Source organism: Acomys minous (assembly GCF_964271855.1).
Source record: "Acomys minous genome assembly, chromosome: 14".
Lineage (NCBI taxonomy): Eukaryota > Metazoa > Chordata > Mammalia > Rodentia > Muridae > Acomys > Acomys minous.
The window spans coordinates 71,846,166-71,990,344 of record NC_140496.1 but is presented as its reverse complement, the minus strand read 5'-3'; the positions used below and the strand labels follow the sequence as shown (position 1 = coordinate 71,990,344).

Genomic DNA, 144,179 nt, shown 5'->3' with positions numbered 1-144,179 from the left:
TGTGCATGCCTGTGTTATCACACAACGATGCTGATGACTCAGCTTTGCTGGAGCTTGCTGAAGTGATGGGGTGACCCCACAGCATGCATGTTATTCAGAGCTATAAGAACTGAAGAGCCATAAACACCAGATAAAGCATGTCAGTTGCTGGGACTACGATAGTTCTTTGTTCCCAAGTACTCTGGCTATGTGTGTAAAAGAGCGTAGCCAGCTATGGCTTGAAGGTTTAATTAGCCGAGTAAAGGCAAACTGTTGATACTCAACTGGCTACAGCACAATGAGTCAGCCCATATGTTTTCTGTCACTGGGATATGAGCTTATAAACAGACTGTCTATGGGGGAAAACTCACAGATGACTGATACATGAATTTTGGCCTCTGCTCAAAATTGGCAATAGCTGAGGAAAATATTGACATTGATAAAGCTGGTTGAGCAGCCAAGACTCCTCCTGAACCAGAGAGAATTTTAAGTTGAGCCTGTTTGGATTGTAAAAAGGTGACAAATGGAAGCAAAATCTCTTCAGAACTTGTCCAAAGTAAATGACTATAGGGGTGTGTGTGTGTGTGTGTGTGTGTGTGTGTGTGTGTGTGTGTGTGTGTGTGTGCCTCTTTCTGTTTATTAATGATTCTGGAAAGAAGAGCAGTGGTGATGAATATTCATGGACAAAGGAAAGGAAGGAAAGGATTCTGTTAACAGACAGCTCCAATGCCTAATGATCCCATTTGGGCTTGAGAACTCTGCTCTGACTTGGGAGCTCTCATGCCTTGCTCAGGCCTTCCCAAAGAGCTGTGGGGGATGGGCGGGAAAAGTGGTGGCATCTCCCTGAGCTTGAATTCCTAAGCCATCAGTGCCAGCCAGAAGCTCATTCCACAATTGTTCTGGAGGTGAGTGGGAGATGACAGCAGGCCCAAAATAGCGTGCTGCTCACCTAACTATTTGTGTCAAAATCCTGCCAGAGAGATGCCTGTTTATTTCAGTGAAACACTTTTGAGGCTTTAGTTATCAGAGGCATGAAGCTTTGTGCCGGGACCATGGCGTCTATCTCTTATGATTGAGCTATCATTCGAGAATAGCAATATATATATACTTGTTAACCAAGTGGGAAATTTTCTCCCTTCATTCAGCAGACATTTTCGAGCATTTGCTACACAGCAAACTCTATGCAAGTCACAGAGAATACAGATGCATGAAAGCATGAGCTATTCTACGTGGCGCTCTCGATTTAGTAGGAAAGTGGCATATGAACAGATAAGTTATTACACAATGAAATGCATATTATAAATAGAACAAAGTGCTCTGCTAGTCCCCTAAACAGATGGGCTTGGCCTGCAGCTTCTAGGATGGTTTTATGTAAGGGCTGAATGGAAACTCGGTTTCAAGATAATTCCTAGATGGAAAAAGAAAATCAAAGGAATTGGAGGAGACAGACATCTTTATAGAACCAACCGTGCTTACAGTTTCATGAGAATAAACTCACCTACAAACTCACCAACTTGAGTACATTAAACATGTAAAGCTTTTGCATGTCAATCAAATGTAGCCAGACAGGAGGCTGGAGAGGTGGTTTAGTGGGTAAGAACACTTACTGTTCTTGCAGAAGACCTAAGTCTGGTTCCCAGAAACCGACAGATGGTGGCTAACAACCATCTGTGATGTCAATTCCAGAGGATCGATCATCTTCTGGCCTCTGAGGGCACCAGGCATACATATGGTACACTTACATACATGCAGGCCAAATACACATACACATAAAATAAAAAGTAAATCTTTTTTTAAAAATAAGATTTTTATTAGTTTTTTATTTTAGATGTATTATAATTTATTCAGATTACATCCTGATTGATATCCCCTCATCCGTATCCTCTCACTCCCACCCTCCCTTCTTCTTTCACCCTATTCCCCTCCCCTAAACCTCTGACATAGGGGGATTTCTTCCCCAGCCATTTGACCACAGCCAATCAGGTCTCGTCTAGATAGCCTGCTTCCCTTTCTTCTGTGTGCCCGCCGGGCCTCCCTACCAAGGGAAAGTGATCAAATCCAGGCCACCAGAGTTCATGTCAGAGGAAGTCCCTTTTCTCCCCACAGCCATGGAGAATGGGCTGTCTGTTGTCTAGATCTGAACAGGGGGTCTAGGTTCAATGCATGCGTTGTCCATGGTTGGACATCTAGACAGAACTTAAAGATCATGAGATAGTCTGAAAAGAAAAAAAGACAAGTTGGCAATTAGCCTGTGACTGGGGAAGGAAACAGTTCTAGATAAGACTATTAGGGAAGATGGTTCAAGGAGAAACCTAGGTCTAGATTGTAAGGGTTTTCCAGGCCAGGTGCTGACACTGGGTTACTTTCCCTGAAAGGTGCAGGAAGCTAACAAAGATTTGTAACTATAAAAGTACATGTTTGGATTTATGGTTAAGCATGGAAATTCAGGCTACGGTGGAAAAAATGAATGGAGTGGGGAGAAAGCAGTGGCATGGAGATAGTGAGAGCTGGTGACGAGAGCAGAAAAACCATTAACCTTGAAAGTCATTGGTACTGCTGTCTATAAAGCAGGGCGCTTACAGGGAGAGTTATATTTGGAGAGCACAGCACCGAGAACTCAACAAAAGGAGCTGAACGCAAATGAAAGTCAAATGTTTTGCCCGTGTTTACAGCATATTCTTCCTCCTTCAAAGCCTAGTATCTCTCAAGCCTATGTGTGCTAAATCAAATTTCAGAGTAAGCAACCGAGCCATTTTTATGGCTCCAATTAAGTCAGGATAAGCAACACTTACAGGAAAGGGCTGTGGCATGACCATATCCGCAATATCAGATTTAAGCTTAATAAACAGTGGAGAGCAATTCAAAGATGTGGCCTTAAAAGATAACCCTGGGTAAAACAAGAGCAGCTGAGATCCAGTGCACAGGAAGGGGGAATCCTCAATAAAGATTAATGTGTGCTAATTGTTTATTAACTACAGTTAATGGCTACCCACAATCTGATGCTAATGGTTGAAATGGTCATACAAGGACTATTGCAGAGGAATAGCTGATTTTCCTCCTCCTTCTCCTCCTCCTCTTCTTCTTCCTTCTCCTCCTCCTCTTTCTCTTTTTACAAAACAATAACGACAACAAGAAGAAGCATGCTTACTGGACATGTTTACTTAACTTTTCCATAAATCATCTCAGTTTCACCTGAGGAAATGTCTGTCCTGTTTGGTCATCTTCCCTGTAGAAGCTAATGAACATGACCCCCCTCCCCCACCCTATCCCACAACACAACACATCCCACACTGATGAACAATTGCAGCCTCTGAAATTACAGCTGGATATGAATGCTACATTAGACTGTGCTGTGTGCAAACTCCCAGCCACTGTCACCATGGTCACTTGCTCATGGTCCAGTGGGCAAATACAAGGGAGAGGGGGTTAACTTTCATTCACAGAATGAGTCATACTCCTTACTAGATTATCTAACTCTTCATCTACTAAGGGCACCCTTTCATGAGCATTTACAGAAAACACATGTAATTTCATAACCTTTGTTCGTTTTAAGAAAATTAGCCATATATGTCTTCCTCAAATGTCTCCCACACAAAGTTCCTAACCATGCTCCTTCTAAGGCTCCAACTATCCAGGCAAACCATTGGCTACAGTCCAGGAATCAGGAATCAGGAGTCAATCACATCTGTCCATTTCTCCCTCTAAGTAAACTGTACAACCATGAGTACTTCTTGAAGTTCTGATCTCTGTGAAGGTTTCCCTTCACCAGTGTCCTTCAGGATTGTCTTAGAAAGGGGCTGTAGAGCTGCAGCTGTCAACTTCTGAGTGGCACCTGTTTCTGAGAACCAAGTTCTAGTCTTCCACAAGTAAACAGATCATAGAGAACACCCCTTGAGGCCAAAAATGCATGCTTGAACACAGAAGGCATTTTATTAGTAACAGGAATAATAGGCGATTGGAAAACTTCTTTTTTTTTTTTCTTACCTTGGGTTTATTTGTAAAAACAGGATAGGATACTGGTCATCTGTAAACAGTGTGTAGGTAGGTGTGTCACACCAGTCCATTTGTCTTTGTACTGACAGAAACCTTTTCTATGAGGCCTTCACAGGGGCCTGGGCACCTTTAGGAGTCTGAGCTGGGGCTGAAGCCTGGGTCAGAGCTGGAGCTGCGGTCTCTGCCTTGATTTGCACCTTGGGCTTTAGTCGGCAGAGCCTAGGATGTTTGGCCATGTGGCTTCAAATCTGCTTCCCAATCTTAGGATGATTGATGAAAACAAGATGGCTGGCTTTGCGGCTGGAGCCCTTTGCCATCTCTGTACATGTGTTGTTTGCCTGCATCTTCTTCAAGCCTTTCTTGTTGTGCTTCTTGGCAAAGTGCATGTTCCTCAGGGACTTGTAGTCAATCCCTTTAAGAGATTTTTATTTGTGACCTGGGTTTCTTGATGCCATTTCTGTGCCATTTGCGGGACTGGTTGTGTGTGGTATGGTTCTTGGACTTGGCCATGTCTGTACAGTAACCGACAGCTCCCGCATAGTCTAGGACCAGAAGAGAAAACTGGAAAACTTCTCTATGCCAGTGTCTAGCAGGCCCTAAACAAATCTGATTGTTTACTTACCCTAGTGAAAGGCTATAAGGTGTTTCAGGGGGAAATGAGGGAAAAAGTAACAGCAAAGCCTTTGCAGCATTGTAGCAAGGTCCTTCCTTGAGGGGACCTGACCTCTACTTCATATCAGAGGCTCAGAGTCTATAAACTGCCTCCAAGTCTAGAAATTCTTTGAAGGGTCAAGTTTGCTGTTGGTAGGATTCACTGTAGACTTTTATTAAATTTGTTCTGGAGTTGCTGTTCTGCCTGTGAATCAAACTATCCCATAAAAATTTCAGGATTCATTGAGTAATGCTCTAAAAACAAAACAAAACAAACAAAACAGGTCTTGCTGAGTAGCTATGGCTAGCCTGAAACTCACAATTTAGAGCAGTTTGGTTCTGCTCTCTGCCTGCCTTTCTTCTCCAGTGCTAGGATTAAATGCATGCACTACTACACCAGTTGAGGAAGTGCGTCTATGGTCAAAGCATGGTACTTAGGAATCTAAATTGATTTGTTCCATTCACAAATTTGGGCTCTTATATGTAAAACTGAATTTCACATAGTGCTTGTCTTCAACATTGTACTGAGTGTGATAAGCTGAATTAAATTTGGAAATTTCAGAGAGGTCACTTTAAGGCATCAACATACTTTAGCCACATTATTTCTAGGCCTTTCTGTGTTATCTCGTGTACAGAGCCCTCCTGGGAAGCTATCTGAGAAGCCTGCTATTAGTGACACACTTAGTGCTGAAGTATGCTACTACTAAAGGAATCTTAATGGGAGTTGAGCCAAGCAATGTTTGTGAAATTGGAGGCAAAATGCTCAACAATCTCATGAGTTAGGGGTGGAAGTGGTGAATGGCTGTGATCCCAATGCTTGGGAGACAAGGTCGAAAGAATCAACTCAAGATCTGGGCGTGGTGGTTGTAAGCTTTTAGTCCCAGCACCCAGGAGACAGAGGCAGGCAGATTTCTGAGTCTCAGGCCAGTCTGGTTTAAATAGTGAGTTCCAAGACATATAGGAGATGGGGAAAGGAAGGTGAGAAGGAAGGAGAAGGAGACACAGCTCAAGGCCCTAAGATATATAAGACAAAAAATAAAAATGATGCTCAGCTCCAAGGAGATGCCCTGCTCCAGAGTGCTATCCTTACTCCACCATATGGAGCTAGTAATTTCTAGCTTTGCTTCTCCCTGGGTGTAAATACCAGCCAGGCTAGTTTTGAATGACCTGGAAAGTAGGTTGAAATAATTAAAACTTACTGTTTGGTGCTCTTTTATGTCTATTTTCTTGAAATAAAGTCAGGGATCCGAGTCCATAGGATAGCCTTATCCTTAATTTGTTTATTATTATGTAAGGGAAAAAAGAAAATGTGTGTAAGGGAAGGTTATACCACAACAAATGAAGTTATTTTAATTTCAAAGTGACATATTTAATTTTACTCTCAATTTGTTGGGCAGAATCAATTGCATGGTCCTGTTCCTAACAAAAAGCTTTCTCCTGTCCAAAACACAGCAGAAGCAGGAATACACATAGTATTGATGATGGCCCTGACATTAAGCCTGAGATGGGATTAACTGTCCTAAAATAATAAACTTGAGTTGGAACACTTATGACAATGTCTTTTAAACTCGTTTGCATGATTCTGTGTTTCTTACATCAATCAAACAGGTGGACTTTGTATATAAGACAGAGATGTAGACTCCACCTGAGATTAGCAAGCCAGTAATTTTTATCCATGATCCATCAATACTTCATTAAATGGTAGCATTATAGAGTCACAAGTTCTCCCTGGAAAGTGACTCTTAAACAGGCCTGGACAGGAATGGCATCTGCTCTCCCTTCAATAGGTATTATTCACTTTTCTTTTTAAAAAATATATTTTATTAATTTATTCATATTACATCTCAATTGTTATTCCATCCCTTGTATCCTCCCATTCCTTCCTCCCTCCCATTTTCCCCTTACTCCCCTCCCCTATGACTGTGACTCAGGGGGACCTCCTCCTGCAAGGGAGAATGGGGAAATATAAGGATCCAGAAGGTCCTAGAAAGCTACAAGAAGAACATTATGATGAGTGGATCTGGGCCCAGGGGTACTGCTCAAACTATGGCATCAGCAGTAAACTTTGAACCATTACCCAGATCTAGCCAATGGACAGGAAATTCTCCAGAGTTGAGTGAAGAGTGGGGACTGACTTTCACACGAACTCTGGTGCCCCATATTTGACCACGTCCCCTGGATGGGGAAGCCTGATGGCACTCAGAGAAGGATAGCAGGCTACCAAGAAGAGACGATACCCTATGAGCATACACAGGGGGAGGAAGTCCCCCTCAGTCACTTTTCTAAAGTTAGTATATACATGTGTTCTCTGCATTTATGCAGACATATTCATGTATATATTTTCTAATTCTAAATATCCCATGCTCACCAATACCTATGCATGAATAGTTACCATGGATTTCTTATATTTCTAAATACTAAACCTATTAAATCAAAAATTCTCACTAGATTCTGGTAGAACTACCAAATAACCACAGTAACATGGAACATCTATTGGCACCAGAAATGCCAGAAGACGGGTAGTGGTTGCTGTACAGAGACTGAGGTAGTTCAGTAGGAGGAATATTTTTGTAATGCATTGTGGCTATTGTCAAGCTGTCAAGGCGATGCAGAGGTCAGAACCTTGGGGCTTGATGCTTAGTAATGTAAAGACAACTGAACTGGCTTACATTGTTCCATCTGCCTCACATTCCAGATTAGAAATAGAGCATTTGTTATTGGGGTGACCATCAGTTGTAGTTATGTGAGACTTCTGTCAAAATCTGGCAAGACTGCAGTTCATAGAGAGGAAGGGCAACTCTAGGTTCACAGAGCACCCCAGAGACCATCCTTTAAAGTTCTCAGTGCAGTGCTAAGGAGAGAGGAGTCCACTGACTTAATTGCCACCTAATATACATCACTGTGCCACTCCAGTTATACACATCCATCATATGACTGTGGTACACATCCCCCACCATCTGCATACCTGGGCTCTAACGTTGGTACATGTGAGTGTATTCGGAGAACTTCCCTTGAAGTCTCTTTGCTGAGCTGTCCTGAGAGGAGAAGGTAACTGGCAGCCTCTAGCCAACAATGGCCTGGTGCAGGAGCAATGAAACTCAATCAACTACTATGCCTTACTATGACTCAATTGGCTCTGGACACTGGAAGGTGGCAAGAGGAAGAAAAATAACAACACTGACCACAGTAGAGTGAAGGTATCCAGAACAGAGATTACCTCATAAAAGGAGGAAAATGTCCTACAAGAGGCACTGTTTTACCCCTTTTTCCCAATGGCGCGCATGCGCACGCACATACACACACACACACACACACACACACACACACACACACACACAGAGAGAGAGAGAGAGAGAGAGAGAGAGAGAGAGAGAGAGAGAGAGGAGGGAGGGAGGGAGGGAGGGAGGGAGGGAAGGATGGAGAGAGGCAATTTAGATTTTGACAGGAAAAAACTCGGAAATTAAGAAAGAAATGCCAGTCAAACTAACTTGCTGTGTCACGGGCCCAATTTGAAAGTTGATCTTTGCTTATGCACTTGAGTCTCACAACAATAGTGACGGTACAAATAGAATACACCTCTCCTGACAAGACTCATTTCCTAGGGTGGTGCCTCAAGAGTCTCCCAATGTCCACCTTTTCCCTATTGGGCATTTAAATAATGGCTTAGTTCCTGGAGACGTGAACTCCGGAATCAGTACTGTTGTGCAATTTTAGTTGATTGCTGATGTCTCAAGCTAAAGTTGTGTAACTGGTGAGCATTATGTAGGTGCTAGTACTATATGCTGCTTGTGAATTTATTTACACGACCGCATTTTATCATAGGGAGTTACACTGACAGGTTTTACTTAATTTCTGTGTGAGAACCAGTTTAGACCCTGGATATCATGAGGAACAGATTGCTGAGGGTGACACTTACATGACTTGTGATAAGAGGTTAATTCCTGTGTAAAATAATCTCATCCTTGTCCTGGGTCTGAAAACAAAGATAGCAATATGTACAGCCTTTGTAAACTAGCATCCCTTCCTGAATTGAAAGTATATATATATATGTGTGTGTGTGTGTGTGTGTATGGGGGATAAATATAGCCAAGTTCAAGGACTGTAAAGTTCAAGTGGACAGAAGAAGGTAAATGAAAATAGACCACACAGAAGATAAAGCAAAAGAAAAGAAACAAGAGGAAGGAAACATGCTTAAGAAAGACGTTACCATTGTCAGAGTGAAGGTAACTCAATAGAAAAACAAGAAAAAAATTCCTGTTTTGATACTATTGAGGTAACATACAACTGCCATAAAGAAAAAAAAGCCTCTAAGAAATGTATTGTGTCTGAAAAAAATACAAGTTTTTCATTGTATAAATCAGTTTTGAATAAGTCATAGCTGATACTTATGCACTGCTTTCTTTTTTAAAAATTAGTTGTGAGTTTCATATAATGTGTTTTGATCATATTCACCTCGCCCCAAGTCTCCCCAGATCTGCCCTCCCTTCCCTACTCACACAACTTTGTGTCCTTAAAAAAAAACTTAAAACCAATTTGTGCTACCCGATTATCCTTGCATATATGGTTTTCCATTGGAGCGTGGTTGACTTTACCAGGAGCTATACTCTTAGAGAAAACCATTTCTCCCTCTCTCAGCAGCTAAAAGTCACCAATAGATCCATGGCTAGGGGTAGGGTTCTGGGACCAGTTGCCCTGTCCATTCTGGAATTTGGTCTGGCTTGGGATTGCACAGGTTTAGGATGGTCTACCACAAGCACTGTGACTCCATGTGTTCAGAAGACTCTGTTTTCTTGTAGTTGTCTACTACCTCTGGCTTTTACACTGTTTTCATCCACTCTTCCTCAATGTTGCCTGAGCCTTGGAAGGGGATTTGGTATATATGTGTGTGTGTGTGTGTGTGTGTGTGTGTGTGTGTGTGTGTGTGTGTGTATTCCATTTCGTACCAAATAGTCTACAGTCTCCTGTTCTTTACACCTAGTGGAGCAGGTTCTCCAGTAGGGCCTATGATTTGTTTAGTTATAGATTCTGAGCCTAGTAATGGTGCAACACATGAATCTCATTTTACGGAGCAGGGCTTCAATCCAATCAGAAAATTCTTGGTTGCTCCCATGATGCTCATGCCAGGACAGCATCAGTAGGATTGTCCCTCTAGAGTAGTAATTGCTGTAGCTCAAAAGGCTCATAGCTGGATATGACTGATAATTATTTTTCTACTCTGGTAGCTTGCATAATACTTTCCTTCATTATTAAAACTAGCCAGTAAAGGATGACATTTCCAGGTCATACCAGTCTGATTTTGCTATGTTTTATGACTCAAGTTGGTAGGGTGTTTAGTTCTGGAAGGTAACCAAAGCAATGGCAATAGAATATAATGTTTTGGGGTCTATGGGACCTCACTGGTCCACAGTTGCTAAAGAAGTAACCCTTTACTGGCACCATGTTTTTTGTTTGCTGCTAGTGTTTAATAGAAGCATTTTTGCCCTTTGATAGGGTAATTCTACTTTAACTCCTTTTATGAGCTAAACTTTTAAATTTCTAAAGTACAATATGTTATAGATCATATAATGAACATGGTCAAGGCTTGCAAATTTTAATATCACGCCAAGGCTATATTGAAGAGAAACATTATTCAAATGTGAGTCTGTGTAAACTAAGTTCAATGGGCCAGTCTCCAGAACCCACAGTTTAGGATAAGCAGTGCTCGGGGCACTGTGCACGCACCTATCCTAGAACTGTGCTAGAGAGATGAGTTAGATTACTCTAAGTGCTAACAAAGGCCATTGATAGTAGGGGGACACATAGAACTTGTTATTAAATACAAACTCTGAATAAACTCATTCTGAAAATTATTGATAGGAAAGAGAATCAACCACAAACAATAGTCATTAAGAGGTTTGGCAGAAATGTGAACTTGGGTGAACTTAGAGGTATTTTTGAGACTGAAGCCTTACTCATTGGCGAGAAAGTGCTTCTAATGTATTCAGTCCAGTTAGAGATGTTTATATCACTGGGGCTCAAGGTCTGAATTAGCCACAAGACTACAGGCAATATGCGGAATCACCATTTGACCCAATTTCACTACGACTAAGGTCTTTTCCAAGCACAACATGGCCAATTCTTTTATGGAATATGCAAGTAGAAAATCAGATACTTGGCTGATCACTAGGGATATGACAGTGATGATGATAAACATTTTCCTCACTCCTCAGAATTATGGTCTAATAAGGGAGAACATGTTTTAAATATAAAAGCATGTCCTATGGAGGATTTACCCTGGGATGCTTACGCTGAGAGCTGGAACATGCCTTGCATTTGAAGCAGCAACATGTCTATAGGAAGAGAGAAAACCAAATCAATGGCTTCTTGAAATAGTCTTAGAATTGAAGGGAAGCTGATGATGAGCAAAGAGAGGATGATGAGCATACAGGAAAACCAAGGCTGGACAGTAGTGGTGTCTTCATGTTGCCCTTAGTCCCCAGAGCCACCCAGAAGCATAGAAGCTTTCTTGGAGCAGTATTCTTTCTCTCTAAGTTTAGCTCATAAGAAGTGTCCTGGCCTCATTTTCCAGACAGATGCCCCTAATAGAATGCTATGTGAACCCAAACTAGTGAAACTCAGGGTTTATTACACGCATAGTCATTAAATGTTTTGAAACAATGACGTAAAGTAACCAAGTTTCCATTTTAATGTCACATTGGCTTCTCTGTATATGACACATTAGAGGGGGCATCTGTCCAGGTAGCTGTCCAGCAAGCTACAGATGATAGTGATGCTGCTCAGGTGGTCTGCATCTTTTGATGTACATTTATTCATAGTGAGGCCAACTAGTGATTAAAGACTAGTCTGTACTTCTGGAGAGAAGCAGGTGATTAAATATAGTCAAAGGGTAAAGTAATAATTAATAGGACATTAAAGATGGATGATACAGATATTTTAATATATTTCCTAAAGCTACTACAAAATATTAATTTCATTAAATTATTCCTATATATTTATATTAATTTAATTAGATAAATACTTTCTGAGTATGCAAATTATCTAAGCCATGATTATTTCAACCCATAGTAGCCTTTGGAGAACTTAAAAGCAGTAGCCACTGAAATATTGACCAGAACTATGTCCACAGGGAATAACATTAAATAGTCCCTAACTTGGGACTGCAAAGAGAAGGAAGCATAAAAGTATGTTCTGTCTACTTTACAAATTTCACTGGGAATTAAAACAGGAAGCAGAAGATGAATGACATGCCCCAGACAGCTCATGCTAAAAATAAAACATGTCTCCTTAAAATAAAATTTTTAAAAAGGTCAGGAACTTAAACTTTGGTCTCATCAATATTCAGATTTCACCAAAAATAGTTAGTCACCCCGAGGACTGATGGATGGCTTGCTTCATTTGGGGACCATTTCCACTCTGATGAGCAAGAGCACCAAACTAATATAATAAAATAAAAATGGAATTATTAAAAAGAAATGTCTCTAATATCTGACTGTGAAAATGGAAATTTTAATTTCCAAATATAAACCGATAGTGATAGCTTACTCTGGGGTCAGTTCGTATGTGAGAATCAGGTGACCTGTTGCTTCCAAGTTGATTCTAAGGGCCTGATTGGTGTCTTCAAGGGAAAGAGTTCAGACTGGAGATTTCAAAGCAGCATTAGGGAGATCAGCTGTGGTGAATGGAGAGCGTATAGTCCCTGTCTAGCCTTCGTGCTCTGCTCACGAGCTGGTGTGCCTGCACTAGAATGGCTGACAACAAGGGCTGGATGGCATAGTGGCTGTCTTCTTGGTTGTTTGGTGCCTCTTTCCGTACCAGATATGTGGGGAGAAGAAAGGTCTTCACACTTCATGTCCAGTCCTTCAGGAGATGGCCCACACGCTTTGTCTTTAAACTTTCCTATCCTTCATCTTCAGGTATTTCTTTTTTCCATGGCCCCTAATAAACAGTTAAGAAAATACTTTACTTGTAAATCTATATGTTCTTATTTTGGGGATACTTCTGCCCAAGGAGAAAGATTATGTCTATAGTGACCTACTCATTGAGAAGATAACCCTTACTGCTGAATTTTAGGGCCAGTTGTCCATAGGACCATGGAACCATGGTGCAGCAGTCTTTAGAAGTCTGTAGCTACACACTGAACTGACATAGCTGTAAGTTAAGACTGCCCTTTTTGTCTTTCAGCAGCCTGCTGTTGATGCAGGTATAAGCTGAGGACGGAAGGGCCTATGCATCAATCGTTGATGACAATGTGGTTCTGGAACACTTGTTCATGCAGCTACCTGTGTCCTGTACCCATGCTCAGCCATTATTTCAGGCATTCATGACAAAATCATAATTGTGTCTACCTAATCTTATGACTCAGTGGGTCTGACAAACTCAACATCTCAACATTTAAGAAGCAACTCTTGTCATGTGTTTGTTATTTCCCTCATTTATAAAGTAGGTCTCTTGATTTCATGGTTGCATGCTACTTAGGCATCAATAATTTCTCCTCTTCTATTCCTCTATTACTGACAATAGAATGACAAATTTCTAGGCTTTTGTTGGTAATTAGATTATTCTCAAATGTAATAATGTAAATTATAAAATAAAAATCAATAGGTGGCCAAATTTGAAAAATATAGCATGGATAAAAAAAATCTATGTTGATTTTGTGTAGAAAATTAACAAATCTGTCTTCTTTTTTTTCACTGGTTACTATCACACAAAAATGTTGCACAGTTATATAGTGAGATTTGTTTATGTTTTGTTGTTCTTATTTTACTAAAATGACAACTAAAGGTTTTTTTTTAGCACCTTACAATTTCTCATTACTGACTGCATAAAATCAGTCTTGTAGACTATTGGTAGATATGTGATATAGTTTATGGATAATAAAATAAGAAAACTGTTATAAATTTTAATATAATACTCAAAAGTAGATAGGCGATGTGTATAACATATGGCTGAACACATAGTATTTCAAAGTTTCTCAACTCCTATTTTTTCTTAGAACTTAATGACAATGTACTTTTCATTTCTCCAGAATTTCAAGGTGTGTGGGACTTTGGAAATGAGGTCCAAACATAGAAGAACCAACAATTTAGAGACATTGATAATAAAGATCTTTTAAAGAAAATACTTAAGTTGCGTGAACAGAGAGTTCATGGGAGAATTAGCAAGTGATGATGTCATAGACACCAAAGCAAAAAAGTAGGTGGTGGCGGTGAAGGGTTAGGTAACATACTGTAGTTTAAAGGTAAAAGATATCTTTTAGATTGGAGGCTAAGATTTCACTCATGCCCTTGAGGAGGGCAGGTTTAGTACAGGCTGAGGATGGAATAAAATTTTGTTTCACCTGAGAAGCAAAAGTGAGCTGAGAAAAACACAAAGTTATCTTTTTCTTTTTACCATTTAAAAAATGTTTTATTTTTTATATATAAATTGCACATAATTATAGGTTTACTTATGATAGATTTAAACATGTATATAATGTATAAGAATCTTCATTTATAATGAATTAGGAAGTATTTCTTCCCTTCTATTGTCTATAAGAAGCTATGTGCAATTAATTATTATATCTTCCTTAATGATTTAGTAGAATTACCTTTTAATACCATGCCACTTTTTTTTTGGAAGTATTAAGATTAAATTTCTTCATTGCCCCTGGGAGTACAAACTTGTACAACCACTATGGAAGTCAATATGGTGGTTCTTCAGAAAATTGGGAATCAATCAACTTCAAAGTGCCCCATCCTACCACACTTGCTCAATTATGTTGATAGTAATTTTATTCATAATAGCCAGAAACCATAAACAGCCTATATGTCCTTCAACTGAAGAGTGGATAAAGAAAATGCACTACATTTACACAGTGACATAGGAATAGTGTTATTGTGGTCTCTGTAAAAATTCAAAAGCTGATTTCTGTGTCCCCAATATGTGATTGCAATCCTTGTTCTGAGAATCTCCTGTCTAAACTTAGCTCCCCAGTTACCCCCTGATATGTTAATAAAGCAGCTTACTAGTCAATCACTGAGGAGGGGAGAGAATAGAGCTGGACTTCCTGTCAGCCAGGGGAGAGGAAGAAAGAGGGAGGAAGTAGGGATTGAGCCACAGGCAGAGGTCCAGGAGAAATCATGAGAAAAGAGAAGCTGGAGCAAAGAAAGCCAAAAAATGCAAGTATCTCAGGGATTTTAGCAAAGAACACGCCAGACTAGCTTATAGGGTTAATATAGAATTATGTTGCTCAGTTATTGTGCCATAAAGATTATTAAACAAATATAGTCGAGTCTGAATTATTTGGTTGTAGTTGGGTTAAGACAGAAACTGCAATGCACTCACATTTATAAAAGTAACACCCAACACAATGGAGTATTACTCAGCTGTTTATAATAGAGTACGCACTCACTTATAAATTGATACCAGCTGTTAAGTAAAGGATAGTCACACTACAATCCACAGATCCGGAGAAGTTAGATAGAGGGGCGAGGTCTAGAAGGGGATGCGTGGATCTCCCTGGGAAGGAGAAATAGAATAGATTTTGTTGGTGGACTGGAGGTGGGTGGGGCTGGGAGTAGGAGGGATCAAGGGGAGGGAGAGAGACAGAGGGAGAGAGTATGGGGAGAGATGACTGAAATAGATGGACATTAGGGAGTAATATGGAAACCTAGGGTGGTGGGAACTTCCTGGAACCTGAGAGGTTGACCCTAGTGAGGACTCCTACCAATGGAGGATATGGAGCCTGAAGTAGCTATCTTCTTTAACCAGGCTAGGCTCTGAGTGGTGGCACTAGGACACCAACCCAGCCACAAAATCGATGATTCAAAACCTGCCATGCCTGCAATGATGGTACAGAGCTTGTGGGAGTGGCCAACCATAATGACTGGTCTAACCTGAGCCCCACACCACCAAAGGAAGCACATGCTGGGGACACTGCCTAGATGGCCAGGATCCATAAGCTGAGTGGCTCAGAGACCTAGATAGGGCCAAACACGACTGATTTTAAAAAGCCAATGAAATGATTCCTTATGCTATTCTGCTATACTCATAGGATCAGTGGCTAGCCCAGTCATCATCAGAGAAGCTTCCTCCAGGAGCTGATGGGAACAGATACAGAGGCCCACAGCCAGACATTAGGCAGACCTCAGGGAACTCCATAGAAGATGGGGAAGACGAATCATAGGAGCCAGAGCGGTCCAGGAGACAAGGAGAGCACTGCCCACAGAACCAACTAAGCAGGTTCTGTGACTGAGATTGAAGTGGCAATCACAAAAGCTGCATGGGTCTGCACCAGGCTCTCTGTGCACATGTTGTGGCTGTTTAGCTTGGATTGTTTGTTTGTTTGTTTGTTTTGGGACTCCTAACAATGGGCTCTTTAGCCTGTTCAAGAGACCTACTTCCTCCTGTTGGGTTTCCTCATCCAGCCTTGATATGAGAGTATATGCCTAGTCTTGTTGCACGTTGTTACGCTGAGTTCAGTTGATAGCCCTGGGGGCCTGCTCGTTTCTGAAGGGAAGCAAGGGAGAAGTAGGTCTTGGAGAAAAGGGAGGTAGGACGGTTGGGAGGAGGCTTTGGGCTGGGATGTATTGTATGAGAAAAGAATAAATTAAAAATTCTTTAACAGAATATAGATGTGTTCCAATTATTTATTTATTGTTTAGTTATGCTCATGAGTTTTGTCTATTTCACTTAATTCATTGAGATTTATGTCACGCATTGTCAAATAATAACACTTATTTATCAATAGTGTAATAATACACTATCTACGAACTCTGTGATGTCTTTTTTCAACTCATAATGTGGAAATTGTCATGAGTGTCTCCTGAGGACTCTCAGCTGGAACACTAGCTGTCTTGATGGGTCAAAGGTGACCTTCTTAGCTGGAAGAAGCATCTGTTTGCTTCTTCATAATGGTGGGACCAACACTTTCTCCTGAGATCACCAAGTACCCTGAACCGCAGGGAGGAACTAGCCTCTGATTAAAGTCTGCCAATCTAGAGGATTGCCAACAACACTGCTCTTCACAAAGGTCCAGGTTGAACTCCCCTTATTGTTACTGCTTCCTATTTCAGTGCTTTCTAGTTTGCAAGTCCCTCCTCACTTTGATCTTAATTTTTTAAAGAGCTAAAAAAAAAAAAAAAAGTAGAAATGTTTACAATTGACTCCAGATCTTTCTAATAGAGGCATTTAACAATGTTAAAGTTTCAGGTAAACTTCAGCTTGGCAGCATTTCCCGTGTATTGTGGTTTTGATTTCGCTCCGTAGAAAACATCTTCAGGTTTTCTTCATGACTCTTTGTTTTTTAACTTTAAGAATTATTTTCATTTTACATGTATGGTTGCTTCCCCTGCATGTATGTAAGTGTACTGCATATATGCCTAATTTTGAAAGGAGCTAGAGGAGTGCAAAGAACCCCCTGCAACTGGGCGTTATAGACAGCTGTGAGAGTTGGACCCTGGTCTTCCGCAGTAGCAGTCAGTGTTCTTTTTTTTTTTTTTTAATTTTATTAATTTATTCAGATTACAACTCAATTGTTATCCCATCACTTGTATCCTCCCATCCCTCCCTCCCTCCTGTTTTCACCCTATTCCCCTCCCCTAGGTCTATGACCGAGGGGGACCTCCTCCACCCCTATATGGTCATAGGCTATCAAGTCTCATCTTGGTGGCCTGCTTATTCTTTCTTTCAGTGCCACCAGGCCTCCCTGCAGTCAGTGTTCTTGTCCCTCAGGCATCTCTTCAGGCCTACCGACTGACATCTCACTGATGTTTATCTACAGGTTTATCAGCATCTAAGAGTCAGGTCTATAAGCACAATTTGCCACTCTTTGTTAATTATATTAGCTCTAAATATAGTTTTAAGGTATATATAGCTCATGTTGGATTTTTCTAATTTCTCAAAGATTGAACCCTACACAAGTCCTCTTTACCTGTGGCAAGTGTCCTGTGTTACAGCCCACTTTGATGTTAATAAAGCAACCTTGTGTCTCTTTGTCTTAGTGTTTCCAGTATCATTTTACTTTACAAAACCATACCACCTTAATTGTGATCTACATATGATTCTGTATTTAAGCAGAGATTTTTTTTTAGAAGTCACAAGATGTTTATTTTTCATCCAATCTAACAATTTCTGATTTTTAAGCTGGAGTGTTTAAACTATATTTCTGGGATTACTCATATAAGCAGTTTAAGTCAAACCCTTTGCCATGCGTTTTTGTGTTAGCCTTGCTTGCTCAGTTATTACCTGCTGTGCTTCTGCTGATAATATTAGCTTATCTCCACTTCCTCTTCTATAGCAATTTCTCAGAAGCATGACATATGCATCCTTAACTCTTCAAATCCTACCTTCATGTGTCGTGTAAGGAAGGACGGTCCATGCATTTCACTATGATCATCACTGGACTGACCTATGTTGTGCCACAAAGATACTAGTACTTTTTCTTTAAGCACTAATAACTCAAAGAGATTAAAATTAGAAAAATATGCCTAATATTTCTTGGTTTTTTTCTATCTTTATGTAGATACATTTTCTATGTGGTGTTATGCTCCTATAGCCTGGACAAGTTACACACACACCATACTTGCATATATGCATGCATGTATGTATGTATGTATGTATGTATGTAGCACTGTATATCATATTGTATTTAAAGGCTTCTTTCCCCAGTCTCTGTCAGAAGCATGGATGGAGTTTTCTTCACTATTCATTGTGAGAACCTTGTTGAACTCCTTCAGTCAAATGCACAGAACTGTGGGACTCTCCTTGTGACTGCACACTCCTAGAGATTTTAGCTTTCAGACTTGTCTCTGAAAGTGCATGGACTGGTTTATCTTTTCCTACCAGGTTCTGTTTCCACAGGAGCACCTGCCTTGTGACTCTCATATTTATCCGTCTTTCTAACTTTGAGAACAATGACAACACTATGATACCACTTCTCTGGAAAATGGAAAAGGACATTTTGGGTTGCAGTTTGTTTAGCTTTTTATTTATTGTTAGGATGGGATGTTGATTCCAAATGACACACATACTAGGCCAGAAGCTGAAATCCATTATATTTTAGTATGATTATTATTTTTTGCTCTACCAAATTTGTCATGTTAGAACTGATAACATGTTGTGTACTGTACCAAAAGCCAGAGTTCTGGGCAATTAAGCAGGCTGCTTTGTGCGAAAGAAGTCTTCAGTTTATAAAGGAATAGAGACCAGAATTAGAGGAAGAAAGCCTGGATCAGAGCATTTATCATGGCTAATAATGTCTGTTCTTTTGATTAAGTTGCTTTAACTAGATATCTCTAATTAATACTGTCCACATATTAAGTGAGCTTAACCTCTGAAATGATTTGTAATAGAAACATTAGGGATGAAGACAAATATAAATGAAAACCTATTTCAAGTACTTGCAAACTGACTTCTTAAATCTGTACACACGTTCTCATTCAACAACAACAACAACCACAACAACAGCCCATTCTGGGGCTGAGGAGATGGTTTGGCAGTTAATGCAGCATACTGTTCTTGCAAAGGACCCAAGTTCAGTTCCCAATCTCCATGTTGGTCCAGTCAAATGTGCCTATGACTCCAAGTCTAGGGGAATCCAACTCTTCTGGCCTTCAAGGACATCCTACACCCAGAACCAGACATACAGACACACACACACACACATACACACACACACACACACACACACACACACACACACACACACACACACACACACTCAAAAGTAAAGATAAAAATAGAAATGTTAATACTTTTGTAGTTCATAAGCAGGATGACTGTATCACATGGTTGAGTGATGTGTGCCTCTCTCAAACCATGTCACAGTGTTGGCACAATATCCAACTGTTGTGAACTTAGAAGTGGGGAAATAATGTCAGTCCTCTGCCAAGGAATTCCTTTGATCCCCTCGGCTTAAATGACAAACAGCCCCTGGCTCCAGCCAATCCTTCCACCATAACTTTGTTTCCTTCCACACCTTAAAGTGAGCCCCACAGAACTCGGTGTGTTTCTGGAACAGGCCACAAATGTTCATTATCAGTGTTGAAATAGTCACTTAACTGGAGCCATATGATACAGCCAAGCATTTTCTAACATTAACAATTATACATGAGGAGTAATCACGCTGAACTAAAAAATGTATCAAATGGTTTCTTGAGGAAATGTTACACTCTGTTGCGATGAGTAAATGTGTGTATTATATTAAGTAGTGATTAACTTCAAGTCACCATTAATGTGTCGGTGTCACATTAAGGGAAGAAATAAAAGCATTTTCCCTTGGAGTTACTTAACCAAGATCAAGGCCAGATTGGAATTCTCTAGCTCACGCCCCAGGTGTCTTGGTGTCTTCTGCTCTCTTTGTCTTCATGGACCATCATGACACCTTATGTCTGTCCCTGTGTCTGTCTGTCTCTGTGTTTGTGTGTCTCTCTGTTGTATGAGCTCAGTGCGTTTGTCCCTAACAAAGGGCTTTATTCTATATCTACTGACTGGCATGGAAAGCATCACATGGGGGAAAGAATGGGATCGTTTACAGAGAATTTCAACAGCACAGCATTTACAAGGATTAAGTCACGGACTCCAACAGAGGAAGATAACAAGTGAAACTAGTGAAAGACAGAAAGGGGGTGGATTTGCATGGGAGGGAAGATAAGGAGGAAGTGGGACGGGTAGAGGGAGGGGAAACTGTAATCAGGATATATTATGTGGGGGGGGGGGGCAAGTCTACTTTCAGTAAAAAAAAAAACAAAACAAAACAACAACCTCAAAAAACTCCCATTGTGGTCACTGAGGAGATAATATTTCTCTGAGTAAGTTTGTAGATGCCTTACCATATGCCTTGGACAGAAGTCAGACATCTCTCTCCCCTGAACAGTGTACATAACACCAGCCATTATTTTGTTTGGCACTTCAGTGGTTGTATGGAACCGTGTAGAGTGCCTCTCTCGGTGAATCGGGTCTGAACGGTGGACTCCTGTTCTAGGACAGAAGCATACTGCTTGCTCTCTGCGTACTCACTGTCTCTCGTCTGAATAATGCTCACTCTGTTCATCTCTGCTTTCATTTATGCAAAAGAGATAAATTCTGCACTTTATTCCCCTAATTGTCATAATAAACTAATGAAAGGACATTTCAAAAAAAAAAAAAAAGGAGAGAAAGAAAAGAAAGGCTTTTTCTCTGTGTAACTGCCTGGCTGAGGTACATTAGCCAGCAGCATTAATAGCTCCATATACTTGCAGTCAGCATTAGCTTTTCATCTTAAAACTAATTACTGCATTACAAAGGAATACATGAATATAAGAACAAAGACAGCAGACACGCTGAGCACCACCTCACCACACACAGGAGTTGAGCATAAAACGATAAGCAGAGAGAGCTGCTAAAGACAAAGCCTTTAATTTAACACCAAGGCGTGGAAAGGAGCTTTTACCGTGTTCATTAATATAAAAGGCTCAACACTAAGTTGTTACGATCTCTCATTAGAAATATGATTCACTGTCACTCAGGTTATGTATTTGGTAAGGAAATGCTAATAATTAAATTAACTAGGTAAAAAAGAAAGTCTAATAACTCACATTGGTGTAATAAGGCATGACTCAGTTCCTAAGAGTCAGGGCTTTGGGGGTGTCCAGGTTCTTTGTTTGTTGGTTTGTTTGCTTGGGTAGCTAGTTAAAGAAATGTATGCTCATCCAGGCTCATCCAAGACTGGTGGCCAAGGGTATAGAATTAGGCTTCAGACTACCTGGAAGAGGTTTAACAGTGTGGCCCCAACCCCAACCCCGCCTATTAAGTTAGTCTTTGCCAGAAGTTCAGATGGCTACTTATTGGCAGCTCTCCAGATGACTGCATGGAGCACTTAGAACTGAGATCCAATTATAAACTTCCATGTGGATTTAGGATTTAAATTCTCTCTCTCTCTCCCTCCCTCCCTCCCTCCCTCCTTCCCTCTCTCTCGCTCTGTCTCTGTCTCTGTGTCTCTGTCTCTGTCTCTGTCTCTCTCTCTCTCTCTCTCTCTCTCTCTCTCTCTCTCTCTCTCTCTCTCTCTCATGCGTGCGTGCGTGCGTGCGTGCGTGCGTGCGTGTGTGTGAGTGTGCCAGAAAACAACCTCAGGCGTCTTTTCTCAGTTATTTACTCATTTTTTTATTCTTTGAGATGAGGTCTCTCACTGACCTAGAACTTGACAGATAGCCTAAACTTGGATAGTAAGCCACTGAGATCTGCCTATTTCTACTTCCCTAAGGCTGGGATTACGAGCCCTTGGCCACTACCTCCATTTTTCTTTTAAATGTGCATCCTGGGAGAGCGAGCTTATGTCTTAGTACTTAGAAACCAATGGAACCAACTCCCAGCCCTAATACAGTTATGTTGATGGCTTCTCTGATTCAGCCCTAATTATAGGGTCTTTAAGGAATATATTAAAAACCAAGCACAATGCCAGCTATTTTCAAAATAACTTGAAGATGAAGTGATTACTCTGGTTTACCTCATAAATACTGTTTTATAAGTTGTGCAGTACAGAGAGGATATGAGAAACTCGGTGTATTGTCGGATAAACAGTGTTTAATCAGTTTAAAGCCTTGCTTGAAAATGAACTGAGTTTTGTAGCTGTAAGAAAACCTAGATTAGTTGATATTCTGACAGCTCTGCTAGTTTTCTTAGGACAGTATCTCCCACCCCAGTCTCTTCCTTGGTTTGATCCAACACTGTAATAAATTCTTGGCATATTTTCCTATCATTTTTCATGACATAAATTCTCATTTACACTAAAAGACTGTCTTATTTTTTTTCAAGACAGGGTTTCTCTGTGTAGCCTGGACTCACTTTGTAGACCAGGCTGGCCTCGAACTCAGAGATCTGCCTGAGTCTGTCTCCCAGGTGCTGGGATTAAAGACATGTGCCACCAACACCTGCCTATTTTATTCATTATTTACTATTTTCTTTGCATTCTTTTTCTTTGAAAGCCTGTTATTCTTTTTCCTTCTCAACTTACATCAAATGACATTGTTGAGGTCTTTTTTAATACAAATTTTTATGTTAAAAAATATCCTAGGTATTAGAGTTAAGTATCTATTTTACATAGTTAATATATCTTTAATATGACTGGAAAGTTTTGATCATTTGATATTTGAAGAGCAAAAAGTAGAAATAAATATTCAATGACTTCCTCAGATGAAAAATAAAAATGGAAGCAATAAAAAATCCATTATTTTCCAGGGTAGGAGTCATCAAATTCAGCAGTATGCTTATGAGCCATGATAGGTCACCGATGACAGGTGAAACCGAACCATCTCCATCATAACAAGGAAATAGAAAAGACATTAGACTTGATTTGATTTTAAATTCCATTCTGCAGCTTGCTAGTTGTATGATGGTGGAAAACTCTTAACCTCTCTAGGTATAACTGCTTGTGGCGTGGAGTGCCCCGCCCCCATTTAAACTTTTTATTGATTCTTTGTGAGTTTCATATCATGCATCTCAGTCCCATTCATTTCCCCATGCCCTCGTATCCACCCTTCACCCTTGCAATCTCCCTCCCAAAATGAAACATTCACACACACACACACACACACACACACACAAAACAAAATCAAAATAAAAAATAAATGAAACAAAACAAAGCATAGAAAACATCTAGTTGTGGAAGCTGTAATGTGTCACAGTGGGTTCCATAGTACCACCCTCTGTCCACACATCTTCACTTGCAAATGTGCATTGCAACAAGTCATTGTTGCACGGTCATGGTCTCTGGCTTCTCTGATACTATCAACAGGGGGACCTTGCTGGGACTCCTTCCTGTTATCCTGTTCTTGCCCTGTGTCATGGAGATCTTCCAGCTTTGGGTCAGCAGGACTGGTCCTTTTATGCACCCCAACAGTTCACAAATGACATAGATTTTTGAGGTGGGCCATGAGAGTAGGTTAGTTGGCCCTGCCTCTTATGGGTTGTAGCTCTCAGGAGAGTGAGCTGTGCACCTTTCCTGGGCAGCACAGTAGATCTGGCCCTGGTGGAGGGAGCACAGGTGAGCCAGCCCAAGGATGTGAGAGCAGGGAAGATGTCCCAGTTTCTCAGTGGCTGCAGACGTTGGGAGAGTGGGCCCTGAACCTTCACTGGGCAACACAGTGGAGCTGGCACGGGAGGCATGGGTGCAAGTGAGCCCAGCCCTGAGAGCAGGAGAACAGGTGAGCTGACCCTACTTCCTATTGAGAAATTTTACACCACAAAGATACATCCCTAACCCTAAATGTAGTTGTTTTAGTGAATGGAAGTAGCCATCCAGTTGAAGGCAGTTTTCAGCTCAAACCATATACCTGCTTCCTGCAAGCTTTGTAACTTTGATGAAGTTACTAACCTTCTCTGAGCCCACTAGGGAATAATATCAATCTCAACTCACTGAGTTGTGGGTAAAAAAAAAAAAAGAGAGAGAGAAAGAGATAATTATGGAAAGAATAGGAAATCAGTAAAGAGGTAATTTAAAAGGAGAGAATGTATTGGTTATTTTTGCATTGCTGTGACGAAAATACTTGACAAAGAAGGGTTTATTCTTGCTTACACTTTCAGAGGGTTCATGGTAGAATTCATGGCAAGAACATGTGACAATAGCCCCTCACATTATGGAGGCCCAGGAAGCAGAAGGTGTAGCAGGAGGCCCGGGGCTGAGCTACATAGAACCTTCAAAGACCCACCCCTAGTGACCTATTTGCACCAGTCAGCTCAACATTCTAGATTGGACAGCCTTTTGAAAACAGTGCCACCATGTGGGGAGCAAGAACTTAGAGGATGGCCCTACAGGTGACAACACATACCTTCCGGGACTAGGATAGTGGCTGGCTCTGGAGTCCAGTAGACTTTCTGGCAAATTTCTTAATGACTTTGAATCTGTTTACTCTGACCATTGCAGAGATTAAATAAAAGCGCCAAGCTTATGATGTGACTAGTTTATTTTCAATGGTCACTTAGTATTATTATGCAAGAATGAATATGGTGAGATGTTGGCCTACTGCTTTTAGCATCCATGCTTTTTGGGGATAGGGACAGTGATGGTTCCTAAGAATTCCCACAATGTGTAGTCACAGTTTGTTGAAGTCCTGAGACTTCAGATCATTGTGGTATAAGTAGAAGCATCATGTTTGTTACGATGACCCAGTGTCTCCTGACTAATACAGCTACCTCCTTACCTGGAGATGTTCTCAAAGTAATAGAGGATCTCTAAATGTGCTGATAATATATCTAGCTACTATGCACATCCACGAGCCCTCAGGAAGGGGCTGTAGTCACCTGCTGGCTTCTTCCACTTTCATCTCTCTCCCTCAAAAAACCAAAGCTATACATTGTAGTGTGTGTGTGTGTGTGTGTGTGTGTGTGTGTGTGTGTGTGTGTGTTTTAAAGGGGTATGTGTCCATTTGTGTGACATGAATTATAGGTCTTTCAGATTCATGTTGCTGTTAGGTATATGCTACTGAGTTTTAGTGGAAATCACTCCTGCTTCTCTCTGACCCAAGTAGGGTCTGAAGAAACAAGTCTAAGTGACTTGGGGCTGAAAAACCTTAGTGTCCCCTCTCTTCTGATAACTAAGGCTTTAGTGTTTGAATGAGTGATGTCTGACTCTTCCCTTGGGTAAGCTCTCTGCTAGGACCATCTTTTCAGCACCTTAATGGCTCTGGTCAACATGCCTGAACTAAATGAGTGGATTTTTCTTAAACTCATGCTGAGCTGTCCACTCGTGCATGTATGTAAAACCAGGTGGACTGCTGCCATGTAGAAGTATCATACATGGTGTTGTTGCTATTGAAAGTTATCACCAGCAACTTATATGGTAGATTCCCCTGATTGAAAATTTCCTTTCTTCTATAGGTGGTAGTGCACACCTTCAATCCCAAGAGCTGGGAGGCAGAGGCAGGTGAATCTCTGTTGGTTCCAGTTCAGCTTGGTCTGGGGAACAAGTGCCATGCCAGCTAGGGGTACATTGCAAACCTTGTCTCAGAAATAATTAATTTGACTTATTTTAATGAACATTCCTTTCTGTCTTTGCACCTATTCAGTATGGTATGCTTTTGAATCCTTACTGGCAGAAAGTTTGACTGGTTTTGGTTTTCCATGACCTCATGCAGCACCATGTCCTGGATACTGAGGTGGATTGACTTTTATATCTGATAGGAATCAAGTCAGAGAAATGGGCTGAGTTTCTCACATCTGGTCCAATTCATTATTGGTCCAACCCACTATTGTTTTAAGATCAGTTTTAAAACACATTGTTGGTGAATTTTCTTCTGGTTTTCATCAAATATAAATCTTTAAATTTGGCAAATTTGATGAACCATGGTGATTTCCCAAGGAAATCGAGAGTGTTTGATGCTACAGGAACTTTTTAAGGGTTTTGATCTTTCTTTAAAGCACTCTTCAAGCAGAACACGTGTGCCAGACTTTCACTTAGTTGATATTGCCATTGACATGAATTGTCTCATTTCCTTCAGAAAATACTAAAGGGAATTTTCTGCTGCTTTTGTAGACAAAAACAGGCCCTAGTATAATAAACCTTTGGGTGTTACTTTTTCCTGCATTCATATAAACAGTCCCACTTACAAACTCATTAAATCAAGCTATTAATACCAACAATAATCATTTGACTTTTAAATTTTTTCTAAGCTAGTTTACTGATTACAAATTTTATTGCAAATGAAAGTCTAAATAAATAATAGAATATTTGAACTGAAAGAAAGCTTATTTAACCTAGTTACCTTTCCTTTCTGTCTTGTGCTGTGCTGGGAACTGGGCTTTGCCCATTCTATGGAAATGTTCTACCACTGAAATACACTCCCAGCCCTAACTAAAGCATCTTAGCATACATATAAAATGCTAGCCAGAGATATTGCATCATTTACCCAAACATGTCACTTTAGTCCATTTGGAATGCAGCAATAACATATGAAAGATTAGTTGGCTTAAGCCAGAAACCATTCTTTCTCATGGTTCTGGAAGGTCTGGAGCTCGTCATCAGTTGGGGTTGTGTGTAGCAGGGCTTGCTTTGTGTTTCAAAGACCACAGTCCTCTTGCTACCACTGTTTCTCTAATGAGTGTAGAGATCTAGGCAGAAGCAACCTACTGCTAAAGCGCTTTCTCTCAGATGTTTATTGTGTGTGTTTTACATTTGAAACAACTCCTCAAGAGCCAATGTGTTGAAGACTTACCCTCTTTCCTCATGTGCAGGGATTTGCAGGGATCTGAGTGCATCATGGAGATTCGGTTCATCTGCGAGTTAATTGTTAACTGATGGCATCATAATTTGATGAGGTACAAGGAAGTGATGCAGTTTGGGAAGTGAGGCTTCATTCTATTCTACCTGCCTGTCCTCCTTTCTCGCTTGCTTGCTTACCTCATCCTTTCTTTCTTTTCTTTCTTTTACTTTGTGATAAAACAGTCTACAGTACAAACAAAACAACACAGAGAAAAGAAAGAAAGGGCTAATGTGGCTTATGCTTCCAGGTCAGTTTATCACTGAGGAAAGTCAGTGGAGGAACTGATGCAAGAGCTTGAACCAGAAACCTCGGAGGAGGGCTGCCGGCTGGCTCACTTATGCTTAGCTACACTTTTTATGCAGTCCAGAACTACCTGCCTAGGGGATGGTGCCACCCACAGTGGGCTGGACCTATTGAATCAATTAGGACAATCCCTCCCCTCCCCCAGGCCAGTCTGATCTGGGCAATCCTCTTTGCTCAGATGACTCTAGATTGTGAAAAGTTGACCGTTAAAGTGAAGATTGACCTCATGGAAGAGAATTGGGTACTTGGGACTGAATCTTGTCCCTGTCTTCTTCCCAACCTTCCTGGCTTCCCATGGGTGTGTTTCTTCATTGTGCCCTTCAGCCGTGCTGTTTGGCCTCACCACAGATCACCTCAGAAACAAAGGAGCCAAGCAACCACAAACTCAAACCTCTAACACTGTGAGAAAAAGTAAGTTTTCTTTACATTGTTCTTCTCAGAATTGCATCACAGCAATCTAAGACTAACACAGTGTTATTGATTTTTAGTATTGAAATCCTGTGACACAAATAAATATATTTTGTCTTAAAATACCTATATGTTTATCAGTCAGAATGAATAATATTTTAGCTTATCATATTTGGAAAATTTTAGATCCCTATTTCCTCAAAATTGTTCTGTGCCCCTTGATCTCTCCCTTACCTTTTCCCTTTTAGAGAATCCAATTGTTTATAATGTTATGTTATTCTTATTTATACTTATTTAATAGATTATATTATAGTTAATACTATCCTATAGTTCTTTGTTCTTTATTTTTAAAATGATTTTTATGTCTTGGTTTAATTTTTTAAATGTATTTATTTATTTATGAAGGCCATGTGCATGGCATCGTATTCATGTGAAGGTAAGAGGAGAACCAGTGGGAGCCAGCTCTTTCCCTTCACTGTCTGGGACCAGAATTAACCTCAGGCTATTAGACTTGGCAGCAAGTGCCTGGACCTCCTGAGCCATCTCAGTGACGTGTTTTAATCCAGACAGTTTTTATTGACTTGCTCCTAAGTTCATCACTCCCTTTTTCTAGCGGTCACGCTACTCTTAAACATACCAAATGTGATTTTTTTTTTTACTTCAAATATTATACCTTTTGTATTTTAGAACATTGAAGGGTTTGTTTGTTTTTAATTCATTTATGATTAGTCCAACACTCTCTTACATCTTTTAAAAAATTAGAGCAAGTTAACCTGGGGCTCAATGGTGTTTCCTTTTAAGATATTTTAGTTCATGTTTTATTATTAGAATCTAATTTCCACAAGAATGCAGAAGACTACATTACCCAGCCCGCCTCATCCTTTTTGCTTTCTGAGAAAACTTTGCTGTGCAGTTAGATATTTGCCTCTAAATCTTATTTAATATTCAGGGTTTTCCTCAATACCATTCTGTCTCATCAAAGATACTTATCATTTAACACTGCGTTAGCTCAGTCTCTACAACAAGGAGAGACTAGTTCTTCCATTGACTTATTCACATGCAAGGGATGTCCGTCCTTCCGTCCCGGGAGAAAAGCAGCCAAGGCTCTTTGATGGAACATAAATAGCTCACTTCCTTGCACAATTTAGTTTCAAAAAGCTTCTTGGCTTAGCCCTGTTGGAATCTCAAGGAAGAAAGACTTCATAGTTCTGCTCTACAGACCGCCACTGGGAAAAAATACCAGCGGCAGGAGTGCAGGATAGCCGTTTACATCATGTCCATAGTCAAGTGCGCTTAGCATCCTCTTTTCTTCTACAGTCCTGGATTCCTTGTCCAAGGAAATGTGCTGACCATGGTGGGCTGGGTTCTCCCACGTCAATGGGGACAGGCCCAGCTGATCAGTTAGCTCCTCACAGAGACGAGCTTCCCAGAGGATTCTAGATTGCATCATGTTGACAATAAACTATGGCACCAGCCAAGGACAATACAGGCCGTAAACTTTAAGCCCCTACCCAGATCTAGCCAATGGACAGGACATTCTCCACAGTTGAGTGGAGAGTGGGGTATGACTTTCACATGAACTCTGGTGCCTCATATTTGACCATGTCCCCTGGAGGGGGAGACCTGGTGGCACTCAGAGGAAGGACAGCAGGCTACCAAAAAGAGACTTGATACCCTGTGAGCATATACAGGGGGAGGAAATCCCCCTCAGGCACAGTCATAGGGGAGGGAAATAAGGGGAAAATGGGAGAGAGGGAAGAATGGGAGGATACAAGGGATGGGATAACCATTGAGACGTAACAAGAATAAATTAATAAAAATTAAAAAAAAAGAATTAACTATCACACCACTAAGTTTTTTCTTCCTTGGTCCCTTTGTTCCATCTCTTGCTATAGTCAACTGTGAACTTGAGCTTTGCATTACTTGAAGCCTGTGCTTACATGATTTCAGAATCCACAGAATATATTTTTGTTTTGAAATTCAGAAAATTGGTATCACACAGTATGAATTGCTGCTAGCATTTCTACATTTTAAGCAGAATCTCCAAATAAGGATTCTTGTCTGTTTCATTCACACCTGTATCTGAATTGGTCATTGGCCTTAACCCATGGCAGGGATGCAACACATCTCTGTTGCTTGGACAAATGGGAGGGAAACCTTCAACTTCATTTTCTCTTCATATGTGAAGCTTAGACATTTGGCTTAGTTGCCTATCTGAACATGAAGGTCAGATGCTTTGGAGGCAGATTACTATTCTTCCTAATGTAGCCATTTACTTGTTGTTAAATAAAACTAAGGTGTAATAAGTTAATCCATTTTAGTAATATGAAACTTCCTCCTGCTTATCCTACTGTGTGACTATACTGTACCTAAGCTGGAAATGACTTCTCAAAGCAATGAATTTTGCCCATCGCATAAGCACAAGGATAAGACAAAAGTGGAGGTTTTCTTTTGTATACTGCTAACTCTCAACTTGCCTTAGGTACAGAATACTTGTTTAAGACAACAAGAGTTCAGAGATGCAGGTGTGTGACCAAGTAGTAGTATCTATACCATCCTGTGATGTCATTATTAACATATTATATGCATCTTTTTTTTTCAAACCAACTCTGTCTGTGTAGCTCAGAGCCACCTCAGATTTTCTATGTAGCTTAGACTGGACTTCAATTTAAAGTCTGACTCAGCCTCATAACCCTCTCCCCTTTTAAATTTATTTAAGATAGGGTTTCATTCAGTCTATGTTACTGAGGGTGACCTTGAACTTCTGATCTTCCTGCCTTTGCCTCCCCTGTGCTAGGATTACGAGTCTGTACCATCACTCATTTTATGTAGTTCTGAGGACTCAAACTCGGGGCTCTATAAATATTAGATAAGCTCCCTACATGATGCACCATTTCTTTCAATTAAATGTTTTCCTTACACCAAGAGCCCGAGAGATTACATCTTTTAAATGTGGATTTTTCTATTTTTTAAAAACTGTTTCTTACAATGCATATTTTATAGGGATGTCATATAAGTTCTGTGTTGTAGGATAGGAACCTAAAGGCCTGTGTGAGAAAACATCTAAGATGCGGGATGCTAACTTACATTTGCTAATGCATTTAATCTGAAAGACACTGCATACAATATGAAGTTTTGTAAGTGAGAAAGCCGGTGCAGTGGAGGAGTGACGGCTGCTTTGCAAGTGTGGGAGCTCTGCAAGCTGCAGAAAGGAGCCAGTCTTCTGTGCTTCTGCCATGTTGCCATGGACTTCTATTCATTTGCAAGACATTCCTGTGTATTATGCTTTGCAAGACTGGAAATTCCCTGAGAACTTTCCCAGAAAGCTGCATGCCATTTAAAAGGAAATAAAACTGAAAGTCTGTATGAATACAGTAGATGGGAAATCGACCCAAGAAAGTAGAAGCCTGGCCTTTTCTGAGTTGTGGTATTTTTGAAAGATATAATAATGTTCTCTCTTAGATGTGGGTATATGCATTGCTGTCCCTTGTGTTGGATTTCTCTAGTCTATAATCAACAGAAAAGTGTTTATTGACTCATAATGCTTAGCATTGCTTAAGACAGTGGGGTTTCTACACAAGAACCTGAATACTTGGCCTTTACAGAGCTTTCCACTAAGGGCAAAGATTAAAATCAACATAGTTAAAGCAAAAGGCAAAACAAGATGGTACTTAATTGCTTTAAGTGCTAAATTGTAATGTACAAACTGTTAATACCATACAATTGATTGGAGAAGAATACAAGAAGTCCAGGACTTGCTCCTAGAATTCTGGAAATCCATTTCCTATTTCTGAAGGATGGATGGGTGGGTGTTCTTTTTATAACCAGTGGACCAATCGGATACATTAGTTTTATCCACTTTGTTTGTTTTACAATTCACAATAAAAGTCTTAAAAGGAGATGAATAAGACCCATAATGATTTGGGGAGAGCTGTGCAGGAAAAGGACTTATTGTGATCATTAGATTTGGCAAAGAGAAGGACAGATCGGTGTCAACACAGTGGGTGACTAGGGGTGCACCGAGGGAGGCTGGACTAGCAGTTTTGTGGGAGAGTCAAGAACCAAAATTAAAGTTGAACAATTTGAAAGTTGAGAGGTGAGTTAGGAGGTTGAATGACTTGAGCTAGAGGCGAGGAAGACATTTCATGCATATTTTAAGATATCCCCATATTATAGGTTTTTAATTTGGTTACAGCAGAGGTTCTCAACCTTCCTAATGCTACAACCCTTTAATACAGTTCCTTGCTTGTGGTGATTGCCGACCATAAAATTATTTTCATTTGCTACTTCATAACTGTTACTTTTGTTACTGTTATGAATTGTATTGTAAATATCTGATATGCAGGATATCTGATATGTGACCTCTGTGAAAGGGATGTTCAATCTTAAAGGGGTTGTTGCCAACAGGTTGAGAACCACTGGACTACAAGTTGATGTCAGTGGAACTGAAAGAAAATGGCTGTGCCTGTGGTACCCTTCTAGGGGGAATGTAGGAAGCTGGAGTGATGAAGAAGAGCAGAAACTGTATCACAAAGTGATTAGGGCCTCCTCTCACTATTGCTAAAGAGGCAAGGATGAGGAACACGACAGAGAAGAAAATGCCCACAGCTGGATAGCGACATGAAGGGATGGACAGGAGAAATGAACTCCATGCTCTACAGTGCCTGGGAGAGCATGTTGCCAGTGACAGCACAGAGGCCGTGAGCTAGAACTAGATAGAATAATTTGATCTCTCTCATGTAGAGTTGACACGACAATGAAACTGGGCAACAGCAGTAAGATAATTTTGCAAAGTTACACAAAGAAATTCTGATGAACATATTTAAATGTAAACTATTCCAGCCATAAGTGATTCCCCATAGCATGTCATATGCTACATGTCATTAAGTACCCAAATAATAATAATAACTCTTGGTAGGATGTAGGATAAGAACATCAAGACGATTTCTCTCCCTGGAAGTTGTCAGCAAACTCACCATTGTTCTTGTCCCTCTCTGTTTCATACTCTATCCATGCCTGAATTAAAAAAGAAGACCTGTGTATTTCACTGGGTGGGGCCAGGGAAAAGGTTTTCATCCTATTGGTGGTAGTGTCTAAGTGAGACAAGCCATCCTAACGATGTGTTAAATACATTTCGATTCTATGACTTTTAAAAATGGGAAGAGTAATACTACAGAAATGAAATCTATAAAAGTCCACGGGACAGATAGAACCAAAGAGGCAGATTTTAAAGCACTTTCTAAAAATGTGAACTACCCATAAATGGAAAAAAGCTGAGTATATTCCCTCTTCTGGAAATACTGTAGCAGTCGCTCGACTCTGTAGAGGTGCTATATATAGAAGCCTTACTTGGGGCTTAGGACTGAGAGACCTCCATAGCAATTTTTCTAGTCTCTTCCCCTCGCGCATCATGGGTAAGGGGGAGAGCTCGTAAGAATACCAATCCTGTCCATTTTCCCACGCAAGCGGCAGCTTAGAGTTTTTAATTAGCCCTTGAAGATATAACAGTGCACATCCTGACCCAGTCTACATGGCTTTGCAGATAGTAAGAGATGCAGGTTGCAGGGAAGTAAACACTGCTTTAGAAGTAAATACATGGTAGTCAGGGAGCATATAGCTCAACCTTAAGGAGACAAAGAAGACTTTAGGGGATAGATGACATATTATCTGAAACATCAACCATTATACTGAATCTGGTTGATGAAGACAGAGAGGAGACAGAACTGTAAAATGCATACATGTTCAGGCTTTACCATCTGAGCACAAGACTACTGGCAGAATATGAAGCTTAGGAGCAGGGCTTTCCATGTGACAAAATGAACTACATTCTCAAAAGTGTATTTCAGGTTTCTAGAAAAACACGGCTCCACTTACATTTAAACATTCTATTTCAAAATTTAAGGGCAAACAAAATCTTTATTTATAAAGTAAAGTTGTGAGGCTTTCATGACTTGCTCCTGTATAACTTTGACCCTGACTCTTCCTTATGTGAGGCCGCTAGACCATACTGGATAGTTCCATCGATTTTGTTTTCCAATGAAAATAAAATCATACCTTCTGATGATGGCTGCTTATTTTTCCTTTCAGTCATCATACCAGTGTCTAGCCCATTGCTCAGGCCAAAACCAGAAGAGTCATATGGTAGAGCATGCTGCTAATTGCAGTTCATGACATGATCATCACAAGTTCAAAGCCAGCCTGAGTCATATAGTCAATGTAAGGTCAGATCAGCCTGGGCTACATAGCAAGACCTACCTTTTAAAAATGTAGGGGTCCACAGTCCACCTGTCAACGAGTCCCATATTATCTATCCGCCACCTGAAAGAACTGCTTCTCACAGCTTCCAGTCTGTCACTATCAAACCATTAATGTTTCTCTTTAGAGTCCAAGATGCCAGTAGCATTCGCATTGCACCAGCTGTAGAACCCAAAGTCTCTCCAACATCATCAAATGCTTTCTGTGGAGTTAGAAGGCACCAAGTGATTCCAGGTGTGCATGATTATTGCCCATCATCTGATTAGTCTTTTTGCTCCATTTTTACCCTTCTATAATCTACACCCCACACAGTAGTCAGCCTAATCTTCTTAAGGTGTGCAAGAACCCTGAAAGGCCATAAGTAACCAAATACAGTGATAAGATTTGTTTCTAGGGAGAAAGAACTTGTGTGGTAACAAGATGCATAAAGTTGAGGTCAAGAATAGTAGAAACTTGGAGAAAAAAATATATAGCTTTGAGAAGTCAATAGAATGTCACTCTGGTCCTGGCTCCATCATTTAAAAACCTTAAGACCTTAAACTAGCATTGGTTTCTTTATTTGTGTGATAGACATAATTATTCTTACTCTCGGATGATGAAGGATAAAATAAGACAACATATTAGAAATGCCACCTCACACCTAAGCAATGAGTGATTGGCAGCCATTAAAAGTCTAAGGTAGTAATTGTAGAGTTGGGAAAAGAGGGTAAGTATGGAGATCTCATGAATAACTGAGCTTGAAAAACTGACAATTTAGTGTTTGGGGCTAAGGGGAAAGTAAAGCACAACTTTTAGATTCTTGACACTGACAGCTTTCTAGAGAGAATGAAGATAACACTGTGAACTTTCCAAAAAAGAAGAAGAAGAAGAAGAAGAAGAAGAAGAAGAAGAAGAAGAAGAAGAAGAAGAAGAAGAGGAGGAGGAGGAGGAGGAGGAGGAGGAGGAGGAGGAGGAGGAGGAGAGGGGGAGGTCTCTACTGTAGAAGGAAATTTCTTCTGCTTCCATCCTTCATAGTTCTTCTTCCCCACCATCCCATCTTCTTTTCATTTCATAGTTCATGATTTTGCATCCATAGACCTCCTCAAATGGTACATAAATCAAATTTAAAGCTGTATTTCAAGAGAAAACTACAACTTTAATTTCATTAATCTAGACGTTGTGTTTCTGCCAGTTGTCAATGTAGGAGAAAACTACAGAAGCCAGCAGCATCTATGATATAAAAAATACACGTTGGGCTCAGAGAGATGTCTGAGAAAGTGAAGGAACTTGCCAGCCCCTGATGAATAGATCCTCGGGACCTAAAAGGTTGAAGGATAGAACCCATTTTCCCAAATTGTTCTCTGACTTGGACATGTTTGTCATGATATATGCAAGCCCCTCAAATGACAAATTTAAAACTATAAATATATTTTATATTACTCTGAAGTTGCCACACATTTCTTTCAATATCACCCACGCAACTATTTTTCAATTGTTCTAACCACTCTTTGAACCCTTTACTTCTCACCTGGTCTTAAGATGTAAGATTGGTTCAAGTACTGTTGATTCTCTTTTCCACCACAAACAAACATCGAGCAGAGGGGACATCACTACATGTCTTTAGCACTGACAACTAGCAGCACGTTATGATTTGAGGGCTATCATCAGAAAAATGAGACTTGTATGGAAGTTACCAGACAACACACAAGTTACCTTGCTCAGGGTGAAGCTCTACAGCATGTGATCTCCCAGAGTTTCATTGGAAGGTGACATTGAAGCAAAAAGAAAATTGCATTAAATGTCTGAGTTTGCCAAGGTTGAGTAAGCAGTATTTCTAAAGCGGGTCCTGAATTTTCTAATAATCGTTGAAGCATTAAACAGAGTGAACCACATTTTGTTCTTTATCTCGATGGATTTAGCATACTTGGTGAGAGCAAGGAACAGGTGGAATATTTAAGATATTTTCATTCTTCCAACCATTCATCTAGAGTATGATGTTGCTGGCAAAATACACCTATTAGGCTAACATTCAGTTTAAAAGCATTTTTACTGTGAGTTATTGGTTTTTCATAAATGAATGCATGCCATCTGCTGGCTGAGTGTGGGATTTATCCAGCTTATTGAAGTAAAGTTTATGAATCCTAGATAGAGTAAAATCCACCAATTGCAAATGCACAATTCTAAGTGTTTGATCAGTATGTATAGTTACATAACCACCATCACAGTCAGGACTAAGAATAATCCTCTGGAGTTGGGCATGGTGGCTCCTTTAATCCCAGCACTAGGGAGGCAGAGAAGCAGGTGGATTTCTGTGAGTTCGAGGCCAGCCTGGTCTACAAAGGAAGTCCGAGACAGCCAAGGCTACACAGAGAAACCCTGTCTTGAAAAAACAAAAGGTAAATATAATAATAATATTAAAAATAAAAAGAACTTGAGACTATTTTTTAAAAAAATAATAGTCTTCTAAGAAACGGAATAGTCTTATTATCTGCCATAATTTTCATGTACACTTTTGTTGTTACTTCCATCTTCTGGACCAGGCGAGTGCTGATTTGCTTTCTGTTCCAGTAGTGTTATGTTTCCTAAAATGTCATGTGCATGGAATCATGGCATTGAGTCTTTGCATCTGCCTTCTTCAATGCTTTGCAGATTCAGTCTTGCTGTTGCAAATATCAGTAGTTTACTCTTTGTTATTCTAAGTGGCCTTTAAAAAGTGAGTAAATCACAATGTGTTTATCCTTTAATAGATAATAGAAGTTTGGGCTATTTTCAGTGTCCTATACCCCGCTCTCTCCCTTCTCCCCTCTCTCTCTGTTTATGTGTGTATACCTTTAAACTTGACATGTAATTGTACATATTTATGAAGCAGACTGCAGCATTTTGATACACTTAAAGTGTAATGATCAAAGCATGACAATTGGCCTATCCATTATTTCTGGCTTTAACCATCGCTTTGTACCGAAAGCACTCAAGGCTCTCTCTGCTAGCTCTTTTGAAATATTCAATCAGCTGTTTTGCAGCGTAGTTATCCCACTGGACACTAGACATTATTCGGCCTACCCAGCAGAACCCCTGTACTAGTTAAAGCCTCTCTTTATTCTTTCTTTCCTGAACCTTCTGTCTTCAGAAGCCACTGTCCTATTCTACATGAAGTTAACTTTTAGCACACATATGTGCAAGTGAAAGCATGTGGTATCTGGCATTCTGTGCCTGACATATTTACTCAACAAAATGTTCTCCAGGTACATTTGTGTTGCTGAAAATTACAGATTCCATTCTATTCGTGTCTAAATTCCAACATGAATAACATCACTTTTACTTTATCCATTCAGCTTCATTCCATATCTTTGCTATTCTTGGCAGAATAGTATTGCAGTAACCATGGGAGGGCAGATGCCTCTTCAACACACTGGTTTAATTTCCTTTAGTTATCCACCACAGAGCCCTGTAGTAGCTCAATTTCTAGCTTTTTAAAGGGAAACTATACTGTGCCCCACAAAGGCCATATTAGTTACATTCCCACATAAGTACTAAGAGTAAAGTACTCTTGTTTCCTCCTTACTAATATTTGTCTTGTTTTGTTTTGGTGTGTGTGTGTGTGTGTGTGTGTGTGTGTGTGTGTGTGTGTGTGTGTACACGTACATGCATGTGCTATTATAACAATCCATTCACTATTTAATAATTTTAACTGGGCTGAGAAGGATATTTCATTGTAGCTTTGACCTCTTAGTGATGCTTAGAATTTTTCCATACGTTGACTAGTCACTGGGTATCTTCTTTTGCAAAATGCCTATCACATCATTTTCTCTTCTAAATAAGGGATTGATTGGCCTTTTGTTGTTGAGTTCCTTGCACCATCTGAATACTAATATTCTATCTAGCGAATAGTTTGGAGACATTCTATCTCATCCTGTATGCTGTCCTTCACACCATGGTAAAAATATAGAAAGGGATTGCTTTCTTTGTTGTACAAAAGCATTTTAGTTCTATAAAATCCCACCTGACAGTCTTTGTATTTGCTAACTGTATTGTTTGAAATATATGTATATATATAAATATATCAAGCAGACACACACACACACACACACACACACACACACACACACACACACACACATATGAACTCCCTTTCAGTCTCATTCTTAGTCTATAAAGGTGTGTCCATTTAATCTTTTGTTGGTTTTTTTTTTTTAAGGAAAGGGTCTCACTATGTCGCCCAAGTTGGTCTGAAAGGCTCTGTATAGACCAGGCTGACTCATAGAGTCACTGAAGGCACTGTGCTGCCATGTCCAGCTGAAGCCCAATGTCTTGGTTTCATTGCTATTCATTTTTTAGCCTTAGTTTCATCTATTTGCTGTGATCTTATTCATTTGCTTCTTTGAAAATTTGGCCTTGATTTTCTTATTGCTTTAGTCATATTGATAGGTTGCTCACTTGAAATCTTTTTACTTTTCATTCAGGTGATCTTGAACTTCTGACCCTCTTTCCCCACCTTCTGGGCGCTGCACCAGCCTGCCCAGGTTATGTGGTCCTGCCTTGTTCATGTGGTTCTGGAGATTGAACCCAGGGCCCTGTGTGTGCTAGGCAAGCCAAGTGAGATACATCCCCAGCCTTAGAAGAGGCAGTTATTATCACACACTTCCCTCTTAGTGCGGCTCAAGCTATACGCGATAGCTTTTGGCATGATGTGCTTCCATTTCCACTTGGTTCAAGAACATTCCTACTCTCCCTGTCAATTTCTTTTTAAATTTTCTTTTATTTCTTGAGATTATTACCTTGTCCCCCATCCCCAGTTCTTCCTTACAAAGTGTTGGTCAGAGCCAGCATTCCTTCAGGTTGTTGTGCTTCCTTGCTTTCCATGGTCCTTTTTGTCCCCGACATTGACATGTGTGCATCTTGTATAAGCATTGCATTGCCCAATGTTACTGGTTTTTTGTTGTTATCATTTTTCCTTAAAGTCTTATCTCTGTGGATGGGTGTGAGAGGACCAGCTATGGCGTGTTAGCTATAATGCTGGGTAGACTTGGAGATCCTGCAATTCTCTCCGCTCTTATACTCATGACTGCTGGTGTCAGTGACCTAGGCTTTGAGGGGAAGGGTGGGTGGGTGGATGTCACCGAGATGGACATTAGACTTGTTGTAGGTGCTTGAGGGTAGGTTATAGAGCTGACTGTGGAACAGGTTCACCTGAGGGTGAAGGTTGGGAGGTCACCCAGGCTAGGGTGTACGTAAGTTAGGGGACAATTGGTTGCAGGCCCATGAGGGTGGTGGTGTAGCACTTCATTTTGGGGCTGATGGTCCAGTTGTAGGTCCATATGGCCACTGTGATGAGTAGAGTGTACTTGAGGGTGAAAGAGAGGTCTGCTGCCTAATTGCCTATTGAGTCACTGTGTGTCAGCTTCCCCTGGATACAAATCTACTCTGGAGGAAGGACCTAAATTGTTAAGTCTCCTGGCATGCCAAGTTGCTGCTGAGCAATCTACTGTCTAGTAAGGATCAAAAGGGACAGAGAAAAGCAATAAAGTACAGTGCCTTCAGAGGACCACATAGGTCTGGAAGCCAGAGTGTCAGTCTTTCTTCGAGCCTCAGCTCTGAACAGTGGGCATTATGGTACTCCAGTTCTGAGTCTCAGGAATAAAATCATGTTGTGACTGTCCGACCTCAGAACGGACGAGCTGGGTCAGTGGGTCCACTGTAAAGATACAAACTTAGGGTACCAAGGATAGAGAAACACAAGTGTGGGTTCCTACTCTGTAAAGCATGTGAATTCTGGGTGATTCGTCAAACTGTATTTGTGGCTTCAAGGTTCTCCTGGAAAGATTTAGGAAATGACCAAAGAATCGCTTGGGATCCCAGAATAGTCTTTTCATGGTAAAAAAAAAAAAAAAAAAAAAAAAAAAAGATGTCCGTAGACTAATCAGTGTGGGGACAGAGGGAGGTTGCTTCTGGCCTTTCATGTCATGGTGCACAGGATCACAGCACTTTTGTGCTTCCTTGGCCACTCTAGCTGGAAAAGAGTTGATGTGGATTCTTCTGTAGGGACAAAGGATGATAGACCAATCCACTCTGTCTTGCTAACTTTACATCTGCTTTTGGTGATTATTAACAAGGTTTTGATAAATATTTGCATATTTGTGTGCAATCATATTTCCATATCTACTTAGCAAATATTTAGGCCTTGGGTACTCTTATAAAATGAATGCATGTTTGACTTCATAAGAAACAATGTCTTTTGTTTTTCAAAAGTAATTTTATACACATTCCTTATGGCAAAACCATGTTTATTTTTGTTTGTTTGTTTTAGCTCTCTTGTTTGCTTTATTATTTTTGAGACAAAGGTCTTACTGCGTGACACTCTGGCCTGGAACTCATTATGTTCCCACAGCTGGCCTTGTGCCAATCCTCCTGCCTTTATCTCTTGCATGCTGGAATTTCAGATGTGTACGCTACACCTGGATGGATGATTCACTATTTTTTTCATAATTCACTTTATAGGAAATGTTGACCTTTTCTTTTCAGAAGTAATTTACCCCTCATATACCTAATTTTATTCCCATTTTAGTGTACTTCTTCTATACTTCTTATCATTGTTGTAGAAGTTCTTTGGACAAATATATTACTAATGTTACTCGAGAATAACAAGTAAGAAGAGGTTTTCTTAAGGTCATAATGAATTAACACTTAAAAAGAAATGGGATGTTGCATCAAAAGAAGAATACAGGGGCTGGAGAGATGGCTTAGAGACTAAGAACACTGGCTGTTCTTCCAAAGATCCTGAGTTCAATTCCCAGCAACCACATGGTTGCTTATAACCATATATAATGAGCTCTGGTGCCCTCTTCTGTCTTGCAGGCATACATGCTGGTAGAATATAGTAGTAGTAGTAGTAGTAGCAGCAGCAACAACAACAATCATCATCATCATCATCATCATCATCATCCTGGCATGATGGTACATGCCTTTAATACCAGCACTCAAGAGGCAGACACAGGCAGATCTCTGTAAGTTTGAGGCCAGCCTGGCCTACAAAGCAAGTACAGGACAGTCAGGACTATAAAAGAAATTCTGTCTTGAAAAACAAACAAACATCCAAACCAAACAATAACAACAACAAAATGCCAAACCAATCAACAACCAAACAAAAGAATATGCCTTGAAGCGAGTGGTGTGGCTTGCTACACAGGATTTATTATAAACAAATTACCTATATGAAGATCAGTAACTGTACCTTCATCTTGTGGGCAGTACAGGTACCTTCAGTGCAGGCTTGTAGCAATAGGGTTAGGGGTAGACTCGGAGTCAGTGTGTAAGAGGTGATGCTCCTGCTGTTGTTAAACTTAAAACTATTGCCTGCTTTGGGGATAGGGTTGATGAGGTCCCACCTCTAGCTGAAGGGCCGCTACTGGTAATTAATGGCTGCTAGGGGAAGGGGGCCATTTTCTTCTGTCGTGTAGCTGTTGGCAAGCTTCCCATGATCCAGTAGGTAACTCCAGAACCAAGTGGGTGCAAGCCATTCTAATTAAATTCAGGGTTTAATTAAACCTCAAGGCATGAAAGAATGAGGAGGAAGAAAAAGGTTACAAAGATGGTGGGGAAAGGGAGGAGAGAGGAGAGTGTAAAGGGATGACTATTATCAAATACATTGCATGCATTTATGAAACTGTCTACTCATGAATGAATGTTTATATTAAAAAAGACTTTGGCTAAAAGCAAAAGGCCGTGTTCCAAAAATCAAATGATAACACATGCTTTATGTTTTATTATTTGTTAAAAACAAGTATTTCTGCATGAGTGATACTTGCAGAGATAAATGAATTCTTGTTCCTACTGTTTGGGATGGGTTAATTTTTAAAAGAGTGTTCTGTTGGCTCTGTTTCTTAACAATTAAACTTTATTATACTACCCAGCTAGCATACACAAGAAGGAAAAAAAAGATTAAAGGGACAAAAGAGTGAACCTTCCGGTATCCGTTCCACGGGATGGGTCCTTAGGTGTCTCTCTGTCCCGCATGCTGGTCCGGCCCGGTTGTTGCTCCTACACGCTCTTCTCTGGGCTCAGCTTGTTGTTCTCTTTTCCCTACCTCCCCAGTCACATGCAAAGGGCGGTCTCCTTCTCCCATCAAGTGTCAATTAGGAAAACAATAGCCACGGTGGGGTTCCCAGGTCGGCTTCCTGAATTCCAAGCCCAGGAAGGCTCCAAACAGTCTGTCACAAGGTATTCATGGGGTGCCCCAAGGGTAAAGCCCGCCAAGATTGCTTCCACCTGTGACAAAGCTTAATCTTTCCCACAGTGTTCTATTATGGTGCTTTATCACAGTAGAATTTTGTGTTTGATCGTGCTTTTGATTTAACTGAAAAAGCTCAGTATTGCATCAATCATGTTAATGTATGCCAGAGTTTATTAAATATGATCAACCTAGGCCAGGATTTATTATAACTTAGTAACTTTATTTATTTATTTATTTATTTAAATTTTGCCATGGCAAACATGTATGGATCCATGAACAACTTTAGGTAGTTGGTCTTTTCCTTCCTCTATGTGAGTTTCAGGGTTTGAACTCAGGTCAGCAGGGTTAGTGGCAAGCCTTTTTCCTGGATGAGCCAACTCACTCACTCACCCTAACTTAGTCCCTCTATAACTTCACTGAAGAAGTCCTTCTTAAGCAAAAAAAAAAAAATCCAAACCAAACCAAACCAAACAAACAAACAGAAAAACCAAACAAACAAAAAACCCAGGAACAGTGGGCTTTAACACTGCTAATGTAAAGCTTTGCTAAGTTTACTGGCAGGCAGCTAAACTGACAGCAGGCTTAGTTTATTGGACTGCACTGACATCTACTGGTAAGAAAGTCAATCCCTAAAAATTGTGTTTTATAAGTAGGGCCTTACTTTAGTCTTCAAAACTTGTATTTGCATTCTGGGTTTAAAAATAAATTTCAGATTCTTCGTAAGCCTGTGGCAACCCTCCGTAGGCACCTTATAAACCAATGGCTCTCAGCCTTCCTAAAGCTGTGGCCTTTTAATACAGTTCTTTATGTGAATTCCAAACATAAAGTTATTTTCATTGCTGCTTCATAACTGTAATCTTGCCTATGTTATCTATTTCATAAAGTAAATCTCGATATTTTTGTGATGGTCTTAGGTGAGCCCTGTGAAAACATTGATTGACTCTAAAGGGGACACGACCCACAGGTTGAGAACCTCGGCTATAGAGAGAACTGCTGCTAAAGAAATAACTTCTCCGGGTCTCTTTGTCATATGACGTTCCGTCCTCAGCCACTAGAGCATAAAGCTACACTTATGTCAGGGCTCACTGTGAGGCACTGCTCCGGACAGATGGACCTAAGCTGCAGTGAGGGCCCCAAGTTTCAAGAGGGGGGACATGGCAGGGTAACATTTTCTCTTGCCAGAAAGTAAAACTTGGCTGCTACTATTTCTGCTTAAGTCTCAAATTTCCCATGCAGTCAAGAATGACCTTGAGCTCCTGATCCTCCTATCTCCACTTTTCGAGTGCTGGAAGTGTAGGTGCATGCTCCCACATGTAGTTCATGCTGTGCCGGAGGACTGAACCCGGAGCTTTGCGCAGGCCAGGTGAGCACTCTCCTAACGTAACTACAGGTGCAACCCAAGGCTGTTGTCTTTCAAGAACAACCGATTCAACACTCCGATTTCGGGTCATACAGCTTTATAATTGGAAAGAGATTTACTGATCATTTAGTTTGCCCTCTTATTCATAAATGAGGAAGGGGAGAAAAGTATGTTTAAATAACTGGGATGCCTGGAAGATTCTAGAAAAAAAATCTGATGCTCCCATTCGGGAATCCTTCACTAGATGGATATGGTGTTCCATCCTTCACTTATGATTTAAACAAAAGAACTATACATGTAAATATGCTTTAAAATCTATATTTAGCTCTTTCCAACTCATTTATTTCAGCTTTCTCAAGCTCGAGATGTGTTATTTGAATACACAGTGTATTATGTAATGCTGCTATCTGGTGCTTCCAAAATATGTTTTTTTTACAAGTCCTTCTCAGAAAAGCAAGCCATATTGCTTATTTCTCCAGAAGTGAGGATGGAGAGAGCAATGTGGACCAGAGGCAGGGGAATCCGTCAGAATAAGCCTGTCACTGGAGATGTCTGTGGCTTTCTGATCAGGGCTGTGCTCACAGCTGCACACACCTGGATGTCCTATCAAACAAGCACATTCCCCCTTGGATTTCTCATTCCAATAGGCATTGTCGCACAGGCAACATGTCAGAATGCAACTTACATGTGAGAAAGTATGCTTTGTGGATAATTAATAACCAAATGGCCTACGAACGGAATCCAAGCAGGCTTTTTCTCAGCTTTGTCACTGTCAAATCCACCCTGCTCATCGGTGGATACTTAGCAACATCACCCTTAACATTATCAGTGGTGAGCAGCATGGCTCCAGTTGTCAACAACCAAAACTATTTCCTCAGTTGCCACACAATCAACCCAGATTAACCCCTGGTATGAAATAAAGCTGTTTTCTTGTCAACAAAACAACTTTAAAAAACCAATTGGATATTTAATATTTTCTCTCAGAAATAAACAAAATGTTGAGATAGAAAAAGAGGCTCATGAGTCACCTAGCGATTAGATAATTACTTCATTGAATCCTTTCTGGAGCCAGGCATGATGCCGCAGCCCAAAGAAGTGCAATGTGTAAAACTGTTTCATCTTTACCCTACAGGGAAGGAAACAAGAGGGTCAGGACCCAGTGCAAATGCGTGTTGGAGAATAATCGGGCTTTATGTTGTGAGGGACTTAAGGAAAGGAGAGAGGATAGGGGGTGAATAAAAACCTGTGTGTGTGCGCGTGCGTGTGTGTGTGTGTGTGTGTGTGTGTGTGTGTGCATGTGTGTGTGTGTGTGTGTGTGTGTGTAGAACAAAGTGAGGAGTCTTAGTAAGACAAAAACTGAGATAGAGTAGTGAATTATGTGTCTGTACATCAACCCTGACAGTTTCTAGAAGCATTTCCAAAGCCTCCTGGAGCTTCTACTGCCCTTGAGCTGTCACTGGACACAGTTCCTTGTCTGCCTTTTTTACTCTTAACAAAGTTCTGTGAAAGAGAAGTCTTTAAAAACCCTATAGCACTCAAATACTTTATGTGGAATAAGTGGATGACAGGTACATAGAAATGGTGAAATGAGGAGGGATGATGGGAAATAGATGCTATCAGATAGGCTATTAATAGTGTCACCATGGCAACACTTCTAGAGGAATCTAGCAATATGTATCAAAACCCATAAAAGATGAGATGAATACCAGTAGGTAGATCCAGATGTTCAATTTTGATGGATCTCAATTTAAGGAATTAATCATAGGGAATGCTCAAAGATGTGTGTGTGTGTGTGTGTGTGTGTGTGTGTGTGTTAGGGTTGATTGTATATTGTATATTATTGTGTAGTGTACAGTAAGAAGGTAGCAAGTGAAATGAGAGCATGCTGAGTACGGAATCATGGTCTACTCACACAATGAAATAACAAAGGAACAGTGTTATTAAAACATCTGTTCAGCTCTGAGAGATGTCTTAGTGGGTAAAGGCTCTTGTCAAGAAGCCTAAGAATCAGATTTGATGCTTCTTGCACGCATGGTGGAAGTAGATAACTGATGCTGGAAAGTTGTTTTATGACCTTCACATTACACACACACACACACACACACACACATACACACTCACACACACACACATACACACACACACACACACACACACACACACACACGGAGGAGGAGGAGGAGGAGGACAGATATGGGTCTTACTCTGAAGCAGGGCTGGTCTTCACAGAATTCTCTTGCCTCAGTCGTCTGCCTGCTAGGATTACAAGTGTGAGTCACCACATCTGGGTCTTTAATTTCTTTACACTGCTGTGAATATGACAAAACTGGTAGGATAAAGATGTCCTGTTTTAATGTTAGAAATACAGGTATTTGGCAAGGTGTGATGGCTCCTGTCTGTAATCTCAGCATTTGGGAGACTGAGGCAGGAGCATCATGAGTTCGAGGCCAGCCTAGATTATAAAATAAGACTCTTATCTCCAAAACAAAGAGGGAAAAGGTATTTGGGGAAAAAATGATGAAAGCAAGGACCAATCCCCGCGGTTCCTGTGTGCTGTGGACACAGACAATGCTCTCAGTATTTTCCTTGGCGGATGTCAGGTTTTCTAGCATTAACTTTGATATCTTCCCAACAGTTTGAACATCTGAAATGGGAAAGCCCCTGGAGGCCATCCAGGCGCACTCTCTCTCATCCTTTAAAATAAATTCCTAACATAACCATGACTATTAACCTAGTCTCGGCTTCCCAATTTTGAGGATATATAGGCAATCCTTAAGAAAAATGGAGACAAGCCACATTTTGAGAAGGAAACAGGGGCTTGCACTGGCTATAATGTGACGTCTAGTGAACATTTCAGGCCAGTCTAATGGCGGAGCCTGCAGGCTTCACTTCTGAGCTACGCAGCTTCGAGGGTGTAGTTTTGAGCCTACAGGAGTGATTTTGGATTGTGCTGGGCAGGAATAAGAGGTATTCATGGGAAGATGGTCTTTGGAGGTCTAGCTTCAGTGCAAGGGTTTTTCTTGTATAGGCCAAAATAGATTTTTGTTGACTGTTTCTCTGTAGTATGTGAGAATTTGGCATAATTCACATGCTATAATGTTGTACTTAAAGCAAACTTTAAAACGTCAGTGGGAAATCAATTAGGGGAATATTTTCCCAATAGGAAACCTACTCATGGTGAGCGTATCAAGTTTTCAACTTCATTGTGAGTGGTATTGTAGAGTGCAAAGAAATACCTAAAACACCACAAAAGCAGTCTAAGCTATTAACATGGAACATGAGAACAGCTGAAGTTTATCTATTTGATAGTGGAATACCAAGAGGCAAAAAACAGACCACCAACTTTGGAAAAAGCAAGTAATTGACATGAATTTTAATGAGGTCAAATTAAAAGAAAAAATATGTGTATGATTGCATTAAGACACACATGTACACTCCATTATTAGACAGACAGACAGACAGAGCACTGACGGCAGGAAGGGCTTGTAGTGGAACTTCAGCTGTCATTATTTTGCTATTTTCACACCTCTGAGAATGTTTAGGCCTTATATAGAGAGAAGAAGAAGAAAAGTGACGCGTGGAGGCATGATGGAGTATTCCCTTTCCTCAGTGGTGAACAAGGACAAACTAAAAGGACACAGAAGGGAGGCAGACAGAGTGCACAACAGCAACAGTGAACACCTGTGGGTACCCACAGCCTTCTCCCATCATGGCTCCGTTCTTTTTTTTTTTCTCCCATACAATTAAGTAATTGAAATTTCATCATAATGAATAGTGCTTTGGGATTAAAAAAAAAAAATCCCAACAGAATCCTGGGTTCGGGATGCAAACATTTCTGTGTCATACAGTTATTAAGTATTCGCAAGGTAGCCTATGCTTTCATAATAAAGATCTTTGACACTAAGGTTTTTAATTTCTGCTAGCTTCTACTTAACCATTCTTTAAGAAGTTATTTTATACATATTTATTAAACACAATCTGTAAAATATGAGAACTAATGTACATTCTCAAGGTCACACACAGTGACAAATTGCAGGGACACATTTACTCCTTGCTGCATATAGGTTGCATATAAGAAACATGGGCTGCATATTTTAGTGATCCATGCAGTGTAGACACACGAGTGTGCACACACACGCACGCGTGTGCGCACACACACACACACACACACACACACACACACACCAAAAAGAAAAAGAAAGAAAACCCAACAACAACAGTAAACAATGGTCAGCCATGAAAACGTACACTCCCAGTCACAACAGGCTTAACAGCAAAAATACCAGCACTGAGAGCTTTGTCAAAACCAAGCTGGGCATAGTCAGTTCTGGTTAGAACGGCCAGAAAGGATGCTGGCCATCAGGCATTTCCTGGTTTTCCACCCGGGGTTCAGACTAAACTCTCCTGACATGGCTTTTCCCTATACCGCAGGCATTAACTAGCTGAAGAAGCATTTCAGGCTTCAGATAAAAAATAGTCAACCTTCACTGAAAAGCTGAAAAATGTTTCATTTGAGTCTCTGTTCCTAGAAGCAGCTTGCTGTAGGTCCTTAAGGCAAATACCAGGGCTCAAACAAATTGGAGAGCAGTCTCGAGATGTAAACAATAGTATCGTGACCAAGGACTTACAACCTTGAACAAAAACTCTTCACAAAAAAGCCTATCTGGGTGAGACCGGCTTCCTGGCTTCTGTGTTTCATATACTAGGAGTACTCATATGTGTATTTTTTTTTCTATTATAGAGACTTGTGGACTAGATAAAAGTTCATGGTGTTGCTTACAAAACAATAATGCACAGCATGGAGAAGCCACTCAAAAACCTAGCAATGTTTTGGGTTTGTTTTTGTTTTCTGTTCACATTTTACTTTTATGGTTGGCATATGGAAAACCAAACTGGGAAATCATAATGTTGGAGTATTTTAAGGGCATGCCATTGTATATATTAACAAGCTTATTTATACAGTACGATCGTTGCAGAAAGTGCTCGGCCCGATGCCACATTCCAGAATAGCCGTTGGTTTCTTTCTCCAAATTGACCATGTTTATGGGTTTCACAAATATCCCTGAAGCCTTCCCAGTGTGCTTGGTGATGATGAAATTCATAGCAATATCATCACAGTTCTGAGTCTCATCAATCAGCGCGTGGACCGCTGCAGGCTGGTTCTGAAAGAGCTCGAGGTATTTTCTGTTGAAGAAAGAGGCTCCAATGAGCACCATGGAGTACTGGTCACCATTTCCGGACCCAGGTGTCTGCAGCTCAAAACCTCCGTAACTGTAGATACCGGATGAAGTAGAGACGTGTTTTCTAGGTACAAATCCTACAATCTGATCAGGAAATTGCTGAAAAGAGGAAAGGAACAATCAAGTGTGGCTTTTCTTTAGAGAAGCCAGAGACAAAAAGGCTTATTCATTACAGAGGATATAGCTGATTTGTCAACTTTTCCTTATTCCTTATTTCTACATTTTCTTCATTTTTTTCACCCCAATTTCCTCGAACTCTAGACAACTTCATAATTTTGCCTTCTGATAAGTCTAGAGCTTAAGTTCTACCACAACCAAAACCTCTCTGTAAAATTCTTACCTTTCAAATATTCTCCTGATTCTAACATTTGACCCAAACAAATCTTAGTCACCAGGGCATCTAGCCCTTCAAAGTTTGCTCTAAGAAAAGTTGACCAAGCTGGTCAGTGAGGTACACATCTTTAATGCCAGCATGCGGGAGGCAGAGTCAGAAGAATCTCTGTGAGTTCGAGGGCAGCCTGATCTACAGAGTGGGTTCCAGGACAGGCAGGACTACACAGAAAAACCCTGTCTCAAAAAAACCAAACCAAAGAAACAAATCAACCCCCACTCCCTGATACCACCACCACCACCACCAGACAAAGAGGAAAGTTGATCTCAAGAATATTATTATAGGATGTAAGTGAGCATTTTGAAAAACTATTTTAACCTCTTAAGTATATATAAAATTATACATCCATAGAACTGATTGGTTTTCCAAGACAGGGTTTCTCTGTGTAGTTCTGTCTTTGACTCTTTCTGTAGACCAGACTGGCCTGGAACTCACAGAGATCTGCCTGCCTCTGCCTCCAGAGTGCTGGGATTAAAGGCGAGCGCCACCACTGCCCAGCTACAGAACTGAGTTTTACTGCTTTTCAATGTTGGTTTTAATGCTCTTGAAAGTCACGATTTATTTTTAACAATGCTATATTTTATGCCTTCTCAAAATTTGATATTTTCTTTTAAAAATATGAATTTAAATAAGGAAACACAACATAAATTACATATTTACATATACATAAGAGATGGCTTTTGAGGATATGAGTAGGTAGTAGCAAAAAATTCTATTAAGGAAGGACTTACTAAAGGTAAGACAAAGAAACAGTGAGCAAAAGAAAACACTGAATTTAAAGGATTGAAAGTTTAAAAGTTTAATTTACTATGATGAATAATGTGAACTTCACCCAGTTTGAGTTTCATCTGCTGTGGCTAAGGGGCCATGTGTACGCGCACACACACACACTTAATCTAGTGAATTAAATTTCCCTTCAGAGAGCTCACGTGTGGTGGTGGGGAGATGGGGTAGGCGTGGAATTTCCACACCCTGAGAGGTCAGAGGATGGAAAGGTCGTTGGGTTGCTGGAGGCAGAGGGGGTGTTCAGGTGATGGACAGAAGACAAAGGCTTCCAAGAAGTACCGTTATACAGTCCAGATCCTGAAAAGTCGCACAGGCTAGAGAAAGGCAGGGCAAGGCAGCAAGTGTGAGGCAGTACCAGGCATGTGTAGGCACTGGTGATAGTCCTCTCCATCTTACTTGCCAACACACCAAATTATGAAGAGATGCAGAGCACTGACCAGGCTCACCGCACAGCCAGATATTCCTAGTTAATGAACTAAAATGGTTCTTAATATTTTATGAATAAAACTTAAAATACTATTATATTTCTTTATTCTTCTATTCAGATTGCTCCAACCAATCACATTTCTTTACATTGTTACTGAGTCCATCTTTATATATAGGGTAGATTGATTTTTTTTTTTTAACTCTTAAGTAGAAAACCCACAGCTGAAGAACTTTTTGCCTAAGAAGATTTTGTTTACAGGGCACGCAAAAACTGTTAATATAGGAAAAAGTACAATTTACTGATCAATATGCTAGGCAAGAAACTAAAAATGGCAGCATTTAAAAGGTTGGTATTGGCAGAGCACTTGTATTGACATTTGGCTTTCATATCCCAAGCTGTTTTGGCCCAGGTAGCCTTAGGGAGGCAAATCTGATCATAAAGGTAGCACAGTATTGAGTCAGAAGACTTGCACACAGTTCTGGACTCAGGTAATTTGTAATGTAGTTATACAACTCTGCTGTAATCACTATAGGGTCAGTAGGAGAACTAGTGAGCAATTTGCCCGCCTAGTCAAGCTGGCAATTAGGAAAATCAAGCCAAAACAGACACCTGTCACTACAATGCCACACACAGAATTATTACCTCAAAATTCCTCAACATGGTCTCAACTAGGAAACAATTTTGTCAAGGTGAGAAATGCTTTCTTTTATAAGAGTTTTTTTTTTTTTTTACATTATTAGCACATAAATGCATGTTTCATTTGATATACAAATGGTTTGGGAAAGTTTTTCTGCATGGTAGTCTTGGCTACACCACATCATTTCATTGTTTTGGGGAAGTTAATTCCAATTTTTCTCCCTATTATACCAAAATGTTAAGCCAACTCCCATGTTGTCTTAATTGAGCTTGGAAACTCTTGATTGGCCTATGACAATTTCAGTGATGTTTTAGATAGTGCCTAAACTAAGCTGCCCTGACTAGGTAGTTCATGGATAAAACTTTAGCTATGCAGTATCATAAAAGATATAGCAATATTACCTGCCAAATTGAGAAGGCAAAAACAAGGTCCTGGGCGCTAATGAGTGTGTCATCATCTACCATTAATATGGCTGCAGTGGAAAGAGAAAAAAAAAATACATTGAACAGTTTGGAAATGAATGCAAAAATCAGTGAGATACAGTTGTGTCTGTACAGACCCTTCAAACCGATTATGTTTAAACCCAATTAGTAAAATTAAAATGTATTCTTAGAGAGATGTGTCTAATAGCAAAAAAGTTCTGACTAAGGGGAAAATATCATAATGCAATTATAATCCATCAACCCAGAAATTAATGTACCCTTAAGCAAAGCCGAGATACTTAAAAAAAAAAATCACACCCCGGAGAAACTGTTATAAAGAGCAACACCAATACATTAAGTATAAATGTCATTGCGCTGGCTTTATGTCAGCTTCAAACAACTGCAGTCATCTCAGAGGAGGGAGTCTGGATTGAGAAAATGCCTCTGTAGGGAAAGCCTGTAGGGCATTGTCTTAACTAGTGATTGATAAGAGGAGGGCCCACCCCATTGTGGGTGGTGCTAGTCCCTGGGCTGGTGGTCATGGGTTCTACTAAAAAATGACGACGACAACAACAACAATAACAACAACAACAACAGCAACAACAACAGCAACAACAACAACAAGCTGAGCAAGCCATGGGGAGCAACAGTAGTAAGCAGCACCCCTCCATGGCCTCTGCATCAGCTCCTGCCTCCAGGTTCCTGTCCTGACTTCTTCAAGGATGAACAGTGATGTGCAAGTGTAAGCCAAAGGAACCCTTTCCTTCCCAAGTTGCATTTGACCATGGTGTTTCATTAGAGCAATAGCAACCCTGACTAGGGCAGTTTTATGGCTTTTTCTGTAGTGAGTAATATACACGCTGTGTGTACTATGCCACACAGCGTGCCTTTTAAAAATGTTTTAACATTACCTCTTCAGTTATCATTGGGATGTATGTGATTTCCTCCCCTAGGGAGCTTCCTGTTGGGATCCTGGAAACTGCTTTTTAAAAACGGTAAGTTCCCTGAAAGGCAGAAGTCCACCCACCCACAGGAGCCCCTTCAGACCCAGAACCCAGCTCTGACTCACCATTCGTTTCCACTTCTGGGAAGACCTGGAGTCGGTTTCTCATCTTGTTTGCTGTTTGCGGTTTGAAGATGACAGGGACCGGGTGAGGCCCCAGAGAGTTCCATAACTCCCCTGGTCCCTTCTCCCCCACGTTGTTCCATACCACGATCACTTTGTGCAGATTCGGTACTGCCTGGTAGTGATTTAAGAGTCTCAGTAGGAGGTCTGTTCTGTTGTACGTCTGCATGATGAGAGTGAACGAATCCAGGGAGGGCTTGCTCTGGGATTTGATTTCCCTGCGCAGGGTGAGCATTTTGTCTTCTTTGATGTTGGGCAGTAAGTTGGTCAAAGCTCCGGCCACAAGCAGTAACACCAGGATGACCACCAGGGAGAAACGAAGCACACGAATCCCCATAACTCTCCCCGGGAGTTTGCAGATGTGGCAACACCTGGAGTGGACATGCGAAGGAAAACATAGTCACTATGTTGTAGTTAAGTCATTGATCACTCTTATTAGGGATTTAAGTTGATTTCTCCGTTCTTTTGTAAAGTGATTTAACAGGTAAAAAAAAAAAACTGTACTCTAATATTCTTTTATTCCTTTAAAATACATTTTGATCAATTCCTTGAAAATGTCATACAATTTTGATCATATTCACTTCCTACTCCGCCCCACAGCTCCTCCAAGATCCACCACCATTTCCTCATCCCCTCCTGCCCTCTTTTTGTTTGTTTTTCAAAATAACCCACAGAGTCCAGTTTGTGCTGGCTACATGTGCCCAAGTTTGGGACTATCCCTTGGAGTACAGCCCACCTCTAGGGGCCATACCCTAAAAAAAAAAAAAAAAGAAAAGAAAGAAAGAAAAGAATGAAAATCTGTCACTCACCCTGAAGCAACTGTCAATAGCTCTTAGGGCTGGGAATGCATGGGCCCCTCCCACTCCATGTTAGAATGCCAACTAGGTTGATATTGTGCAGGCAGCAGCTACAGCTGCTCTCCTCCTCCTCTTCCCCCTCCTCCTCTTCCCCCTCCTCTGCTTTCTCTTCCTCCTCCTGCTCCCCCCACCTCCTTCTCTCCGCTCTATTCTTCCCCCATCTTCTCATTTGATAGTTTGGATGCTCACAGGGATTCAATAACAATTCCAGAAGCATTAAACAATTTGGATAATGGCACCAGGTTTTATATCGGGAAAAATTTGTGCTTGATGCCAAGGTGCTCGTTACTGTGGGCTGTGCTGCTCTGTCTGGATTCACTCTCATGTAGGCTGAAGTTGGGGCTTGAGGTGGTTTGAATGAAGACAGCCCGGTGGGCTCTAGATTTGCATGCTTAGTCCTCAGCTGATGAACTGTTTGGGAGGATTAGGGGGATGTGGCCTTCTTGGAGGAGTGTGTCGCTGGCAGTGGGCTTTGAGGTATGGAAAGCCCACTCCAGGCCCAGTGTTTCTGTCTTGCTCCTCTGCCTCTGTCTCTCTGTCTCCATCTCTCTCTCTTTCAGCCTGCTGTCCACAAAGATGAGGATGTAAAGCTCTCAGCTACTTCTCCAGCACCATGTCTGCCAGCCTGCTACCATGTTCCCCCCTACGATAAGGATAGACTAACTCTGTGAAATTATAAGCAAGCTCTCAATTAAATGCTTTTTTTTGGGGGGGGGGGAGTGTTGTCTTGGCCATTGTGTGTGTGTGTGTGCGCGTGCGTTCATGTGTGTACCTTTACAGCAATGGAATAACAACTAAGACAGGGCTCTTTTATTTCCAAAGGACCACATCCCGTAGCATAGATCTCAAGGTATGATGCTGCACACTGCAATTCCGGCATTCTAGACACTGACACAGGAGGACTGCAAGCTCCAGGCAAGCCTGGGTTACAACATACATACTCAGACCTTACCTCAAACAAAACAAAACGGTCTTCCAGAGCTAGCCAGAGTAAACAAATAACTGGAGAAGACAGCTTGGATACCCACCAGTCAGAAACACACAGACGCGAAGAACAGGGTAAATATTACTGTCAAAATTTACAGGGTTAGAAATGATGCTCTGGCTCCACACATTATCATTTCCAGGATTGCTACCTCCTGCTTTAACACTGATAGTTTTTAATTACCTCTGCTTCTGATTCCAGACGATTCATTACTCCACCAACCTCCACTAAGCTTTTCAGGCATGTCCTTATGTTGAGTTCTTGGCAACTGTGTCTCAAATCCATTTTGTCAATGTGTAAATTCATGCAGCTTGTCGTAGCTGCAGCCATCTTAGGACACAGCCTCTGTGACTGACCCTGAGGAGGAAGCTGAGCTCCCCTGTGTCGTTTCCCAGCACACCCACCAGCACAGATAAAAGCAGCGGGCTCACCAGGCTTCACTCTCAGACCCAGCTCTAGGCATCTGTCTGAGTTTTTAATATCCTCAAGATAAATAAGGTAGAGTCTAGATAAAATGTCCACATTAGTGCCACCCCATAAATATACCCCTTTGTGACCCACACTTCAGGAGGTCTCACTGGGGTTTCTGCCACCCAGCACCACACTTCTGTGCCAATTCCCCGATACTTTCTGCATCTGTTTGCCTTTCTTCCTTTGGCTTCCTGGAACTTTAGGGGCCAGTCCTCACACAATAGGGCCTAGTCTACAAGTACAAAACCCAGACTAAGGAAAATAAATTTTCCAAGGAAATTCACTAATGAAGAGATTAGATTAAAAAAAAAATGAACTAGGAGTTTCTGGTCAACATTATAAAAGTCCCTTCAGGCTAACAAAAGTGATTTCTCAGGATCAGAAGGAATATTGAGGGCCTGGGGGAGACAGCTCAGTGGATGAAGCGTTAGTCTTGCAAGCTTCAGGATGTGAGTTTGAGCCTTAGCACTCCTGTGGAAAGCTGAGCATGGTGGCAAGCACTTGTAATCCCAGCACTGCAGAGACAGGAAAAGCCGGCTTCTTGGTGCTTACTTGCCAGTAGAGCTTAGTGAGTGACCACTATGTCCCAGTGACAGACTGTCTCGAACATTCAAGGTGGCTGTAGATTGAGAACTGTTACACCAGAAGCTGACATCTGTCCTACATGGGTTAGCACAGGAGCGTGCATGTGCGCATGTGTGCACGCACACAGACACACACATGCGCGCGTGGGCACGCGCACACTCCTACACATAGAAAAATTATGAAATTATCATTACCCATGTATTTGTTTTGTGACAGAGTCTTGGGACTATAGCTCATGCTGGCCTTGGGTTACATAGCACAGGCTAACCTCAAATTTGAGACCACTTGTCTCCTGGGGGCTGGTACTGTAACTGTGTATTATTCCCGATGACTTTGACCCCATCATCTACCCGTATTTCACATCCACTGAAACAATCTCTCTTCCTAGACTACACAGATACTCTCATTTATTTCCCAATACTGATAAAAAAAATGAAGACGCTCTTAGGACGCGAGACTGGAAATCAATCCATGGTTGTGGCATGGGGACAGTACAGCATACTGACACTACTCTCCCTAATACAGAGCTGCTTTTATATACTGGGTGTAATAGCTATTCTACATGGTTTCTCTCGACCCTTGAACTAGAGAAATCTTTCTACTATTACAAAACACACTTTGTGATATGAAACAAGGTCATGGGTGTTTGGTGGTCATTTTAACCCAGCATTCCAGCAAGGTGTTCTCTTTGCAGATGGGAAAGATTGGTTAGACTAGTCTAACGGGACAGTGATTGTGGGACAGTGGCCTAAAGGGACAGAGGCCTGAGTTCAACCACAGATGTGAATGAAGACCTTAGATAAACTGTGTGTGTAAACACTACTGTGTTTTAAGCTTCTGAGAATGGAGAACTGATGTGACAGTGTGCTGAGTCACACGCAGCTTAATTTATCTGTTTATATTTTTGAGACAGCATCTCTTTCTATGTAGCCCAGGATGACCCTGACTGCACAGTCATCCAGCCTCAGCCTGCTGGGTGCTCTGATTATAGAAATGCACCATCAGGTCTGGCCGTGGCAAGAGCTTGTTCCCAAGGGCAAGCCACAAAAATCCAGACTTGAAAAGCAGCGTCACTTTGACACAAAGATTTCTGGCCAGTTTTCAAGAGTATTTGGTCTTGGACTATTTTCCGCGGCTCGTTCTATTAAGAAAAGCAATTTTTGTGTTTCTTCCTCTACCATGGCCTCACTCTTAAGATATGAATAAAATTAGTTACCTCAGCTTTCAGGCAATTATTTTTTCACGAAGAGCAATCTAAGGCTTCAGAGCACAATATTTTCATTTCATGCACTCTTTTATTAGAGCCAAATTACTGAGATGATTAACCAAAGATGCAGGGTTTACTAATCGTGATTCCAAAGGCTTGAACATCCTTTAAGTGCTGAATTTAAAAGCAGGGCCCATAAAGCTCATGCTCAGTTCTGCATGGTCACTTGCAAAGACACTCAGGGCAAAGCAAGGCTTTACCAACTACGTGAAAGGACACCGGGACCCCAGAGCTTTGTACCACTTTGGGTAGCTGAGTCGAAGCAGCATATTCTAAAACTTACAAGTGTTTCTACCCACTCACTACCTGTCGCTCTAGTCTGGAAAGATTAGTTACTATACACAACTGTAAACTGTTGACAATGTCAAATACACTCCAGAGTGACAGCTTCCCCTTCATTTATACTTCTAAGTTGGAGTTTATTCCCTGTGCCGTCACCCAAGTTTTCTCTTTCAAACACCTTCTACTTTACCTATCTGAAAGGTTTCAGGAGATCTGAATAATTTATTTCTTTAGAGATAGATCATAAATATTTCACTTGGCATTCATTAAATAATGCACCTCAATTAAATTATGCAAATTTTAAAATTTGCATGGAGGAGCGAGAGAGGAAGGACTTTCTGAACTTGAGTAGGAGGGACAAACTACTTTGAGACTAGCTCAAGTCCTGCCCTCTATGGTAGGCTCATTGCAAACCTTGATACACTCCGGAGAACAGTTCTTTTTTTTTTTTTTTCTATAGGATCCTATCACCTAAGCCACAGCCTGGGCTCTGAATGGGATATAAAGGAACACATCAGCAAGATATAAAGAAATAAGTAAATAAAGTTGGGTACTTGTCTTTTGCTCTCATCCTAATCTCTGCCCCCACCCCATTTTTCTGTTTTAAAATCCTGTCTGTGCATATTTATTGATGCTCTGTGTCACTCTGAAGTGGATCTCATAGCTCCTTTCTCTCCTTCTTTTCAGACAGAGTCTCTCTATGTAGGCCTGGTTGGTCCAAACTTGCTCTGTAGACGAGGCTAGGGTTGATCTTAAAGATCTGCCTGCCTCTGTCTCCCGAGTGCTGGGACTAAAGGTGTGCGTCAGTAGGCCCAGCTCAAAGCTCTTAGTTTGTTTTTTGCCTCTCTCTCTCTCTCTCTTTCTCTCTCTCTCTCTCTCTCTCTCTCTCTCTCTCTCTCTCTCTCTCTCTCTGTCTCTCTCCTATGACCACACAGGATGAGATATAACTAATAAACACTGCAAGCATCAACATAAAAACGAGGTCATTTTTCTCACCTTGTCTCTGAAAAATAAAATCAAGTTTCTTCCAGTGATCGTCTCTACTTGCACCCATGCTCCCCATCTCAGCTCTTTACAGGTAAAGACCACATCCTCTTGGTTATTTCTGATAAATTGTTATTCTACACCAGAAGCTTTTCAACCAGAAATTATTCTACTATCCAGGCAATAGCTGAACAAGTCTGGAGAGATTTGGGGTTGTCCCAAAGGAAGGGGAGACAGTATTTGCTATCCAGAGGGTAGATGTCAGTGGTGCCGCTAAACACATCACAGTGTGCAGGACAGCACCTAAGCTGAGTGTTATCTGGCCTGTTGTGCCCAAGGTGGGGAAGACTTGCTCTGCAGTTTAGCTGCTTAATAAGGTCCACTTGAACATGATGAGGAAGACCACCAGTGAGCCCACTGCTGTTTGTTACACTCAAGCATAAACAAGGGACACAGCTGTCAAAGATGCCCTGATGTTCTGTTCTGTTTTGTTTCTTAAGACGGGCTTTCTCTGTGTAGCCTTGGCTGTTATGGACTCACTTTGTACACCAGGCTGGCCTGGAACTCAGAGATCCACCTGCCTCTGCCTCCCTGAGTGCTGGGATCACAAGTGCTGGGATCAGCCTCACCAGGCTGATGCCCCAATATTTCCTTGTCTCCTTGTATAGACAGTTGGACAGGATCTCAGAGGCCTCTAAAGATTTTGGGGTCCATGGAGAGACACTTGCCTCAAGTCATGCAGCTGCTTTGGGATACGCAGCATCAGCACTTGAGCTGAGGCAATCTTTACTGGATAGCATGACTATCTACTATGGCATGGCTGTCACTAAAGTACCTGGCAAGAAATGCAAATATTAATTCTCTGTGTATAAGAACATTTTTATAGCTTCAAAGGGATGTTAACATTCTGTAAAATACACTCATCTAAAGAACATGGTTCAGTGTGTTCTAATATCCTCACAGAGTGTTTGAAACATCATGGCATTCTGTTGTTGTTTTAAGATGGGGTCTTGCCATGTAGCCCAGGCTGGCCTCAGAGTCTAAATCTTGCTGCCTTAGCCTCCCCAGTACTAAAAATGCATGCAAGTGCCAATAAGCCATGATCATGATTTATTTTTACAACACTTTTGGTGCACTAAGGGAACCCAGGATAGTCTCTCCAATTTCCAGTTATCGCATCCGTCCCCAGCCCCAGAAAACCCACAAATTTACTTTCTGTCTCAATGAATTTGCCTATGCCAGTCACTTCAATGAATGGAACAATATAATACATGGCTTTTATAGCTTACTCCCTTTACTTACCACAGATATTTTCAAACTTCATACACAGATATAGGCATCTCTCTTCTTTAGTATGTAAATGTATGTAATGGGCATGTGCATTTGCATTTTGAACCTGGGTCAGCACACATGTGTGTGAAAGCCAGAGGCTGACATTGGCACCTATCTCAATTACTATCTGCTTTATTAACTGAGGCTAGGTCTCTCTCTGACCCAGGGACTTGCAGATTCGGCTAGCCTAGCTAGCCAGCTTGCCCCGGGGACTCTGTCTCTGCCTCTGGAGGGAGCTTAGGGATTAGTGGGCATGCCACACCTGCCTGGCATCTACGTGGGCTCCGGAGAGCCTCATATTTGCACTGCAAGCACTAAATATTATTGAAGTATCTTTCTAGTTGACCCCACATTCTATTTTCACTGCCAGACAGCGTTCTTTTATACAGATTATTTTACATTTTGCTCATCTGTTCATTAATGGGTGGACATTTTGGTTGTTGGCATATTTGTGCTATTATCAATATTGCTGCAGTGAACAGTTGTGAGCATGTGTTAATGCAGGCGTTTGTGGGTTATCATTTCTCCTGGGCAAACGCCGAGCAGAGGGACAGCCGACTAATGATGCAAGCAATGTTTAAATTTCTGAGTGAAGTAGTTTCTGGAAGATCGCTCTTGGAATTTTATTTTGTAATGTGGACATAAGGTTAAGTAAGAAAGTAAACAATACACAGCAAACGCTGGAGGTGCGTATGCAGTTAAACAGGAAGGGAAATGGGAACTTTCTGAGACAGTGGTCCCCAGAAGCAGAAGCAGTACTGCTGAATTCTTTTCTTGGGGCTAGTTTCTTCAGACTGGAATAGCAATGATTATGCAGAGAGAAGCCGTAAACAAATACACCAGAGTGGAGCAGGAGCAAAAATAAACCAAAAAAAAAAAAAATTAAAAAACCTGCCCTCTGGCTCATCAGGTAGAAACACAGCGAGCGGCTTGGCACCCGGCAGCGACGGTCTGTGGCTATCCTTGTGATGCCACAGATGGTAGGAGAATGAAAACTAGGCTGCCATTTCGCTGCGAGATCTGCCTGATGCAGCACAGACGCGCTTTCTCTTCGGGCTCATTCTCCAGGATATGTACTTGCATAAAAACGGATGATTACAGGCTGCAGATGCGCCGAAAAAGGCCTTCATCTGCCAGGCCATAAAACCACCCCAAGGTGGAATACAAAGGTCGATTCAAAACGTTGAGTCTTCTTCCCTTTACAGCCATGGAAGACGAGGGCTGAAGAGACAGCTGCCAATTACACAGCAGCTTCTGGGTAGGTCTAACAGAATGCAAACGACACTGTTCAAACTGAGGCAAAGGGGCTGGTAACAAACCTAAAGCAAGGTGACCTCTGTGTTAGCTGTGTACCCACAGAGCGTGGGAATCGACTTTTTCTCCTCGGGTCTTGCAAGTATTAGCTGCCCTGCGCAACTTGCCCTCACTGCTCTCCATCCTGTGCGGTCCTGTGAACTCCAAGGCGTGGAAGACGGACCTTGTTCCCAGGTACCACGATTGTGCCTCCAGCGCCCTTTCCAGAGTGGATTTATCTCTTGACTTTGTGTGGGCAATGGTCCTTGTCATGCTTGAACGGGAGCGGGGAGAGGAACACCGAGGGAGTCATTTCTCTCCTTTGACCCCCATGTAAGTCCCAGGGGACCGACCGGTCCCTCAGGGTCACAGGCTGGGCAGCTGCTGCTTCTACTCCCTGAGCCACATTATGGCTCCCACTTTGTGACATTTTGATGAAGTCTGTGGCAATCTTTATGAATCACAACAGGATCTGGCTCATTGTTTGAGTCTTGCCCTGCCTCCTAATACTTAAACGCACTGGGAGAATCGATGTTTAAGTTGCCCTAGCTTTTGCTACGGATGCCTAAAATGTTCATTCCTATGCCTAGATTTGAACGTAACACCAGGTGCAATTAAGAGGGCATCCAAGAAATGTTTTCCTACATAAAAGGCCTAGACAGTCACCATAAGGTGGTAAGACAAAAGGGTCAAAAATGTGACCTCAAACCCAAGCCACACAGGCCACCTTTCCACTTTCAACACCAGGATTCAGACTTGCTCTACTTCAGGAAATGAGTTCATCTGTCAAGAGAGAAAACCATCCCAAGTGGAAGGAAGAGTCTGATTGAGACCCTGGGCTTTCCTTCTATATAGGCCCAAGATTTAGCCAAGCTGCTTGAGTAATAGATATCCCAACTCTGGCTAGCTTTGCTTTGATTTGCACCCCCACATATTTCTGGCGTTATTCTGTGTAGAAATGTGTTTTTCGTTTTTAATATCCCAGTTTCTATAGAAGCTTTTGTGAACAAACCTATTTGTCTTGGGAGAAAAGTCACCATCTGTTAGACAATATCATCCTTGGAATTTTCCCCAAGGAGGCTTAGGAGGTAATGAGAACCAGGAAGTATCTGCCCGACTCGGAGTAGGCAGCATACAACATGTGAACAGACAAAATTCTTACCTACTTGGTACAGTACAGTTTGGACCTGAACTGCCATTCACAGGTTCATGTGACTGAATGCCGAGTCTAGAGATAGGGGCACTCTTTATTTCGTGGAGCCTTTAGGATGTGTGGGCTAACTAGAGGAAGTGAGGTCACTGAGGGGCAGCCTTACAGGTTATAGATCCTCCTGGGTTCCGCAGACCTTTCTGTCTCCTGGCTGGCCCCATGTACCAAGCAGCAGGGTCCAAGCACCATGGAACCACCAGCTGCCATGCCTTCCTTCCCACGACAGACTGTTATCTTCCTAAATAAATGAGCTAAAATAAATATTTCCTCCATTAAGATTCCTATGAGCTATAAAGTAATGAATACATTGATCTATTAAAATTTAGTCAGGGCTTTTAAAAATAACAGAACTATTAGACTTTATTGTCCCACAATAAGCTTTTATATTAAAATTTTAGGTAACACAAGCTAGAATTTACTGTACTCTGAAGTTCTTTTCAGTTATCGGATAGTTTTGGAAGAGTATACTCTTAAATATTTATTTATTTATTTTTAAATTTTATTTTATTAATTTATTCATATTACATCTCAATGGTTACCCCTTTCCTTGTATCCTCCCATTCCTCCCTCCCTCCCATTTTCCCCTTACTCATCTCCCCTATGACTGTGACTGAGGGGGACTTCCTCCCCCTGTATATGCTCATAGGGTATCAAGTCTCTTCTTGGTAGCCTGATATCCTTCCTCTGAGTGCCACCAGGTCTCCCCATCCAGGGGACGTGGTCAAATATAAGGCACCAGCGTACGTGTGAAAGTAAGACCCCACTCTCCACTCAACTGTGGAGAATGTCCTGTCCATTGGCTAGATCTGGGTAGGGGTTTGAAGTTTACAGCCTGTATTGTCTTTGGCTGGTGCCATAGTTTGAGCGGGACCCCTGGGCCCAAATCTGCCTATCATAATGTTCTTCTTTTAGGTCTCCCATGCTTCTCTCATCTAGAGTCCCAATAGGATGTCCTCCCCTCTGTCCCAGTTTCCTGGTTAGTGAAGACTTTCATGGGACATGCCCCTTGGGCAAGTATGCAGATATAAGTGAGTATATACCATTTGACTCTTTCTGCTGCTGGGTTAACTCACTCATTATGATCATTTCTAGTTCAATCCATTTGTTAAATATTTATTTTTATGTGTGTGAGTGCTTGCCTGCCTGGTAGGTAATATGCCCTATATACATGCCTGGTGCCCACCGAGGCCAGAAGCACATCAGAGCTCTTGAAATAAATGGTTGTGAGCTGTCCTGTGGGTGTTGGGAACCAAACCCCAGTCCTCTGGAGGAGCTCTTAACCACTGAGACATCTTGCCAACCCCAGAAGATTTTAGAGACTTTGCCCATGTTCAGGAATTGACTCTTGTCAATGTTTCTTTAGAAATGTCACACAGCCCTTCCTTCATTCTGTCAGTTCTGTCCTCTCACTCTCTCCCAATGACCCCATTAGATTCTTAACTTCTGTCTCTTATTTTGCAAGTCTAAACATATCAAAAATACTTTAAGCTATTCTGTGTTAATAATAAGCTACAAATGGCAGAGATAAAGACATTCAGAAAAATACGTACAAATAAAAGAGGCCCCATAGTGTCATCATAGATGTGCCTTGCAGTTTTGCCATGTTTATGGACAGTCAATCATAGAGCTGAATAAATGTTGATCAATTAAGTCATGGACTCTTGGGGCTAAAGTGACTCATGCTTTCTAGTAACAGTTTACACACACATGTAGACACACATGATCATCGATGACCACCTAAACCCAATCCTTCAGAGGACCCAATTCTGCCTTTACTGTGTTTCTGAAACTATAGTTCTGAAAGAGAATCACTACAACATTATTTCTTAAAGCTCCATACACATGGCATCACATTGGATAGGTTAAGTGCTGCCGTCCTGGGACATCGCTCGGTGTTAGCTGTGAGAAAGTCATTTCTGCACTGATGCCACTGCATTCGAGCCCTCTGCTGCAGGAAGCCGGGTTGGGTGGGCCATTTCATTATGGATAAATCAAGCTAGAGGGAATAACACAAGCAGCATTCGAAGCAGGGCATCAGCCACTAGACACGTCTGCCTCCATTTCCCTTCCTCATCTCCCTGGCTGCTCCACAGCAAAGGCTGCTGCTCATCAGTCTTGACTTTTCTGCTCCTCCCTCTGCCCTTCCTCCTTAAAAACATCATACTCTTGACACAGCTCCGGGGAGCCACTATCAGTAACTAGAGTTCACCATCACTGATTTATAGGGAAATAAAACATAAATATGTATGAATTGTTTCTAATGCACAGCCTGCCTCCTTCAATCTAGCCCTTTATCACTGAGGCACGCAATCTGGTCCTCTAGACTTTCAAAGAGCACAGACGTGATTTACTTATTGTAAGTCAACGGTATTCTTAGCTTGGCTCCTTTCTCTTGAAAGTGTCAGTTAATTGCAGACGATTATGATGACAATGATGTGCTGGGAGATGACCATATCCAATGGACACACACTAGAAGAAGATCAAGGGTGGCCTCATTCCTAAGAGGAACATTGCAGGCTCATACAAGGATCCAAGGCATCAGTGGATACTAAGAACAAAGCTAGAACTAGAAAAGCAGTTTTAGCCCAGCAGAGTCTAATTCAAAACTAGTTTGATAACCAGGTCAAAAAGAAGTCAAGTCCATCTGCAAAGCTATTGCTTTTGCCATTTCAGGACCCTGGTGCTTTTCATTTGAACCTCTACCTGTTTTAGTGATAGGAAGACCGGGGAGTCGGGGGGGTGGGGGGGCAAGATTGCTGGCATCAAAGCCCTGGACAGTCTCGGGAAACTTTCCCTTCTAGCTGAAACTGGTTTTCAGCAGCTTCCAAAGTCACTTCTTGAAGAGAAACAGATTCATGCATAAGAATTATGGCTTATAAGTATTTTCAGATACTAAGACGGAAGAAACACCAATTCATGTGAGCTCTCACTTTATTGGGGAAAGGTCACACAATCCATGGGTTTTTATCCTGCCACGTGTGGGAAAGAGGCAGACACAGTTCCCACCCTCACTTAGCTTAGGTGTAGCAATAGAAGTTTTCAGAGCTTTCCCCACTCCACGTTATACAACAGTTCCAACTGACAGCATTTCTAAGGTTTAGAGAGGGGAAAAAAAAAAAAGACAAGGCACACTTCTTTATGTAGATGGGACATCTAGGACAGAATATGACAAGTATTTACAGAGTGGAGGAACAGAATCAAACACACAGCTCAGACCTGAGCCACTGTGCACCCTCTCCATGGTTTACGGGTGGGGGTAGTAGAGGTGGGTAGGGGTGTTATCTTCAGCTCTATCCTGGACTACAAGAGTAATTCATGGATAGAGGTCATAAGAGCTCGGTGTAGGCTCAGTGATAGGGTGCATGTTTAGTGTATGTGAAGCCAGAGGCTCACTCCTTAGATAAACTGATAAAAACACACATTATACTTGATCTTAGCCAAAAGGCCAGGACACGATGGCTCAATCCTAGTTAGGTCTATACATACAACATACTTTTAATTCAGCCTCAGAAAAAAAGTCAAACTATGCGAGACAAATGCTCACACAGAAAGGACAATTGTTGCGTGATCTTACTTACATGAGGTATTTAGTATAGCCAAACTCACAGAAACAGGATGTAGACTCATGGTTGCCCAGGGCTGGGAACAAGCAGAAGAGGCTATCTATCTATCTTTCTTTGTATCTATCTATCCATCCATCTGTCTGTCTGTCCGTCCATTTGTCTATCCTATCTATCATGTATCTATGTATCTATGTATCTATCTATGTATCTATCTATCTATCTACCTACCTACCTACCTACCTACCTACCTAGTTGTTCTTTTTAGTAGGTATAAAGTTTCAGTTTTACAAGATGACAAAGTTCTGGAAATTAGTTGTATAACAATATAAAAATACTTGAGATTCTGGGCATGCTGGAGCACGTCTGTAATCCCAGCACTCAGGGAGGCAGAGGCAGGAGGATTGATTGCTGTGAGTGCAAAGCCAGCCAAGGCTACACAGAGAAACCCTATCTTGAAAAACAATCAAAAAAAACTTGAGGCTACTGAATTGAAAAAATGATTAAAATGATACATTTTATTACACACACTTTAAAAAGAAAACAAAAAACAAACAAACAAACAAAACCAGGATCGGTTACTTACCTCATTGTGTTACTGATTTTTTACAACAGCATTCCTTATGGCTTCAGTGTTTGATAGGACCAGGCTCTCTTGGAACTGTTAAAAGATATCAAGGAAATTTCTGTGATGTTTTGAGTGGGTTTTTAAATTTAAAACTGCTAGGCTATGCTCTAAAAATTACATTTGCTTAATGAGGCCTACAGTGTCTTCTGTTGGCTGTTGTTAACACTGCAGCACTTTGCCTTTACATTTCTCTGGAGGGTCCAGAGACAGAATAACCAGATCACCCAGCTATCTAACACTGACACACTTGACACTGGAGCAAACACAACATGAAGCCAAGGACCGTGAATGTGATTTGCATCGGTATGCAATTCCTAGACTTACAAGCATCTTTACTCTTAGCGGATGCTATAACTCCTTTATTTTCACCAGCAGTTCACAGGACATTAATCTGACATATCTAATAAACCATGGGCCTAAAATAGGGTTGCAGATAAGTGCCAGCGCGGATTACTGAGGCTGACAGATGGCATCCTTGTCATTCTTGTTGCCTGTTATTGGAAGGGACCTGGAACAAGAGGAATTTCCGCCCTTTAATCCTTTCTGCTTTCATTTCTCAATATTCAACTACATATTTAACCCTCCCCCCCCATATTATAGTATGCACAATTAATCGAAAGCAACTAATTTACAACATAAGCAAATATGTAAAAGTTCACAATAGAAATACATTTATTACTGTTATCTATTTATAGTCTTGCCTGGCCATTTATTCTTGTACTGCATGAAGGAACTGTGACTGGTGACCTCCCAAGTACCTCGTCGCATTGGAGACTTGCTAAATACCTACCCACCAAAACAGAGCCGAGGAATCAAAAACATTCTCCCAAGACATTTTTTTATGGTAAAAATTACTGTGGGAGTGAAAGGAATGGTCTAGCATAAAGAGAAAGGCTCCTTGAGCGATAGCTGTCTCTGTTCACTGTTTCAAATTCGTCTCCTGTGCACCATTGAAGGACCATGCAATCCTAAAATACTGGCCTGCCTTGTCTTCACCCCTACCTCCCTCTCAGTCGGCTTGTCCTCCCCATAAAACTGTTCCAGGAGCAGAACTTGACTTATCTGGCTTTATAGTCCCCATACCCAACACTGCTGACACATACTAGACACTCACCAAAGGAAAACTGAAAGACTCAGGTTTTGACATGACAACACACACAGGTTAACATGTACGGGACAGATATTATTTCAGGATTACAAAAGGAAGGGAGGCACACTAGAAACAGTTTCTATCCCTAGAACTTTTCCTGATTTAGACAGTGTCCTTCTATGCTTTATAGTGCAAACAAAAATGCCTTTGACGCCGAATTGGCCATTAGGCTGTCCAGCTTAAGAGTGTGAAATAGCACTGCCACTTTTGGAAAAGAGATCCCCAAGACAAGATCTTCCTTATATCTTGGGGGGAAGAAATATAAATCTATGACTTTCTGGAAACTGATAGAGCTGAAATTAGATTCCTTTAATGTATTTCTAAACTATTCAGTAACGGGTAGTGTGGGTTTCTCCCTAAGCCAGCATTTCAGATTTACAGCAGAACAAGATGGAATACAGAATTTATTTCCAAAGGCAGAACAAAAACCACATAGGCTCAAGTTGCAGCTGACCTTGATGAGAAGGCTGGAAATTTGATTATTTCTATGTACCATCCCTACCACCATACTGAAATAAAGCAGTCTTGAAGGGAAAAAAAAAAAAATCAATTGCACTTTAGCGTTAAACTACCCAGTCTGCAACCAGTGAGGGCTTCCCCAGCAATGCAGTAGGGTAAAATTCAAGGACTATAAAAAAAAGTATCCTTTAAAAAGAGTATCCTACTCTAAAAGAAGAGTATCCTTTAAAAAGTGAATGCTACTAATTGAGCATATTTGTTTAAGTGAAAACAATGAAATATAACCCAAGAAAGGCAAAGACAAAAGACAAATGTTTGCCCTAGAACTTAATATATAGAATCAAGTCGTTTTTACCAGTATTTTTTAAAATTACAAGATGTATTTTCAATAATCAAATTATAGACTAAATTCATTCCTTCACACAAAGTTCCAAGAACGAGAGCAAAACGGAAATAGATCTCAAATGAAGAAAATAATACAAACCAAAGAGCATTTTACAGTTGTCTCACCTCCAGTGCAGAAGATTGCGGTGGGGCCAGCAGCTTTATTTGCAGCTTGGTTAGCATAAAACGGAAAGGGAGCCTCTTTGGCTTGCCTCTTTCCCAACCCGTTCCCTAAATCGGGCTGCCAACCTCTCTGCTGGTCCAATTGATAACCTGGGAAATGCGCCTCCCGCAAAGTGAGTGCCTGGAGCTGGGGACAGTCCCCCTAGTGGCCACCCTACCCTCCCTTTTAGTGACGCTCCACTTCCTGTTAGGCAAAAAAGGCATTCCCAAGAAGCTCGGTTTTGTAGTTTCCAAGCCACCTCCCAAAGCCAGACCCCCTTTCCCAGTTTCCCTTCCTAGGTAACAACTTTTAATCATTCACGTGACGGGCCAGCTGACCTTGTCTAAACAATCCCCCAGAAAAAACAAAACAAAACAAAACAAAACGCTAGAGTGTGTCATTTTACCAGCCCAGGTTCATCCGCAGCATCCTTCGCTCTGGTGTCCTACCCAGCCAATGAACCATAGTGACAGCTATTGTCCCGGGGTGACCAGATGCTAAAGGAATGTTTAAGCGTTTGCCTTCAGGGCTGCAACCGATTGAGGTAGCCAGGAGAGAAAAAAGCATGAAGCAGACCTCAAGGCCATAGTCCCCAAGGCCCTCTTCCCGAAGGACTTCTTTAAAATACCTTTAAGTGTTTCTTTTGCAAGGCACTCAAGGATCTCGTCCCGCGTGGCGGTTTCCACGGGTGGCGCGCACTCCCTTGGCGTTGATCTCGCGAAGCCACCCTCGCACATCCCGCGCAGTGGCGGCGCAGCACGTGGCCGCTTGGGTCCTTCAGTGATGCCGCCAAAAAAGCACAGCGGGGATTTGAGGTCCTCAGGGGGTTAAGGCTGAAGGGGCAGGCGAAGGCTGCATAGCATCCGGGAACATTAGTGGTGGGCGATCCGAGTTGGTGACAGCGGGCCCCCGAACCGGTCAAGCCGCGTCTGCAGAGAGCCAGCTAGGATCGCTTCGGTGCGTGCAGGAGACCGGACCCCTAGCTCGGCTTGCAGTCCCGACTTTCCGCAGCCCTCCGCAGCCCCGCCCTCCCTCCGCAAGCCACGCCCTCACCCTCGCCCCCTCCCCGCCCCCACCCCCGCCTCCTGCTTTCCCGTCCCAGGACGCGTTGCGCGGCCCGGGCCGGAAGTCCTCGAGTTCCCGGGTGTGTGTCCGTGTCTGTGTCTCGCGGCGGTGCGCCGCCGCGGTCAAGCGCTAAAGGGGTCCGCGTCTGAAGCGTCACCGCTGTCACTGCCGCCACCATACGGAGCCACTTCTAGAAGAGACCGAGGCCCGGCCCTTCGCCGGGTGGAGAAGATGTTGCCCCTGTCCATCAAGGATGATGAATACAAGCCACCCAAGTTCAATCTGTTCGGCAAGATCTCAGGCTGGTTTAGGTGCGGGGTTAATGTGTTTGCTGGGAGGGGGCTGCCCGGCAGAAGGAGACAAAGCCGGGGGCTAAGGATGGCGTGAGGTCCAGGATGGGAGCGTCACCCTTCTGCTGAGATGGAAAAGAGCATGTGGATTGGGTGGGTCTTGAAAGGGGAACCTGATTTCAGGGTCCCAGCACCCCACTTGACTCCTGCTAGCTTCTAATCACCTGTATTGTGCCCAGGTCCATCCTGTCGGACAAGACATCCCGGAACCTGTTTTTCTTCCTGTGCCTGAACCTCTCTTTCGCTTTTGTGGAACTGCTCTACGGCATCTGGAGCAACTGGTAACCAAAGGGGGAAGATGATTGGGGCGGAAGCAGAGGGTGAGGGAGACTAGCCACTATTTGCTTAGTGCCACGTAGCTCCTTACCGGTAGGTTCAGGTCTTACCTTTGCCACTATCGCTTTTGCTGAGTTGCTCTCTTGTACCCTCACCAATTAGAATGGGCAGCATTTCTAAGATCAGGGCCTATAACGTATAGCTTCTTTGATTTCCTGCAACCCCACAGACAGGATTGACAGGCCCCCTCCTCATTTTTTTTTGGCAGATGGAATGAGTCTCTTGTCACACTGCTTGACTTACTATGCCGCAAGAAAACTGGGAGGATCCTGTTAGCTAACTTCCTTGTGGGTGTGGCATATTTTTGGATTTCACCCTTAAGATACAGTGAGGGAAGATCTGTGCGGCCCTGTTCAATTTAAGATTGTCTCTGAATGGCCTTTGAAGAGGTTTGTGAAGAGACCTTTGGCAAAACGTGTGCCGTTCTCTTTTACGGTGAAACTGGCTCATGATTTTTCCTCTTATTCTTACTGCAGTAGACAATCCTATACAGTTTTCTGAGATTGCCTCTTGATTTGATGGTTTTTGGTGTCACTTTTGGGATTTTGGTTTGTTCTTGTTTTCTGGTGTCATGACTTGGGTAGCGGGGAGTCCAGTGTGACTTAGAAAATAGAGTCACTAGTATTTAAGTATTTGTTGTGGGATAACTTCTAGGTTTGGGAAATGAGCACACTTCTCACGTGTGCTAACTCTATCTCTTGATTTTATTCCCTTTTAAGAGAGGGGCTGGAGTTAAGAGAGCTTGCAGCTCTTGCAGAAGGTCAAAATTTAGTTCTCAGTGCCATATCTGGTGGCTCACAACTTGCCTGTGTCTCTAGCTTCAGGGGATTTGCACCCTCTTCTGGACCTGGCAGACACAGACACACAAACACACACACACACACACACACACACACACACACACACGGGGATAAAAACAAAATGTTAAAGAGAAAGGAATCTACTAAATGATGGGAGATATAACTCTCCCAGAATCTTTGAGGGTGAGTTATATAGAGTCTTAGACTAACCCGCACCATTTATGGTTTGTTTATTTATTTATTTATTTTGTTACTTCTATTAAACTAACTTGGTCTCTGTCTTTTAAAACCCATTCTCAGAGAATAAAATGATGATAGTGTTTGTTCTCTAGCTCTGGTCAGTTTGGACAAAAGTAATCGTTTCACCAGAGGTTGTGATGTCTATTTTCTGGCACACACCTTTGATTCCCACACTCAGGTGGCACAGGCAGGAGGCTAGTTCAAGGCTAGCCTGGTCTATATAGTTCCAGGACAGCCAGGACTAAGAGACCCTGTCTCAACAAACAAACAAACAAACAACAACAACAAAAAAACACGCAAGAAACAACAAACAAACAACCCCCCAAAAAACAAGCCAACAAACATCAACAACAAAACCTGAAAAAACAAAACAAAACCTCTAGAAGTAGTAGATTATAAACATTATTGGTTTTGTTATTGCTTGGGTACAAAAGTCAAGTAGACATAATTACATTTTGATGTACTTAATAACCATTTTGGTTCCTTTGAGAATTGTGTGTGTATTTTGAAGGATACCTCATAACAGACTTTTTTTAAAGTCTCATAAACTTAATGCTCTTTAATGTATCATATATGTTAAAAGTACTATAGTCTTAACTTATATTTGAATATAGTACTTTAATTATGAATATATACTATTTATAATATAGTTTACATTTTCCTCTTTTTAAATTGTGTCATAATTTTGGCATATGTGCTCCTTAGTCTATGACTACATTGTAGCTTATATACACGTTTTACAATAGCTGCTTTATAGTGCTACATACTATATTTCATTATGACCTTCATTAGCATAAGCCATTTCATGTAATACTTTGTTCTAGGGATTTATATTGTAGGTGTCTGAACCACCTATTTCGTGGAAAGCTGGGTGTATAGTACCTTTGTGATCCATAGAGATCACTTAAAGTATTAAAACCATTATAGCCTAAGCTGTTTTTCCGTATACATCTTTGCATAAGGAAGACATTGGTGGTGCATGACTTGTTATCTGCCCTTAGGTGATTTCTCTTCTGTATTTGGGTACCTGTCTGCTGTCCTCAGGAGACTTGTTCTCCTGTACCTTAATGATCTATCCTCTTACTGCGTTGTTAAGTCCTTCCGACTTGACATGCTGCGTTGTTGCCTGTTGTACTGCAGTCATTTATTTTGTACCCATGTATGTCAAGTTTCGTATCTATAGTTGCTTATCCCCCAATATTGATTTCTGTCAGTGAATATTAAACATAATCATTTGGTGCTTGGGAAGGCTGTGGTATGGCTTAGTGGGATAGTTCTTGCCTATGATGTTATACACACACACACACACACACACACACACACACACACACACACACGGTGCTATAAGCCTGTAATCCCAATATTTTGAAGATGGAGGCAGGAAGATCAGAAGTTAAACATCTTCAGTTACATACTGAATTCAAAAAAAGAGAATTTTGTTTTTAGCTTAGATCTTTTCATAATCTGGCTTCCTATGTTATTTGGACACCAAATTTTTCAGTTTTGTTTTGTTTTATTTTAATTGATCATTTATGATATTTGATTATCTCTGCTTATTTCTTACCTAAACCCACTTTGACTTCATTCTTTAAAAATAAGTTTCATTAAAAAAAAAAAAGAAAGAAAGAAATTTTGCCAGGTGTGGTGGTGCACACCTTTAATCCGAGCACTCGGGAGGCAGAGGCAGGTGGATCTTTGTGAGTTCGAGGCCAGCCTTGTCTATAACCAGAGTCTAGAGCAGCCAAGGCTACAGAGAAACCCTATCTCGATAAACCAAAAAAAAAAAAAAAAAAAAAAAAGAAAAAGAAAAAAAAAGTTTCAGGTTGTCGAACATGAAAGATCAAATGTTTTCCCCAGCATAAGGCATTAAACCACGGATAAAACATTCTCCTCATAGACATGAGTCGCAGCCAATATAAATTGTTCTGATGTTATTTCCAGGGCTTCCATGTTCAAGAAGAGCTTGGTTATAACTGGGCTGGGTGTTTGATTGTGAGGAGGTGTATTCCGTGGAAGCAGGCCTCGGGTCTGTGCACTTTCCCGTACTGACTATCTTCCCCCTTTCAACTAGACTGTAGCTTTACTTAGAGCTCCGTACACATGTGCTGTGCGTTATGGCGCCACAGTCAGCCTTCTTAGCACATTGCACAGAGTAGGGGCTTAATACGTATTTGCTGGGTAAAAGAAGCAGTGATTGAATGTATGGGTTCATCCGTCTATACTACTAACTGCAGTGTCAGGGGAAACAACAACAGAAAGGAGAAAGTAAGCTTCCTTCTTTGGTTCTTAGAAGTTGGGAGGAAAGTGTAGGAATACTAGCTGGGTGTTTTGTTTCCGTCAAGAATGCTTTTCTTTCTGGTATTTTCTTTTTTTTTTCTTCCTTTTATTGAAAATAGATTCCCCCCCCCCCCCAACATATCCTGGCTATGGTTTCCCCTCCCCCTACTCCTTTCAGTTTCTCCCTACCATTCCTTCCATCGGGATCCACTCCCTTCTGTCTCTCATTAGAAAACAAATGGGCTTCTAAGAGATAATTATGAAATGAAATAAAATATAAGATAAAACAAAACCCAACACATTGGAATTGAACAAAACAAATAAGCAGAAGCAAAAGAGCCCAAGAGAAGGCTAAAAAAAAAACCAGAGACTCATTGAGGAATCCCATACAAACACTAAGCTGGAAGTCAGAATATGTGTGCAGAGGACCTGCTGTCAACCTGAGCAGGCCTTGTTAATTTTCATTCATTTATTGTTGACTAGCTACATAATCTCAAGGTAATATAAGATTGTAGACTTGTGTCATCAAGGGTATTTTTTTCCCCAACTTATAGAAAAAACAAGCCTGAAAATTGTTTAGACAAACAGTACCATTTCCCCAAGATGGCTGGCAGAGCTCCATCTTTCCCTTGTACTCGAAGGCCTGGAGCTTAGAGAGAAAGAGGCAGAAACTGTATGTTTTGTCTTAAGCAGACTAATCTGGGTGCTAGCACGTAATGCTTTCCTCCACATTTTTATCACATGGTCATGCCTAGAAGCAACTTGGTTTATTCTAGAAAACCATGTGGACTGATACAAGCCAAGGCTTTCTTACCAAGGAAGAAGGGGCGTATGTCTGGAGAAAGAGATAAACCCACTGAACATAGGAAGTTGAGGGTCGGTGGTTTTGTTTCCTTCTTTCCAGCATTAACAGCAAGGCCTCCAGCACCTTTTATTTGAGTTGTGTGGGGACTCCTGCCTCCCACGCATTCCGGTGTGCCGTTGTGTTTGCCATTACGTATTTTCATGCTCTTCTGCTCTGCATTTGCTTCACCATCTATTAAGAACTTAATTTCAATTGTATTATCTACTACAGCTGTTGGAAATAGTTTCACTTAGACACCCAAAAGGCTCATGCAACAAACTGTAAAGGTTGATGCTTCTGTTTTAATAAATGTTTGTTCTAGAAATGCTTAAGGCTATAGTGGGGGAATCATTTGTCCTCTTTTTATGTAATGTGCATAGGAGATGTTTGCTAAGTAATTAATTTGTTGGTGAAAATGCCCTCATTAATCACTTATTTATTATAATAAAATTTAAAGATGTTTTAGTCTTTTATCAAGCTTTCTTTTTTTATGACAAAAACCAGCTGTGGTGAAGCCTTTTGCATTCTTGAATTTTATTTTTCACCTTAAAAACTTAGATAAATGTTTCATTTCGAAGAACATTAAAATCATAGAAAGGCATGGAGTTGTAAGTTATTTCACTATAGTTCATTAGTTTATTACTGTTACTGATGTCAGGATTCTAGTAATTTTCTTTTCTCCTTTTTAAATGTGTAAATCCATGTGTGTATGAGTATTCCTGTGACGGTCAGAATTTGAACTCACTAGCTTCTACAGTCACTTTTTACTTTATTTTTTAAGACAGATTCATTGCCAGTGTAGTTTTTAATTTCTTGATAATAAATTTATACTTAGCCCTCTTACTCCACTTTATGGAAATCAGCTGGAAAGAGGTTTATAAATTATGATAATCCCTTGCTTCAAATGTGAATTAATATTTAGCAACCACTATGAATAGACTGTTAGCTCAGTTACCAATAGATTGTTTAAGAAACTTTTTATGATGGAAAAATCTTAAGCATGTATAAATAGCCTAATGGACCTTGTGTACCCGTCACCCATCTTTACAACCCACAGCCTGTCCACTTACTCTGTCATCCGTGACACAGCCTGTCCACTTACTCTGTCATCCGTGACGCACTGCTGGGTTGGCCTAAACAGATAGAAGATCCAGTGTTTCCATATGGGCTGAGTCTTTAAAAATGAGAGCCACCTCCTAACACAGTTCCTCAGTGCTCCTATGCCTTTATTATCTCAGACATTCTTTTTACATTACATTAAGCAGAGAAGAATCTAGCTAAGGTCCACACATAGTATTTGTTGCCTGATAGGGAAGATATTACATCTCCTAAAATTGATAGGTTTTTTTTTTTCTGTCTTTATTTTTCCAAGTGGATCTTAAACAATCTTTTTTTTTCTGTTTTTCTGTTTTAAAAGCTGGTCTTAGCTAGGTCCAACTCCCCAGTGCCAGATTATAGATACATGCTACCACTCCTAGTGTTAGATGAAATCCTTTTCAAAAGCTTCCTTCTCAAGCCGTGCGTGCTGGCTCATGCCTTTAATCCCAGCACTCAGGAGGCAGAGACAGGCAAATCACTGAGTTTGAGGCCAACCTGGTCTACAAAGTAAGTCTAGGACAGCCAAGGCTACACGGAGAAACCCTGTCTCGAAAAACCAACAAAACAAACCCCCCAAAACATTGTAGCCTAGGGTAGCCTAGTCTTCGTTAGGTAGCCCAGGCTAGACTTCCTTATAGGGTTACTCGGCTCTTGAATGCTGAGGCTACAGGTGTGAAGCATGCTTGGCTTCAGCTGTTTCTTTTGTCATGGAAGGTGTGGTCACATTGTTCTACTTCAGTGTTAGCATCTCTCCTTTATACTAAAGGCAGTCTCCCTTATTAAAGTGTCTTTAGAACTAGTCACGTACAAACGGATCATAACACTTTTGAAAAGAAATTAGTGTTTAAAGAAGAACTTAAAACAAGTGTGCCAATTGTAGGTACTCATTTTTCCTTATTACGTTTTACTTCTTGTGCAAATCTATAATCTTGGGTAGTACCTATGCCACCTTTATGTTTTACTGACTTCTTATTTTTCATACGTTTTTATTATATTTTATTTGTCGTGTGTGTGTGTGTGTGTGTGTGTGTGTGTGTGTGTGTGTGTGTGTACACATACACATGTGCACATGTGGAAACCAGAGGATACCCTACGGGAGTCAGCTCTGTCCACCATGTGCGTCCTGGGCCTTGAACCCAGGTCTTCAGGCTTGGTGTCAGGCACCTTTCCCCCTGAATTATCTCACCAGTTCCTACCTTCATGCTCTGGAGAACTTTGTGCCGTGCAGTCCAAGTGGGAATTTATAGTGAGTTACACTTGCTAGTCCTGAAGGTGAGCAGAGAGGTTCAGATCTGCTCCTACAGAGCATGAGAACCAGAGGCTTTTCCTGCGTGTTTATCCGCTCATCTGTAGCTAAGTGACTTTCACATCATGGCCTTAAGTTCAGAGAGAAGGCCTCATATCATCTACTGTAAGAGAACATGGTGCTCTTCCATTTCAGAAGAGGAAGTAGTTTTTCAGGCTGGGTTACATTTTATTAAATGCTAAAAACTTCCCTGGGAATATAATGCAGTGATAGAGCCCCAGCACCACAAAAATAAATACAAGTAAATAAATACTAAAAGGAACTTGGTTGCTATAGTCTATAGGATTTACTTTATTGTTTTTCCCTTAAGGCAATTATAGAAGAATGTTAATTCAGAACATGGCTGTTCTGGCAAGAGATTCCATCTAAAGACCTTTTAGGTCTATGTGATCTGGCTAGCAAGAGATCACATCCAAAGATCTTGGTCTGTGTGATCTGGCTAGAGTGCAAATATGCCTTTAATCTAGGAGACAGAGGCAAACAGATATAACTTCAATGTCAGCCTGGTGTAGAGCAAGTATCAGGTAAAGAAAAGTTTAGCTGTAGTGATACATGCCTTTAATCCCAAATGAAGGTAAAGTTAGTTTGTAGAAGGAAGTACCGATGTTTTAAAGTGATGTGTAATTGAGTGGCAGAAAAGGTGATGAATCAAAGAAGATTTGACAGAAGGATATGTCCAACTCTCATGAGAAGAGAGAGGAAAGGGGTACTACTTAAGAGGCAGGGGTTTTTTGTTTGTTTGTTTTGCTTTGCTTTCCTTTTTAACCAGGACGGAATAGAGAGATGAGTTGCAGAGAGAGAACTCAAGTGAAGATGGAATAGGCCAGAAAATGAGAAGCCAGGTTAGAGGAGATTGCTGTGTTTGAGGCCAACCAGAGCAATTCTGGGCCAAGAGAGAAGCCAGAGTAAATAAGTCAGCTGAGAGAAGAGTTTGAGCCAGAACAGCTGAGTTGAGTCAGCCAGCCCAGAGCTCAGAAAGAACAAGTAGTGGTGAGCTTATTCAGCAGGAAGTCGCAGAGGCTGAAACATTCTAGCCTAGCTTAGATTGTACGGAGGCTGGAAGCTTCCAGAGCTAGGCCTAGGTTAGCAAAAGGAGGCAGTAAGCTTCTCACATGACAGTTGAGTCACGAAAACCAAGTTCCTTTTACAGGCAATGTTTTATGTCCATTGAATGTATAGGAAAATTTCCTGGAAAAAAATAGCTTGCTGGGGTTCCTATTTAAAAAAAAAAAGTACTATAAATAAGTGGCTAGAATATCAGACGTTTCTAGTCTCACATTAGGGAGATATAAACCTGAGTTCCAGGTGTCCACAGGGTTGGCGCTCCCCAAGCAATCCGGGCAAGTGCGTGCTCTAATTTCACTCAGGTGGTTTGCTGGTAGTCCTTGACATCTCCTCGGCTTGTTGAAGCATCATCCTCATCTCTGCCTTGGTCTCCCTGTGTGTGTCTCCCTCCAAGTTTCTAGGTCTTTTAAATAAAGATACTAGTCAAGACTCACTTACGATCTCCTCTTAACCAAGCATATCTGCACTGAACCTGTCTTAACAAAGTCACATTCTGGATACTGAGGGCCAAACTTTAACATAGGACTTCTGTGAGGAAAGACACAGTTCCTGACAGTGTTTTACTAGATAGATAGATAGATAGATGGATAGACAGACTAAATCAGTAAATATTTACTAATGTATAATTATCTAGAAGGCATCTTATTTTTAGAGACTGATTTATGGTTGGGTAAGAGCAATATATAGATTAACATATACATTAAGAAATAAAAACATGGCCTGGGCTGGTGGACACCCCTAATTGCATGTAGCCTCCTGATTTCTGAAGATGTAGAATATGTGTACTGCTTGCAGCTATGGGGAAGTCATCATCCTTGCTGGAGTGAGAGTTTTGATGGTGTAGTAGTCTTGGGGTCAACCACACTTGAGTAAGTAAGCCCTCGCTCATGGTCTGCAATAAATAACTCATTGGCTATTTCTTGTAATTACCAATAAAGTCATTGGCTCCTCACACTGGACTTAGGTAGAACTGTACTTCTCTCGCTTGTTGTTGTTTTCTTTCTTTCTTTAGTTTTTTGTTTTCTTATAAGGAGGAGGTATGTCTTCTCTGGGAAAGTGTTTCCCCAACACTTGGCAGAGCTGGCCAAAGATGAGTTCAGGAAGAGTGATGGTATCATTCTTGCTGAGCTAAGGCTAAGCTGTCTGAGGGTGGCTCATGTGCAGGAAGAATTCAGTTATGGCTGTTTCTCCATGTGTGAGGAGTTGTGTGCCCCATTGCAGTAGCAGCAATCACAGTGTCCTGATTCACTTAATGAGATGTGCAACTGAGGTCAAGATGGCTGCCCCGCAGGAAACTTGTTTGTATAAAGGAGGAAATAATAATAACAGGAAAGGGACATAAGGCTAGCCCATCTGGGTTAGCCTCTGATATGCAAAGGAAAGTGGAAAACGGATGAAGTTGAAGTGTTGGCTTGCCAGTTCTTAGGGCTTTGGGGACTAAAGTCAAGAGGATGCAGCTCGGGTTTGTGGTAAGAAGCTCATTCTGGGATCCAGAACTTAATAACTCAAGAGGAAGAGTTGAGTGGTAAACAGTTAAAACTTGAAGTGGAGGAGAGAGGTGGTGGATGAGACCCAGCTCCCCAGGCAAGATGAGGCAATTGTCACCAAGGAAGGCGGATTCAGCAGTGAGCCTGGCACTGGGACAGAGCTTTAGTGCTTCTGATGAGACTCACTGGGCCTGCTGCTGTGGATAAATGGAAGACATGTCAAGCATTTCCTGACAGGGTGGCCAGAGTACTGGTGGGTGAGGCCCGCTGTAAGCCCTATGTTGAAGTGTAGGTGTATTGGCTCCTGTAGAGGAGTGTTAATTCAGAACATAGCTGCTCTGGCAAGAGATCACATCCAAACATCTTGATCAGGCTGGAATACAAACATGCCTGTAATCCAGGAGACAGGCAAAAAGATCTGAGTTCAAGGCCAGCCTGGTATAAAGAAGTATAGGGTAAAGAAAAGCTTAGGTCCAGGCTTGGTGATACCTCCCAAACGAAGGTAAAGTTAGTTTGTAGAAGGAAGCACCTATGTTTGAAAGTGATGTCTAATTGAGTAGCAGAAAAGGTGACAAATCAGAGAAGATTTGACAGAATAGGATAGACCCAATTCTCCCAAGGAGAGGAAAGGGACGCTACTTAAGAAGCAGTTTTACCAGAACAGTAAGAGAGATGGGTTACAGAGAGAGAACGCAGGTGAAGATGAAACGAGCCGGAAAATGAAAAGAAACCAGAAGATTATGGCAGATTTCTGAGTTAGTTAGCAGAGCAATTCAAGGCCGAGAGAGAAGCCAGATTAAATAATTCAGCTGGGAGAGGAGTTTTGAGCCAGAACAGCTGAGTTGTACCAGCCAGCCCAGAGCTCAAAAGAACAAGTAAAGGTGAGCTTAGAGGCTGAAAACATTCTAGGCCTAGGTTGGTAACGTTGTTAGGAGGCTAGAGCTTCAGGGCTAGGCCTAGGTTAGCAGAAGGAGGCGTAAGCCTCCCAGACAACAACTGAAACAGGAAAATAAAAGTTACTTTTACAGTCTCCATTTATGTGGTGGTTATTTCCAAGCCTTAGATTTGGTTCAGTTGGTCTCTGCCTTTATCCCAGCCCCCACTGTTTTGATTACTGTAACGCTGATGCTTTTGAACTTGGGAAATAGAGTTTTATGTTTTATATAGAACTATTGCTTTTTTAAAAAAATATGAATTAAAATTTTTTTAGGTTTGTTTACTTTACATGTGTGAGTGTTTTGCCTGCATGTGTGCATGTGTACCACGTACTTGCCTGGTGGAGATCAAAAGAGGGTGTCAGATCCCCTAGAACTAGTGTTAGAGGTGGTTATGAGCCACCCTCTGGGTGCTGAGAACTGAACCCAGATCCTCTGAGATGGCAAAACAAATGTTTTAACTGCTGAGCTATCTCTCCAGCCCTCATGCTTCTTTTCATATGATTTCAACCCTGACTTGACACTCTCTTAATAGGTACTAAATTGGAAATGTAGCTCCTTTGGGGAAGTGTGGACTTTGAGTTCTTGCTGAGGCGTCACATGTACTGAAGATGGTGCAGAGCTGAGGACTGACCCTGAACAACAGAAACCCACACCTTCAGGAAGCTTTGCTTAGTGCAGAACTGAAGGTTAAGGAATATTGTTTTGTGGGTGTAGGGTGTAGCTCAGTGGAGAATATATATTTAGTATGTTTGAGTATGGGTTCAGTCACAAACACTAAAAAACATTTTTTTTTTTGTCTTTTCATTTATAAACATGAAAGTCTTCCCATTTATTTAGGTAATTTTTCATTTCATCCATATTTTGTAGTTTACAGAGTGTAAGTTTTAGAATTTGTTAAATTTATCTTTTAAAACATTAAGTTTTCTTTTGAGTGCTGTTGTAAGTGGAAAATTTTTCATTTAACTTTTGTTCTTTGTACCATGTAGGAATGAAAATTATTTTGATGTTGATACAATGATCAATTTTCATTTATTAAATCATCCTTGTATTGTTGGGTTTAGTCACAGTTGGTCAGGACATGTTTACTCTTTAGTGTACTACTGGATCTGTCTGCTGGTGTCTTGTTGAGGGTTTTTGGATTTGTATTTACAAGAGGTACTTCTACACACCTTCTTCCTCATAATGGGTTTGCTCTTAAGCTAACACTGGTCTTGTCCTAGCTTCTGTTTTGTCCAAGTATTTGTGAAATACTGATGTTAATTGTGTATCTAAATGCTTGTGTATTAGTGAAGCTAGGACTGGCATTTTGTTGTCAGTTGCTAGTGCTGGAAGCTTTAGTACAACTAAGTCCATGTTTTCTTACCATAGGCTTCAGATTAACTTTCAGACAGGTGGATGCGATTAGTCGCCTCTCAGGACTTGTTTTAAGATAATGTGTTACCATATAGTTCATAATTTTTCCTTATCATTCCTTTCAGTTCTGTAAAGTCAACAGGGTCCCTCTTTATTCTTGATTTTTAATGGGTAAGAATGTTTTTGTTGTCATGTTTTTTTTTTCTTTTTTGATGAAGATTCTCATTAAAGATTCTCACTGGGTACCAATTTGGCCTCAACTGTCCCCAGCTTCTGAGGTCTGGTGCTTGAGTCTTTTTCGTGGATCAGTTGATGTAAATGTGCCAATTTCCTTGATCTTGTCAAAGAATCAATTCTTGGTTTAGATAATTTTTCCCTTTAAAGCAATTCTCACTTGTCCTTAACGATAGTAGGAGTAAGCCAAACTTCTTTCTCATTGTTTGGACATGTTGCCATATTATGTTATGACTTGGATCATTTCCAATAAGAATATGTATAGGGTGCCCCTCCCCCTGTTGGTACTCACTAATTATCCTAGATCATGAATCACTTTCCTTCATGTAGTTTGGATAATTCTTTCATGTAAAATTTCAGTCTATAGAAATTCTCTTTTTGTTCATGAATGTTCTTCAGCTCCACACCTTACTTTTAACACATTAATTATTTTTGTATTTGTGTTTTGTCTGTGCACCTATGTGTGCCTAGTGCACACAGAGGTCAGAAGAAGGCCTTGAATCCCCTGGAACTGGAGTTACAGGAAGTTGTGAGCCACTATGTGGGTGCTTAAACTTTTAATCTGGTGTTTTTAACTGCTAAGTTGTCTCTTTAGCCCCTAATCATATTTATTTTAATGTTCTCTCATAGTTCTAATGTCTGGGCCATTTCTGGTTCTGATTCTGTTGCTTGCTTTAATTCTTGACAGGGAGTCTTTGATAGTGTTTCTCACCTTGTCCTTTTACATATTTTACATAATTATGTTTTGTTGGGTCTCAAGTCACACAAACTAAACACCAAGGACACCTTGTAGTGGAGCAGAAAGTTTATTTGCTAAGCAATAGTTACTGGCTGCTTGGGACATGGCTTTAATATTGGGATTGAGAACTGCGACCAAGAACAAGCTTGTTACAGTCTATTTATTTATTTATTTATTTATTTATTTATTTATATATTTATTTATTTATTGTTACAGTCTTTTTATAGCAAACACCATAAGCAGAAAAGCATGTACAAGAAGGGGGAAGGCAGACTTATCTGGACTGGTCCGTGCCAGGACTCGTTTTTAGCAAGGCAGGAGTCGTCAGCAATATCAGTCTGTCTCGGGACTGGGACCTCTGTCTGTCCTTGTGGTTAATGCATGGTCCCTTTGTTCTCCCAGAGCTGCAGGCCTATGTGTGTTAAGATGGGAGACAGGCCTATGATAAAGTCTGGGTTGTTATCCTTTCAAGTTTTATGTGGTAAATATGTATTACATATTGAGTATTATATTTAAAATAAAGCCTGAGGTTTATAGTTATTATGTCCAGAAATGGTCCAATTGTGTTTCTTCCTGGCTGTTGCTGTGGTAGGGCTTTGAAGCCGATGTGGTCAATAGTTGGTTTGGGTTTGAGTTTGGGGATTTGCTTTTGCTGATTAATTTCACTAAGTGACAGTTCAGTTTTTCTGGTGTTCCTACTGACCTCTGCTTAGTGTAAAATTTAGAGTATTAGAGTACTAGAGGGGTTTTCACGATAATTGTTCTGTTCTCAGCTTTCAGCTAGTCTGTCCCTGCACCGCAGCCACATCTCTCTGTGGTCTTGGTAAATTCCTCTTGCCATGTCACAAGCTTAGTGAAGACATGGTGGCGAGTTCTACTGCAGCTTTCGACTCAGGCTGTCCTGTTCAGTGAGTGCCAGAGTTCACCTGGTCACTCCTTGTTTCTTTCAATAAAGAGTAGAGGTTTGTTAAACCCGTGGTTCTGGAGTCTGTGAGGTCGGGTATGAAGGTTCTGGCATCTGGTGAAAGGGCCTTCAACAGAGCTGGTGTCTTAAGGAGGCTGTTGATGTTCCCGCATCTCGTCCTCCTTACCCTGTCTTCCCTCCATAACCAATAGCCAAGAGCTGGGAGCAGGACAGTTAATAATAACAGATGACTCAGTGGATGATAGCATTTGCTGCTCTTGCAGGGGACCCGGGTTCAATGTCTAGTGTCCACACGGCAGCTAACAACTGTCGGTAACTAGGGATCTGACACTTTGTCCTCCATGGCCGTCAGTCACACATGGGGTACACATACATCCATGCTGGCAGTCATGCACACAAAATAAAGCAAATAAATCTTAAAAAATGATAATGATAGCAGACTTCTTTGGCCCCAGGATAAGAGCCTCTCCCAGAGTCCCACAGTAGCAGTGCTTTTTCCTACCCCTCTTGATAACAGTTGACCTTTGCTTGTTACCAGACAGTGAGCAATTGCCATCCTGCTCTAGCACATGGCTACTTTTTGTTTGTTTGTTTGTTTGTTTGTGTGTTTGTTTGTTTTCCATTCTCAGCTCTGGACTTTTAATTCACAGGATGCTTCTGTGTATCACATTTGAATGTTGCCTTAGAAGGTAATTCCGGGTGAGCCTTAGTTTTTAGGGAGAATGGTTTACTGTTTGCTTCTTATTATAATGTACCATTATATTTGTTCTTTTTCAGCCTAGGCTTGATCTCCGACTCTTTCCACATGTTTTTTGATAGTACTGCCATATTGGCTGGATTGGCAGCTTCTGTTATTTCAAAGTGGAGAGATAATGATGCTTTCTCTTATGGGTAAGACTTTAAAATACTTTTCTTGATATAAGTTACACGGAAGAATATCCAGCTCTTAAGGCCATGTGGTTTTACAGGTTGAATTTACTTGTGTGACTGGAGCTCTTGACACCTGCCTTTCCTGCTTCTTGTAGTTCTTCTTCTACACCTCCCTCACGGTTACCTTTTTACTTCCTGGATTAGCTTTACCTGTTTTAAAAGTATATGGAGGAAGGATAGGGAAGTGGGAAATGATGTAACTATCATCTCAAAAATGAAATAGTTTTTAAAAATATATATGATTAGAATCTATAATTCAACTTTATTCATATACAGACTCTTTTGTTTGGTAGATAAACCCTTATTTTACCATAGGAATTTAAGAGAGATAGATTGTTGCTGTATAAGGATTTCCTCATAGCCTATTTTTTTGACAAAGAAAATCATGTGAAACTGATCATATTTTTTTTTTTTACTGAAGAAATACTTAACTGTTACTTATCTAAAGTTACCGGTATTTCATAACATGGTTTTATTTGTCTTTTTAGCTTTGTTCTTATGTATGGTGATCTCCATCTCTCTGATTTGTACTCTCAGCCACATGCCATGCAAGGACTTTTGATGAACCAGATTAGGGGCAGAAGTGGCTTCCTGCCCCCACTGAGTGGGGAAGCAATTGGTTTTTCATTATTTGATTTAAGCTTCCTGATTTTTTCCTGCTTTGAGCTCATAGAACATTTCTTAGTTCTGTTCATGTGGAAGTAGAGATGAGGACTCATCCCTTTCCACCTGTCTCATGCCTGTGAATTCCTTCCCTGCATGTCCCCGCTCACATCCCCTCAGCAGTTGCAGTTCCTCTTTGCTCCCACTCCTGCTGCTGGCGTCTCTCCTGACTCCCTCTGCCCCTCCCCCTGCACGCTCTCCTGCTTGCCTCTCTCTCACTTTTGCTTACACCTGCATATCCTCATGCTCATCTCTCCGACTGACTCTCTCTCTTTCCCCACCCTCCCCCTCTCTCCCTCTGAGCCTGCTTTCTCCACACCTTTTCAGTCTGTGCTTCTACTTGCACCCTGATGTTGCCTTGGCTGAAGAGGTCGCACATGAGGCATGCTTAGCAGTCTGCTTTCACAAATTACACGTTTTAATTCTAAGACTCACTCTGTTCAGGTAAACATAATCATCTATCATCATTTGTCTAGCTTTCCTTCTTCATTTTAAACCTATAGCCAGGTACAGTAATATACTAAAGCTAAGCCAGCAGTTTATTAGAATGCATGAAACATATCTACCAAACTAGAAATTAGGAACCAAAAGATGCCTAAAACTTTCTTGCCTTTGATCTTGAAATTCAGTAAACTAAGGATAAAAGGCTTTCTGTCCAGTATTAGCTATGGGACTAGAGAGAGAGAGATTAAACTTGGTTTGAAGAATAATCCTGCTGATTTATTAGATAAATCTCTTTTAGCCTACATTATAGAAAACTGATTGCATATTATTTGAATTTAATAAACTTTTCTCCAAAAAAGTACATGCTTTAACAAATAACACATGCATTTAACTTCTTGTATTCCTTTGAAGATGGAGTGTGAAATCCGTATTGTGTTAGATCAACTAGATAAAATGAGCTCAAACATAACTGGATAGAGAACTTGTAAAGAGTTTGTTCAGCCTGGCATGATTGCATGTGGTTGTGCGCCCAGAACTTGGAGATACTTTCAAGCCCAGCTGAGCCTCCAGAGTGAGTTCCAGAGCAAACTGAGAGGGTTTCTACACATGATGATCTTCTATCAGAAAATAAAATGTTCTCTTTACTTAAAAAAATGTTTTTATAACAAAGCATTACATTTAGAAGTTGACATAGAAAGCTAAGGTGATGATGCATTTGATCCCAGCACTTGGGAGGCAGATGCAGGCAGATCTCTGTGAGTTTGAGACCAGCCTGGTCTGTAGAGGGAATCCCTAGGACAGCGACTCAGGAGCCTGATGCTACAGTGAAAGCCTACTAGTGCAGACAGGCAGAGAAAGCACCCAGCTGACCTTCCTCTTCAGCTGCTGTCCCAGAAGGGAAAAGCCTCTTCTCCATGCTATATTAAAAACTCTTCAAACTGAAAGCCCCTCCTTTCTACTTCCTGTGTTTCTCTCTGTCTGTCCTCCAGACTTCCTCTCACTCCCTGAGTTTTTTCCTATGTCCACTCCCTATCAACTGGTTGCTTGCTCCGCCTCTTGATGTATGATTAACTTTATTTAACCCTGTTTACAATAAACAGAAAGCTCTTGGATTAAAGGTGTGTACTAGGGCTCAACTACATCACAGCTAGAAACATACTTTTCCAGTATATAATTTCTGGGTTCACAGTGTGATCAGATATCTGCAACAACAAAACAACAACAACAACAAAAAAAAAAAAAAAAAAAAAAGAAAGAAAAAAAAAGAGAGAAAGAAAAAGAAAAGGAAGAAAGAAAGGTAGCAAAGGCTTTCTTTACTTGTTTTGTTCTTAAAAACAAGCTCCTTACATAATGTAGCTTGGTCTAGACCTTAGCATCTGTGCTAGGGTTGCAGGGGCATGCCACCCAGTGTCTGGAAAAGCACTTTTGATGCTTCGTAGTATTGAGGAAGGCCTAGCTGACATGAACACACTATGACACATGTTTAGCTGTGTACAAAAAGGAAGTTAAGGTTGGTTCCATGGCTTTAAGCCAAACGTGCCTTGTAGAAAAGTGAAATCCTTCCGCAGTGCTTTACCTCAGTGGGAGGGAGAAAACCGTTGACTCCAGAGATAAAGGACACGCACTTAAAAATGGCTTCTTAGAATGATGTGGAAATAGGGTTAATTCTAAAAATAGAAAAATAGAAGTTTAGGCTGAATATGTACGTTTCAGAAAAAAGATAACAAACAAATCTCAACTCACCTCTGGCCTGAGGAATTCTTGAACCTCACTTGGGATCAGAGCTCCATTTCCTGAGGGTTTCACAGCTGCAGGGTACAGAGCAGAGTGCGAGTTCTCAGGGAAGGTGACATATGTACACTCAGAACCCGACTTCCTACATACGCTCTCTTACTTTCTCGGGACCATTTTTTCTTTGTCCCCTTGCCTGGTCTTGTCCTTTGTGCAGTAGCGACTTGAGATTACATTTCTGTGACAGCCTTTCTAAGCCCACTTATTATCAGAGGCCTTCTGCCTTCTGGAAGTCTGTGTGTTGTGTGGCATTCTCTATTAAATATGAATCTTGGTATATTAATCTTTTCATTTATCTTGCAGTATTATATGAAATATATTCTCTAAATACAAAGACTTTGTTAGTACTTAAAAATTAGGTAATATGGTTTACAGTCTCTGAAATGTATAATTCCTTGGGATTTTAAGAAGTACGATTCACTGTTTACTTTGTTCTTCTTTAGGTATGTTAGAGCGGAAGTTCTGGCTGGCTTTGTCAATGGGCTGTTCTTGATCTTCACTGCTTTCTTTATTTTCTCAGAAGGAGTTGAGGTACAGTAGATAATCATTAGAGTCAGAAAGTGACCTTTTTTTTTTCAATGAAAATGGCTTAAAGATTGTAATAGTAATAGCGATTTTTCAACTATCATTTATTGAGGTTTGTCTTGGATTAGACAAAATATTATGCGTGTACAGGACTTATGAAACATTTCAAAAATACATATATATGAAATATCTTGAGGTAGAAAACAATGAAATAATAGCACCATGGAAGCTGTTAAGGAAGTGTTGCCACTGAGAGGTAGAGGTGCAGTCTGGGTAATGATCCTTTATGAATTGTTCTTAAAGCCATCTAGAACCTGACAGCTTAGCTAGTGAACCTTTAATACTTGGTTTTCATTTTCTAAGACTGGAAGGGAAGTGTGAGGATTAGTAAACTTAGAGAGAGCAGGAGCAACAGGTTTGGGAGCAGATCTCCTCATACATATTTACTGTATTTGGAAACAGTGATTGTTCCTTATCTACAATATGTCAATAGTAGTTTCAGCTATCTCAACCATTGGCAGGTCGTTCTAAACACTTTTACTTCTGAAAGGGACTAAAGTTGTAATGCAGTACTATATTGCCACCAGCTGGCCAATCGGGAATTGTGTCAATGTTGCCTCTTTGTATTGTGTGTTTTCTAGAGAGCACTGGCTCCTCCAGATGTGCACCACGAGAGACTGCTGCTTGTTTCAATCCTTGGATTTGTAGTAAACCTAGTGGGAATATTTGTTTTCAATCATGGAGGTCATGGACATTCTCATGGCTCTGGTATGATGGTTAGAACTATTTGTTCCTTCATTTTTTTAACGTGTGTGTGTGTGTGTGTGTGTGTGTGTGTGTGTAGTTCAAAGGACAACTTGGGAAAGTCTGTTCTCTCCATCTTCAGATGGGGGCAGATATCCTTCTCAGTTCCCATTTCTTCATTTGATTCTTGTATCTCTCTATCTCTCTGTCTGTCTCTCTGTCTGTCTGCTTTGCATGTGGCTGTCATGTTTCAAAGTTACAAAAGTATGCTGTCTGGATACTCAGAAGTGCCTTCTTGACTCAGCCCTGTACCTCCTTGTAGCCCTCCATGCCAGTACATATCAGAGCTTTTATGCATGTTATCATATTCTTATGAATCTCTCCAGACTTCTGTAGCTCACCTGATTATGTAATATTACTTAATATTAAAACTCCGGTATCAGAAAACCACAAATCTAGTTACTAAGTTAAAGTGTGTATGTATTTATAATTTACTATATGTGTTTTCATGATCCTTCCATTGATAAGTGTTGATCTTGCATTTTTATTTATGAAATTGCTTATTGTAATGAGCTCACATTGTCAATAGCTGCAGAAAACTCCATTGTATGAAGTCAGGCCTAGTGCATGCCTACAATGCCTGCACTTGGGAGACAGAGGCAGGAGGAGTAAAGGTAGCTTCAGGCTTCCCTGTTGTATGCGGTGAATTCCAGGCTATCTAGGATACATAGTGAGGCGTTGTCTCAAGCACAAAGGAAAATAAAAGTCAAAACAAACAAAAATCACCCCCAAACCCCCAAATCAGCCTCCCTCCCCACCCCCACCATCAAAACCCACCCCAAACCAGAGGGAATAAGAGAGCACATGAAGCTGGCGTGTTGCACAGTTCGTATCTAGAGCACTTCCATCGCTACAGTTAGCTCTTTTAGTTCAATGCTTTTAGTTTTCAGTTGCCTCCCGAAATGACTGTCATTCACACCCACTTCTAGAAACAAATGCAATAGCTGCTTCTCCATTGTTTTCCTCACTCTGTTTATGTTACAGTGTTATTTACAGTATTGATACTTTCCTTTGTTTCCTTTGTTATGTGTTGTAAACATCTTTTCCCAGTCGGTGCTTGTGTAAGTTTTTATATAGGGGTTAATTGGTATTTCCTCTGTGATGGCTAACGTTAATTGTCATGGCACCATAATCTCCTGGGAAGAGTCTCAGTGAAGGGCTGTGTCTATGAGGCAGGCAATGTGGCCACACCATTCCCTAGGCAGAGGTCCTGAAATTGACCTTAGCAGCAAACAAGTGAGCTCAGCTGTGGATGTAACACGAAGTTCCCGTTTTGTCTGAAACCTAGCAGCGCAAGCTGAAATAAACCCTTTTCTCTCCATAGCTGCTTTTACTTTTTACTTTTTTCTGGATATTTTGTCACAGTAACAGAATGAAAGGACAACATAGTCTGATTTTTGTCTTAATTTTTTTAAAAGATTTATTTATTTATTTATTTATTATGTATACAGCATTCTCCCTGCAGGCCAGAAGAGAGCACCAGATTTCATTATAGATGGTTGTGAGCCACCACATGGTTGCTGGGAATTGAACTCCTGACCTTTGGAAGAGCAGTCAGTGCTCTTAACCTCTGAGCCATCTCTCCAGCCCCTGACTTAATTTTTTTTTTTTTTTTTTATATTTTCTTCTCTGTTTCAGGGATTTCCTCTTCTAGGGCCATGAACATCAAATCCTCTATACTGATGCTTTTGTTTTGGTTTGATGGTTTCTTGCCACCCAGTTTGTTCTTCCATGTAGTTATACTTTATACTTTATTCTTTGTAATAAGTGAGTTTGAGATATTTCCCACTTAGGAGGAATAAGCATCTTTCCAGTCCTTTTTTAAAGGAAACTTTTGATGATTGTTGGGGTGTGTGTGTGTGTGTGGGGTAACAGCATCTAGTTCAGATGGTTAGTAAGTTAATTCAGTAGGAACAACAACTCTGCCCAGAGACCGTTGGTTCCCTCATCTTCCTTTATTATTGCTGAAACGCATGCTTGTACGCCTTCAGCATAGTCTCCTGCTAACTGGCTTGTGCCATTTTCTTTACATACAGAGTTGTGAACACAAACTCTGGGCCTTTGTAGTTATCTTGCCAGTTTTTATTTTTTCTTTGTGTGGGTTTGAACTACTCTTTAATATCCTTTGATTTACCCCAAAGCCTTTTAACATTTTGAGGGACAGGCTTTTCTTTATCTGCTGTACCGAATCCCGAGACAGGATTCCTCTACCTAGTGTTTTCATAATCAGCTATGTGTTTTTACATGTCTCCTGTTCAAATATTCCTTGTCTCCCAGGCCATGGACACAGCCATTCCCACTTTAACGGTGCTCTAGACCACACCCATGGCCACGACGATCATTGCCATAGTCACGAGGTCAAACACGGACACAGCCACGATCATGCCCACGGGCACGGGCACTCGCATTCTCACGGTGAGTGCAGCCAGCGCACCTGCAGAGGGCTAGCCCTCCAGACAAGATGCGTGAGGTAACGCTTCCCAGCTAGACTGGTCCGTTGAGCAGACTTGTATTCAGCCACTAGAGATTTGTCTAACTGGTTTCCAGGGTCAAGCAGGCAGTGGATTTAATGTTTTCTGTTCTTTTTTTCAGTGACTATAATAATAAAATGCTAGTATTTTGATTGTGTGAATGGGCAACAGTTGAAGCTTTGCAAATAAAAATTGTGATTGTTTTAAGTCTGACAAGGCCTTTTGTAGTATATATATGAAAATATTAGAGATTTTTCAATTTTTACTATAACTGTTTATGCTGACTGCCTAATATTTACTTCCATGTTCTTTCAGAAATCTTTCTGAATTAGAGTAGATACTAAGTTATAAAGTATTTATGAACATATTTTATTTCAGATCATTTATTCAGAGTTATGAGTGTAGGTGTGACTAGAACACCTTAGACAGCACAATCTGAGCACACCTTGAATAAATCATGCTCTTAGAGGTACTGGCCAGATGGACAGAATACTAAAGCTTTGCGTGTGAAAAACAACGAAAAGAGCCTTGAAGATTGTGTATTCTATGACACAATTCTATAAATCTTCCAAGTTTTAAAATTCCTTTATTGAAATACGATTGGTAAACAAAATGCTGTGCACGTTCAGTGCCCGTCTCTTATCTCAGGGGTTAGCTTACCCTTTGGAACCATTGCCTCTGTGTAAGCCACAGACATCACTACCAGCTGTTTCCTCCCAACTCTTTATTGCCACTGAGTGCTCAGAGCTTAAGCTGTTACAGGAGCTCAGAAGGTAAGCTGAGTAGGAAAGTGCGGACAAGGGTGGTCAGGCCTGTGAAATGTAGTGGGAAGGAAAGACTCCGTTGCGACCACTCATGATATTTTGGATTAAGAATCTGTGGAACTGAAGCTGTTGCTTTATTGGGACAATTGATGCTAACTCTCTGGCACTCAGTGGCCTTTATGGCACAGTTCCAAATACTTCACACTCCTCCCCAAACACGATGAAGCCCAACTAATTTGTTTGTTTTCTGTTGCTGTGATAAAGACCATGACCAAAAGCAACTTGGGGAAGGGTTTTTTTTGCCCTACAGGCGACAGTATCAGCAAGGGAAGCCAAGGCAGGAACCTGGAGGCAGGAACTGAGGCAAACACACTTACTACCTTTGTGATTTGACACTCACTAGTCAGAACCATAGAAAAATGATTGAGCTCACATAGTCCAACTTCTTCTTATTTTCTCTATTTCACTTGCTTTCCTGAACTTCTTACTAGTGGAGTGTGCTTGTATACAGTCTTAACCGATCACTGTTGCGCATCTAAGCAGTAAGTGATGGGTATAGGGCTGGAGAGATGGTTCAGTTCATAAAGTGCCTGCTGCACGGGCACACGGATCTGAGTTTGGTCCTTGGCACCCACATAAAGAACCTGGGAGGCAGGAGGTGGTGGTGTGCCCTTAGAACTCCACCCTGGGCGAGTAAAACACAGGTGGATCCCTGATGTTCAGAGCCAGATGTTCTACCTCAGTGGTTCTCAGCCCTCCTGATGCTGCGACTCTTTAATACAGCTCCTCATGCTATGGTGACTCCCATCCACAAAATTATTTTGTTGCTACTTCATAACTGTAGTTTTGCTATTGTTATGAATTGTAATGTAAATATCTGACATGTAGGATGTCTGATATCCCAAAAGGGTCATGACCCACAGGTTGAGAACCACTGGACTCTAGCTTCAGGATCAATGAGGAGACCTTTCCTCAGAAAGTACAAATGCAGTGCAATCGGGGAAGTCATGAGTGTCGACCTCAGGCCTCACACACCCATGCTAATGTGTATACAACACGTACAATAAATTATATAAATCAGTAAATAAACATAAACTTGAAATTATTCTTCCATGAACACAATATTTCATATTCAAAGGGTTATTTATTTATTTTAGAGGAAGGGTTTCTCTGTGTAGCCCTGGCTGTCCTGGACTCACTTTGTAAACCAGGCTGGCCTCGAACTCAGAGATCTGCCAAGTGCTGGGATTACAGATGTGCACCACCATGCCCAGCTCAGAGGTTTCTTTTAACCAGAATTGTTGCAGTCATTAAGGACAACTCAATTAAAGTAGTTTTGTCTCAAATTTTGTTAGTTATGAGCTGTCAAGACAGCATTTTACTTGAACTATATTTCTAAGTTTTGTTTTTGTAGCTTGTTTTTTCCTGTTTTGTTTTTTTGAGATAGGGTCTCGCTTTGTAGTGCAGGTTGCTCAGAACTCACTATGTAGCCCAGGCTAGCCTCCGACTCACGGTAGCTCTCCTTCCTCAGCCTCCCAGGTGCTGAGGTTAAAGATGTGAGCATTTTAAAATTATTTTATAGGTAAATAATGTGGGCATAAGCCTGGGTTTGACATAAACTATAGGTGTTACGAAGGGATTTGCTAACTAGTCATTAAAGCCATCACTTTCCTAACTGTGACACTAACACTTCCAGGCCACCTGTTGTGTTGCTCTAGCAGTGAGGCACTAGATTAAAGTCCGTAGAGTCTGTAGTGTGAGCCTTTGTACTGAGTCTGTACAATGTTTCCAGCCATGCCACGTGGTGGAGAGTCACTGGCCTAATTGGCCATTCTCTGGTCAGTTACTTCTGGTGTTTCCATCCTGGGCCCGTGATCTACAAGAAATAGTCATTAATGCAGCCCAACACAAAAGAGCAAGTGTAAGGCACTTTGTCCATTGTTGTTGTTGTTGTTTCTCTTTTGGTGTATAGCTTGGTTGTATGGTTCTGCGGCATGAATGTTACAGGTGTGAACATCCTGTGGTAGTAGGAAAAAGTTGACCACACCTCATGTTCTGTGAATTTAGAAGCTAACTTTCTTATGTGTATGACTCTTGTCCTTCAGTGGACTGAGTCTCTCCCATGTCACTGATTTCTGTATAAAATTTTAGTAATGTTCTGGCATGCAGATACTCTATTGTGTTCCTAAACGTTTGCCTGTCATTTATACTCTCCGGGATGGGAACACTAGAAGTAATTGACCTGAGAACGGCCAGTGTGGCCAGCAATTCTCCAACAGTATTATGACTAGAGATGTTTTATAGACTTACTATATAAGGTGTTTAAATTGCTGGGTACATTTTCTTCAGAGTTCACTCTCTTCTGACTCCCACTGTGCACAATGCTCTAGTATCCCTTACTGAAAGTGTTTGAGGGTTTGACTTTGTTCTGTATTTGGGGTACCCTGCATGCTGTACTAGTTGGACATCTTTAATCTGAAGTCCAAAATATTCCCAAATCTGGAGCATTTCAAATATCAACGTGATGCTCCAAACTCCAGGAATTTTAGATCACTGCACATCTTGAATCATGGCTGCTCAAGCTGGTTTGAAAGAAAAGACTAGAGATATGCTTCTTATTATTATGATTAATTATAAGAATATTTTTCTCCCTAATTTACTAGAAAAGGCATTTTTTTGCCTAGGTTTTGATAAACATGCATGTTGGAATATTGAGAAAACTTTAAAAATTACTCAGGTCATTTTGTGGGAGTTGAGCTAATACTATGACATTGCAATCATTTTTGTAACTGCTCAGTATATACCAAATATATTCTAAGAGCTTTATATTTGTTAACTTTTATAATTTTCTCATTATCCATTGAAGGAGATATAACTGCTGTCCCCATTAACTAAGGCACAAAGAAATCACAGTAAACAATAGATTAAAAAGCTAGGATTTTGGACCAGCAAGGTGGCTCGGGTCACGTGCTGCCTGATGACCTGAGTTTGGTCCTCAGAACCCACGTGGTAAAAGAAGAGAACAAGTCCCTCAGGTTGTCTTCCCTGCCACATGTGTGAGTGCACACATGCATAGTAAGTTAGTAACTGGAAAACAGCTAGGATTTAAACATCGGATCATACAGTAGAATATGTGAGAAAAAGGGCCTTGACTTCATTTTGCCTACGACCCTTGTGCATCACACTGAACTTTGTATTTGCTAGAACGCAACACTGTGAGGCAGCTGTGCTGTTTTGAAGCTCTTAAGGCAGAGGTGCAGAAAGCAGGAGCCCAGTGGATCCTCTGCAGGTCTCATGTGGGTGACATTCCCGTGCACCTAGAAGAGGCTTGCATCTTGTACGCCTTTATCTATGACTCATCCCAGCGCACATCCCCAACTCAAGAGCTGAGGAAATAGTTAAGTTGTGGACTCAGGAGGCAAAAGAAACAAATTTGGAGAGTAATTAGCCAGCCAGCTTCTGCCGCAGACACCCTGCAACCAAGAGGACTGTGCGGTTAACTCAGTTGGAGTTAGTTGTTCTAACCATGTGAGCAGACTATCCCTTTCAAAATACTCATGTCAAAAATGGCTTCTCTAGAGATGTTTCATACAGGCAGAACCTTGGAGATTTGCTCAGGAGCTGGACTTTCATAGTGGCTACGCGTTTGGCTGTCAGTAGTTCTGTGGCCGCTGCGTCTTTCAGGAGGGTGCTGCGGAACCGAACCTCGGCTGTGCTCCGTCGTGCTTTTGTAGCTTTGCTCCATCATCCAGCATTTCCCAGGGTGGTTCAGTGCTGCAGTGCTCAGCTGTGCTGCCAGCCTGGAGCCAGTGCCTGGAGGCAGGCAGCGCTCATCACATCCACAAAGCTTGCCTGGTCTCCTGACGATCCTTCTAAACAAATGCTGCCCACCGTTTTGCCACTCCTGTGTGTTTTTTGCTTCACTGTAAAACTTGTTGGTGGTTTTCGGCACAGTTAAATAGAGATATTATAGTACTTTTTTATTTCTTCATCATAAAATTTTTATTTTGTTCTTGAAAAGGAATTTTACTAAGAGAATAACTCTCCCCTATACACACACACACACACACACACACACACACACACACACACACACACACACACACACACACATTAACCTATTGAATATGTGACTGATCTAATAGTTTGAAATTTTTTTTCATATTATGCTTGGCAGCACATATGATTATGTCACATAAGTTGTCCACTTTTTTCCTCATCCTTTCCCACAAAATAAGTTATCAATGAACCCCTGTCCCTCCACAGTGTTGGCTTATGGACAACTCAGCTAGAATCCTTTGCGGCTTACCCACAGGCCCTTCCTGTCCTTTGTGGCTCAGGGGCACACTGTGGCAGTGACTTTGCTTCTGTGCTTATGGACAAGGGGAAATGCTGCAAAAGGCAGGAGTTCAGTAAAAGGGCTGCGAGTGGCACAGTCGAGTGGGTTCTACTGAAGGCTGCTTCTCCACAGTTACCTGCTGCCAGTCCTGGCTCTCATTCGTGGACCTTTTCAAACCCCAAGTAGTAATTTCCTTTTCTCTGAATATTCCAATTGTGAAAGTATTAGAAGGTATTTTACTGCTACAATATTGGTAGATTTTTCATCATATTTTAAATTTCTTGTGATTTTTTTATTTCTAGTACAGTAATTTCTAGATTGTTCTATTCTGTTGTTACATTTTTAAATTGCCCTCACTAAATTCACCTTTATTCAATTGCTTGATTAAATTTTAAAAAGTAATTTTATAGGTCGAATACAACTGTATATTCACACTGCCATCATACTGTTGAGCAGAAAGGACTCTGAGTTGCAAACATTTGATTAGGAATTGAAGAGATGTTTTAAAATAACTTCTCTAATTCTCTACAGATGGCCCATCCTTCAAAGAAACAGCAGGACCCAGCAGACAGATTTTACAAGGTATGATAAGAAATTGTGTGTTTTTTTTCATTTCATGAAACTGGCTTCACGGTTCTTTGTTGTCTGGAGAAAAAATTAGTACATGTTAGTCATATTTTAAGTGTTATTTTTTCTAGTGAAGTCTCCCCACTCCGTACACACACTGTGTTGAGTATATTGGCAATATTTTGTCACTTGTCTTTTCCTCAGATTTAATTTTTAAAAGGCAAGAAATGGAAAAACTCTGCTAAAGGTAAGTAGTAGGCCTGACTACAGTGACACCAAGGTAGTATGTTTGCTTTCCTGGGATTATTACAGTTTTTCCAAGAATAGCATTCAATATGTTCTTAAGTTGTAGGAAAATGTAGAACTAAAACTGAAATCCAGTAACACCTTTGTTGTACGTCATCAATTAATGGTGCCTAAGCAGACGGTTAAACACCAGCTGGAGAAAACCAATCTGTCGTCAACTGTCTTCTCAGTTTCCCCTAGACTGTATCCTCAAGCCTTCCAGAGTCCTAGCTCTCTGCTGCTTGCTTTTTAAAAAAATTTACTTATTTATTCACTTTACATCCTTGTCCTAGCCCCATCCCTCCTCACCTCCCCCTCCCATCCTCCCTCCCTCTCTCCCCTCCCTCCCTGTCCTCTATTCCGCAGAAGAGGGGAGCCCCCCCCCCCCCCCCGCTTGGTCTGGTTTTCTCATGGCTTTAGGCCCAGCCCCTCCTGCCCTGTTTCTCTCTACTGTTTCTTGGTCTAGTTCTTGCCCTTTGTATATTATATATATATATATAATATATATTATTCTTTGGTATTTAAAGTACTATATAGAAGCTGGTTATTTATAAGTATTTACCAATGAAATGAATATTTCATTTTTATTTTCCAAACAATTGGAATACTTACAGAATACCTTTGGGGCTGCTGAGGTGACTGTGTTAGGGCACTTGCAGCCAGGCCTGACAACCTGAGTTCAATCTTTAGGCTCCTCAGGGTAGAATGAAGTAACTGACTCCCACAGGTTTTCCTGTGCCCTATGCACCTGTGCTGTGGCACTCGCGTATGCACGTACCTTTACACACACAAACAAAAAATTCTGCAGAGTGGTCTGCACAGGTTGATAAAGGAACAGGGGGTTTAAGATTGGAGTGCTGTTTGCTGTGGCCTGCTGTAAATCACACAGTGGCAAGTTTTCCCAGCAGACATCAGTATTTAATGGGACTCAGTAGTGGTCAGATCATAAGCTGCTACGACGTTTCGTTTGTTTAAATCTGCATACATTTACCTTCCACTGGTCTGGGAATGTGATATGAGTTTCTAAGTTGGTCACATGTCTGCCATCATAACTAACTCTGTATAGAGCGTTGATGGTGCTGAAGAGCCAGTGGTTTTTTCTGATAAAAGTGCACTTAAATTTATACATTGTTTTGCTGTGTGGTGAATGTTGAGGGAGTTATTTGCAAGAAGAATTGCACATGTAACCTTTCTTGAAATTGTTCTGATTTTCCAAGCAAGTGTTAATTAGTATTCATGGTGTATTTGAGGTCTTAAGCAGTTAGCCAGCGACCTGCTGATCACTTAATACCAAGGGTTCATCCTGTATTTACCAGTCATTTAAATGTGTTCAGATACCTGCTTTTTTGCATGCTGAATCTGAGCATAGGAACGACTTTAGGGAGTGAAACTTTTTCTTTAATTAATAACAGATTAAGTAGAGTTATGAAATTCTAGTCCTAAAGCAATATTTTTAGTCACCAGCAGAGGGCTCTGTGTGTATATATATTAAAAATTAAAGTGCTTTCTTAACCAATTTTTTTCAACCGATGCCCTCCCTTTTCTTCCCAGAAGAAACTATTTAACCTTTGTCTTTTTAAAAGTAAGGGTGAATGTTCATAAACAGCATTTAAAATTAATTTTCTCTAATCCTTCCCTTTTATTGGTTTACTAAGATCCAGTGTAATCTACCCGTAGATGTTTAAACAGGTCAATATGAAACAGATATGGCAGTTAATAAATATTCTGTTATGTAGTTACTAAGGAGTCAGTGCTCTTCCTTCCTGATTTTTTTTCTTTGATATGTATGTAATTTTGAGTATAGCCATAAGAAATATTCTCACTTTACAATTCTAATTTCCACTATGCTTTCTTTCTAGGTGTATTTTTACACATTCTAGCAGATACACTTGGGAGTGTTGGTGTAATTGCCTCTGCCATCTTGATGCAGAATTTTGGGTTGATGATAGCAGATCCTATCTGTTCGATTCTTATAGCAATTCTTATAGTGGTAAGGTAAGTAGCAAACTGTGTTACTATTACTAAAATGAGAGAGGAAATACAAAACTACTTGCTTAGAGATCTACAGTGGAGATTATCATGTGGGTTTTCCTTTGGTCTTTAAAAAAAATTCTATCTAGATTCTCTTTTTACTTTACATTTTCATACATTTTTCATTTATATCTTGCTTGGAGTTTTAACATATTTTTTGGTCTTTAACATTTAAGCCTTTGGTCATAATTCAAATCTTAAATCATACACCATATCTATAGAATAAATGGCAATGCAAATTGCATTAACTAGAATATTATAGTTTATATCTAGATCTGACAGTGTTAAACTCTGTTATCAGTATTGCATCTGCTAAAACCATCTTGAGTTAGATTCTTTGATTATTCTTTTTCTTCTCCATATCTGCCATGGTGCCAGTGCTTTATGAAGACATTTTATGTAGGGATGCTCATCTGCAGTGACTATTCAGGGCCCTGCCTTGTGTTGTAAACATTATTATCATCTACGATCCTTTGTCCTAAAATGTACTTTATTATTGGCTTCATTTCTACTTAAAAATGTAGAAATAAGTTCTTTTTCCCAGCAACATTTAATTATTTTAAAATATGCATGTTATGTGTCAGTTGGAATATTCCCCTTTCTCCGTGTCTCTACTTCCAGTAGAAGCTTTGTAGGGAGATGAGGACTGGCAGAACGGGACTGTAAGGCTGTGACGGAGCTGAGTGGGGTCGATGGCGTAGATTCCAGTGGAAGTGCAGTGCTAAAGTTAGAACTGGTTGTTTTTCAGTTTCTTCCCTAAAAATAGGCCGTATATTTTAAACATGCAGATTACTCTTTAACTATTTGCACAAGGGGGCAGGTGTGGTATGGCGGCCTTTCTAAAGCTCAGGATGCCTTTTCCTAATTCTTTGGAGGTCTTCCCACACTCCCTTGAGTTAGCTTGGATGTGACAACCGCCTGTCTTGCTGTCGGTGGCTTGAGTGGTGGCATTTATGTTGTTGTGTACTATAGTCTTAGCTACTCTAATGGTTCTTAAGAGGACAGCCTTAGAATTCCCTCTGCTCTGTCTCCACTCGTTGTCACCCAGATTCTGGCCCTTGTTGCTATGATTTGCTTGGAAGGCCTCTTTGTCCTCTCTGTCTTCTTCTAGACTTGTCATGCTGCAGTGACATTTCTTTGATGAGGATTATGTGACATGCTGCAGTTATCTTTTTCTTCTTTGCCTCTTTCTCTCAGAATAAAATTCCAAATCCCTAAGGAGACCTCCTGGCACTGTTTACTCTTTAGCCTTCCCTCCCTCTCTGCTGCCCCTCCTCAACTCACTCTCTTCCCCAGTGACAATAATTTATTTTCAGTTTTCTAGATATGTTGTGAACTCTCTGCCTTCCTGTTTATATTTCCTCCCTCTAAGCTCTTCTTATATTTAATGACAGGCCCTTTCCCTCAGTCCTAGAGATGTGTGCACCCCAACTCCACATTCTCCCCATGAAAGCTTTATCCAAATTGTACCCCTTCAGGGAACTTTCACTGATTTGCCTCCCACGCTGTGTGAAGTCCTTCCCTGTAGCACCTTCTACCAAAGTCCCATTCCAAGGCATTTGGCTCTTTGTCTGGAGTCTGCTCATGTGTCCCTGCAGCTCTGCGGGGCAGCTTGGTGTCCTACTATTTTTAAGTGACCATAGGGTTCTCCTGGCAAAGAAGTTGGAACACTTCAGATTGGAGTCACAGGAGCTTAGGCTTTTTTCAGCCTAAAGATTTACATTTTTGAATATCAGGTTGGAAATTCTTTCTTTGTTATGTTCTTACTCATGTATTCTACAAATGAAAATAAATAGTAAATAAATGCATATATGCATACACCAAACTTATCTTGCCATGATGTCTAGTACATTTTCAAAATCTGTATAAACTGTCTTAAAGAAGTAGCTTCTTTGATTGGCCCTGAGATCCTTACTGTTTTGATTTTATCTCATCACAGGGAAGAAGCAATGAAATCAATAGATTAAGATATTCTGATATGAAGTGATTGTTTATACAGTGCAGAACTAAGATCGAACTTCATGGTGGTCACTGAGATGTCAGCTGAGGTTGAATGATAAGGCAAGTCCTCAGATCTTAGTGTCACCGAGAGCTTTCCTGCCTAGGGACCAGTGGGTAAAAAAGCCATCTGGTAAAAACAGCTCCCCTAAAGGAGGCCAGTGCGGCTGAAGCGCAGGGAGTAAGAGGAGAGTGGTTTGGGATGAAGCTGAGGAAATACAGCAGGGAAAATTACAGGGCTTGGAGGTTAGATGTAATTTCAAGGGCAGGGGCAGCTCATAATAGAGTGGCCCTTGGTCCATGTGTTTCTTTTTGTGGTGCTGGACACCAAGCCAAAGCTTGGGTATGCTAAGCAAGCACCAAGCACGCATCTGTATCCTCTTATCCTGATGTGTGTGTGTGTGTGTGTGTGTGTGTGTGTGTGTGTGTGTGTGTGTATGTGTATGTGTATGTGTTAAATTTATTTCATTTTATGTGTCTTGAGTGTTTTAAGTGCATGCATGCCTGGCGCCTTGTGGAGGCCTGAATTGGAAATTTAGATGGTTGTGAGCTGTCTTGTCAGGTGGGTGCTGAGAACTCAGCAACAAGTTCTTTCCAGCCTCCTGGGTTAAATTTTTAAAAATAGTTTTTAGCTGGGTATGGTTGCATGTTTAATTCCAGCATTTGGGGGGCAGAGGCAGACAGATCTCTATGAGTTTGAGGTCAGTGTGGTGTGCATAGCAAGTTCCAGGCCAGCCAGGGCTATGTAGTGAGATCCTGTCTCCAATAAATTACTTAATTGAGAAGAAAGAAAGAAAGAAAGAAAGAAAGAAAGAAAGAAAGAAAGAAGGAAAGAAGGAAAGAAAGAAAGAAAAAGCCAGCTATGATGCCACATGCCTTTAGTCCCAGCACTCAAGAAGTAGAGGCAGGTAGATCTCTGTGAGTTCGAGGCCAGCCTGGTCTACAAAGAGTCCAGGACAGCCAGTCAGGGATATTACACAGAGATACTGTGTCTGGGAAAGAGGGAGGGAAGGAGGGAGGGGGGGAGAGAGAGAGAGAGAGAGAGAGAGAGAGAGAGAGAGAGAGAGAGAGAGAGAGAGAGAGAGAGAGAGAGGAGCTATTTAGCAGGAAAGTAGTGTAGAACTAGTGATATTTGCTTACGGATATGGATGTGTGGGTTAGGGTTGAGGGAACTGTGGCAATGCCTTGAGCTCTTACCTGGGATGGATGGAGTTGTCACTGAGAGGAGACTGGAAGAGCAGTATTTCTCCTCCCTTTTGAAGGGCAGTGTAGATCAGCAGCCATGTTCTGCTCATTGCTGCTTTGAGATGCTACAGTAGGTACTCATGTGGAGACATCCAGTGGTCCCTGGGTGTGTAGCTACGGGATTGCTGTCATCATCCTCCAACGCAAAGCTGAGTTTAAAGTTACAGTATAGTGGTCAGGTGGTGGCAACGTCACCTCTCCATGCTTTCCTTCTCCCTGGAAATGTCCCATAGTCTGTGGCTCTTTGCTCCTGAAACTGGCTTGCATCAGTTCCCTTTTCTGCACAGTGCTTTGAGCACCCTCAGTCAGCCAATTTTACAGGTACAACTCCTTTTCATTTTTGTTTATGTCCTATTGTTCAATTTCCAACATTTTTTTAGTTTGCATATACTGAACATACTGGGAAACAAAGGAAGGTATCCTGATTCCAATACAATTAGTTACTGCAATGTACAGTGTGGCTATTGAAATGTGTCATTTTCTCGCCTCTTTAGGACAGTGGGTAACTTCAGTATGTCTGAAAGTCATTCAGCAAGTGTGGTGGTACCTACTCAGCCAGGCAGTTGATTGCATAGCAAATACCTTACCCCCATGGAGGAGCCAGTAAAGCAAATGGGTATACAAGTAGAGATAGTAGGACATGCACAGCACAGCGCAGCAAGGCAGGAGAGACGTGAACGCACTAGAGGCCTCCCAAAGAAAGTGATCCCAACAGGAAGGAAAAATCAGCTCCATCAAATGCTCTCAGGAGGATTGGTCACTTACATCAGACACTGGTGAGAATGAAGGTCTGTCAGAGAGCATAGAGACAGGCGGGGGAAGAGGAGACGGCCACAGTCAGCTCCCTTTCAAAGCCTTTCACTATAACGGGGAAAAGTGTGATTGCCTGACAGCACCCAGGACCCACTTTGAGGTTTGTGGTCTTGAATTTAGTATAAAAACAAGTATGGGTGTATATTTCCTCTAGTCTTATTTAGCTACTTGGTAAACGTTATAGAGTGATACAAAGACTTGGGTGTGATAGGTGTGCAGTTTTGCCGTGCCAGATGAGTACTGCTGTGACAGGAGCAAGGTAGGGATTATAAGAGAGGGCAATTAACTGACTGTGCTCCTGCTCAGGAGTTGTTAACCTGCGCAAATCATACTCCCTGATTGTGTGTCTGTGTGTGTGTGTGTGTGTGTGTGTGTGTGTAGGGGGAAAGTATGATTACCTGGCAGCACCCAGGACCCACTTGATGTAATTAAATGCAGGCAGAGCACTCAAACACATAAAATAAAATAAAAATAGATGTGACATGCTTAAACTTTAGCTCCAAGGTCTAAGTTATAGTCAGCGGGGTGAAGGAAAAGAACATCATACAGAGACCAAATGATGGATTGTCTCTGGATACTTGAGCCAAGAGTAATGGAAGAAAGGAAAGGAGTAGAGGTGACAGGTGAAAGGCCAGTTACTTAACTCTTTAGTGACTGAAGGGGAGGGACCAAGAATGTGCCCCTGGTATTCAAATGGCATGATGGGCTGGACCTTTAAGGGAGGTGTGGTGTGTGTGGTGGGAGGATGTGGGGTGAACAGAGAGCTACAAGTAAAAATAAGCATGGAGTCCCCATAGGTCTACCTAAGAAATCCTGAGCTTTGTTCAAAGTACCAACCCAGTATTATCTTTCCTCTAAACCCCGTAGTATGATGAGAGCCACGATCAGCAGTAGGGGTGTAGAGGAAGCTCCGCTCCCCCCCTGTCCCCCGCCTATGGTTTACTCTAGCTTAGTATTGAGCTTGTAGGTGCTGGGCGTGGTGACAGGCACCTGTGAGTCTAGCGCCTGGGAGGCTGGGGGAACAGACCTCGTTTGAGGCCAGCCTGGGTCATACAGCAAGACCTTGTGTCAAGAAAAACAGGAAAAAGTCTTTTCCTCTCCTTTCATTTACACGTCCTCTGTGTCGTGCTGCCCAGGTAGAGTGTGTTTTGGAACCCTGCCCTGTCCGCTCTTGTCTAAGCAGACTCAGTTTTCCCTGTGACAGTGGAAGTCATTTCCCACAGTTAGTTTTTCTCTCAGCGTTGGCTGATACAAACAAAGGGTAGCAAGGATTTCTGGGTAGAACTGGTTTGTGCTGTGATAAATTTTGTTTCCCAGTGAAGGGTGGAGGTGAGATGTAGCAGTAAGAGAATGATTTTATTTCCTGGAAATGGACCTTGGGTGAAGTTTACAGTGGCTTGCGCCCTTCCTCTTCCATGGATAAAGCTGGAATTGAAAGGAAGTAGAAAGCTAAGTATTCAGTTGTCATTGCAAGTTTCAAATGATGCCGCTGCCTTAGTTTGATTGTGCTAGCCACTTAAATAAAAAGGAGTCCCATACGCTTGATTTAACAGGACACAGTGATAAACACTATTGCAGGTGTGTTTCTGAAGCCTGCTAGGTATTTATTTCTGAAGTTTTCCTATTAGCATTCTTATTGTCCTTTGTATTTATTAAAAACAAAACCATCATCATGTGGATATATAAATAAAAGCTTTGTAACCAAAAGAATGTCCTTTGTTTGGTATAAGAAGTTTTAAAAGAATACATTTATTTCTTATCATATTGAGGGAGAGGTACTCAAGTTTTTGAGGCAAATTTTAGAGGCTTTAATAATGACAAGCAATGCAACAAGTTATGCAGGTGACATTCTGTGTTGTAAGTGATCACAATTATTGTTCATCCATAAATGATTTGACTGTGACTCCAGTTTTGGTAAATTGTAGTTGATTCTAATTATTTGTGGTTTATAATAAGCAAAAAGCACACATAGGAAGCCACTCTATCTTCATATAGTCATATCTGAAAAATTGCAGGCATTTTATCTTTTTCAAAAATGTTTTTGGGTGTACCCTAACAATTTCCTTTGTGGTTTGCCTTTCAAGTGGCTACATTTTCTCTTCTTTGGGTAATGAAAGATAGAAGAAAACAGTCTATCAGAATTTTAACTGCTGGTTATATAAGTTTTCATGTTATAAAACTGACTGAACTGGACACTGCTACCCAGGAGTTACATTTTTAAATCATGTCTAAAGCCACTATACTGAGAACTAAAGGTTGACTGGTAAGTCTAAGACCCTTTCTCAACCAGCATTCTGGGAAAGACCTAGTAACATAAGGCATCTGTTAGCGCTTCTCATCTGTGCGTCTAGAGAGTGCTGGATCTAAGTCATCCTTACACTGATTGTGTGTGCTCAGCGGTTCAGATGAAGAACCCTAGTTAGGAAATGCTGGCAGAGAGGGTCTCTAGAAATATTGAAAGAAACCAAATGACTCAGGAATGCTAAAAAGAATTTTCAGTTTAAGAGTCTATTATGCTATACTACCATTTAACAGACAGGAGTTTTTATTGAATTGCCTTTTCTTAGGTTCTGAGGACACTGCACAGACGACTAATTCAGTCTGTTTTTGCTTTTGTCAATGAACAATGATGAGTATATTTAGAAATTTGTTATTTCAGCAAATTCCATTTTCATTATTTTCTCTACACATAGAGATACACACACACAGACACACACACAGACACAGACACACACACACACACACACACACACACACACACACAGAGAGAGAGAGAGAGAGAGAGAGAGAGAGAGAGAGAGAGAGAGAGAGAGAGAGAGAGAGAGAGAGAGAATAAACATTCCTCAAGCATTACCATATGTGAGGGGCCACAGCTACTCTTTTCATGAATTAGCTATTCTAGATAGGGTTGGGTCCTGGCCAGTGAAGAGAGTTTGCTTAATAGCATCACAGTATAGGAGTGAGTTTTGTTTTCATTTGAAGCTCACTGAATTTTTCCCTTAAAGACATTGCCCGCCCAGTTGCCATAGTTCACTGTCAGAGGTTAACGTGTGCTTCTGTTACAAATCTCCTACACCCTTTTGCAATTTTTTCCCCTGGGGGAAAATGGTGGAGATTTTTTGTTGTTGTTTTGATTTTTGTTTTTTTCCAAATGCCCATTAGTACCCTAAGACCCAAGCAGTCTGCAGGTTAGGAGTCACTTTAGCTTCCCGTCAGGTGCTCGCTCTTTGCTGAAGGAGGCGCTGCACTACAGATCTAGAAGGCTTATTTATGTGCAGACTGAAGAGAGAGGGTTGTGAGGTGTGGTCTTCCTGTGTGAGCTTCTCAGTAATCCACTTCCCTGTAAACATCAGACACATTGTGTTGTTATGCTGTGTCCTAAAGTCTGATGTCACATGGATAGAGCTGTGTATCCACACATACCTGTGTGCATCCCCCTCCCCCAAACACACACCATGCCATGAAAAGGAAAAAAAAACAAACTTATATGTGCCTTAGTGTCTGGAGCTTAAGTGTCACCCAGCAAAAGGTCCACATGGTGAAGGCTTGGCCCTGATTGGAGCACAATTGGGGCATGGTGGCACCTTTAAAAGGGACAGCCTGGTGAGAAGTTCTTGTGTCCTTGAAGGAAGTAGTAAGACTCCCCTCTTTCTCATGTGCTTTGCTCCGTGGCTGTCTATGAAGTGAGGGCTTTTGCTCTGCCCTCCATATTCTGCCATGAAGTGATGCCTTGTTATGGCATCTGCTTATGACAACTGTGAGCCAAAATAAACTTTTTCTCTTCATAATTTGGTCATCTTGTTCTATTTATCATAGTAATGAAAAAGCTGACTCATATAACAAGGTACAATGTGAGTATTGATGTGGTAATTTTATGAAGTAAATATTTCAGAAAGTTTCTAAACCTACGAGTACCTTACTAATGCTTCTAGAATAAATTTCTCAGGATCAAGATGCTCTCTGTTTTCTGCCTCTCGCCTGTTTTTCAGGCTATAAGTTGTTTTCCTGTGCATAGTAGCGTCACACATTAGATTTTTATGCATGGGACACACTCTGCACTTGGTGCCTTCATTGTACCTTTACTTGTGCTCTCCTTGTCTGTGATTTCTTTTTTTTCTTCTGTTTCCTGTCAGTCCTGAGGATTCTCTAAAGCCCAGCTCTGAATTTATCATCCCCACTCTCTAAAACAGTGGTGCTGTTGAAGGCAGTGTGTTAGCAGATAGCCGCACCAGTGCGACAGGACCCTCCTCCTCAGCCTGAGACCAGGGCTTTTTGTTTTTGTTTGCAGTTGTGTTTTTGAACTCCAGAGACCTAGGTTAAAGATTGAGAGGCTTGGGTTATGGTTATGCTTTGTCATTCAAGAGTGTGGGTTTTGTTGTTGTTGCTCTTTTCTAAGTTTTATGATTATGTGATTAAATGCCTTTTTATGGGTTGTTGACACAAGATACTTCCAGCGTGTAATAAGCCAAGGCTACTATTGGAAAATAGGAGTTGACATACTATAGATTGCTCTGAGATATAAAGTGAGTTTTCAGAACCAGAGGGCAAAGATCACTAAATAACAAACAAATCTGATGTTACAGATTTAAACTGATCAAGTCAAGGCCATTCAGATTTGAACTACAAAGATGTGAGAATTGCATCTTTGCTTTATACACTGTATTTACAAATTAGATATCTTCATCTGATAGTAAATATGGAAGTCAGAGGTTACGCCTTGTTCAAGCATTGCATTGAAACATTTCCTGATTGTGGAAGAAGCAGGATTCACCCGGTAGGGATGCATCCAGATTATGCATAGGGATCTCCGCATGGGCCTCTTTAGTTAACATTCACATGCTCATGCCTGTCCAATATTAATCAGTATTAAAAGTTAGTAACAATAATAAAAAGATGTGCTGTTACAGACTCTGCTATAACTCCTTTATGAAGCTGCTCAGTTGCAGGCTTTTGTAACTCACAGCCTTGCATGCTGTGCTTGTCTATTCATAACTTGTTTTGGAAGCTTTAAACTATCCAAACTTTGTAGTTGAGATTCAGCTCACTTGAGTTATGGAAACACTTCTGTATGACCTGTCAAAACTCATCTTTGCTGACAACCCTGCTGGTTGTCAGAGAGCCCTTTCCATGTGAGAAAGTCTTATTTCAATTTTTACACTTGATCTTAGCCAAAAGGCTGAAAGGTAGTTATTTTAAAGAAGAATGTTTTGTCCTGTGACAACAGTTTGCTTTGTCTGCGTTAAAGGGTAGGCATAGCACCTTTAAGGCATGCACATGGTAACTGTTTAATGATAACATCTAGTACTTCATAAAAGTCAGTTTCCATGGTTTGAGGTGTTTGTTTTTATTTTGAAATAAGACAGTGTTTTCGAATTAAAGCAGAGCAGAAAGCATCAGGAGAAACAGTAAGGAAACTTTTTGCTAAGTCATCTCAAGTTCTCAGTGTTCCCTGAGTCATGAAACAGTAATATCCAAGCTTTGAAAACCTCTTCCCAGGTTTATTCGTAGGCATTTGCTGCAATGCTGCCGATGATGTCATTTTGTCCCCACTGGAGTGGCTTGTGTCAATTACTGGCAATATCTCTGGGCTTTTCAGTTGGTCAGAGATATTTTCTGTGTCTTGATTTGGGCCTCAGTCTGGTGAGCCCCGGCTTCTGCCACTTTGCTGTGTTATGATGCAAGGTGCGTCTGTATGGGGAGTGAACCGCAGTTGTTTGTGTGCCCCCTGGCTTCCTTCCTTCCTTCCCCTCTGCTGTCACCTGTAGCCGGGAAGCTCCCCCTATCAGAAATGATTTCCTTTCTGTCACAGGAAACAGGGTTGTGTACGAGGATCCTGATGCCAACCATGGCAGCCTGAAATTCAAAGCTTTTATTTTTGAAAATCAGTCCTCACAGCCTTTCTCTTTGGAAAAGTAGCAGCTTTACTTAAGATCTGTGTGTTGCATAAATAAATGACACTGCAAGAAGTACAGCGTTTACTGTTATCTTTACAAAAGTTTCACTCTTCTCTCAAGAGTGATGCATTCTTTGTCAGGACCTGGCTGATGAAGGAGGCTGTTAATGAGCCATAAATATACAGTGTATCTAACACCAGGCAACTCTAATGTAGAATTCCTCCTTTCTGACCACTGTTCAGTCTTAAGAATTATTACAGAGAGAGCATCAAACTCTGCCTTCCATTTGTTGCTTTTATTAAAAGCTATAAGATACCATTATTTCATATTTTTTCTCCTTTTCCTACCCTAAATATTACAAATCCTGGCATAATTTTCTACAGTATTATCTGGGAGGAATGAAATATGCCTTTTGAGGTAGCTGAAGACTACCTGTGAAATAGGAAGGAAGCAGTGGGGAACTGCTGACTCTGTGAATTGTCCCAGGCTGGTCGGTTAGCTCACAGTTTCCACGATCAGTATTCTGGGCATACCCTAGTTGCCTTCTCTGCTGTGGCCTCACAAAGCTGTAACTAATGTGTTGGCTGGGGCTACGGCCTCATCTGAGGCTCAGGGTCAGCTTGCAAGCTTATGTGGCTGTCAGCAGAAATCCTGAACTTGCAGCTGTTGAGCTCAGAGTGGCGTCCTTCTTCAGAGTCAGCAGGGGAGCAGCTGACCTCAGCCAGCGCTCCCGTCCCTCTGTTAAGGGCTTTCTGCCTTGATGAATTAAAAAATCAACTTATTTGAACCTTAAATACATCTGCCAATTGACTTTGCCATAGTCATTTTTTGTTTGCACATACTTGAGAGTGAAGAATTCTATATCTGAGTGATTCACTAAGGGTCACTTTTTCATGTTTTAGTATATATATTTTAAGTTTTTAAAAATGTTATTTATTTAATCACTTTACAGCCTGTTTCCACTTCCATCCTTCCTTTCCTCCCAGTTCCACCCTCATACCCCCTTTCCCCGGTTCTAATCTTTGCTTCTTCTCAGAGAAGGGAGGCCTGTAAGGGGAACCAGCCCACCCCGGCACCTCAAGTCATAGCAGGAATAAGCACATCCTCTTCTACTGAGACCAGACAAGGCATCCTAGCTAGGTGAAAGAGATCCCAAGGCAGACCACAGAGTCAGAGACAGCCCTTACTCCCATTGTTTAGGGGACCCACATGATGACCAAGGTGCACATCTGCTACGTATGTGTAGGGGGCCTAAATCCAGCCCATGTAAGCTCTTTGGTTGGTGGTTTGGACTCGTTCTCATTCATTCTCCCCCTTCTCCCCCTCCCCCACCCTCTGTCTCTCTCCTGTTTTTGGAATGTCCAGCCCCATACTTAGAGAAGAGCTGGTGTCCGTCCGTGGGGATGAAGGGTAGATAGAAGAGCAGACTAAGCACAGGGCACCACCCTTTTCCTCACGATCTCTGTGGTTTCACTGTTCCACTGAGCGTTCCTGTGCAGTGCTTGTATTGTATCGAGATGCTTTCTTGTTCCAGCAGTAGTGTGACTCTGATTCACTGAAGAATCAACATAATGGTATCGTTCTTCAGTGTGTGTCAAAGCCACTGGGAGTGATTGGCAGATCCGTTCCTGGAGGCCTCAGATTTGTAGTTTGTGAAATGACTTTCAGGCTACGAGATTTATGAATTATCTGATATTTATTCCATTGAAAATTTATTATAATTCATAGCTGTTTTCAAAAAGCATTCTGGAAATCATATATAATTTGTGTTCATTCTGAGAATGCAAAGATGATCCAGTGTTACAGAGTTTATGCATATTATTTATTATATTAAACAGTGTAGAGAGAAAGCCATGAAATCATTGCCAGAGGTGCCAAAGAGATATTTGGAAAAATGAAGTGGCTTTCTCTCCTTCCCTCCCTCCTTCCATCCTGACTATATAGTGAGTTCAAACCCAGCCTGGACAACTTAGTGGAATCCTGTCTCAAAATGCAAAGTTATAAAGGGGCTGAGTGCATAGCTCCATTGTTGAGCACTCCTTCCCCTTCTCCCCTCCTCCCTTTGGTTCTGCTCTTCCCTGCGGTTTGCTTTTTGAGAGTCTTGTTTTGTAGCCCAGCCTGGCCTAGAATTCACTCTGTAATCCAAATGGCTTCAAACTTGCAGGCAGGCCTCCTACCTCTGCCAAGTAGTGTTGGAATTACAGGTGTGGACCACCATCCTGGACTTGATTACCCATTTTTGATTTTAAAAAGATCAATATGTAACTCAGTGGCTGTCACCTTAACATCAGTTATATACGTCACAGCCCTAAAGCCACTGTCACTGTTGGATAACACTAGAGACATTCGTTCCTACCAGTTTTCTAGTTTCATTTCTGTTGCTATGATGAAACACTGTGACCAAAAGCAACTTGGGCAGGAAAGGGGACATCGCCTTATACTTCCAGGTCACAATCCACCACTAAGAGAAACCACGGAGGAGCTCGAGGAGGCTGAGCATACAGCTCAGTTATTGAGCACTTGCCTAGCATGAGTGAGGCCTTAGGTTCAGCTCCCAGCACTGGGAAAAAAATTGAATGTTATAACTAATGGAAAGAAACCTTTTCTTAGCTATTTCAGATAAAATATTGAAAAATTATTTAAGAAGATTAACACTTCTAAAAACCACAAAAGTTGACGTTAGCAGAGCCTGCGACACTGTCAAAGAACCCGCATCATAACCATGTCAGTAGTTCTTAGGCTTATTGCCAAATTTGAAATGTCTAATAATAAAAATCCCGTCAGGTCTGTCTGTCTGTCTGTCTGTCTTTCTGTCACCTCTGAAGAAGACTTAGTAAAAGCTGACTGTAAGATTGGTAAGGGAAAACAAGCACAAAGAGCAAAGAAAACTCTGTGAAATAAGAAAATGTAGTCTTTCTGACTAAAACTGACTTCCCTGAAAGAGCAGATTAACTTAGGAGCAGATCCGTGAGTCTGGAAGCAGCTGCATGGACTACAGTCCTCCCAGTCCTCCCAGATCAGGGGTACGAGATGCCTTTGACAGTGGCATTCATTGCCTTGTGGAAAAGATACACTTGGAACTGTACCTTCTACTCTAGACACGGAGAAACTGCTAATGGCTTTGAGCTTTAAAAGTGAAGTGTAAAACCATACTAGCATGGGAAGTAACCATGGCTGAGTGACTTAGCCACATGAGAATACGAGTGATGGCTGTGGCTCACACCTAAAAGGAAATGATGGGTGAGCTGAAGGGTAGCGGGTGGTTGGGGGGTGGGGGGTGGAGGGCAAGGTGGTTCAGTTGGCAAAGGTGCTTCTCGCTAGGCCTGAGAGCCTGAGTTCCATCCTGGGACTTCCATGGTGAAAGAAGAGCACCAACCCTCTCATAAAGTGTCCTCTGACCAGCCACACACATACACGCAGAATAAAGAAATTAAATGTAATAAAATTAATAAATAAGAATTTAGCATATGGAAAGACATAATCAACCTGGGTAAATATGACTGGTATAGAGACAGCCTCTAAGAATAAAAAGTGAACTAGGAGCGATGTAGCTCAGAGGTAGAGTGCTTCAAATGTATGGAGCCTGGGTTAGTCTCCAGTATGCCAGAAAAACTTTTAAAAGACTAATATGATGGAAAACTAGGCAGTAATATAAGTTTATTTAGTTCACAGAAAAATGCTACAAATGATATATGTGTGTGTATGTATGTGTTCATGTGTATATATGTCCATGGGAGCTTGGATGCATAGGTACACATGTGTGTATGGCTATTTGGAAACCTTTTCTTTTCTTAGACTCATGTCTGGATATGCTAAGCTGGCTGCCCAGCAAGCCCCAGGAACCCCCCGCCTCCTCGGCCTCGGCAGAACGGGTGTACCACCACACCTGCCTTTTTAATTTTGGGACCTTGGAATTGAACTCTAGTCTGAGGCTTGCCCTGTCGGCATTACGCTGTCTCCTCATCCTCCAAATGGAGTTCAGCCTTATAAAAGTAGTTCAGTCCCTCTCCTAAAACAACAACAAGACAGAATCAGACTGTAGTAAGCAGCATGTCTCACTGCTCAGCATAAATGTCCCATCTTGTGGTAGGGATACAGGCACAATAGCCCTTTTAACATACTGCTGATAGGAAGAAGAATTTATTGTAAATAGACATGTTGCAATACTGGTATATGTGTAATCAAGCAATTCCACACCTACGCACATATCCCAGGGAAAAATTGACAAAACACATAAAAAGGTGTATTCATAAAGTTATTCTTGTGGCTGCATTTCTAATAGCAAAATATTGGAAATAGCACAGATATTTGTCAGTATGGAAGCTGTGTGCAAGGGAGTTCTAAACAAAGGAGTGGAGATGATGTCTGGTGATGCGGTAGGATTTCCAGGATACCGTATTCTGAGAACAAGATACTGTCTGAGAAGCACTGACCATTGCCACATGAGAAATGTGTAGCACACATTCTGTAAGAGCTCGGAAGTCACACATAAGAAGGAAAACAACAGGCATAATCTGTATATTTTATGAAGAGAAACATTAGAGGGGAAAAACACAAACCAAAGTATACGTAACTACCTCTAGGAAGACAGACGGAAAGATATTTGAAGTGAGACTTTAAATTCTGTCTTTTTTGTGTGTAGATTCCTATATTATTATTGTACATTTGTGTAATGTGTGTGAGGTATGTGTGCCACTGTGTGAATGCAGAGGTAAGAGCACAATTTTGGAGACAGTTTTATGTGCGTTTCAGGAATCAGGCTCGTGTCTCTGGGCTTGCAGGCAAATGCTTTACCTTCTGAGCATCTCAGTGGTCCCTCGGTGTCCCTTTGACTTGAGAATTGTTAATAGTTTTAGCCTTTGAAAACTAAGCACAAATTAAAAGCGTATTGGCATGTGATTCACTTACTTGGTGCAGGAAGAAGCTCAGCTCTTCAGTTTTAATGTATGTTATTAATCTATCTGCTGCTCGGTACAGTCTGCATTAAGATAACTTTTGCTTAATTGGTCCTGTGAAAGCATGGTTTCATCCGTACCTCTGCAGCTCCTCAGCACTTCCGGGAACCAGCATCTGGTACAGTATGGCAATTAGAAACCCACTGTGAGATTCTTTATTGCACACTCTCAGGGTGGTTTCTTATTTTTAGGGAAATAATTAAAAATAGATTCCTTTGCTTTTTACTTCATATGTGAACCTCACCTCTAGCAAATGTGCAACTTCTGAAATCAGCACTGAGCAGTAGCGGGTCAGAGATTTTTTTTTCTGGTCAGTTCTCAGGTGTGAGGATGTCCCACACTGTTGTTCCTGCCCACTGCCACGGTGCTCTTAGGTCACTTCTGCTCTTAAAATGCCTCTGAGCTGCTTCGTTTCTTTTAGTAGTCCAAGCCTCATAAACCTTTGGAAACCATATCTTCTCTGTAGGGAAAGGTGCCTTGGAAGAACTGGAAAACCATCCTATAACCTCATTCCAGGTCGTATCTCAGACTGCTAAGAGCGCTAAATGTAGGACCTGCCTCAAGTCCTTTGTATTTGCATATGTGACCTTGGCAAATCACTTAGCTTCTCCACGTCTCAGTTTTTTCACACTTAAAGTAGAAATGATTGTACCTTCCTTGTAGTTTGTTGTGTGCCATTCCAATGGGTTATTATTTACACAGCCTTGAACCTGCCACCCCTGTCATTGTTAATGGGAAATTAGATGGCAACTCCTTCTTCTTCGCGATTTGTGTTTCCCTGCTCCTGTCATGTGCTCTTTCTCATGTTAACTGATTCCAGTTGTCATCAGAGCGATGGGAGAGCAAGCGAGAAGCCACTGCTTGTTAGCATTGGCTGGTTCCTCCGGATCTTGTTATCTTTTCAGTGCATTTGTCTCTGGATGCTTAATACACAGAATTGGAATTTAGCCCTATCTCTTCTTATAAAGTTGTGTATTCCATGGAGCTTTCTTGTTCTCTTTGTTGATTGTCTTGTCTCTTTGTATTTTAGATTTATTTTTTTTACTACATTGATGATTTGGTGACATGGTTATGAGTTTTTTATTCATGAAAGCCAAGGAAAGATATTTTGTTAAGAGAACGAGTTGGGGTCTGTAGCGGTGGCTCGTTGGTTAAGAGCATTAGTTCCTATTGCAGAGGAACCTGGTTTAGTTCTAGCCCCCATGTGGGTGGCTGGCAACCATCCTTAGCTCCAGTTCCAGGGATCTGATGCTCTCTTAGAACTCTGGGAGTGCCAACCACAAATGTGGTGCACATACATACACACTGGCAAAATACCCATTCACATAACAAAATAATGTAAATAATGCTAAAAAACCTTTACAAGAAAGGTAAGTTGAAGTGGGACATAGTCATGTCTGTGATCCCATTCTAAGAGGCAGGGCGAGTGGGGTCGCTCAGGGTCATTCTCAGCTGCGCTCCAGGCCAGCCCTGCCTACTTTAAACACACAAAGCAAAGGTAATACGTTATACATCAAGATCTGAAAGTGCTGAACATTCCTAAGTAGAGTTCTTTCTCACCTGTATGTAAGCATAGAATAAAAATGTTGCATTGCCTTTTGTTCACTCTAGAGGTTCTTTTTTAAGAGTCACACATTTGGGAGCACTTGACTCTTATTTTAAAATATATCCTATATTCTAACTATTCTCCATTACCAATTCATATTCTCTCTCTCTCTCTCTCTCTCTCTCTCTCTCTCTCTCTCTCTCTCTCTGTGTGTGTGTGTGTATGTGTGTGTGTGTTATAAACACGGGTGAACACTGACTGCACATGTGTATGGGGTCAGAGAGAAACCTGTGTTTATGCTTGCTTTCCACCTCATTTGAGGTCGGGTGTCTTTGTTGTTTGCCCCTGAATATACTGCATATAGAAGACCAGCTGGCCCACAAGCTCCTGGAGACTCTCCTGTCTCAGCCTCCCATCTTGTCTCAGGTTCACTGAGGTTACAGATGTGCTCTACTGCATCCTGCTCAGTGTGATTTTGGGGGATTCATACCACGTTCAGTGTGTTATCTATTCACCATGTAATTACATAGGTGCTAAGTGTGTACTCTGTTTAGACCACTGTGCCAGGTCTGCGAATAAAGTGAGTGTGACCCTAGGAGGCCTCAGTGTGGAGAGAAGCTGCAAGCTGTTCCACAGCTTGAGCCTTGGCCCTGTCACTAACAGCTTCTTACCAGCTATGACAAACCACAGTTGTTTTAACCTCTGAGTTGCTGTTTCCATCTGTAAAAGGAGAGAATTTGGCCTCACTGATCCCCATAGTCTTGCCTTCGACTGAGATGCTGTGATCCCAGCATTCTCTTAAGGTTACTTTGGGCTGTGGTGAGGATGAAATTAGTCAATATTAAATCACTTTAAAAACTATTAAGTGCTATATAAACAAAAACTATTATTCTTTACTAATTTGATGTTATATGCTGATATTTTTTGTTCCAAAGAGCAAAGACATGAAGTGTTATAACTATGTCCCAGAAGCTTAAGGGAAAGGGCAACCTCTTCGTGATCGTGTGGGTTCCATAGTGTCTGTTACTGTCCTCATTACTAAGTAAAAAACACATAGGTTCCAGAAGCTTAATATAGTTACCCGTGCACCACATTCTCAGATGGACCATTTTGAGAGATCTGTTCTCTATCAAGTTGATGAAATGCAAGATTAGTGGTAGTCATCCATGGCCATGGATGGACTGTATGTGTTTAAAATACAACTACACATCTAAACATACCTCACAATGCTTTTAGAGATCAGATGTCTTTGTCTTCTTTTGTGCATTAAAAGCTTTGGAGTGGGGCTAGCGAGATGGCTCGTTAGTTAAGAGGACTTACTGTTCTTGCAGAGGTCCCAGCCCTGGAACTGCAGGCAGGAAATCCAGCACTCTCTTGTGGCCTGTGACCACCAGACGTGCACATGGCACACATGATGCACATCGGCACATGAATACACTTATATCCTTTTTTTTTTTAGTTCTTTTAGTAGATGCAGAACATACACTCTTGACCTTCAGATTTACATTAATTAAAATTTTCATTTTTTCCCCTCTCCATCTTTATAGAGTATAAGAACTCTTAATAATGAGGAGGAAGCATTCACTAAATAAACCAATTCACAAGGTTGCCTCAAGAATTATATAGGTTTGAGGCACTCTCATTCTTTCTTTTCCTTCTCCTTCCCTCCGTTTCTCTCTCCCTTGCTCCCTGCCTCCCTCCCTCGCCCCCTTCCTTCCTTCCTTCCTTCATTCCTTTTAATCTGAGACAGGGTCTCACTATGTAGACCAGGCTGGCCTTGAACTCATAGAAATCCACCTGCCTCTGCCTCCCAAATGCTAAGATCAAAGATATGTGCTATGATGCCCAGCCTAAGAATTGTGTTTTGATTGTTCCTGGATAACTGTTCTTAGACTTAATTACTTAAACTCTGACGTTTTTAATTAAGTATGAATGTTCTTCACAGGTTTTCATGTATAAGCCTTTTAAAAAGATGTAAAGATTTCTTTACTTTTTCTTTTTTTCTTTTCTTTTTTTTAAGTGTATGAGTGTTTGCCTACATGTGGATATGCACATGTTCCACGTGCATGCTTGGGGCTCAAGTTGTCAGAAGAGGGCAGAACTTTACAATATCCGTAAAGTTGTCATTAGAGGGTTAGGAAGCCCTGTGTGGGAACTGGTGCTGGTCTTCTGCAATAGTGCCAAGTGCTCTTAACCTTTGAGCCATCACTTTAGCCATGCTAAATTACTTTAATTTCTATGTATCTAAGTGCGTGTCAGTGTCCCTGCAGCCCAGAAGAGGGCATCTGATCTCCCTGGAGCTGTAACTATGGACAGTTCTGAGCTGCAGGATATGGGTGCTGGGAGCAAAACTCACTTCTGCTTATTCTACATGAACAGCAAGTGTTCCTAATTGCTGAGCCATCTCGCCAGCTCCAACCCCTTGTTTACATTATTTATGGTTACTGCTAGATTATTTAATTTACTGTTGAAATATGGTGAAAATCATTCCCTAAAAGCTGTGTCTGAAGTATAACTTGAATTTTTCATGCAAAATTACTTGCAGGAAAGAGTAAATGTTGCTCATTTAACTTGTTAAAGGGCTTTGGAATTAGTGAGATGTTTATGGTATGGTTATAGATTTATTTTCCGCTTTTGAAGAATGAAACCATTATTTTGTTTTACTGGTTAATTCATGCCTATTGAGTCATCCCTTGTCATTTATGATAGGAAAATAGTGTTCCATTGTGAAAGCTAGAATTGAGTCAGTCAACCAGAAGCGAGCCTCTAATTGTTCCCAAATGCTTACTTTCCCTTTTCCTGTAGGGTTTGGGTGCAGCTCTAAGTCTTAGCTCAGTCAGGAATTTGCTAAGCTTGTCTTTTCCTCCATATCCTTTCATTATGGCTAGAGAGATCTATGCTAAAATCCCTTCTATGATCCCTTGTTATGATAGTTAATCAGAAAAATATGGGCAGAAACTCCTGAGCTAAACACAAATTTAAAAGGCAAAAGCTGGAGTCACTACAGACTTCTTTTACGTCTTATGGACTTTGAAACTGAGCTTGCTTGGAATCACATCTCCTCCTGTGAGTGAGCAAGCACTGTTCCACCCGCCTCTGTGCCCCCCCCCGCCCCCCCAGCTATTGAGTGTCCTACCACAGCTCCTGCAGCTGACATTCCGACAGCATTTCAAAGCATTGTTAGGAAAGCTATGTGGAGTATTCTTGTGCTGAGGTGGGTGCTTGCTGTGATGCAGTCGCCATTCCAGCTTTCTTAGAAGAGCCCAACAGGAAAGGTAGCAGTTACCCTTTCAGTAGGTAAAGCCTTTTCTGACGCTTTCCTTTTCTCGAGAAATGAAGATGAAAAAGCATGGATTGATGGCACTTGAGTCACATCTTTTCTTTGCCCCAACCTCTTTATTTTATCCAGGAATCTTCATCTATTTTGTAATAATATGTACAGTAGATAGAAACAGGTGTTGCTGTTCAGTTTAGGTGAATGAATTAATAGCCAGTATTCTGAACTATCAAACACCTTAATTCTACCTCTAGTTGGTTTTCTTCTCTGACCTTCTCTGACTTAATCATTACTTCTAAAAAATGTGTGCTGGAAGGCCTGGAGCGCACTGTACTGTTTTATATGATGGCCATCTTTTTGTTTTCTTCCTTTGTTGTGACATCTGTTCAGCTCGAGATGCTTGTTGAGGGTTATTTATGTTAACTGTGTTTGTTTCTCTTCGTTTCTCTTAACCCGACTCTCACACAAATATTGAGACTCTTTAGTATTTGTTTATAATGCTTTACAATACAATCTTAAGCCGTTTAAGTCTGTCCTTAACCCTCTATGTTATCCTGACTCCATCTTTGCCAACATCCCCAGAGTTAGTTGCTTTTTCATTCTTTCTTTGCTCCAGATGAATCTTCATCTCTCCTGCACCTCTGCCTGTTGCCGAATCCCTGCTGAATCCCCTACTTCCTCTTCTACCTCCTCCTCCCCTGGCTGGCAGGGAGTCCACCCCTGTTCTCTCCCCTGCTCAGTGGCTGGCTGTAAGCCGCTTTATTGGCATATCAGGGAACAATTGGGGAGCAGACTTTATACAACATTGAGACAGGAGATTCTCAGAACAAGACTTGCAACCACATATGGGGGACACAGAAATCAGCATTTGAATTACACAATAACTTTATGCCAATAGATGCCCATTTCCTACTCCTATAGGTTTGACTTACTGAGCTTTTACTGTCTGCACTCTTTTTCTGTTAACAATTTCATGGGTTCTAAAAAATTTAGTTATTTTCCCTTACCTGAAGCGTACTCTTTAGATTAATTTTGTTTAGTGGAATTAGCTGTAAAGTCTGTTCCGTAAACATTTATATATCAAACAACTTGATGGTTTTGCAATATCACAATTCCATAGATACCACTGATTTTTTTTTTTCTCCCTCTTTTTCTGAGACAGTCTTTCTATGTATCCCACATTGGCCTCAGCCTTATGAGTGCTGGGATTACAGGCATGTGCCATCATGCCCTGCATCATGTTTATATAGGAGCAAAGAATGGACATCTCATAGCTCAGAGGACAGTTTGTGATCAGGAAATATACCCCAAAGGAAGTCAGACTTGAGTTTTAAAGAAATAATAGAAGCCGAACAAAAGGCCCACTTAAGAATGTTCTAGGCAGAGGTTATAGTATTAGCCAAAGCATAAAAGAAATGAATAGCACAAGGTATAGTACGCATGTGTGAAGAGCTTAAAATCTGAAGCAGAGATTGAGAGGTGGAAGTAAAGGTAGAGAGAATTAGAGACCTCCTTGCTCGCCCTGCAAAGTAGTACCATGTTCAAGAGCTTACATTTCATCTCTTAGGAAGTGGGGGGCTTTTGACCCAGCTTTTAGTGGGGAACAGATAGGATCAAATGCTTGTTTTGTGTTGGTTAGCATCATACCTCTATAGAAAAGAGTTGTAACGTACAAATGCATAAGCAGATCCCACAGTAACCTAGTAGCTAGCATACGTCATTATCATCTAGTCTTCCTAGCTCAGGAGGCTGTGGGCATGGCTGAGAGTTCTCACAAGGCAGCAATCAAGTTGTCAGCCTCAGCTGCAGTCATTGCAGAGGTCAGCCAAGGAAGAAGCCACTTGTAGTCTCCTTCAAGGAGTGCTGACAGTCTTCTGTTCTTTGGAGGGGGCAGGGGGCTGGGTTCCAGTTTCTCTCCAGAGGCGTCCTTTCTTCTCTTGCCCCATGGACCTCTTGGCAAAAGAGCTCACAATATGGCAGCTGTGAGGTGACAAGTGAGAGTGAAAGTGGAAGCTGTGTCAGAGGCCAGAGTGTTGGTGCTAATCATGAAGCAACATTTCAGAACTTGTCATGCTCTGTCAGTTAGTAGCAAGTTGTTAGGTCTCCCTTTAACCTAAATACTTTCTAGAGTGAAGGTCACACAGGAACATGAATCTTTAGGGTCCTGGGAGCTATCTTTGGAGTTACCTACCAAATGGACTTAAAGGCTGGAAGACTAGATGCCCAGGAACACTTAGAAGGCCAATGTCATAATCCAGGCAGATGATCTGAAGTTACTATGGCTATGGCGTACGATGGACTAATTAGCAACCATCTTGGGTGTGGTATCAGGACAGCTTATTAATTCATAGAGCACAAAAGTCAGATGGGTTAAGGATTCGCAGATGATAATTAATTCTTGGCTCTTGTTGCTATCTTACCAGACAAAAAAAAAAAAACAATTTTTTTTTACTTAAATGTGACTGCAACTCCTGTCCACATTGAAATTGCCATCCTTGCTGCCACCTCACCTCCATACTTTAGTAATCTAGGCTTGTCCTCAGCCTGGCTATCATTCTGTTTTGCTATATTGTACAATACCAGTTATTTCTGCCTGTTTAGCTCTCCTTCTGTCTTCGTTCTCACTGCTAGTCTTACTTATTCAAGAATCACTCTATACCTAAAAGTTGGGGAATAGACTTCTAATTCTTTTTCTGTGTCCTTTTCTTTTCTTTAATCTAGATTCTAAAATGCCTGGTATCTGTGTATCTTTCAGTCACTCAATCAACACTTATCACGGGCACACTTGGTGACCAGCACTTTACTAGGCCTCCTTGGGAATATGATGGTGAGCAAGACACCGCCCCTGTTCCTTTAGCTCTGCATTAGTATTTCCTTTTCTCTTCTGCTAGAAATACCACAATTCCTTAGGTCACAGTCCCACTTGCACTCTTCAGCGATGCGGAGAATCACAGGCATGATGCCCTGTGGTCCCCGCCCTCCTGCAGCTGTTTCCAAGAGAACTCTGTACTTGACACTTGGAGATTGCATAAGGTTAAAATAAGCAGTGGCCTCAGTTGTTAAGGGCAGTCAAGCTATTTCTGGCCTCGGTCCTCTGTCTATGGTCAACAAGTAGAGCTGTGACACCCCCTGACTTACTGGCATCACCTGCAGACCTGTAGACATCTGAACCTTCCTTAGATATTCTGACTCAGAATGCCAAAACTGAAGGCAAACTCCATTCCAAGGTGAATTTTATAACTAGCTAGATTAGGGGATTATTGCACTAGCATCGCCCTTACCATTGTGCTGTTCTGTGTGCACCTGAAGCAGGTGACGATCTCCTGTGTCAACACATAGAAACCTTTGGGCTTCGTTCCTAGAGGTGCCGTCATCCATCTGTGGGAGCAACAAGCTACTGTACATTTAAATAATGAAAATATGACTTACAGGGCTGGGGTGTTGGGCACTTTCTGTTCTTGCAGAGGACCAGAATTTAGTTCCCAGCTCCTTATATTGGGTACTGACATCTGACAGCCCCAGGGATCTGAAGCCCTCTTTCAGGCTTCATGGGCACCCACAGGCATAGGTGCATGAATACACACACACAGTTTTTTAGATTTATAACCAGTTTTAGAAATTGTAGATGAATCAGTGGGTACATTAGTGGACATATTCTCTCCAGCTCCTTTATTCAAATAGCTTACTGATTCTATGAGAAAGTTGGAGCAAAGACAAGTAGATTATTTTTTCTGATATTCTAAATAACTGTATTCTATTCTTTAAAGAAGTGTATTATTACCATCTTGCAAACAGGGATTGTTAAAATGTGGCTTAATAAGATTTTTTCCCCCTTTAGTGTTATTCCTCTTTTGAGAGAGTCTATTGGAATATTAATGCAAAGAACTCCTCCCTCGTTGGAAAATTCGCTTCCCCAGTGCTATCAGAGGGTAAGTTTTACATTGAATTGTATATTGTTTCCAAACTGTCAGGGTTTTCATCATTCATAAATATGGGTAGCGTGTGACTATAAGTTAATCTTTCTTCCAAGACTGCATGATGACTATGAACATCATTTGTATAAACCCCAAATAAATCCATTAGAAAATACTGAACTTCACTAGTCTTTATCTAGAAATTGAACTAATAAAAAGTACAGAGTATGGGTAACAGATGAAATAAGTATATAGTCAGCTGTCTTAGTCAGTGTTCTGTTGCTGTGAAGAGACGCCATGACAAAAGCAACTCTTAGAAAGGAAAGCATTTATCTGGGGGCTTGCTCACAGCTTCATGGGGTTAGTCTGTTATCATTATAGCCGGCAGCATGAGCAGTAGCTGAGATCTCCATCCTGACTTTCAGGCAGAAAGACAGACAGACAGACAGACAGACAGACAGACAGACAGACACACACACACACACACACACACACATACACACACACACACAGAGGGCCCACTGTGGGCTTTTGAGACCTCGAGGCCCACTCCCTCCTCCAACACTGCCACACCTGCTCAAGTGAGGCCACACCTCCTAATCCTTCCCACACCCTGGTGGCTAGCATTCAAATATGTGAGCCCCTGGGGACCACTCTCATTCACACAAGCTCGTCAATGTATTTACAGATGTCTAGTTGTATTTGTGTGTATGTGTGTGTTTCTGGGTATGTGTCCCACATGTGTGTGGATACAGAAGGGGGATGAGAGCCCCTGGAGCTGGGGTTACAGGCAGTTGTGAGCTACCTGACATGGTGCTGGGAACTGAGCTGCAGTTGTCTCAGGAGTAACAAGTGCTCTTAATTGCTGGACCATCTCTCCAGCCTTCTCTGTGTTTTTTGTTTGTTACGCTGTGTTTTGTCTGAACACTACTGTGTTTCAGAGTCTCTTCTAAAATACTGGAGACAGATGGTGAACAAAGATGGCGCTCTTAGTGGAGCGCACAGTCTGGCGGGGACAAAGTAAATGTTAAATGATGTTGATGGTAAGAAAATGCCGGGTGTGGTGGCTCACGCCTTTAATCCCAGCACTTGGGAGGCAGAGGCAGGTGGATCGCTATGAGTTCAAGGCCAGCCTGGTCTACAAAGTGAGTTCAGGACAGCCAGAGCTAATACAGAGACCCTATCTCAAAAAACAAAAAACAAAAAACAAAACAAAACAAAAGAAAAAATGTCAGTGATGCATGTGGTGAAAATGAAATGAGAATGCGGTAGATGTGGATGGTTATATCAGACTCAGCAGGGAAGCCGTATCCAAGGAAACTGACACCCTGATGCCCAGAAGTGTCCAGCCTTATGCAAACCCTCAAGAAGAATGTTCCAGGCGAAAGAAAACCACTAATATGAGGCCACGACGCCTGGAACTAATTTAGTGTATTTGGAGAATTGGAAAACAGGTTTTGTGGCTGCAGCATGATAAATAAAGGGAAAAGTGATTGAACGGTTGGGAAGAAGGCAAGGGCCAGATGGTAGGAGGTCTGGGGCACACTACTCTTAGTAGTGTGAGTTCACTCTCGTTCGGTGGCAAGCATCTGGAATGCTTTTGGGGAGCAGGAATGTAATGGAGCTCGTGCTTTAACAAGAGTGTCCTAAGTGGAGAGCATGTTTGGGGAAAAGCTGGCTGAGACTGCTGTCATTGGCAGCAAGGTGGAGGCAAATACACATTTGGGGAGTATTGTTGGAGGTGGGTTGCATTAGGGAAGAGGGAAGGGGTGTTGTCTCACAGCTTGGTATATGTAATGCCGTTGAGGCTGAGACTAGGCTGGGAAGGGTCTGAGAGCGGAAAGTTATTCCAGAGTACAATTCTGTTTATATATAACATATTACAATTGAAATACTCAGTAGACACTAGCGGGTGCCAGCTAAGTAGCACATCTCCAGATGTGGGCACTGATTGGCCAGGGAAGTAGCTTGGGTAGAGTGCTGCCAGCATGTTCACGGGCCAGGTTCTCGGGAGTGGGGCTGTGAGGGTAGAAGAAGGCCTGAAGCAGTGAGGTGGCCTGTGGTGAGGCCACACGTGGCTCTGTTGTCACACTCCCAGATTCAGAGCACAGGTGGAAGGGCCAGAGAAGGAGTGAGGGAGCTGCAAACTGAGAAGGGCAGAGGATGCTCATTTTACTCTGACACTTTTCTTAACTGCATCTCCTCTCTTTACAAAAATACATCCATTTGGCATCAGTGTTCAAAGTTGTATCTTTAATAAGAGAAGTGTCCCTTTGGCTATTAACCTCTTCAGGGAGCCTTTTCTGGGTAATGGACTCTCTCATTTCTAAGTTCCTGTTGGTTTCTGTCCTTTATTTCCTCTCCATTTCTGGGGCCCACTTTCTCATTCTTTGTCTAGCTCCGTAGCTTGCCTGTGCTTACATTTGTCTTAGTGATGTGCTGAAGTAAGAGCTGCCTGCTAGTTACTCTCAGGTGTCGTGACAGATTTTGATAAGTGTTCCTCCATTCTCTCCCCAGCCTGTCTCAGTGTCACCTGGAACATAATGTGTACCCCATGGGCATTTGTCCCAACCTGTCTTCCTAAGTAGGGGGTCGAGTCCAGCTTTCTGGCTTGCTGCATGATCATGTTTCGGTGGGAGGGCGCTGTCCTGATCTTGATGCTGACGTCTGCCCCGTGTTCCAGGTGCAGCAGTTACAGGGAGTGTACAACTTGCAAGAACAGCACTTCTGGACACTCTGCTCTGACGTTTATGTTGGGACCTTGAAGCTCATAGTCGCCCCTGATGCTGACGCCAGGTGGATCCTAAGCCAAACACATAATATTTTCACTCAGGTATGACAGGTTACAAACCTCTTCTAAGAAACTTACATTTCTCTGTACCTTGTTGCTAGCTTTAAAAATCCATATAAAATATAGGAGCAACTAAAGTAAAAGAAGACTAAACATTGTTCTCCAATTAGAGTCAAAATTTGGAAGGTCTTTATTTTCCTTGGTATTTGTTTTTCCCTTTCAGTGCTGGGTATTAGTCCGGGGCCTTCCGCTTTAGTTAGTACTGTTGGCTGGCGTCGAAATATCCTGCTAAGCAGAATTACTTCTCTGAGACGTGTGTCACTGCATATGTATCTCTCTTTTTGTCTCCCTTCACATTTTCAGACGTGACTAGTGAAATTCAAAGCATTACATGAAGTAGAGACTCAGCCTTCTGATGAGAGACCCACATGCTTAGGGTCCTTATGGAAGAATTAGGGACAGATCGAGTGTTAATTAATTAGGATTTACATAATCCTAATCTTAGATGCACATAAGACCCAGCTATACTGTGTGCTGGTACCACTCGTTTAGAATTTTAACAGCGTTCTGAGCAGACAGAGTTTATAAACGTGCCTCATCTATATCATGCATTTATAACGAAGCCTTCGAGGCCTCCGCACTGTATCTGAATACTTCTCATCTGCCTCCATGTTTCGGGGACAAAAGGAGAACAAGGTGGCAGTAAGCTATGTGCTGCCTTCTCCAGACCACGGACCTCTCCTTTACTCATGTCTTCTCCCAGTGTCGCCTCCCCTAGAGCTGCTTCTGCCCTCGCAGTGCGGCTTCCGTGGGCCTCTGGGCACCCTGCACGCTCCCGACTTTGTCACTGCGGGGCTTTTGTGGGCCTCTGGGCACCCTGCACGCTCCCGGCTTTGTCACTGCGGGGCTTTTGTGGGCCTCTGGGCACCCTGCACGCTCCCGGCTTTGTCACTGCGGGGCTTCCGGCTTTGTCACTCAATCCTGGTTTTCCCTGTGAAGAGGACTGTGGTTGTGTGTTGGGGCTGCTGAGACTGTAGGGTCAAAGGGAAGCCTCTTGAAGCTGAAACCTGGTTTTGGAAATGGGAGGATATGAATGTTCTGTTTCAGGAACTACATGTGGACTTTTAATATTTCCAGCCTTTTTTATAAGCTAAGGTCCCCAGTAGTTGATTTTGTTCCGTGTAGCTACCAGGGGATGCCCTTTGAGGCTAGCGGTGAGGGCAGTTAACCCGTTCTGTGGTGGCGCAAGCCTTTAATCCCGGCACTTGGGAGGCAGAGGCAGGCAGATCTTGTGAGTTCGAGGCCAGCTTGGTTTACAAAGCAAATCCAGGACAGCCAAGGCAACACAGAGAAACCTTGTCTGGAAAAACCAAAAAACCAAACCAAAACAAAAAAACCTTTCCCACCCCACCCGGAGCGGGAACACATCTCTAAAATAGCTTTACTCCTTCCTACGCTTAAGGATTTTAAAGTTTTTTAAAATCTTTAAAAATTTTTGTCACGTACCAGAGTAGACTGTTTAGATAATTTATTTCCTTTTCTGCGGTAGTAATGCGTGTCCTTGTAGCATGAGTAAATGTCACGGCTTGCTGTAGCAAATTTCATTTCACGAAATGTAAATTGTTAAATCAGCTTATTTTAACTTACGTCTTGCTCATAACTCACACTTATCAAAATGAAACCCAGTTTACTGCTTTTTTCTCTTTTTAAATTTTATTTATTTATTCACTTTACATCCTAATTGTAGCCCCTTTCCCTCCTCTCCTCTCAGTCCCTTCCTCTCTCCCTCTTCCCCCATACCCCTCCCCAATTACTCAGAAAAAAGGAACCCCCAAACCACCCCCCACCCAGCTCATCAAGTCACTTTGAGGACTGAGCGCATCCTGTTCCCCTGTGGCCTGACAGGACAATCTCACCAGGGAGGAGTGATCAGAAAGCATGCAAGAAAGTCCACGTCAGAGACAGCTCTCCTTCCCCTAAATAGACCCACATGAAGCCTGAGCTGCCATCGGCTACCTCCGTGTAGGGGGCCTAGGTCCAGTCTATGCTTGGCCCTTGATTGGTGCTTCTTGTGGAGCTCCTGTCACTTTTAGGTCCTTTTCTCTTCCCCACCCCCCACCCCACTTTTCCACAAGACTCCTAGGCTTTGCTCAGTATTTGGCTGTGAGTCTCATGCTTGGTTGATCCTCTCAGAGGACAAGGATGCTAGGCTCCTGTCAGTAAGCATAGCAGAGTATCGTTAATAGTGTCAGGGGTTGGCTCTCTCTGATGGGGTGGGTCTTAGGCTGGCCCAGGCATTGGTTGGACATTTTCTCAATCTCTGCTCTATCTGCTCTGTTTAGTTTAGTTTAGTTTTGAAGGGTTTCATTGTATAGCCTTGGCTGTCCTGGACTCCCTTTGTAGGCCAGGCTGGCCTCAAACTCACAGAGTTCCAGCTGCCTCTGCCTCTGCTAGAATTACAGGTGTGCACCACTGTGCCCAGCTTCTGTCTATTCTCTTGAGGGGGACAATTTCACGACCCTTCACTGAGATGTCCCAGCATGCTGCGAAGCCTGATGACCTCCCCAAGGTACCAAACACAAAATAAATAGATGCAAGGGTAACTACATCAGCTTTGTAAACTCACTGGTGCTTCTTACATAGCAAGCTTCTAGTCTTGGTAAGAAGGAGACCTTCCTGCTGAATCTCCCATGTGTTTGTTGAACCCTGGGTGTCGTCCTTACAGCTGACCCAAAGTAAGAATGTAAGAAATGGTCATTGGTTAAAGAATTTGTGTCTGTGTAAAAGCTTGTATTAAGATAACTTTAAATTGAAAGAAACAGAAACTAGAGAATTGTATGTTTCTATTTATTACAACTATGGGGCATTGTCCTACTTAATATCATTTCTCAGAGTCGCCATTTCTCTTAAGCTGCTAAGGAGATGGGCTTATGTGTAGCAATGTGGTGTAGGGACGGGAGCTGCTGCAAATCAGGTAGGTGCTCAGACTCCTATGGGAGCAGTAGTTAGTTGTGACCCAGCACCTAAGCCCTAGGCTTTCTTGTGTGTCAAAGTCTTCTTGTTATCCATCTAAACTAACTTTCAGAAGTTATTATCAGTTGACAGTTAGAAGGATGGAAAGTTTGTGTTTACTTAGAAACAGAACAGAAAGCAAGGCTCTGGAATAGAAGGCATTTCAATGGCCTATGGTTTTTGTTTTCAGCTGGTCAAGATTACTTGTTAATCTTTTAATGGTGTATTTCACAGTTATAATTACAGCCTTAAACTTTTAATATACCTTGTTTTGTTAGAAATAATGTTTGAAGAAAAAAGTCTTAAATGTATTCAAAGAAAGATCTGGAATATGCCTGAGGTTCATTATCTTCCTCGGTTCCTCAAAGCACAAAAGACAGCCACGCCTACTACACCTTCTCTCCTGGCAGAATCCCTACTTCATTTCCCAGCTCTCCCTCCTATGCCTGTTAAGTCCTAAGCCCCAACTTCCTAAGCCCCCAGCATCCTGAGCCCCCAGCTTCCTGCTTGTGCCTTTTGTGTTCTGTTCTCTGACCTCAAAATAGAAGTGAACAGCTATATCCAGGAAGGAATCAAAAAGCCTCCTCCCAAACACAAGTTAGAGTCCCTAAGTTACAGAAGCCCCGCCCCCTCCGCCTCCTCCAGTCTCCCGCGTTCATAACCCTCCCTTTCTCTGCTCAGCAGCCTCATTCAGGCTCCTGGTCCCTGCTTGAGTGATATGCACAGAAGAAGGGCTCGGCTTCCCATCTCTAAATTGGTTTCTGGTTTTCTACCCTCTCCTACTCTTTTTTTTTTTTTTAATGGGCTTGAATGTTTAATGAGTATTAATTGTTTGCCTGCTCTGTCTGCAAACTTCTTCTTAGCCATTTTTCTCCTATCTTTCTTTATTATATGTATCTAAAGTTCAGAAGGCTGACAACCGTGGGATCATGCATATCCCTAGCTTTGCTGTTTTACGTTAAACCATATAGTGTAAGTGCTCATTGACTGGGTGGTAGTAGTGGACACAGTATTGATAGCATCAGCAATTCTGGCACTGACAGCCCACTAGGTGACAGGTACTGTGACAGGAATTAACACATTAATTACCACAGGGTGGTTTTACAGAAAAAGAAACCAGGGTCCTTTGTTTCTGTTTGTTTGGAGATGCTGAGTAAACATGTTGGTTATTCTCACTAAGTAGCACAGGCTGGCCTTGAACTTGCTCTGTAACTAGGCCAGCTTCCAGGTTGTTGTCCTCCTGCCTCAGTGGCTCTGCTTCTGTCGGTTAACTGCCAATAACCAGTTACATTGTCATTCCTGTCTTAAAATTTAGTCATATGTAATTATATTTCATTAATTCTGTAGTATCTTTTATGGAAAATAGTTGTGTGTGACTTTGTTTTACATTTTTAAAAATTGTATATGTGTGTGTGGGTGTTTTGCCTGCACGTATGTCTGTGCATCATGTGTGTGCCTGGTATCAGCAGAGGCCACAAGAGGAGTTACAGATAGTTGTGATCTACCATTTGGGTGCTGGGAATCTAATCTGTGTCCTCTGGAAGAGCAGACATTGCTCTTAACCTCTGGGCTATTTTTCTAGCCCCCCTTTTGCATTTTAAAGGGATAAAGATGACATGTTTAGTCAAAAAACACAAGCATAAATGTGTCTACGGCTTTGGCCCATTGAGAATACGAGTATAGCAATTTCTATAGTCACATTTCTGATTGTTTTTCTACTTTACACAACAAAGAGTATTGCAGGAAGATAGTCCAGGCCTGCAGACCAGGCTAACTTCTCTGAAGGGTTAAAATTACTAGTTGCCTTTTGTATTCAAGAGGCCGCAGTCTACTGGGATAGCTGTCGCCGTTTCCTGTGATTAAACTCTAGATCACTTTGTATCAGCAGTAGGTCACTTGCCAGAAGAGTTCTTGGAAGTTTGGCTCTCTCTTTACTTGGAAGGAATTTGAAATGAACACTGGGAACTGGAGAACCAAGCTGCCCATCCCACTGGGACAGGTGGATGCAGCAAATGACTGCTTTGTCTTTGCTTTTGGATTGAGCTTTTGTGGAAAGCTGTTATCCCCTCTGGGGACTGATACCAGTTTGAGTAATTAACTCATGATTATGCAAAAATAATTTATCTTGCCCCTTTGTTTTTCTCTTTCCTTTTCATCGCCTTGGGCTACTCATTTCTTATTACTGTCTTCCCCATGTTAAGACTGGAGTAATGAAAATGGCAGGCAATAAAAGGAACCCAACTGTTTTGCCCATTTTACTTTCATTAGCATTTTGTTTAAAAAAAAAGATATTAAACAATGTTTGGGCAATATTTTTATGTTCTATTAAGATTACACATATAAGAATTTTGCAGAAGAGTTAGTTCCTCCCTCGTCCCAGCACCATCTGGACTGAGTTAATCAAATCATAGACTTGTAGTAAATCAGAATAATTTATGATAACAACCTTTGTACTATGTGAAATTTTTTTCTCATACATTCACACACGGTCCTGACAACAGTGTCTGTTCTAGGGTAGTGGGCTTATTAACTGCTTGTTAAGTACTAGACAGTACAGATAAAACTCATGAAAATTTGTAATGCTGATTTTATCAACACTTTCACAGTGAGGAACACTGGGCTTTATTTTTGATTTGTAGGTAAAGCTCATAGAAGCATGAAGCCCTTCTCCACAAGTCTTTAAGCCAAAGTAGTAACTAGTTGGAGGCAGGTAAAGGGCATATTTCCTGTGCTAACAGCCTAGGGTCTGTCTAGCTTTTTATTCTACTAGAATAGATCCTAAAGCTAGCTCATGCATTCATCAGTATTGCACAGACCCCTCCCACTTGCGTTCCAGAAAAAATAATCCATAATAGAAATGAGTGTTTCGAGGAGCCTAGCAATTACTGTCATGAGGTCACATTAAAACCCCTTTATCCCTTATGGGTACGTACCCTGTAAAGTAATAGCAACAGTAGTCGTGGTTCTTTTTTCTTCCCTTCCCCCTTGTAGTTATAAGTAGCTTTTGATTGAAAGAATGAAATTAATAAGATTTTATTTCGTTCAGTAATATTTATTGACCACTTGCTTTGTGTCAGATATTGCTGAAATTTCTGGGAGTCTGGAATGCAAAAGAGACAAATATGTTTCTCCTGGAGAGATTATATTATAATTATAATGAGGGAACAGAAATAATAAACACACTGAATAAGTAATCTTTATGTGGCAGTGTAGGTGCTTCCAGAGCGTAGTGGTCACGTGTTGACTTGACAAAGTGGCAGGTCTCTGGATAAGAGTGAAAGGGGAGGAGTCTAGAGGTGTTTCCTCTATGGCATCACCATCTGATAAACAGTGTTTTCTTCTTTTTCTCATTACCGCCTCCTCTCTAGGCCCCTGGTAGAATATAAACTCTGTGAAGACAAGGCAATTTTTAAATGTTTTTCCTCTTGTTTTTTGTATTCTTAGGTGAGAGATGAGGGACTGTTGCTTGGAAAACAGTAAACACAAAACTAAATACTTGTTAGATTAAAAAGTGATGTGTTTTATAAGGGTTGTAGAATCAGTGAGGGACGAGCTTCACGATGTGATGTCTGGGTGGAGGTGTGCTGAGAGTGTCTGTGGCCATCTTAACGTGCCTGGTTCACAGGGGGTCCAATATAGCTAAGTGGAGTAAATAGGGGGAGGAGTTAACAATGAGATCAAACAGGAAGCCAGGAGCTATAGTCCATGGCAGCATGGTGGCCATTGTAAGGACTAAGGGAGGTCAACTGATGGACAGTTGGAGGCATAGATGCGTGCCATTCTAGTTACATACTGAGAACAGTCAGAAATGGGAAAGCCAGGCCACAGGCATTGATAAAATCTAGACAAGAGCTGGTTGTGGTAGGTTCAAAATGATGGAGATAATGTAAAACGGTCAAGCTCTATGCTTGGATAATTATTTTGGAGGGAAAGCCACCAAGGTTTATAAGTAGGTTGGATTTTGGAGAAGCAGAAAGACCTTTAGAAGTGGTACTGAGGGTAGGTTAACTGGTTTGATGGTCCTGTGCTGCTTCTTAGATAACCCCAGTAGAACTGTCAGGTAGCTGCAAGTTCCAGTCTGGACAGACAAACATGGGGGTGTGAACACATACAAAGGTTGACTTACAGTCTGGCTGTAGAGGTCATTAGAGAACTAGTGTAGATTGTATATGGAACAGTATGAGCAATTTGGAAGTTGCTTGACAGTTTTAGAAAGTAGTGAGAGGTAAACTTAGGGTTGAATGACTACAAGAGCAAAGGAATTAGAGACAGTGGGTCTGAACACATTTTGGGAACTGCGGCTATCCACAGGAGACTGTACCAGGCATGAGGGGATGTTGGGTTAAGTAAGAGTTTTTGTTTTGTTTTAATGGTAGAAGTTGTAGTGTGTTTGAACACTAATAGAAATGATCCAGTTGACAGAATAAAATTGATAATATAGAAGAAATAGGGGGCAACTTGGAAAGCAAGTAGCAAGCTCTTACCCCAAACTGAACAAATTGGAATTTAAAATGAGTAACCAATTGTTAGTTGTGATTATTAAATAAATTCATATGTTGCCCTAGGAAGATTTAGCCTCTGGTGAGCTGCTGTTAGTAGGTGGCTAACTAATCAAGCACTGCCATGTCCTCTCACAGTGATGGTAAATAGATAACTCCATCTAATAACACAAGGCAGGGCATGTGACTAATGGCATGGATTTTTTTGGTAGTGGCTTGACAACTTACAATGAAAATAGATTGTTTCTTAGAGGCAGAAGACAAAAATAATTCCATTTTCAAAGACAGATGAGGTGTTGCTTGCTTTCCTACTGCTTTTCTAGAACGTTCATCTGTTATAGATTTGATGTTCTGATTTCTCTTTCTAACTTTTCAGGCTGGAGTGAGGCAGCTTTATGTACAGATCGACTTTGCGGCGATGTAGTCAGTGAAAAAGAAATCGTTTGAGGACCAAAACTTTCCAGTACTGTACAATCCAAAACATTGTACTACCCAGTGCTCTAAAACAGAGAGGCCGCCACTACAGCCCGGAAGCGCCAAGCAGTGCAGGTAGAGGCAGCTGTGTGCTGGAGACCACAGCCAGATCCTGCCCAGACTGTTGCCTTGTGTGCTTTTCCCTCCAAGCCATTTTGAATCTAAGGTTCTGGGTTTGTTCTAGGGTGTTGGGTTATCTTTTTCCCCACTGGGGGCTCTTGCTGACCACCTTCAGCCCATCTTTATCATCCCCCCCAGCCTGTGAGAAATTCAGACCGTGGCCTCCAATCCTCTGAATGTCTTCACTAAAGCTGCTGGACACCACTGCTTTTATTCCCACAAGACCAGTGTTGTTTTTACAAAAGGAAGCCCGTTTTCTATGTAATGTCACAGTTGTTGACGTTCTTCAGTGTAATCATACATTTGTAAAATTGTTTGTACCTTGCAAACTTACGAACCAAACCATATTGGGTTTTCAAAGTGCCTTTGTATCAGAAATATATTTGCCAGCATAGAAATGTACCATCAAAGGTCATATGTATGTTTTTTTTAATGGATATTCTGTAATTTGTGCAAAATAAGACTTGCTAGTAAGATATATAATTGTCTTTGTGTATTTCCAGCTTAGATTTAAATATATTAAATTTCTTGTCATGTGAAAAATGACATTATTTTGCTTTATAAAATAACAGTGAAAACATTTACTTTGTGGACTATTTTCAAAAGTGAAAATACATTAGAAAAACTTATTTAGCCCTAAAACATCTGCTACATTACAGATTACTATACAAACCTTCACTTGTCTAGGGTAAATTTTCCAGTATCTTTTCTTGCCATTTTTATAGATTCTATTAATGACAGGAAGAAACACCACAGGGTTGGCGGAAATAATTATGATAGTGTCATTTTACATCGCCATATTGTTTTCAGGTTCCAAGTAGGACAGCTTGTTTTCCTGGTTTTGCTTGCACAAATACAAATTACTTCCAGCAATTCTAGGACAGCATTTGAGTATGAACTACTATCACGACGGAGCAAATGTGATGCCAGAGAATTCTAACATGGCGTCTTTCAAATAGTTGATTCTCTAGGGTCTTGAGTATGTGGAAATAAAATAGTGATGGGCATGATGTGCACTTTTCATCCCAGCATCCCAGAGGCCAAGGCAAGGGAGCTCTGTGAGTTCCAGGCCAGCCTCGTCTACATAGTGAGTTCTAGCACAGCCAGGGCTACACAGAGAGACCCTGTCTCAAATTAAAAGTAAATTGCAATTTGAGATGATAGGAGCTTAACTGTCAAGAATTGTTGGTGTTTTCTGAAGATTTGCTATTTGGGTGAACAGTTGTCCATTGCACAACGACATTTATCCCAACAAATACTTCCTTTAGTTTAAATAAAGTGACATTGCTAGCAAATTATAAAAAAAAAACCAAAACAACAAAACCTTCCAAGGCAAAAGTATTAAGAGACACTTCATCAGTAAGGTGGCAGAATTTGCTGTTGATTTTTTTTTTACCTGAGATTTTGAGGACCTTTTCTCATACAATTTATGAACTATTCTGCATGAGGAGAGCTATTACACTCTCAGCTGCAACAGAATGCCACACAGTGCCCATGGTGCCCTTTTTATAAATCAAGTTGTAATTTCAAAACCTGTTTGCTTTCTGCCATGCAGTTCTAAAGCTGTGGATCCCTGCAGGAGATTGTGTTTGATTGAAACAAGTGCTGTAGCTTTCAGGAGGGAAAGTACAAGTGGAAATGGCCTCATACTGTACTGTGTTTTTGTTTTTTTTCATTTCCGTTCTGAGTAGTTGAGCTATCCCAGGATAAGCTGTGGGTTGGGGCATGCTGCTGAAAGTGACAGGTCTAGATGAAGGCCTTTGCACACTAATCCTGGTGACTATTGACATTGCACATGTGGTGTCACATGTGCTATGAGATTTACCAAATTTGCTTTCCGTTGGACCCTGAGTTCCAAGCAGAGTTTTTGTCAGAACATACCATTCTGTTTAACTAGACCCTAGAGCACAAATCATTGTTTAACTAGACCCTCAGTGCCGAAACCCGTAAATGTTGCTGTGCCCTTTGACAAGGCATAGAATATATCTGATGTGAAGCTAACTTTGCACTTTGTTCCAAGAGCTTGCCCGCTCGTGCTTAATTAATGTGACCAGAAACAGCTCTTCACAGACAAAGGCTTGTCTTAGTGTTCTTGATACAGATGTATTACTAACAGCTAGCTTCACTAGGAAATGCTACCTGGTTATAGTAATAAAATAAATTTCTAATACTCCTAACATTAGCTAATGTTCTTACCAGGAAAAAAAAAAAGCAGTCAGTCTGAGTGTAAATTTGCCAATCTATGAATAACCAAAGTTTATTTTTTCTCTGAATAACAAACTTACATTTTTCAGGGAATGTTTATTTTACTAGATAAACATCCCCAAGTAGGTGTATTTTAAAAAATTTACTGCATTACTTGTTGGAGAACTTGACCTAAGTCCAGTTTGCTCCTTTTGAAAACTCTGTGTAGGTCTTTCTGAAGGCTAGTTTGTACTTACATGTAGGTGAGCAGTCCCCACTGTCACACCACTCTCTTCTGTAGCGGAGGCATGGAGACACATGTCATTGTGATTTCCCTTTATCTAGATTCTTCAAACCTACACACATGTACCAGTAACCAAAATACTGTGACTTCTGTGTGCCTCCTCAGAGCAGCCGAGCCACTAGCCGGCTATGTAGCTCTCAGAACTCCCATGATTTTACAGACCAATGTGGGAACCAGCCCGGTGAGAATGCTGGGATTTCAGAGTAACGCATTACCACAGATTTTCACACCTAAGCAAAGGCTGTGCTGGGAACAGTCTGCTTGCTTCTACCTCTACTTGCAGATGGGAAACCTGAGGTCCAGAAAAGCTGCCATTTCCTTAAGATTACAGGGTTAAGTGGTGACAAAGCCAAGGCTCAAAACAACCATCCAGTCAAGAGTTCTTTACCCTGCACTGTGCTGCTCCCGTGTGACGTTGCCATTCTGTAAATGTGACTAAATATGGCTTGTAAATAAAGAATTCTGACCTCTGGGTTTGGTTCATTAAGGCACTTTATAAATGGAATGTTGTCTCTTTTTTTAATATATAATTAAGAAGTTTATATTATTTCTATAGTACTTGTTGTGGGATATATTATAGTAATTATTTTTTCTTCTTCCAGAACCAGCTAGCTGTTGGACTGAAAAAAGGGGGGGGAAAACCCAAAAAAAAAAAAAAACAAAAACAAAAAGTACTATAAAAATTTTTTACTTATGAGTGAATTTTTATTAATTGCCCCAGGCTCAGTCCAGTTTAATGCTGGCTTCCTTTTCTAATTTTGCTTAGATGCTATAAACTGGTTCCTTTCAGATACTAGGCTGTTTCAGAGGTCATGCCATTTCAGCCCTGCCTGCCACTCTCTTGTTCAATCACTGGAGAGTGTTTTTACTTTAAGTTTTTTTCAGAGCTGTGTATAGGGGACAGTAAACGAGACATCTTTTACTTCAAAATCTTAATCAGAACTGCAAATATTAGGCCACTGCTTTTGAACTCTTTGTAAATTCATTACCTTGGCCAATGTAAGGGTTTTTGTTTTGTTTCCCCTTACAAAAAGTCACCCTGTTGAAACATTTTTTTTTCCCAATTCATAAGAATCATAAGGGGGAAAGTTTTTTTTGCTTTTGTTTTTGAATTCTCTGAAGAACATTAAGTTTCATGAAAAACTCTCAAGATATGATTTCCAGAGGCCACCTTGATGATTCAGATCTCTGTCACAGAATCAAGACAGACACAGTGAAAGACTGTGAGCTAAGGAGTGTTTGCAGAAGTGTGGCAGAGAGGTGTAGCGCTCGTTAAAGGCCAAAAGGGCGGGGCTTCTTTGATGAGCTCGTTTGGGCTTAAACTTAGCCATTTTCTAACTGTAGATAACACAGAAAACAAGGTGGATATCCTGTACTAAGTAGTTACGTATCCGGGTACTTCATGGCTTTTCTCATTTTCTCACATTTTTATAAAGAGAATTTTGCATGATTTTATGAATGTAAAATGTAGTTCATGATTCTCACAGCACAAGGAAGGAATCCTTATCTTGGGAGAGTCTGTGGTACAGCAGCAATTCACAGTCTTTTCTGATGATTATTTTTATAAGCCAGTCAGCAACACTTCCAAGACCCAAGAAGGTGTCGCTGTCCCCAGTAGACTCCTGGGAAATCAGCGAACACTCATGGTGCTGTTGCTATGGGAATATTTATGAACTGCCTCCAGCTTGTTTCTTCCTGTGCTCTAAGAGGTCTGCCTTATAACTTGGCTGCGGGTCCAAACTCATGCTGGGGGAAATGGCACTAGAATTCCTTAAGCCCATTTAAAAAGCTGGGCGAGGTGGTGCACGTCTTTAATCCCAGCACTTGGGGGCAGAGGCATGTGGATCGCTGTGAGTTCGAGGCCAGCCTGGTCTCCAAAGAGACTCTAGGACGGCCAAGATATGAACCCTGTCTCGAAAAACCATTAAAAAAAAAAAAAGCAAAGAGAGAGTTTAGTTTGAAGTCATGGTGGAGCTACTCTACTCACTGCAGACACTAAAGATAGTGTCGTCTGTGCCAGCATGAAGAATGCCTGCCCTTAAGGACATTGCTGGGGAATTGTCAAGCACACTTCAGTTTTCAGAAGGTTCAAGTGGTCTCTGATTTACAACACTGCAGTTTACATAAACCTTTTCAGTAGAAGAAATCTGTTTCATAAACATGAGCCTGTACTTTGACCACAGCTTTGAAAATGAATTTGTAATTTTGACCATGATGGTGGAAAAATAAAAAACCAAAAAAATTCTTACATATGCCTTTATACCCCCCAACTCAGTGGCTTGTGCTTACATGCTCATGAGATATTCAGCTACCAGTAACTCTTGGTAGATAACAGCAGACACAAACTGAAGCTGGAACTCACTGCAGGAGACATCGCAGCAGCTCTGGTGTTTTGTAGACTGGATCTCTGTCCGTTCTGTCCATCCCCCCTGTCCCCGACCCCACCTCCAGGTAGTAAGTTACTCAGTCTTTGCCGTGTTCTTGGGGATTTGGTGAAATGGAGACTGCACTATGACGTTCTGGTCTGCACTGCCACACTGGGGATCGTGCTGCCTCCTGTATGTGGGTGAAGAATTCCCATGCTGCTGTTGCTATCAGGATAGTCCACTCTCCCTGAGTGTCTTGCCATCCAAAAGTCTTTCAGAGGTATTCCTTGAAGGTGCTTCTATGAGAACACTATGTGTATTAAGTGACTTAAATGTCCCTAGAATACATTTACCTTTTTGTCTTTGTTTGCCTTCAACTAGGTTTTGTATATTTTCTCCCCTAATTCGGAAATAATGTGATGGAAGGGTTGCCAGGTGCCTTCTTCATATATCCAGAACACCCACGCAATTCACTTCCCTGCCCGTAATGGCTGTAAACAAATGGCCAATTCTGGACTTGGAGTTGATCCTTTTGGTGACGATGACACATCGAAACATTTCTAAAAATGCTCACACACAAGCCTAGGTAGGAAAGTCACATTTAAGGGGCTTGGATGGTTTGAAAATGCTACAGGGAACAATTGTCCAAGTGCACTACAACAGATCCGCAATGTATATTTCATTTTCTTTTACTTGCGCGCATTCACGTATGTATTTTGTTTAACTGCAGTGTGTTTAAAAATGATCATAAACAGCTGTATTGAAACTTTGTTTTCAATTAAATTTCTGTTTAAAAGTCTTCCCGAGTCATGTCTCTGAGTTGAATAGACCTGAAGGAACACTTGCCAATTTTCCACGAGAGGAAATGCTAAGGTGTCTTCACATTGCCCAGAAGCATCTCCTACAGACCCTTCTTTTAGCTCAAATCCTTTTCGTGGTCTTGCTTGAGATTCCACTAGCCTTGCCTTGTGCTTACCTCACTCTATATGGATGGCTGCGCCTGACATGAGGCTGACCGCACATCTCATACCAGCCTCCATGACCCTTCCATGGCTTTCTCCCTTGTCAGCAGTAATTTCTTTCTAAAATAATTTTTGCCAGGTATGATGGTATACATCTTTAATCTCAGTTCCCAGGTGGGTCTCTGTGAGTTTGACGCCAGTCCAGTCGGCACAGTTTCAGTACAGCCAGGGCTACAAATTAAGACCCTGTCTCTAAATAAATGATTTTTAAGATGAGCATTTTTTTCCTCCAGAAAAAATCTAAAGCCATTTTGTCACAGGAAATCTTCTCAGGACAGCCTCTTTGCTGTCAGTCCTGCCTGTCCTGTAGGGACAGCTGCAGCTGTGTCCTCTCAGATTCTCAAGAGTGGACCTGTGCTGCTTGCAGTGTCTTGAGCCCACAGCTCCTAGCCCTCTGGTTTCACTTCTGTTTGGGAAGAGTTTTGTAAAGGCCATCAGTGGTACATCTGTCATGCTCACAGCAGAGCTGCCAACATACAAGGCAGAATAGAAATACAATTTTCCTATCCAAATTGCTTCTGAGTGACTGTTTTATTCAGAATTTATAGAATCTTGAAACTGAAACATAGCCACCTCTGCTTCCTGAACCTCCTATCACAAAGTCCTTCCCTTCCTTTGAAATCCTTGGAATTCTCCTTTCCCATTCCAGGACTACTAATGGGTTCCAGGACTTGACTGAAGGCATGTGAGAACTGCCCATCTTCCCACCTAGTCCCAGCTTTGTCCTAAACATCTCAGCCCCTCACACCAACACAGAATGAACTGGCACCTTGGCAGGGAATAAGAGGCCTCCACTGGGCTGGTCTTTCACTTGCTCACCTTGCTGCCCTGCTGCACACAGCACTTTTTCTGGCTAGGTCTGGAGCACCTGTCAGGGAATGTCTACCTTTGCTGTGTTACCTGGAATTAGTCAGTGAAAGTCCACAGTGGCCTGTGAACAGTTGCTACAATCTTTTCAGCAGACATAAGACAAATGTAAACAGAATGGCAGCAATTTACTATTTTGCATTCTATTTCAAGAGAAAGAGAAAATTAACATTGAACATTGTCAGCCCTACTACTCTACCTCCAATCTTAAAAAACAAAAACAAAAAACAAACAAACAAAAAAACCACCTCAAACTACCAGTGTACCAGTGGGGCTGGAGAGATGATTCAGTGGCTAAGAGTGGTGCTCTTTCAAAGGACCCTTCAATTCTCCACATCCAGGTGTAGCTCACAACCATCTGTAATTCCAGTCCTGGGAGATCTGGTGCCCTCTTCTGGCCTCCATGGATACTGCATGCATGCGGTACACAGCCACAGGTGCACATTAAAATAATGAGTAATGTTTTTTTTTAAGTATACCATGAAATTCATGCTTTCCTGTGTCAGAAACATTGACCATTCAATCATATCTAGGAGCCTGATGAGGCACCACTAGGATGCATACAGCCCAACACAGTAAGCAATCAAAATGTACTGGAGAAAAAGAAAAACAAGCTGGAGAGACGGCTCGGTGGATTAAAGGTTTGCTGAACAAGCATGGTATCATGAGTTCAGATCCCAGTATCTACATAAAAACCTAGGCATGCAAGGGGGTCTGCTCAAACTATTGCATTAAGCAACAATACAAGTAGTAAACACTGAACCCCTACTCTGATCTATCCAATGGACAGGACATTCTCCACAATTATGTGGAGAGATGGGACTGACTCTGACATGAACTCTGGTGCTTCATATTTAACCACTTCCCCTTGGTAGGGAGACCTGGTAGCACTCAAAGAAAGAATAAGCAGACTACAAAGATGAGACTTGATAGCCTATGACCATATAGTGAGGGAGGAGGTCCCCCTCGGTCTTAGACCTAGGGGAGGGGAATAGGGTGAAAGTGGGAGAGAGGGAGGAACGGAAGGATGCAAGGGATGGGATAACAATTGAGTTATAATCTGAATAAATAAAATCAAAATTTTTAAAAATCTGGGCATGACCATAAACTGATGCCCGTCAACCAGCACCGAAAAGGATCACTGGGGCTCATTAACTACCAACCTAGCTTCAAGTTGAGAGACTGTCTCAAAGGAATAAGCCAGACACCCAATGTCTTCCTCTGACTTCTACGTGAGTGAATATACCATACATACCATACATACATACATCCAACACAAAAAAATTATTTTTTAATGGGAAATTTAAGTCTTTGAAAGTAGTACTATATGAATTACTATAGTGACCCCTATTTTTTGTTCGTAGGCCAGCTATTGTTAAAACTAAAAAGATCAAAAACAAGACAATACAAAGCTTAAAAACATTCCAAATGGTATTTCCTGAATATTGGCAAGGAATATTATCCTTGAAAGTGTAACATTTTGTAAACAGATTAATTTATTTTCAATGTAAGCATAGGATAAATTCACGGCTATTATAATGCAATTTTGCAACTTTTAGAAATGTGAGAATCTAAAATTCTAAGTAAAATAGGGACTACCTGACAGCCTCACCCTAGGCAGTGAGTTACATCACTGCGTTCAACTTCACAGGAATACTCTACGTCATGCGACTTCCCCTTGAGTAGTAACTGCTATAAAGGTCACTCTGGTGCCTGATAGCCGGCAGCTACGGAAAGCACCATGAGCTTCAGCTTGTGGAGAGGGCAGGTTTTCAGATTGGAAAAAGCTATGGCTAAAGAGAGAGAGAGAAGAGAGAAGAGAGAGAGAGAGAGAGAGAGAGAGAGAGAGAGAGAGAGAGAGAGAGAGAGAGAGAGAGAGAGAAGGGAACAAATTTCTCTTCCCCTTCCACATGGGTGAGGATGCAGTCCCAGCCAGGAAAGCATGAGATAAAGAGTAATCAGAGCAGCATCCTGCCTGGAGGATGAATGGGGGAAAGGGAGCTCAAGTGAGAACTGTGAGGTAGGAGAAAGACTGAGGGAGCACAGAAGCCCAAAAGAACCATGTGAATAACTTTACGAACCCCAAGGATCACCTTCGTATCATCAATGCTTTGATGTTGATCCTACTTAGCACACTAAGAAGCCCTGTCCAGCTTCCCAAGTTTCAGAACAAGTAGAACAAACTACCCGGGGCCAGACCTCGTCTTTGGCCAGTGGATAGCCAAGACAGACTAGAGGCCACACCCTGCCCTTCACCACACTGCTGGCTTATTTGAACAGAAGGCCGACTTGGAATCCCATGTATGATATTCAGAATGTCCAAGCTGATTTCCAGGTGAGTTGGCCACGCACTGTAACAACGTCAATATTGGAGTAACCTAATAAAGACCTCGATGTAGCCACTATAAAAATGCACAACCCCCTCCCCCGTTCATATAGAAAAAGCAGACATGTCTTCCTATTCAAAGGAGAGAGGAGCAGCAAATTTTGTTAACTGTATGATTAAACATTATTTGTGATTCATAAAAAATAAATAAAAATGCACAATCACACAATCAAATACTCTTATAACAAAGGCTAATACAAGAAACTAGAGATTAGGGCTGGGGAGATGGCTCAGCGGCTACAAGCTACTGTTCTTGCAGAGGACCCAGGACTGGTTCCCATGTGATGGTGTCACAGTGGTCTGTAACTCCAGTTCCAGGGGATCCAACATCCTTTTCTCTCCTCTGTGGTCTCCTACATACAATTCAGTTGTACACACATACACATTAATAAACAAATAAGAACAACAACAACAAAAAACAACTTTTAAAAAAATGAAAATTTAGGACAGTTAGAAAAACGTTAAAAGCATATAGAATGAAAAATAACCCACTCAGAACACACAAAACATTTTAAGAATGAAACAACAGAAACAGAACAGAGCTCAAAGACTTGTGGGAAAAGAAATGTCTGCTACTATTATCAGATTCATCTGAGATCAAAAGAGAGGATAAAGCACTCAGTGCAAAAAAATACTTGAAGAATGGCTGTATACCTCCCACGTTTGGATCATGTCCAAACCACACCTGGCACAAATTCATGGGTGTGGAGATCATGTCCAAACCACATCTGGCACAAATTCATGGGTGTGAAGATCATGTCCAAAAACACAGTTTACTCTGATCCTTTCTCTATCTCTGACTCTTTGAATATTTTTGTTCCCTGAGCTTTGACTGGGAGAAAGTATAATACAAATGTCCCATTATGGCTGAGAGCTCTACATGTACTTGCGTTTGCACTGTGACTATTAACCATTGTAGAGGAACCTTGAGCAGGAACAAGGCTTGCCTGGCAACACACATGCACAGAATGGAGCCTTCATGTAGAGTCAGTCTGAGACCTACCTGGACATGCCAGGGCAAGCCAGAGACTGACTCCTTTTTTACATGCAAAATGAATGGTTGAGCTAAAGTTTGTTTTGTGAAATATGGTACAACTGATGAGTTGCTGACAGATTTCTACCACTTTCTAAAGTGATAGCAAAAGGCTTTCTTATTGACAAATACTAAAGAGTTTACTTAGAAATCATAACACACACACACACAGTTTCTTCTTCACAAAAAGTGCAGAAACTTTTAAAACTACTTAATATTAGCCCATGGCATTATGATTCTGACTAGTTTTCTCCCTTTAGTCGTCTTCTTCCTTAGGTTGGACAGTTTCTCTTCCTCTGTACTTTTGTCAATTTGTTTTTTGCTTTTTGTTGTTTGCATCTCTTGGATGATGGTCTCATTACATTCATTCATTACAATCACCTTTGTTTTACATCCATGCACAGTTCTACAGTGCTGATCTCTTAGATCTACTAATTCCAAAGTCTAGGCTATGTTTGCATCTCCATTACCCAGCATTCTTCCTTCTAGTCATAAAACCATGCCTCATACTGTGTTCAACAGCCACTGTTGATATTATGCTAATTTTTGTTACCAAATTCTGAATGATCTTAAACTTTGTTCTAGCAGACATTAAATTATTTATCACCTTCATGTTACGGAGGCCTAAAACATGACATTAAGGACGCCCTGTCCTTAGTGCAGTCCCAAGGCTGGTCTTTACTAGCACACGACCATTCTGGGCTTCTGACAGAAAGCTCACAGATGTATCAAGCCCTTGTAACTTGTCAGAATTCAAACTTGAAGCTGTCTTCTCTGGCAATAGAGAGCAATGCCTGTTTCTT

At 41.4% G+C, this 144,179-nt stretch overlaps 2 protein-coding genes across 4 annotated transcripts; one reads left to right on the top strand and one right to left on the bottom strand.

The window, feature by feature from the left end:
- Positions 1 to 46,709: 46,709 nt before the first annotated feature.
- EXTL2 (exostosin like glycosyltransferase 2) lies at positions 46,710 to 69,029 on the bottom strand. Of its 3 annotated transcripts, none has more exons than XM_084755891.1 (5): positions 68,634 to 69,029; positions 65,808 to 65,882; positions 52,339 to 52,766; positions 51,249 to 51,319; positions 46,710 to 48,705 (listed from the first exon to the last, which is right to left on the bottom strand). In XM_084755891.1, the coding sequence occupies exons 2-5, from the start codon at positions 65,810 to 65,812 to the stop codon at positions 48,220 to 48,222; spliced, it is 990 nt and encodes a 329-aa protein (XP_084612017.1). In that variant the 5' UTR covers positions 65,813 to 65,882; positions 68,634 to 69,029; the 3' UTR covers positions 46,710 to 48,219. The 3 variants fall into 3 exon arrangements, with proteins under 3 accessions (XP_084612017.1, XP_084612018.1, XP_084612019.1); XM_084755892.1 differs by lacking the exon at positions 68,634 to 69,029 and adding an exon at positions 67,969 to 68,172; XM_084755893.1 differs by having other exon boundaries at positions 48,344 to 48,550.
- A 73-nt stretch (positions 69,030 to 69,102) lies between these two features.
- On the top strand, positions 69,103 to 133,794 carry SLC30A7 (solute carrier family 30 member 7). The gene is made up of 11 exons (XM_084757804.1): positions 69,103 to 69,381; positions 69,600 to 69,701; positions 83,840 to 83,953; positions 87,334 to 87,421; positions 88,057 to 88,183; positions 90,497 to 90,634; positions 96,325 to 96,375; positions 98,505 to 98,640; positions 122,243 to 122,333; positions 125,002 to 125,151; positions 132,997 to 133,794. The coding sequence occupies exons 1-11, from the start codon at positions 69,302 to 69,304 to the stop codon at positions 133,042 to 133,044; spliced, it is 1,125 nt and encodes a 374-aa protein (XP_084613930.1). The 5' UTR covers positions 69,103 to 69,301; the 3' UTR covers positions 133,045 to 133,794.
- The last annotated feature ends 10,385 nt before the right edge of the window (positions 133,795 to 144,179 follow it).

Bases quoted from the DNA above. Each gene is read 5' to 3' on its own strand.
- SLC30A7 (XM_084757804.1), top strand. From the start codon at position 69,302: ATGTTGCCCCTGTCCATCAAGGATGATGAATACAAGCCACCCAAGTTC. The intron at 69,702-83,839 runs GTAACCAAAGGG...GTTCTTTTTCAG, and splicing joins TACGGCATCTGGAGCAACTG to CCTAGGCTTGATCTCCGACT. The intron at 122,334-125,001 runs GTAAGTTTTACA...CCCGTGTTCCAG, and splicing joins TTCCCCAGTGCTATCAGAGG to GTGCAGCAGTTACAGGGAGT.
- EXTL2 (XM_084755891.1), bottom strand. The intron at 51,320-52,338 runs GTGAGTCAGAGC...TTTCCACTGCAG, and splicing joins CCCAGAAGTGGAAACGAATG to CCATATTAATGGTAGATGAT. The intron at 48,706-51,248 runs GTAATATTGCTA...TCCTCTTTTCAG, and splicing joins TTGCCTTCTCAATTTGGCAG to CAATTTCCTGATCAGATTGT.